At 37.5% G+C, this 144,179-nt stretch overlaps 3 protein-coding genes and 1 long non-coding RNA gene across 7 annotated transcripts; 2 read left to right on the top strand and 2 right to left on the bottom strand.

The window, feature by feature from the left end:
* Positions 1-42,066: 42,066 nt before the first annotated feature.
* LOC134537910 (zinc finger protein 271-like) lies at positions 42,067-127,555 on the top strand. 3 transcript variants are annotated; one of them, XM_063378858.1, is made up of 9 exons: positions 42,067-42,255; positions 44,609-44,665; positions 44,743-44,799; positions 60,823-60,882; positions 60,960-61,016; positions 80,761-80,857; positions 97,925-97,994; positions 100,156-100,221; positions 125,978-126,385. In XM_063378858.1, exons 1-9 carry the CDS (start codon positions 42,229-42,231, stop codon positions 125,982-125,984), a joined length of 498 nt encoding a protein of 165 aa, XP_063234928.1. In that variant the 5' UTR covers positions 42,067-42,228; the 3' UTR covers positions 125,985-126,385. The 3 variants fall into 3 exon arrangements, with proteins under 3 accessions (XP_063234928.1, XP_063234929.1, XP_063234926.1); XM_063378859.1 differs by lacking the exon at positions 42,067-42,255 and adding an exon at positions 42,274-42,784; XM_063378856.1 differs by lacking the exons at positions 42,067-42,255; positions 44,609-44,665; positions 44,743-44,799; ... (3 more) ...; positions 97,925-97,994; positions 100,156-100,221 and adding an exon at positions 120,309-120,734 and having other exon boundaries at positions 125,978-127,555.
* LOC134537909 (uncharacterized) lies at positions 62,536-67,070 on the bottom strand. The gene is made up of 2 exons (XM_063378855.1): positions 65,666-67,070; positions 62,536-65,216 (listed from the first exon to the last, which is right to left on the bottom strand). The coding sequence occupies exon 2, from the start codon at positions 63,776-63,778 to the stop codon at positions 62,594-62,596; it is 1,185 nt and encodes a 394-aa protein (XP_063234925.1). The 5' UTR covers positions 63,779-65,216; positions 65,666-67,070; the 3' UTR covers positions 62,536-62,593.
* On the bottom strand, positions 117,555-127,412 carry LOC134537911 (uncharacterized). The gene is made up of 2 exons (XR_010076068.1): positions 127,273-127,412; positions 117,555-117,841 (listed from the first exon to the last, which is right to left on the bottom strand). It is a non-coding gene; the product is annotated as an uncharacterized LOC134537911 (long non-coding RNA).
* Positions 127,556-127,641: 86 nt separating the features above from the next.
* On the top strand, positions 127,642-143,680 carry LOC134537908 (E3 SUMO-protein ligase ZBED1-like). 2 transcript variants are annotated; one of them, XR_010076067.1, is made up of 3 exons: positions 127,642-131,173; positions 131,267-131,657; positions 138,248-143,680. XR_010076067.1 is itself a non-coding variant. In XM_063378854.1 (2 exons), the coding sequence occupies exons 1-2, from the start codon at positions 129,842-129,844 to the stop codon at positions 131,507-131,509; spliced, it is 1,575 nt and encodes a 524-aa protein (XP_063234924.1). In that variant the 5' UTR covers positions 127,642-129,841; the 3' UTR covers positions 131,510-139,191. The 2 variants fall into 2 exon arrangements, 1 of the variants encoding a protein (XP_063234924.1); XM_063378854.1 differs by having other exon boundaries at positions 131,267-139,191.
* The last annotated feature ends 499 nt before the right edge of the window (positions 143,681-144,179 follow it).

The following is a 144,179-nucleotide window of genomic DNA, read 5'->3' as shown; positions in this document are numbered from 1 at the left end:
TCTCGTAACCTCATTGCTTGAAGTCGCGTAGTCATGATACATTGGAGCCTCGTAGACTTGAAGCTACGTAAGCAAGTATCCATGTAATCTTATAACATAATGGTGGTGGTGCAGTTGGAGCAAGAGAGAAAATTCTGACGAAGACAGATGCTGTAATTGGAGACTTGTAGACGAGTAGCTTCGTAGTCAAGTACTCATGTAGACTAGTAGTCCTGTATCCTCGCAGTCACGTAAACTTGTGAACTAGAAGCTTCGTAGTTCTAGCCTCGCAAGCCGTGTATAACTCGTAAATATCTAGATCATTTTAGACTCGTAGCCATGTGGCCTCATAGTCTCTTAGACTCGAAGAATTCTAGCCAAATATATTTAGAGCCAAAAGACTTTTGGAACCAAAAGACTGTTGGTGACAATGACTGATGGAGCCAATGAATATTGAAGCCAATGAATATTGGAGTCAATGTATATTGGAGTAAATGAATATTGGAGCCAATGAATATTGGAGTCAAAGAATATTGGAGCCGATGAATTTTGGAGCCTGTGATCATTCCGTTTCCTGCGTGTACGTTCCGTTTTCCTGCGTGTACGTTCCGTTTTCCTGTGTGTAAATTCCGTTTTCCTGCATGTACGTTCCGTTTTCCTGCGTGTACGTTCCGTTTTCCTGCGTGTACGTTCCGTTTTCCTGCGTGTACGATCCGTTTTCCTGCGTGTACGTTCCGTTTTCCTGCGTGTACGTTCCGTTTTCCTGCGTGTACGTTCCGTTTTCCTGCGTGTACCTTCCGTTTTCCTGCGTGTACCTTCCGTTTTCCTGCGTGTACGTTCTGTTTTTCCTGCGTGTACGTTCCGTTTTTCCTGCGTGTACGTTCCGTTTTCCTGCGTGTAAATTCCGTTTTCCTGCGTGTACATTCCGTTTTCCTGCGTGAACATTCCGTTTTCCTGCGTGAACATTCCGTTTTTCCTGCGTGTACGTTCCGTTTTCCTGAGTGTAAATTCCGTTTTCCTGTGTGTATATTCCGTTTTCCTGCGGTACATTCTGTTTTCCTGAGTGTAAATTCCGTTTTTCCTGCGTGTACGTTCGGTTTTCCTGCGTGTTAATTCCGTTTTCCTGCGTGTACGTTCCGTTTTCCTGCGTGTAAATTCCGTTTTCCTGTGTGTACATTCCGTTTTCCTGCGTGAAATTTCCGTTTTCTTGCGTGTACGATCCGTTTTCCTGCGAGTACGTTCCGTTTTCCTGCGTATACCTTCCGTTTTTCCTGCGTGTACATTCCGTTTTTCCTGCGTGTACGTTCCGTTTTACTGCGTGTACCTTCCGTTTTCCTGCGCGTACATTCCGTTTTTCCTGCGTGTACGTTCCGTTTTCCTGAGTGTAAATTCCGTTTTCCTGTGTGTATATTCCGTTTTCCTGCGGTACATTCTGTTTTCCTGAGTGTAAATTCCGTTTTCCTGTGTGTACTGAGTTCATGGTCTATATGTCTGATATTTTCATGACCCGGTCTTGCGGTCCGTGCCTTTACGATGACGGTGCTGCCTTTTCGTTTTCGGTGCTTCCAAAATGAGCTGCCTTTTTGATGGCGGTGCTGTCTTTTAGATGTTGGTGCTTCCAAATGTGGTGCCTTTTCGTTGTCGGAGCTTCCAAATGTTCTGTCTTTTCGTTGTCGCTGCTGTCTTTTCGTTGTCGGTGCTTCCAAATGTGCTGTATTTACGTTGGCGGTGCTGCCTTTTCGTTGTCGGTGCTTCCAAATGAGCTGTCTTTTCGTTGGTGGTGCTGTATTTTCGTTGTTGGTGCTTCCTTTTTTGTTGATTGCGCGTAATACAATATGTAGTGATTGAATATTTTCTAGTTTATCACCTCTTGGTGTTACTAAAATATTTTACAAGGTTACTTGGTCCTTTAGAATGTATAAAAATGTCACGATGGATTACGAAGGTCATGTGGTCCTGAAATGACTAGCCTATACGTCTGATATTGTTTATGACTTGGTCTCATGGACTGAAGGCAATTGATCTATATGTGTGGCTTTGTACATGAACGGCTTATATGTTATTCAGATTATTGAAAAATTAGACTTTCATAATAGGCTAATTGGCACTGATTTAATTCGTTGGTCCGGTGTATTGACTTGAGTTGATTTTCGTAGAGTGAATGATTAATAAACTCCGCGAAAGGTAATGGAAAACATAACCTAACATTTATTTAATAATTAATTACAACTGTCTCTGGTCAAGAATCGAACCGTGGACAGGGATCCATCGATTCAATTTGTAAATTAATAATTGATTTTTTCGGAGACTATTGGAATTTTTCCCGCATTTCTAGCTAAATAATTACATGATTTCAAGATGGCGGTCAAATTTCAAGATGGTGGGCACCTCAGTAATAATAAATGATTACTGTACTGTAGCATGTTAGAATAAAACTAGCATGATGGTAAGACGAGTACACACAATATTGTGTCCTCCGCAGACGAAAACATGATGGTGGCAATGACCACTAGCATGTACTGAACATAAAATGACGGATCCGTGATGGACATCAAGGTCAAAGTCAAATTTCAAGGTCAAGGTCAAAGTTCAAGGTCAAGGTCAAAGGCCAAGGTCAATTTTCAAGGTCAAAGTCAAAGTTCAAGGTCAAGGTCAAAGTTCAAGGTCAAGGTCAAAGTTATGGTGAACAGAAAATTATACTAACATGTCTCCAGCACACTCTAGCAGACGAAAACAAGATGGTTGCCTCCAGCGGACAAAGACATGATGGCGGACATAACGTCATACCAGCTAATGGTAAATACCTAGTTATTGGTGGTGGTTGGTCAGTCTGTAGGTGGCTTCTGTGGAGGAAGGAGCTGATTTTTTTTATTTTTTGCCCTCACCAGTTTTGAACTAAGGACGTACATCGATATAATCAATCAGAATTCTATTACGTTAATTTTTTGATGAATTTTGGAATTTTTCCCGATTTTCTAACATAAAAATTACGGATTTCCAAGATGGCATCTAAATTTCAAGATGGTGACTAAATTTCAAGATGGCGACCATAACGATAATTGCAACATTAATAGGATCCAATATGGTGGTCGTAACGTAAAGTGTAAGAATGACATGGTACTCAACCAAGATGGCGGGTGTAACGAAATATGCAACATTTATATAATCCAAGATGGTGACCGTAAAGATAACTGCAACAGTGGTTTTTAATATTTTTTTTTTAATTCGATCAAATATTTTTTTAATGATTTTTAAATTTTTTCCTGATTTTCTAACATAAAAATTGCGGATTTTCAAGATGGCGGGCGTAACGAAAATAGCAACGGTGACGTCATAATCCTAAAAGAGGCTTAACTGAGGCTTGAGTTAAGGATGCTTAAGCCTCTATCAAGAATTTCGTGGTTTTTAATGCAAAACGACTTTTGTGGTTTTTCGAAATCCTAATTTTCCCTCGAAACGGGAATTTTTCCCTCGAAAACGGGAAATTTTTTCTTAAAACGGGAATTTTTGAGTCATTTTGAGTCATTTTTGAGGAAGTTTGAGGAATTTTGAGTCCAATATGGCCGCCGTGATGTCACAATCCAAGATGGCGGAAAGGACACACAGCTCCACAGCCTGAAGCCTGTTTCAGAACCGGCTATCCTATACTACTAATGTATTCTCACTTTTCACGTTAAGGATTCTTCCATTGTCTTCATTCTCCCATAAAACATCATCATCCTTCAATTTAAGTTCTTCGTCGAGATCGGAAGAGCCACGAACATAATCTCTCTCAAGACAAGGAAAATTATTGTCGTATTGCAGATCACTATTCCTTAGTCTAGTAGATCCATCGTTGTACTCTGGCTTGTACGCAGGCTTAATGTTACAAGTTCTGTCATGTCTTTTTAAGATCTCTCTCCGCGTAAACGACTTGTTACATCGAACGCAACTTATCATATTGCGTAGTGGATTTTTAACACAGTCATTCTTCTGGTGTTGTCTTCCATTCTTTCTCAAGATAAATTCTTTGCTGCAAAACTTACACCTGTGTCCTTTCGATACAGCGACAGACACCGAATCAAGATTCATATTAGTTACTGTGATTAATGTTAGATACAAACAGACAGTTTTCCAATTGGAACCATTAATTAAATATATATTTTTTTTAAAATATTTCTTAAGCGAGAGTTAAGTTATCTCATGCAAAGGTACTTGTTGTAAGTAGTTCTGCTTTTCAACAACAGATGACACCACGTATTGCTTGCAGGTAAATAATATTTCTTTCTTTCATGCGGGGATGCAGGATTCTCACTAACGATCGCAATAGAGGGATGGCATCGCTAGACTCCAAGGAGAAGGTAGTTTGTTCTTCCAGTTAGTGTTTCTCAGATTTCTCAGGGTATATATTATTATTTGACTGAATAATGATTTTTTTTGAATTCCACCGAATAAAAATAAAATATAAGCACTCAGAGAAAACCATCAGGGATGATGTCGTTTATAAACATCATAAATGACCAATTTTTTTTAAAAAAGTCAAAATTTAATCCTGATTAAGCAAAGAGTTCAAGCACAAGCGGGCTTGTGCTAGAACTCTCATGTTTCTTAAGCAAAGAGTTCACAAGCGGGCTTGTGCTAGAACTCTTTGCTTAATCAGGATTAAATTTGGACTTTTTTAAAAAAAATTGGTAATTTATGATGTTTATAAACGACATCATCCCTGATGGTTTTCTCTGAGTGCTTATATTTTATTTTTATTAGGTGGAATTAAAAAAAAATCATTATTCAGTCAAATAATAATATATACCCTGAGAAATCTGAGAAACACTAACTGGAAGAACAAACTACCTTCTCCTTGGAGTCTGGCGATGCCATCCCTCTATTGCGATCGTTAGTGAGAATCCTGCATCCCCGCATGAAAGAAAGAAATATTATTTACCTGCAAGCAATACGTGGTGTCATATGTTGTTGAAAAGCAGAACTACTTACAACAAGTACCTTTGCATGAGATAACTTAACTCTCGCTTAAGAAATATTTAAAAAAATATATATATTTAATTAATGGTTCCAATTGGAAAACTGCCTGTTTGTATCTAACATTAATCACAGTAACTAATATGAATCTTGATTCGGTGTCTGTCGCTGTATCGAAAGGACACAGGTGTAAGTTTTGCAGCAAAGAATTTATCTTGAGAAAGAATGGAAGACAACACCAGAAGAATGACTGTGTTAAAAATCCACTACGCAATATGATAAGTTGCGTTCGATGTAACAAGTCGATTACGCGGAGAGAGAGCTTAAAAAGACATGACAGTACTTGTAACATTAAGCCTGCGTACAAGCCAGAGTACAACGATGGATCTACTAGACTAAGGAATAGTGATCTGCATTACGACAATAATTTTCCTTGTCTTGAGAGAGATTATGTTCGTGGCTCTTCCGATCGCGACGAAGAACTTAAATTGAAGGATGATGATGTTTTATGGGAGAATGAAGACAATGGAAGAATCCTTAACGTGAAAAGTGAGAATACATTCCAGCCGAATTCAAGTAGATCTTTCTTACTTTGTAAAAATGATGGACTCCTAAAAAGGAAGCATGAAGACGATAATGGCACTTCGACATCATCGATATCGAATTCATATGGTAATCTGGGTGAAGAGGATGTCTTCTACAGTGATTGTTACAGTGACTCTGAGGCTGTTGACAAAAGCATAGACTGTGATGAAGCACCTAAAGCTGACAAGATCGAAGAATGTAACGGTGTCCTGAGACCGAAACGATGGAAACGGTGTGTTTTAATAAATAAATCTGATAACGCTTATTATGACCACTGGGACGATTGTGATATTAAAAGTATTTATAATAAACAAGCAAGTGAGATGTTGGTAGAAGAGATTGATTACACATCGTGGAAAGATCCAAACTTATTGGTTGACCGGCTAAGACTTCTACATGACTCGCTTTGTGCAGGAAACTATTCGTGCATAAAAGAAATATCCTTCATACTCGAATAACTGAGGAAAGCTGGCTACATACAATAATGGCTTATTTTACTTCTATTTGTAAATTATTAAGAAATAAATTAAATATTAAAAGTAAGAATTTAATGTTTTATTTCTTGCATTCTGATTTCTAACTAAGACTTAGTTCTCTTAACTTGTGTTACCAAATGTGTTGCCTTTTTGATGGTGCTTCCAAAATGTACTTCCTTCTTTTGTTGATGGTGCTTCCAAATGTGCTCCCTTTTTTGATTGTGCTTCCAAAATGTGCTGCCTTTTTGATGGTGCTTCCAAAATGTGCTGCCTTTTTGAAGGTGCTTCCAAAATGTGCTTCCTTTATTGATTGTGCTTCCAAAATGTGCTGCCTTTATGTTGATGGTGCTTCCAAAATGTGCTTCCTTTTTGTTGATGGTGCTTCCAAATGTGCTCTCTTTATTGATTGTGCTTCCAAAATGTGCTGTCTTTACGTTGATGGTGCTTCCAAAATGTGCTTCCTTTTTGTTGATGGTGTTTCCAAAAGTGCTTCCTTTTTGTTGATGGTGCTTCCAATGTGCTCTCTTTTTTGATTGTGCTTCCATAATGTGCTGCCTTTTTTGATTGTGCTTCCAAAATGTGCTTCCTTTTTGTTGATGGTGTTTACAAATGTGTCGCTTTTTTTTATTGTGCTGCCTTTTCGTTGATGGTCCTTCTATTTTTAATGTTGTTTTGACTCTAGTATTATTGTTGATGGTTCTTGATTTGACTAGCGTATTATTCCATACGGTGCATGTATATAAGCGAGTCCTAGACAGCAGGATGCTCAGTTTGTTACTGACGTCGGCGGTGTAAGGATCGCCTAGTTTGTTTCTTCTGGTGCATGAGTCGTGTCAATTAGCTGTTCTTGAGATTTCGATGGCATCTTTACCGACTTTAACGTCGAACTCGATGGAGGATGTACCATCGACTACGGGAACCATGACCTCAGCGCGGACGATGTTGGAGCAGATCCCGTTGGCAACGCCTCTGACAACATTGGAGGAGACTTCGATATGTGCTGTTCCACCATCAGCTGAAGTTTCATCATCAGCAATGGATTCTTCAACTAATGAAGAGCGTACATTGCGTCAGTGCAAATACTGTGACGCATCATTTACTATCACCTCAAATGCTCGCAGACATGAAAGAAGCAGTTGTTCTAATAATGTTAAAAGAATACAATTTCAGTGTAATAAGTGCAAAAAACTAATTTCACGTCTTGATAGCTTACATCTTCATTATAAAAAATGCTCCGAGAAAGTAAAGTGCGAGTATAATGAACCTGGTTATTGTTTTGACTCGTGTGTTGTACCAGCTGATGAGACTATATAAGTGAGACCCTGGTGATAAGGACTTCAGTCCGTCTCTGGCTGCTGTGATGAACAGATCGGATAGTTAGACTTGTATAACATAATAGACCTGTATCTAGCTATTCTTGAGAACTCGATGGCATCATTACCACTATCTACACCAACCTGGATCGAAGGTCTACCATCATCAGTGCAGAGCACGATGACAACGACGTCTACAGCTACACCTGCTCTCTCAGCACAGCAGGAGATTTCGACCCGTGCAACATCTTCCGCAGAGCAGACCTCAACGGCTTCAGAAGTTAACATGTCAGCAGTGTTACAATGGTTGCCAACAGTTCCAGTGGCATTGATGAAGGAAGGAGCAACCAGCGGTGTTCCATCACCCGACTGCACGTACTGTGAGAAGATCAAAAACTTGAAATTATGGGATTATGTAATACACAATTGTAGTAATAACTCTGAACGCATTAAATATCAGTGCAACAGGTGTTTAAGCAAGTTTGTATAATATGGAAGATTAAAACGGCACCTCAGGAATTGTGATAGACTGGCTGTACATTCATCGGAATCAAGCTGTATATTTTGTAACAAAACATTGGCAAATATTCGAAGTGCACAACGACACGAAATATATCACTGTCCTTTTAATGAAGTCGATAATTCGACTTTGTGTGCAAATTGTGGTGTACCAATATGTCGAGCTGATAAACTGAATAGACATTTAAAGTCATGTAAAGGACATAGTCCGTATAGTAAGAAGACTGTTTGAATCGAGAGATCCACGAAACTTTGGTAATTTGTCTGTGTGTTTTTTGTACTTGTGGTAGTGTATAATTTATGTAATAAAAGTTTTTTTAAAAGAACTTGTGGTGTTTTTTATTTTCTCAAACCTGACACTTTAGTGGTACTTTATTAAAATATTAAAGTTGTTTTGTATCGGTCAGGGATCGAACCAAGGACCTAAGTCGATCTATTAAATTATTTAATGAATTTTGAACTTTTTCCCGGATCTCTAGCATTAAAATTACGCATTTCCAATATGGTGGTCTTAATGTCTGATAGGATGATGGTCGTAGAGGATTTAGAGTCTCTTTACGAATGTTGAATATGGTTTATTGAAATTATTATTTTTTACATAAAATTATACATTATTAAATCGATCGGGTATCGAACCGAGGACAGGAGCGGATCGAATCAATATGTAAATTCATGAGTGATTTATTTAATGAATTTTGAACTTTTTCCTGAATTCCTAGGTAAATCATTACGGATTTTCAAGATGGCGGCTAAATTTCAAGATGGCTGGTGTCACAGTAATAAATGATTACTGCACTCTAGCAGATAATAACTAAACTAACATGGCGTCAGCGTACTCTCGCTGACGATACAATGATGATGGCTTCCAGCATCGAAGACAAGATGGCGGACATGGCGTCATACTAGATGACGTTATATATACTTTGAAAAAAAAAAAAGTGGTGGGAGTCAGTCTGCCTGCAGCCACCACGAGGGAAGGATCGGTCGCCATTTTTTTTGCCCTCACCAGGTTCGAACCGAGGACTCCGAGCTCCGTGTCGTAAAAGTTTTTTTTTTATAAATTTTAAAATTTTTTTCATTAAACTCGGATAATATATTTAAAGATGGCGGCCGTAACGGAAATTGCAACGGTGATGTCATCATCCAATATGGTCACTTGGAATAATGTAATCGGATGGATGGTTTGTTTGTCGCAAATATAAATGATATGCCATTCCCTTGCATTACTCTATCATCAAACCTAAACATATAAAGGCATTCATATATATAATAAACGTAGTTTAGAATATGGCTTCATGTTCCAAACTTATCTCGACTTGTCTCGACTGTCTAGACTTGTCCCGACTCGTTCCCGACTTGTCTCGACTGACTACATAACACTTGGTGCCATCCGGCAGTAACTTTAAGAATTAAAGATGGTGTCGGTGGTGCACTCCGGCGGTAACTTTAAGAATTCAAGATGGCGGCGGTGGCACACTCTGGTAGCAACACTAGGAACTAAAGATGGCGATGGTGGCGTCATCTGGTATCGATTATATGAACTAAAATATGGCGACGGTGGTGCCATCTACCAGCCAACTTGAGAACCAAGATGGCGGCGCCTCTGACAACAATTTTTTGAATTTGGTGCGCGATACTAGCGACATCTACCAGCCAACTTGAGAACCAAGATGGCTGCCTCCAGCAGACGAAAACAAGATGGCGGCCACCAGCAGACGAAAACAAGATGGCGGCCACCAGCAGACGAAAACAAGATGGCGGCCACCAGCAGACGAAAAAAGATGGCGGCTGATGTTTACATCAAATTTCGAAAAGTTGAAGTTCGAAAAAAAAATTCGAATCCAAGATGGCGGCCGTGACGAAAAGTGCAACGGTGACATCACGATTCGAAGTTGGTGGAAATTTCTAGAAATACAAAATGGCGGATGGATTAGCATGGATTAACATATGGATTAGCATAGATTAGCATATGGATTAGCAAAGATTGGCATACAGATTAGTATAGATTGGCATACGAATTAGCATAGATTGGCATACAGATTAGCATAGATTGGCATACTTATTAGCATAGATTGGCATGGATTAGCATAGATTGGCATGGGTTAGGTTAGGTTAGGTTAGCATAGGTTAGCATATGGATTAGGTTAGGTTAGGTTAGGTTAGGTTAGCATAGATTAGCATATGGATTAGGTTAGGTTAGGTTAGGTTAGGTTAGGTTAGGTGAGCATAGATTAGCATATGGATTAGGTTAGGTTAGGTTAGCATAGATTAGCATATGGATTAGGTTAGGTTAGGTTAGGTTAGCATAGATTAGCATATGGATTAGGTTAGGTTAGGTTAGCATAGATTAGCATATGGATTAGGTTAGTTTAGGTTAGGTTAGGTTAGCATAGTTTAGCATATGGATTAGGTAAGGTTAGGTTAGGTTAGGTTAGGTTAGGTTAGGTTAGCATAGATTAGCATATGGATTAGGTTAGGTTAGGTTAGGTTAGGTTAGGTTAGCATAGATTAGCATATGGATTAGGTTAGATTAGGTTAGGTTATAGATTAGCATATGGATTAGGTTAGGTCAGGTTAGGTTAGGTTAGGTTAGCATAGATTAGCATATGGATTAGGTTAGGTTAGCATAGATTAGCATATGGATTAGGTTAGGTTAGGTTATGTTAGGTTAGGTTAGCATTGATTAGCATATGGATTAGGTTAGGTTAGGTTAGGTTAGGTTAGCATAGTTTAGCATATGGATTAGGTTAGGTTAGGTTAGGTTAGGTTAGGTTAGCATAGATTAGCATATGGATTAGGTTAGGTTAGGTAAGCATAGATTAGCATATGGATTAGGTTAGGTTAGGTTAGGTTAGGGTAGCATAGATTAGCATATGGGTTAGGTTAGGTTAGGTTAGGTTAGCATAGATTAGCATATGGATTAGGTTAGGTTAGGTTAGGTTAGGTTAGGTTTTGTTAGCATAGTTTAGCATATGGATTAGGTTAGGTTAGGTTAGGTTAAGTTAGCATATGGCTTAGCATACGGATTAGATGTCGTCATCAGGTTGGCAACATCGAGGGTCGCAAGGCTAAAGGTCAGGGTCGAATTTCAATGCCAGGGTCAAATTGCAAGGTCAAGGTCAAATTTTAAGGTCAAGGTCAAAGTTAAAGGTCAAGGTCAAGTTTCAAGGTCAAAGGTCAAGGTCAAAGGACAAGGACTCGGTTCAAGGTCAAGGTTGGATCCTGGATCCTGCGCCTGTCCCAGAACCGGCTATTTCCTACTACTGTAACGGGACATTTTTTCGTGCGTACATGGTTGATGAACGTAACGGGACACTTTTTCGTGTGTGCATGGTCAAAGGAAGTGACATAATCCCTTAATCCCCCTCCGTCCTCCGGTGTCCTCATACATACTTTATATACCTACTTGCAGGAAAAAGACTTCATTTGTGTGGAATTTTTTTACGGAAAATAATGAGTTTGCTATTTGTAATTTGTGTAAACAAAACTGATTTATAAATCATCATCAACTAATCTGAAGAAACATTTGAAACGTAAACATTGATATAGTATGCTCACTAATGTACGTATCTGTTTTTTTATATTTTTAATTTTTATTAAAATCGTAATCTTTTAATGTATGAAAACACTAATTACTAATTGTTTTCGGAAAAAAAAGTCCATATGTTGATTACATCTGTTATTAGTGTCAACTGAGAATTTATTTGCATTTTCATAGCTGTTAGGTGCACAAATATAAATATTATATATTGTATTAATGTACTTTAATATTAAAATTTCATTAGTTTTATTATTGAACGAGACTGTGCACGCACTGCGCACTGAGCGTACTTTGATGTGGGACAATAACCAAACGACTCGTAACAATTTCGCTTTGCGCCTCTCCTTCAACGCCTTCCCCTGCGCTTCCTCCCCTTCATTATTTCCCTTCTTTATCCCTTATTCGTCGTTCCTGCTCCCTCCCCTTTCACAAGCTCCGCCCAAGTGACCGTCATCTGCGATCGGGTTGTGCGCACATTGGCCGTGGTGTTGTTCCAGGCGAATTCTGAACTGATACTAAAGTACTTGATACTTTTAAAGTGTACTCGTTTGCCGTTCCTGATACAGGCGCGTATCAATGACAAAGTATCAGGTTGATACTTTTCGACCCACCTCTACCCGCAGCTGCCTGCCTGCCCGTTATATGTCCGCCGCGTCCGGCCACAGCAGCAAGTGTCGCGTCTTAAAATAAACTCATAGATCGAACACGTTGTTAACACTATTACAACGACACTTCCATAGTTGTTCTATTATATTTATACTCGGTCTAATACTGATATGGCTGCCATTATTATAAACATTATCCTCCCCCCCCCCCCCCCCAAAAAAAAATCGTAATAAAGTAAGTCACGCGAAAAACAGATTCCATTAATATGATAAGCACAAAAATTATTATGTACATAAAAAACCATTTCACATCACTGATGATTGTGAGTACCTTGCAAGAAATACACAAAAAAACAAGCATATGTGGAAACAATAAAATATATCGGTACTCACCAAACATTGCAACCATTGCATATTTTGTTAGCTCATTGATCGTCCGTACTTTCCGATGTCGGATTATTTCTTTACTCTTGGAAAATAAAAAATTAAATTTTAAAAAATTAATTTAGCATTAAGTTTTTGAGAGATTGCTTTAACACACGTGTAACTTAAAAAAATTGTTTAGTTGATAATGCACCATATAAATAAAAATTCTGGCTTCTTGATCAAAACTAGACCTAATAAAATATTCCGAATGTCACTTTAGAAGTCAGCTATTTAATGCAGCATACAAATTCAGGTCTTAAATGCCTAAATACTTCATGAAACAATTTTTTGGTATTTTTTATTTTTTTTCCTCCCGTCGTCTGACATGGCACCAGAAGTTCTCTTGGTAGATTTTCGGGATTATTCTGAAAGACACTTCATCCTTATGAATGTTCTTTGAAGAACAAAGGCTCTGATAATTTTCTTTTGAATATTATTTAAGGAAGGAGCAATCTTATCCACCAATTTCGTCACGACGCCTGGGCCTTTTAGAAGTTCTTTACCATGATAATTTTGGAATTCACACTCAAGCTGCTTTGCTTGACGTAACCATAGTTCAGACGGTATACACAATCCCCCATAAGCATAGGCGTGCGCAGGACTTCAGTATTGGTGGTGCCAGATTACACAACAGCCCTGTCATTCACGGACCCCGAGCCTAAAGCGGGGGGTCCGGAAAAATTTGGATTTGAAAGCGCAAAATGGTGCTATTTAAGGTGTTTCCGAACAAAAACATTAAATACACAGATGTAAAAAATTTAACATTTTTTATGACAAATTATGACTTTGAACGTTATAATCACGAGGAAAACTACTAAACTATTTAGAGTTTTAAGCTTTGTTGAGCCATAAAGTAAATTGCACAAATTGTTTGCACGGAATTCATGCTGGTGGCTTTGAAAAACCGTACTTACATGTTTTCTGAAGACGCCAAATAAATGCTAGAAAAAACATTCTCAAATGTTAAGTTTTAAAATCAACAAATCAAGGGAGTTTTTGTAACATATCTTAAATATGTAAAATATTAAAATAATAAAAACACAAATAAGAGTGGGCAAAAGTTTTAACTTTTGGAATACAACAAAAATGTTTTGTCGGCAACTGCATATAAGTCATCGAGTAAGCCTATCAGTAGGGAGAGCGTGCCGACTCTGGAACATAGACGAGGGGGGAGCGGGGTAATCCGGGGATTATCCCATTTTTTATGGTTTTTTACGCATTTTTTATGGTTTTTTATGTGCAAATCCAGTTTTTTATGCGCTAATCCAGTGGCTAATCCGCTAATCCGCAGATACGCAGATCCGCAAATCCGCAAATCCGCAAATTCACAAATCCGCAAATCCGCAAATCCGCAAATCCGCAAATCCGCCATTTTGTATTTCTAGAAATTTCCACCAACTTCGAATCGTGACGTCATGATTCTGTGTCGTCTGCTGGAGGCCGCCATCTTGATTTCTTCTGGCCGCCATCTTGTTTCGTCTGCTGGAGGCCGCCATCTTGATTTCTTCTGGCCGCCATCTTGTTTCGTCTGCTGGAGGCCGCCATCTTGTGTGACGTCATATAGTTCTGTTGGTCGCCACCAGGTAGCAGCAGGTATTATTTTATTTTAACTAAAATATTTTCAGTGCCGAGGCTGGGATTCGATCCATGGGACGTGAAAACGTCCAGGATGTCGTGGTTACGAGGCGGACGCCTTGACCACTAGACCACGAGACCAATTGGAATATAGTGGAATAAATAATCTATATATGCTACGTACTGACGGCAAGTTTATGATAAATGGAGGGTGTTTTTGCCTTCCTTAATGCATACCTAAGGCGCCACATTTGAAATTAAAATTATTATACAGCCGCCATCTTTAATTCCAGCACAGACTACCAGATGGCGCCAAATTCAAAAATTAGTTGCCAGAGGTGCCGCCATCTTGGTTCTCAAGTTGGCTGGTAGATGTCGCTAGTATCGCGCGCCAAATTCAAAAATTAGTTGTCAGAGGCGCCGCCATCTTGGTTCTCAAGTTGGCTGGTAAATGTCGCTAGTATCGCGCGGCAAATTCAAAAATGAGTTGCCAGAGGCGCCGCCATCTTGATTCTCAAGTTGGCTACCAGAGTGTGCCACCGTCGCCATCTTTATTTCATATTTCAGCTGCCAGGGCACAGCACCATTCGATAGATCGAATGCTAATCGATATATTTACTTTTATTTCATATTTCAGCTGCCAGGGCGCAGCACCATTCGATAGGTCGAATGCTAATCGATATATTTACTTTTATTTCATATTTCAGCTGCCAGGGCACAGCACCATTCGATAGATAGAATGCTAATCGATATATTTACTTTTATTTCATATTTCAGCTGCCAGGGCGCAGCACCATTCGATAGGTCGAATGCTAATCGATATATTTAATAACAAGTGTTGCTACCAGAGGGCGCGATATTTAAATTTAAAAAATATTACAACCTTTAAACAATTCTCCGCCATCTTGGATTCAACAGCCCCACCATCTTGGAAGCACATGATACACCCAAGGACTCGTTCCAATACATGCACAGAGTGCACCGAAAAGATTGTTCCTTACATGCACAGAGTGCACCATATTGAATGATCATGATATGTGTTCCTTTATATGCATCAGAAGCAGGCATAAGAAATTTTTTCTTATAGGCATACTTTAGTGTTAGCTTTCCTGTAATGCATTTAATAATAGTGTAAGCTCATTATTATTATTTAGTGATAGTGAATTTATAACTATGATGTGTAGTCTCATTCTCTTCATCTCGACGTGGCGGAAGATTCTCTGGAGTGTAAGCTTAAAAAAAAAATAAATAAATAAAAACTTGTGTTTGAATTTATAGTGGTATGCTGCTTTCCACATCACCTTAGAGACTATGTCTCAGGAGGTACAGCATTAGATGCGTTAACTCCTTTTTTTTATACATGGCGAGTTTCCCCGAGAGGCCTATTTTCCATGTTTAACAAGGGCGCAAGCATTATGCTTCACCGTCACTCTCTCCGAAGCCGCTGTCCACTCCATCATCTGGCTCCACTTGCTCTTGAGCCTCCATTACAGCTTCAAAGCATGCTATAATACCGTTGTAAAGGTATGTTAGAAACTCGTATTCCTCTGGAAATGCAGCGAACAAATTGATCGCGGAGACCTCTAGATGGTGTACTATCGCATCTATATTCATGCCGATGCAAGCATGAAGCGCATATTCAATGCAATCGCGCATTTCCTCAAAAGCAGCCATGTTCATTATGGAATTGTCAGAGACAGAATGAAGACTATAGTTGACCTGGTCTTGACGGAAAGATGACATGCAACCCCGATGTTGCGCTACACATTCCAATGAGGCGCCCAGCGCGGGCTGACGTCACAGCTTGTTGATCCCAAGCTGCAGAGTGCTGGGTCGTGTTCAGGAAGTAGTCCACACATTATAAATACATTGCAGGAATAGAATCTCAACAACAGCCCACACAAACGATTCCATAGAATATGCTTCGATTGAGAACAAGCAATAAGGTAAAATAAAATGCGTATATGTAATCTTAAACTCCCATATCCTTTCTCTTTACCCATGTCCTCACGGTATCGGGAAACCCCTTCCAAGACACCTGGAATCTTTCACCACGCTTTCGATGAATTTTATTTACCAAGTATGTATCGGGGTATTTTGTAATTTGAATTTCTGAAGCATAAAAAACACCTTGTATTTCATTTCCATCCATATCACTCAAGTTATACACACGCGGAAAGCTGGACCTCTTAGCTGTTACTTTAAACACTTCGTGAGACCAATTCGGTGTAAACCCCTTTTCAAAAACTTTCTTGTTTCGTGACACGCGTACATGATCCCCCACACGAGCCTTAGGTTTTCTAGGGTCTATTGTCTTTACATATTTGTAAACACTTTGTAGCAAAGAGTCATCCTTCACTTGATTCGGAGCCATGCCAATGGTGCGGTGGAATCTGTTATTGTAGACACGTAGAACTTGTGGTAAAATTTTAAGCCACTTATAATTTCCTTGAGCTGAAAACTCGCGAAAAAGCAGCGATTTTAGAGATCTATTAAACCGCTCTACCACACTTGCTTTAATCTCACTGTGAGTGGAATAATGATTAATATTTTTTCTTTTCATAAGAGCTCTGAAAGTTGAGTTATAAAATTCTGTTCCCGCATCACTTTGAATACTTTTAAAACTTCCTGCTTCTTTCAAAATACTTCTCATGGCAGCAGTAACCATCACACCTGTCTTTTGTTTAACTGGAACTGCATAAGCACGTTTGCTGTACACATCTATGGCAGTCAGGATGTACTTGTAACCACTGTTCACTTTACTGTATGGTATCATTTCTACCAAATCAATCTGTAGTAAATCATGGAGTCCATATGTTAAAACCTTTCTGCGAGGAAATATAATACGTTTGCCTCGGTGAAGCTCGTATGCAATCCCACGCTGTGCGTCGCTCATTTTGCAATGTATCCTGATTCTTGTAACTCTTCAAGTATCGAAAGGATTTCGTTATTGTGTCCGGTGTGGCCAGAAGCCTGCGAGGCCATTAACAACCTGAGTCGATCTACTATCTCATTCGGATCATTCCAATAAATGAACTCTCGTTTACGACCTAAATCCAATGTTTTATGTAACAATCCACTTCCTCGTTGCTGCGAACCAATATGTGGAAACAGTTGCTTAATGATATCAAATTTCGCATGTGACGTGCTTTTATAGAGATTTGTTGCAGGATCATTCTTTTTAAAATAAGCATTTGTAAGCTCTAGTAGATTACCATATTGTTTAAGGGCCGATTCCGAGTACGTATGCGGCTCTCTGCGAAATAAAAGTTCAAATAAACCAGGAGCAGGTTGTATCAGTTCATCTTTAACGCGAATCATATTGTTATCGTGAAAAAATACTTCCGTGTCCCCTAAAAACCAGCGGTTATGTCGTTTAGATACACCATAGGTTCCATCACCAGAGCGAAGGTTGTAGCTCTGCAAATAAGACTGCACTCCACCTAAAGAATCATCATATGGAACACCGTGATGTTTTAAAGGAATAGCGTTCGAGTCATCACTGTCGCTTGATTCTAAATATTGTTTCACAGTAGCTTCTTCCGCAGAATCCTGCTTCACAGTATCGATAGACTGTGCGAGCGATGTAGTAGGTCCAAGTTTATCCAAACGCGAATTAACAGACTTGAATATTTCTTCATTAATTGCATCCCTCTCCAAACGAGCTCGTTTGGCAAGTAGATACTTTGCACGAACATTTTCTATGACGCGCTCCAACTTACTAGCCTCAAGAGACATGACTGCAGAGTTAGCGATAGCATATCACCCTTTTATATACAACTAGCATCAATAAGTGAGTGATTTAGGCATGTCTAGAGCTTGATGGTTTTGGAGGTGCTGGTTTTGGAGGTGCTGGTTTTGGAGGTGTTGGTTTTGGAGGTGCTGGTTTTGAAGATGCTGTTTTTGCAGGTGCTGGTTTTGGAGGTGAAGGTTTCTTAGACAACACACCGCGAGAATATTCATCAGGAGTAATCGTCAAAACACCAACAGTGCGATTCATTTGTGAAAACTGTTGTACAATTCCAGCATTAATTTTCAATACCATCTCAACCATGTTAGCATTTAGTGCATCATTTAGTTCCTCTATAAATGTTTGTGCGAATAAATCTAACCTGCTCTCCAACGAGGTGCACATATCACCCAACTTTGTCGACACAGCTGAAAGACTTTCATTTAATTGAGCAATTAAATGCTGTTCTTTAGCCTCCATATTGCGCAAGAACTCCATAATCCCCACTTGCACATCTCTTGTTACAGTAAGTGATCTGTTGATATCTGTAACTTGTCGTGTCATACCATCAGTCATCGAATGCAAAGCATGTGTAAAAGCCCCGCTTACTGCGTCAACATACTTCTTATTAGCAGCATCACCATCTTGTTTAGGATCACCAACTCTCTTCAAATGTTTCCAGCTTAAGTCGCAGTCCCCTTCACGAGTAAACGTCATGCATGAGTCGTGCGATCGTTTAAGTCCACCACCACCGAACTTTGATATCATGATTCATGAACCTATCACAATAAACTGATCAAAACCACATCTGTAACGCCCTTTATGTAGAGGAAAATCTTTAGCTATCACAATGAAACCATGCTCATTAGGACTGTTCCAACAGTGACCGCAAAGAGTTTTAAATCTCTCAAAGCTCATATCTGTACCGACATGGTCGGAAAACACATGTTTTAGATTAAGATCGTCCATTTTAAACAAAATTATTAGATTACAATTATCTCGCACTAATTGCTTTCGGGTTTGGGTATAAGTTTGTACCAAGTAGAAACAGTCGATCTTGTGGTGTCGCCCCATAGAATAATACTTTTGAACAATGCTTTGTTTATCACAAGCAACATCATCGAAGATTAGCACAGAGTTGGGGAGGGCTTGACTGGGGTCTAAAACATCAGCATTTTCTCGAAATTTAAAAAATTTCACTCCCCCGACATTTTCCAGCACATGGGCTAAACGTTGATATTTTGGTTGTTCTAGGGACTTGCTATATAAATACACATTCTCAAAACGTATCCCATTGGGGTGTTCTAGAAGTGAAAGAATAAGACAAGTTTTGCCAGAATTCGAAGGACCTGACACTATACACCGTATGGTATTTGGTAACAGAGATCCATGACGTTCTTCAGTTTTACTAAACACATCATCATCAATTAGTGAAATTGGTAAAGCGAGCTGTTGTTGAACAACCTCCATTCTTAATACTAAACCTAAACACTATAAAACAGTCATCCTTATAGTGAAACCACTCAGTGTCTTGATATGTCTTGTATGAGACGGAAGAGAGGTTCAGGCTTAGTTAATTCTGTTATAAATAAGCTACCATTCGAGGCACATCTTCCGGGCTACAATTTCTGTGGACCTGGCACGAGACTAGCCGAGAGACTAGCAAGAGGTGATCGTGGTGTGAATGCACTAGACGAGGCGTGTCGTCTTCACGATATTGTGTATGCGAATAGTAATAACTTGGCTGAAAGACATAAAGCGGATAAAATATTAGCTGACACGGCCGAGAAGATTAGAAAGTCTCCCGAAACTAAATTTGGACAGAGAGTATCCGCGTGGACCGTTAACAAGATTATGAGAGTGAAACGTAAGCTTGGTGCAGGTTTAAGATTTTCATCATCATCAAAGAAGAGAAACCGTAAATCTGTCAGGAAAGCCCTGGGGAAGAAGGGTGGTCTATTACCATTTATATTTCCAGCACTCGCTGCATTAGGCAGCTTAATTGGTGGAGCTGCGGGTGTTGCTAAAACTGTTTCCGATGTCCGGAGTCAGGCACGTATGCAAGCGATAGCACGTGCAGCAAAAAACGGTTCAGGACTTTATCTACGCCCCTACCCACAGTCGGGTGGTGGGGGAAAGCGAAGAGGAAGAAGAAGAAAGAAAAATCGCGGGAGCAGGAAGCGATAATCAAAAACTTACCAAAGCGAGCTCTTACAAACCTCGAGTTAATGAAGGCGATAAAAGAATTGAAAATACCATACTTTAGACAAATATACATGCGCGATTCGCTACCTAAGAAACCATTGCGTAATGAAAGTGCTATTTTGAATCTAGACTCATCCAAAGGACCGGGAACGCATTGGACTGCTTATGTCAAGACCGGTCCTAACGTTGAATATTACGATAGCTTCGGAGACTTGCCTCCACCAGTGGAACTGATACGATATTTAAACAAGTGCAACATAACCTATAATTATGACAGACAACAAAAGTTGCATTCATGGAATTGCGGTCACTTATGCTTAAGATTTTTAGTATCAATATATAAGAAGCATTAGTGTTATCATAAGCCACATATGCGACAGAGTGTTTATAGAGAGACCACACACAACGCGAGACGCAGTGTAAACTAGACAAAATGTCAATAACATTAATTTTAACTGGGAAGAGCTCGATTATGAGAACCTACTACTTCCCTCCCTTGCAATTGGATGGAGAGTGGACAATGGCATTGATCGATCTGACAACATATAACTCGATACCGAACATTGATGAAAATAATCAAGTTTTTCGATACATCGCAAACAATGAACATCATGAAATGAAATTACCAACAGGTGCATATGAAATAAGTGACATGGAAGCTTACATAAAACAGAACCTACCTGCAGATTCAACATTTCTATTACGAGGCAACCCCAACACCTTACAGTGCATAATGTTCAGCAACAATATACATGTGGATTTTAGTGGAAAAAATACAGTAGGTGAAATGCTTGGATTTTCTTCTCAAGTATACAAAGCAGGTGAGCTGCATGAATCGACAAATCCTGTAAATATATTCCCCGTGAATGTTATACGAATTACAAGCAATGCTGTGGGACACACATACTTGAATGGTAAATTAAACAATACTATTCATGAATTTTCCCCCATAGTACCTCCGGGATATAAGATAAATGAACGACCTACCACGCTCATTTATGTCCCAGTTACCGTTCAATCGATATCGGAGCTCGACATTCAAATAGTCGATCAGGAAGGACGCTTAGTTAACCTAAGAAAGGAAGAAATAACTCTAAGACTGCATTTGAAAAAACAATGGGAGTGAAATATTTTTCTAAGCATAAATGGAGCGGTTCAGGTGTGTCCTTATCCAGTAGACGACGAGACATCAAGCGGCTAACATCTGTTAACGTGAGATTCCTTAAAAAACTTGGATTTAGAGTTTATCCTCATGGAGAACACCGTTCTTGAAGTCGAGCAAGCACCACAATTTGAGGATTCTATTTCAAAAACTGAACTGCATATTTACAAACCATACTTAAATGGACCCTATGCCCCCAACTCTGAAATCCGTATAGTGATTCAAAATCATGATGCATACACAAACATCTCAAAATCCTTTTTGCGTATACGTGGAAAACTCGTAAAGGCAGACGGACGGAAACCGGACCATGCAAAGATTATAAACAATGGTGTATTACATATGATCAATCGGATAGGATTTGAACTGAACGGCGTTCTTATAGACCAGACCAGATCACTAGGAGTGGTATCTACAGTGAAGAATTATCTTTCACGAACTCGTGATGAATACGCCATCAGCAAAATGGAGGGATGGTGTCTCGAGGAAAACTATAGCTTGCCTCTAACAGCCGATGGTGTTTTCGAAATCTGTGTTCCGCTAAGCCATCTCCTCGGCTTTGCTGAGGATTATCACCGTATACTTCTAAACTCCAAACAAGAGTTAATTATAGTTTTAGAAAATACGTACATTAACTCGATCGTAGATGCGAGTGCGCAGCCTCAAGCAGTTAATTTAACCATAAACTCTATCGATTGGGCCGTACCACACATCCAAGTGTCTCCAGCGGAACGCACGCGACTGCTTAAGCTTGTGGAGAAAAGCAGAAATATAGATATAGCATTTAGATCTTGGTCTGTTGAAACATATCCCAGCATGCCACAAGCACAAAATGTCAGCTGGTCAGTAAAGACAAGCTTCTCGATGGAAAAACCACGATACATAATAGTCGGCTTTCAATCGGCTAAACATAATGTAATGGCTGCCGATAAATCGAGGTTTGACCACTGCAACATAAAGAATATAAAACTATTCTTGAATTCAGAAAGTTATCCATACACGGATTTGGACATAAACTTCGACAATGGATTTTACTTAATCGCATATGATATGTATTCAAATTTTCAAGAGTCTTACTATGGAAAGCAGAATGCACCTTTGCTTGACCCTCATCAGTTTAAGGAACTGGCTACGTTATTCATGTTTGATGTAAGCCGTCAAGCTGAGAAAATACCTTCGAATATCATAGATTGCAAGTTGGAGATCACAAGCTCAGACAAACTACCGATCTTAACACAAGCATTTGCAATAATATTGCACGACAGACTTGTCTCCTATAATCCACGAGACAAAGCTGTTAAAATACTGAGTTAAGCATAGTAGAGGCTCAGTCGTGTCTCAGCCACCATGAAGTATGTTAATCTGCAAGGATTTTTCTCTCAGTATGGCTTTATTACCAAGGAACTTAGCATCGCTGACTCTGAGGGGAACATAATTACGCGAACATTCAAACCACCGTTTGAGTGGAGAGACATTAGTCGTAAATACAGGAGAAGTAATGCGTGGCTCACTAAAAATTTTCATAGTTTAAAATGGGAACACGGATTGTTTCCCTACAACAGTCTTTCCACCATCTTGACAACTCACTTGAGTGGAACTGTAATAGTTGCTGGAAGCGAACAGAAAAGATGGTTGGGTAAACACTGTCTCAAACACATGCACATAGTGGATGCACAAGAGGAATATGGCTGCCCGGCTTTCAAAAAATTAGACATAATGTATGCTCAAAATCGTGACAGCATAAGACCTGTATCGTCTCGCCGTAATGTCGCATTGCTTAGGGCTTGGATGCTAGAACACAGCGATCCTGGAATGTTGGATGACGCGCTCGAAATGGAATCAACAACAAGCGAAGCAACGGTAAACATGTCTGGACTGGAGGCGCTATAAATTGAGGTCATCGTCCCGGGGTACGACAGTCAGCGTACAGTTCGCGGTCGTGCGGGCGTAGACTCACTATATATTCAAGAAAAATGACGTTCGATCCATCGGCACGCTACGCAGACGTGTCACCCGGCTTTCGTCGTGTGGCATACCTTACCGGAGATGGAGAGTTCCACCTCATAGTCTGCAACTTCAATCATCACTGGAGCACCGATTGCGATCTGGAGGCTCCGGACTTTATTGAGACGCCCTGCAATCAGGTAGATTGTGTTGTGCACTACTTGAGACCCGACAGTAAATTTCCTACTACCTTAGAAGAACTTAAGGCAGCAGCCGCTACTGAAACTATAACCTCAGAACCAGATTATTCTGCAGTAAGGTGTGATTTGAGACGCAGCACGAACCCAGAGACAGTTGTGCATTGGGAGGAGCAGTGTGATGGTTATGTTCACAACACAACTTATGAAAACAGTGTTTGCTACGAGACATGTAGTTTCCTTCAGTGTAAACTTTATCGATTCACCCCATTCGCTTAAGTTTGAGAGCTAAGACAATACCTATGTCAGTCATGTTATCACCGCGATTCCATGATATAACTCAAAGACAAGAAGATGCCGTAATAGATGAATTGTGGGCACCGAGCATCTTAACATGGGATGAAGCGACAAGATATTTTAATTATCCTCCTGATCCACGATCTAAAGAAATGAAGCCTTCGACTTTGTTTGACAATACCGAAAATAGATATCTTTACAAACGTGCAAGTCTGAACTGTGTTGAATTTCATGTAGAGTTCTATGAATTTGATATTGGATTGAGTAGTCTTCGATACGTTTATTTCGAACTTTGTCGCGAAAATACTCATTTCCGACTGAGGTGGCACGCTGATAGACCATACAAGTCCGTGACTCTCTTGACTGTTTTCGACTGTCAGCATAAAGACTGTGTAATAAATCTTAGTCATCCAATGGCAAAGTTTCCCTGTACTATTGATGAGCTCAAGACATCCCGTGACAGAGACTATGAAAGTACTTTCTCCGAATGGTGTACCGGAATTAAACACTATCGCCATAATCCCGCTACATGCATGTGGAACCCACCTCACGACACGCCTTGCAGTAATCATTTGTGTTCCTTGTCGAGAGGTCGTTTATTACGAGAAAACAAATTCTCGGTGTCGACGCATCTAAGCAAGCAACTATGGGGATATAGATAATGGACTGTTCTACGAGATGCTCTACTCTATGGAATTTCGTAATCAATTTATTCATTCGGATGGGCAATATATTTTTAAATAGGATCGCCGCTTCCTGGGTCGACAGTCGAGCTGAAACTGTGTCGGTGTGAGGATCTGTGCCAAGCAAGATGTCTAACTTTCATTCAAGCAAGAAATACGTGAGTGTAAATCCTGGTCTAGGCAGTGTTGATTACAGCGAGTGGAGTCAAGACAATTTAAAACACATATCGGAAAGCTGTGACGGCATGTTTCACTCGAAACAAATACTCGACCCAGGACCTCAAGACATACCATTTGAATTAATTAACTGCTCGGGTTATGGACAATGTATTGTTAACATGCTTCGACACGATACAGTGCTGCCTGCCACGAGTGAAGACGTCTACGCACACGCATTCAACCAGACAGCTACCCAATCGGTTCAGGTTATCCCTGAATGCATTCAAATCAGCCCTGATTCGCCAACATCCATCATACCTGTAGCTGAGCCAATCACCGAGGCGACACCGAAGTCCACCAGACGACAGCGAAAGCCTGCTGCCTCTCGCAAGAGTCGAACCAGAGATCTCAGTCATTTAGGACCGGTGAGTCAAGATGTCGGAGTTCAAACAGAGTCTAGTGCTTCCATACAAAGAACTGACGAGATGGCCCGGGTAGCAGTGCGCTCATTACTTCTAGAATTATTAAGCAAAGTATAATTGAATTTTTGTCACTTTGTGTATGTAAATGTTTCAGCTGAATACGTAAATATAATATTCTTTGTGTGTAAGGAAATGTTCAAGTTAGCATTCAAATCTTTTTTTATCGTCACTTTAATACTCTTTGTATGTAAATGTTCAGGTTTGTATGCAAACATTATGTGTGATTTTCTTGTAATATTTCAGTTTTGCATAAAGTTTTAAAATAAATTGTTAAAAGCATAATGCATATTTTATTACCGAAACTGTTTGCAACTTAAGTAAAGAACGTGTAGGTTACTGTATTTTTTATTAATACTCTTTTCAATTATATAATTTTCTGGTTTAGTATAATTTAAAAAAAATGTATTCAAATTATCCATCAGTCTCTGCGCCCGCACGTTCACGAAATGTATGTTGACTACAATAAAACTAATGTGTAACCTCTGATTTATTGTTATGATTTAAGTATTCCTCTGATATAAAATAAAAGCTAGCATTGAAACGTCCTGCCTTCCTGGGCCGACCAGCGGGTTGACGTGCGAGAGCCCGTGGATGAAGCTCTCTATTTTCAGAGAAAGGAATTTGTTTTTCCAGACAACTGTCGTCGCACCTAAGAGGTGTCTATATGCTGTCACAGACTTGGTTGACAGTTTCTGCAATCGTTGTAATGCATTACAACGATTGCAGAAATATGTTTTCAGTAAGCTATAATAAAAAAAAACATTAATTAAATTTTAATTCTGAAAAAAAGTGAATGGTAGAAAATCTACTTTCTAAAACAAAAAAAACATATAGTTTAACTAGTTTTCCATGATCACCATATTATTAAATGATTTTACCAAATATAATCTACTCAACTTTCTTAAATTAATAATTTTCAGTTTATAACTGTCATCTAAAGCCGACACACAGAGTAGGCGATTCCGCGAGAATTCAGGTCATCGCCCGACGCAGATTTATATATATATACACCTGCCACAGAGGTCGGAAACGTCATTTGATCGCAGCCAGCCCTCGCCAGCCCTCGATACCTCCTCCGCAGAGAGACGTTCTTCTCCAGATAAGGTATGTGTCCTGTCAGTTCTGACTGACAACACGAGATGGAGTACATTCGTTTCGTTAAAACACGTTCGCGCACTGTGTTTACAGTTCTTATTTAACAATATGTCCACTATTTTAAATAATTAACACGTTAAAACGGTCGAATTAAGCAATAACTAAATCCATGTATTTATATTACTTAAATTGTGTATTATCACGGAAAAATTACTAAACTCTATTTTTTTGTTGCGATTATATCACTTTGAATATTATTCCTGTTTTCGCTTATTTATTAATGATTGAGAATCAACTTGTTTTCATAATTATTTTTACAACGGGATGCGTGTATTTAATATTTCTTTAATACATCTTTCATTCTGTTACTGAACGCTATGCGCGATTTATAAAAACAACAACCATCCAGACCCGCGCAAAGCAAACAGTTAAATAAATTTTGTCAAACTTTAAACAATATTAAGCGTGATATGAAGTTGATATACATTTGTTTTCAATACAGTATGTTCCATGTAAATAATAATTCTCTACATTCTCAGAATATACCGACATATAATTAATTTCTTGCACAGTGTTTACATGTCTTAAACATTTTATATTTCTACATTATTTACAACTTGAAATACTTCACAAATAAATATTACAAGAAGTTTTCTCATGACATACAATTATTTCATATTTACACTTATTTTTTCAATACAAATTTTTACACATATTATGGAAAATAATAAGTGCTGATACAGCTGTTGGTTCCAGTATATTAGAGCAAGCATCTTTTATTTATTTTTCAGGTTCTAACTTGTTGAGCGTATCCTTCTTTATTTTTTTTAAATTCCTTTTATAATAATGTCTTCTCCATACTCTAATAAGCGTGCTAGATTTGAGGAAAGCGAGCCTTCGATGTCTGAGCTCGATGAATCATCTATTGATTCATTGATTTCATCTTCATCATCATTTGAGTCAGTGATTTTATCGTCGGCTGATGATTCATCCAACCTAGAGATCGAAGACACGCCACCTCCCTCTTAACCTAGCCTGAAGCCCGTCGCTTTAGATTCCGCATTCCAGGGTCGACTTGTTGATTCCAGAATCGCGAATGATATTCCCCAGCCCGACCCCAACATTAATAGATTTCTCTCCAGGTGCAGGGAACCCTTTCTGGACGTAGTGGGTGGCATTCTCCGCCCATTCAAAATTTATCTTACATTGGCCGCGGTATTTATTAAGGAGGATCCTGTGCAGGGGCCCATCAGTGAAAGCTTCCACTTCGCCTCCAAAAGTATCCCTGTTTTGTTAAGTGAGGACCTAGCAGAAATTTTCAGTTTCACATTAGTTTCTGTGCTTATGGAGCATGTAAGTGAGTTTGCTTTGCGCGGGTCTGGATGGATGTTGAGTCATGTAAAACATCTGCATTTTTGTCTAACCGCAAAGCTTCTGTAAACATCGAGACTGACCGTGAGATGTGCTTTCTGTATGCCGTTATGGCAGGTGTGACGCCGGCGGCTGGGATGGTTACTCGTACTGGATCGTATCCTAATCCTCTCGAGGTTTTTGATACGACCGGTATGACGTTCCCCATGACACTGCATCAGGTTAAGATCTTTGAGAGTCTCAATAATATTTCCGTGAACATTTATTCTTGCGTGAGTGATCAGGGAACGATTATTGACGAGGATTTTAACAAACCCACTGATGCAAGTATCCAGCCGATTTGCATTACCTCTATGCGATGTGATCGCCATGTGAATATTTTGGCTATTCGTGCGTCTGGTGCTCCCGCTCATCTCCATTTCGTGACTATTAAGAATTTGTCCCGCTTGCTTTCTTCTCAACTCTCGCGTGATCAACATACAAAGTGGGTTTGCGACCGCTGTCTTCAGTATTTCCATACTGCGGACAAGTTGAACTCCCACACTGATTTGTGCAGCCAACACACGGCCGTTCGGTCAGTATTCCCGACTGAGGAGACCAAATGGCTCGAGTTCACAAATGTATCCATGGGCTTTGTCGCTTATTGCGATACAGAGACCTACTTGAAACCGATGTCCACCTGTTTACCGGAGACCGATGCCTCCAGCACCACAACGGTGAACGAGCACGTGACTTATGCATGTAGCATTTTATTAGTTTGTTCGTACGATGCTTCGCTTACCAGATATGCGCACTTTGAAGGGGAGAATTGTGTTGCCGACATGGTCTCTACCTTGATTGATATGACTAAGTGGGTGTGCGCGATTTATGCTAAGACCGTTCCCATGAAAGCCCAGACTCCTGCTGTTGCTGCGCGGTTGGCGAGTCAGACACATTGCCATATATGTAATAAGACACTAGGTGACAAGTCAGTGTTGGACCATGACCACCTGACCGGTGAGATTCGTGGCTATGCGCATTCTAAGTGTAATCTTGCATTTAGACTGCAGAAGAACCAACTGGTGGCTATTTTCCACAATCTTCAGAATTATGACGCCCACTTTTTGATGAGACCATTAGTCTCACGTCATATTGCACAACCTGACGGTTCCTCCATTTTGGAGAACCCCGGGGAGGTCAGGGTTATAGGCACGTCTCTTGAAAGTTACAAGAGCATAACAAAGTACATACCGATTACCGGTAATGATGCGAGAGGAGGTACTCGAACAGTGCGTTTAAGATTCATTGACTCCCTTAACTTCCTAACTTCATCTCTGGATACTCTGGCAGGTAATCTCTCGCCTGCTCAGCTGAGCCTCACTCGTGTCCAGTTTCCAGAAGACGCACAGTTTGATCTAGCTCGTAGGAAAGGGGTGTTCCCATACGATTTCGTCACTAGTATGGCAGAACTGCAGACGACCTCACTACCCCCTAGGGAAGCATTTCATAATGCTCTTAGTGGGACTGACGTGAGTGACGGGGACTATGCTCATGCTAGATCTGCGTGGAATGTTTTCCGCTGTAAGACTTTGAACGATTACGCGTTGCAGTATTTGAAGGTGGATACGTGTTTGTTGGCTGACGTGTTCGAGAATTTCCGTTCAGTTTGTTGCCAGTCCTATGGCTTGGATCCGGCGCACTACATTACGGCCCCATCACTTGCGTGGGACGGTTTGTTGAGCAAGTCTGAGGTGTGTCTGGAATTAGTCACCGATCCAGATATCTATCTTTTCTTGGAGAATGCTGTTCGGGGTGGGATCACCAACGTTAGTCGGCGCTATGCGAAGGCTAACAATGTTTACATGAGCGATTATGACTCCAGCCTGCCGTCTTCCTACATCTGTTATTTCGATGTAAATTCTCTCTATGGTCATACGATGCTTGGTAAGCTTCCGGTGGGCAACTTCCAGTGGGTGCAGGAACTCGAATATGCAAACTGGAACTTTAGCACCATGGACACCGATGGTGACTGCTCATGTTTTATAGAGGTGGATCTATCCTTTCCGCGTGAATGTCATGACCGGCTATCAGACCTGCCGCTTGCACCCGTGAATGGCATACCGGTGAACGGCAATATGTCAAAGCTCTTATTGACACTTGAACCACGAAAGAACTATGTTTTACATGCAAAAACACTGCAGCACTACCTTACGTACGGGGCCGTTCTTGACAATGTTCATCGTGTTTTGCGCTTTGAACAAAAATCCTGGATGGCGTCGTACGTACGGTATAATCTGAATTGCCGTGCTCAGGCAGCGAACCCCTTTGAGAAATCCTTCTATAAATTAATGAATAATTCCGTTTTTGGCAAATCTTTGCAGTCGCCGCGTAGGGAGCGTGACATATGTGTGGTTTCGCGGTACGATACCATATATGGTGCGGCAGAGTTGATAGGTCGTCCGTCATTTAAGGCAAGGCGGATCGTCGATGAGAATCTGGTCCTCATTGAGTTAGCCAAAGGTTCGGTAACCTTCAACAAACCCCTTTACACTGGTGTGGCCATCTTAGATTTATCCAAATTGCATCTCTATGATTTCCACTATAACTATATGCAGGTTAAGTTTCCCTTTCCATCTCTGCACCTGCTTTACTCAGATACCGATTCTCTTCTGTACCACATCGAGTGTCGCGATGTGTATTCTTCGATTCTCCCCGATTTGGCTTCTCGATTCGACACTTCGAATTATGCTCCAGATAATGTTCAAAGGTTTCCATCAGTCAACCACGGCATGACTGGTGTCATGAAGGATGAAGCCGCTGGATGCATCATTACTGAGTATGTTGGTCTTCGCCCCAAACTTTATGCATACAAGATGGACGATGGTGCTTTTACGCTTAAAGCCAAGGGTGTGAAGGCCAGTGTACTCAGCTCGCTACTTTTTGAGCAATATCTGGATTGCTTGCAAACAAATTCACGGGTTTGGGGGACTCAATATCATTTTCGTTCACGAAATCACATTGCTTGTACTGAACGCGTGACTAAGGTGGCGTTGTCATCAGGTGACGACAAGCGGAGCATTTCCGATGATGGAATTAGCACGCTTGCATGGGGACATTACCGTCTAGATCCCTGAACCTGAGTTCCCCCACATAATAAGATATTCTAACTTTTTTTTTATTTTATAATTTTCCAGTTTATTTTTTTTTGTACTATCCTCATACCTTGGTACGCTCAATAAGCATTGCTGCTCCGAGTCGAGTTGTAGGAAAACAACAGCGCTCCAAACTCCTCCTCCGCTCGGAGTGGGCAACTGGGTAGATGGCAACCAACTTCGATTCATTGCCTCCCCCTTCACACATAAAACATTAAGAATGTTGGACAGAACTCATGCACTACTGTACTGCGCATGTGGAGATAAAACCATCGGTATGTTTAACATGTAGAGATTGCACTCATCTTATTTACACGGTTCAGATAGTGAATCTGATAGTTTTCTTTAAATGCTAGTCTGTTTAATAATTTAAAGTAAATTTCAGTCTATCCTGATTTTAAATGCTAATGTGGTTAAACTTTGTTGCATGTCATCTTTCCGTCAAGACCAGGTCAACTATAGTCTTCATTCTGTCTCTGACAATTCCATAATGAACATGGCTGCTTTTGAGGAAATGCGCGATTGCATTGAATATGCGCTTCATGCTTGCATCGGCTTGAATATAGATGCGATAGTACACCATCTAGAGGTCTCCGCGATCAATTTGTTCGCTGCATTTCCAGAGGAATACGAGTTTCTAACATACCTTTACAACGGTATTATAGCATGCTTTGAAGCTGTAATGGAGGCTCAAGAACAAGTGGAGCCATATGATGGAGTGGACAGCGGCTTGGGAGAGAGTGACGGTGAAGCATAATGCTTGCGCCCTTGTTAAACATGGAAAATAGGCCTCTCGGGGAAACTCGCCATGTATAAAAAAAAGGAGTTAACGCATCTAATGCTGTACCTCCTGAGACATAGTCTCTAAGGTGATGTGGAAAGCAGCATACCACTATAAATTCAAACACAAGGTTTTTTTTTTTTTTTTTTCAGCTTACACTCCAGAGAATCTTCCGCCACGTCGAGATGAAGAGAATGAGACTACACATTATAGTTATAAATTCACTATCACTAAATAATAATGAGCTTACACTATTATTAAATGCATTACAGGAAAGCTAACACTAAAGTATGCCTATAAGAAAATATTTCTTATGCCTGCTTCTGATGCATATAAAGGAACACATATCATGATCATTCAATATGGTGCACTCTGTGCATGTAAGGGAACAATCTTTTCGGTGCACTCTGTGCATGTATTGGAACAAGTCCTTGGGTGTATCATGTGCTTCCAAGATGGTGGGGCTGTTGAATCCAAGATGGCGGAGAATTGTTTAAAGGTTGTAATATTTTTTAAATTTAAATATCGCGCCCTCTGGTAGCAACACTTGTTATTAAATATATCGATTAGCATTCGACCTATCGAATGGTGCTGCGCCCTGGCAGCTGAAATATGAAATAAAAGTAAATATATCGATTAGCATTCGACCTATCGAATGGTGCTGTGCCCTGGCAGCTGAAATATGAAATAAAAGTAAATATATCTATTAGCATTCGACCTATCGAATGGTGCTGCGTCCTGGCAGCTGAAATATGAAATAAAAGTAAATATATCGATTAGCATTCGATCTATCGAATGGTGCTGTGCCCTGGCATCTGAAATATGAATTAAGATGGCGACGGTGGCACACTCTGGTAGCCAACTTGAGAATCAAGATGGCGGCGCCTCTGGCAACTCATTTTTGAATTTGCCGCGCGATACTAGCGACATCTACCAGCCAACTTGAGAACCAAGATGGCGGCGCCTCTGACAACTAATTTTTGAATTTGGCGCGCGATACTAGCGACATCTACCAGCCAACTTGAGAACCAAGATGGCGGCGCCTCTGGCAACTAATTTTTGAATTTGGCGCCATCTGGTAGTCTGTGCTGGAATTAAAGATGGCGGCTGTATAATGATTTTAATTTCAAATGTGGTGCCTTAGGTATGCATTAAGGAAGGCAAAAATACCCTCCCCCCTTTTATCATAAACTTGACATCAGTACTTAGCATATATAGATTATTTATTCCACCATATCCCAATTGGTCTCGTGGTCCTGTGGTCAAGGCGTCCGCCTCGTAACCACGACATCATCATTGTTTTCACGTCCCATGGATCGAATCACAGCCTCGGCACTGAAAATATTTTAGTTAAAATAAAATAATACCTGCTGCTACCTGGTGGCGACCAACAGAACTATATGACGTCACAGAAGATGGCGGCCTCCAGCAGCCGAAACAAGATGGCGACCAGGAAAAATCAAGATGGCGGCCTCCAGCAGACGAAACAAGATGGCGGGCAGAAGAAATCAAGATGGTGGCCTCCAGCAGACGAAACAAGATGGCGGCCAGAAGAAATCAAGGTGGCAGCCTCCAGCAGACGAAACAAGATGGCGACCAGGAAAAATCAAGATGGCGGCCTCCAGCAGACGACACAAAATCATGACGTCACGATTCGAAGTTGGTGGAAATTTCTAGAAATATAAAATGGCGGATTTGCGGATTTGCGGATTTGCGGATTTGTGAATTTGCGGATTTGCGGATTTCCGGATTAGCAGATTTGCGAATTTACGAATTTGCGGATTTGCGGATTTGCGAATTTGCGGATTTGCGGATTAGCCACTGGATTAGCAGATTAGCCACTGGATTAGCGCATAAAAAACTGGATTTGCACATAAAAAACCATAAAAAATGCGTAAAAAACCATAAAAAATGGGATAATCCCCGGATTACCCCGCTCCCCCCTCGCCTATGTTCCAGAGTCGGCACGCTCTCCCTACTCCTATCCTTTTAACTAACTAAACTCTCTCTCTTTTTTTAAATAAACCCTGGCGGACGGCGGCTATTATTCCGTGCGCCTGCCGAGTGGAGTGAACAGTGGACACCGAGCGCGCATTCTATATAATTCGAGGAGAACTATGAGAATTATTTACATTTCAGAAGTTTCGTAGCCGCGGCTCGCGCATACAACACAAGTAATTGCAACGGGCTTGTTTCCGTGTGTATAGTTGGTTCGATTGATAATTGATATACTGATAGTGTTATGAGCACATATCTGGAACTGGACACGATTGGAAAATATATTTTTTTTGGAAATAATACGGATTTTTGTAAGTATGTATTATTTCTGCTTGTAACATACAAAATAACGTTAACCCTAATGGTGGTGCCAAGGCACCTGTGGCACCTACCGTGCGCACGCCTATGCCCATAAGACAGATGTTTGACCCACGATGATGCAGTTGGTATTAGAGTATTCGCCTCATTGCTACTTTCTAAGTAGGAGAACTCTGATTTGAGTTTTTTTTGCCACCCAACCACAAAGGTATTCAAAAGCATTTTCTTCTAAATCGGTAGAAAATTTAAATTCTGTTTGTGTTGTAATGATATCATCCGCAGTAACATTTCCTTCAGACTTGCCTTATTCTTTAAGAAAATTTGTTTTTGATTTTTCAGTTTCACTTACTGAATTAAAAAGACCGCTAAGTTTAAGCACTTTGCTTGCCACAAATTCCGTGTCATCTGAAGCAGCAGTCGTATTTGTGTTCGTCCGTAGCACACCTTGGTTTTTTCCTAAAATTATCATCCTCAGGCGGTATAGTGCGTCTAAAGGCGTGGGATGATCGTTTAATCCTCCACGGGTGCGAATCTGCGAGAACAAATTTTCAATAATGTCTTGATTAAGACGATGGTTCAATATGTAACTAATACCATGTGTCAGTTTTAGATCTCTGTAAAGAAGCTGTAATGATTTCGTAGACACAATGACACCTTTCTGGAAAAGTTGCACAGTTTTTTTCCCGCAGCAACGCAATTTACTTATTGTTTCAATCATTTTGTTTAAAATTTCGTCTTGAGCAGTTAATTCTTGGCCGTATGCTTTTCGGGATGGTTCGCCAATATTGCGGGGTATATAACAGTTCATGGTGTCAAAACATTGGTCACACAGGAGAATAAAGTCTGCAGTTGCTTGTGCAACATTCTTGTCCATTCCGGGCCTTTTAGTTTTCAAAGCGATAGCAGTGGTTCGTGACAATAATTCACTTGCTTTCCTTACATTCTGCCGCTGCGTTTTTTTCCACCGATATATGTGTCTTTGTTAGTTTGTGGCATATTTTGAGATCTGAGGATTCTTCTGCATTTATAAGGGCTTTGACTGGTCCTTTATTAATGTGTATGTTACCGGGTAAATTTAACCCTGTATCCAAAAACCAATTCCTGATGAGTTTCAAAAGATGTGGCGGATCAGCAAACACATAAATTTTCTCGGTTTCTGCAGTAGGGTGGTTAAAAAATGTCTTGTCTGTACTAATTCCCATTTCCTTCCATAGGCCTACATTTCCTCCCCCAAGATCACTTACTATGGCTTTCACCACGTATCCTGCACCACGAAGCTTATTAATAATTGACAGAAGAATATCTTTCGTCATTTTTGTGTCAAAATTTATGTAAAGTGGCTGCTTCCATTTAGAAAACAAGCCTCGAGCCATTACAACTTGCATGTATGAAAAAGGTCCGACAACTTCATCTTTTTTCACATCGTATTCCAGAGTTCTCTTTACTTTAACTTCGTCAAATTGCAGGACTGCTATGCGTTCTTTATCAATCAGTTTTGATCCGGCAACTTCAAGATACTGAAACATGTGCTGAAGTAGGCCCTCACGCATTTCCAAAGATGATGCCCACCTCTGAAGCGTGGATATACCTGGCAAAGGGATATTCATTTTTTTCTTCAGAAAAAGATAGAAACGTTTGCTTGGGTACATTAATGTGAACGCCAAAGATATTTCTTCATTAGTCCACCTCACATGTTTCCTTATTCCAAGAAACAACCCTATTTGATTTTTCGTAAACAACGACGACAGCACTTGGAAACATTTTTTTGATTCTTTAGAATCTTTTACATTTTTTCTCTTCAGGTTATTATTTTCTTTCTTTAATTTTTTAATATTTTTGGCGTCTGAGAGAAGTTTATTTTCTAAAAGTAATATTTTATGTTTCAGAATTTCATTTTCTTTTTTCAGATTTTCTTCTTTATTTTCTACCTTATTTCTAGCACTGAGGCTGCTAGATTCAATTACACTTATTTCTTGCTGTTCTTTTATCAGCTCTGTTGAAATTTTTTTGTTTTGTCTTGAATTGTATCAAGAATTACGTTCTACATAATTTGTATCCTCCCGGTGAATATTATCCTTAGACAACAATTTTAGAGATGGTACAGCAGATTTCTTCAAAACTTTCTTCGGTTCAGTTTTTAACATTTCAGCCTGTAGATCTCTTTCATAGTCCTCGACCATAAAATGATCTGAACAAACATAAGAAGTATCAGGATTGAATTTATCTTGTCGTTTGCAGCGTTGCACCCATTGGCTTTTGAACACAATTTCTTTTGGAAATCTGTGGTATATGACGTTTTTTTTTGTTTTTTCACGACGATTTTTACAAACAGCTACAGCACACCCAGTCCCGGGCATTTTACCACACAGCAAACTAGTATTGAAGCTGCATTTATGTTCAAAAATATTCGTTCAAACGCCGAACACTGCACAAGTTGACGTTTATCAGGCTAGGAAATAAAACTATAAACACACACGCGAGGTACACATAAAGTAGCTGAATTCGTCGTGCACATAAAGATGAAACTAGAAGTACGCGTGTCATGAGATCGCTTCTATGACAGTGTGTCCAATTTTGTCGGGACGGAAAGATAGATAAATCTGTGAAAGCGCGCGCGTCTTGACTGGGGGAAGGGACGGGAGCAAGGTCGAGGCGGTGGACTGCACGTGACGTCACTTCGCTGCCTGCGCAGAAAGATGAGCGCCCGTCTGAGGCAACCTCCCCTTCTACTAACCTTGGGGCACGCCGGCCAGGCCGAGCGCGTAGGAGCCATCTGCTGACGTCACTCATACCACAGGCGCCAGGCAGTATTAGCTTTGAATATATATACTGTATAGAAGTCGCGAGTGGATAGGATTTACTCTACGTTTTTCAGAAGCGTATGATGAGCAGCTTGGGAATTTCACCGCTGCAGTGCGCTGCCGTAACGCCATGTATCGTCTTAGTTGTTATTTACACGTTAGAGCGCAGCTCTGTCGCTCGCTGTCATTCCCCGCACCCCCCACCCATCATTCACTGCAGCTCAAGTTCGTTCAACAGGAGGGGGAAGGGGTGTTTGAAGAGTTCGACACTTGTCCACTAGGGACCACCACAACTTGATGCCCTAGAGATGGTGGCGATTGCGGCGGTGAATTAACCAACTACCTCAAACCGTATTAGAAATTTTAACCTGGGCTGGCGACTTCTATACAGTATATATATTCAAAGGTATTAGTGGGCCCGCTTGTTCCACTCCACCTCTCCCTCTGCTCCCGCGCACCCACTACCCTTGGCCAATGTTATCCGTCCCCGAGCCACCAGTCTCCAGCCAACTGGCATGAAGAGCCGAGCCTTCACGAAGTTAGCCGAAGTTTGATACAACGGCTAACGAAGCGAGTCACAAAAATTTGAAATTGCGCGCTAAAGCAAAACCCCATTTCACCTTCAGCAAGTTGCGATAAGTGCTTAACTAAACAATGTTTCATGAAGACGCGACCCCCAAGTCATTTTTAAAAAAATTAGGTTATATTTGCGATTTTAATCTTGGTAATAGGATACGCAAATCTGAATACGTTTTCCGATTAAAATAATTACCACATTGTAATAACATTTACTAAATCCACCCCAATTTGTGCTACTCATAATTAAAAAAAATATTTTTTTCCCTGCTAATTAAGACGGAATTAACTGTATCTTATTAAATTAACCTTAAAAAATTATAACTTTGTAGTAGTTACTTACATGTATACCGAAAATATAAGTACCTATTCATTACAAGACACAGAGATACAATAAATAATTTTATAACTGCCTCGAATTAGATCTCTGATTAAGGTAAGTTATGGAAAACAGATTTAAATTCCACACATTGAAAATTATAAAAACAGTCGAAACAAAATATTATCACCACATATATATGCAACGGACCTAAGAAGATGAACTGTAATGAAAATTGCATGAATAGTTGCACATTTCGCGTACTAGCATTGAAAGTAAATAACATTGAAAGATTAGTTGTACATATGTATACGTATCATTTAATGTTATCCACAAGTACTCGGTACACATTAGATATTTGCCGTTCCTGCATTTAAGCTTATACCTACTCACATAAATATTAATTTATACAAATAAAAAATACATCATGACCATTGTTTTAAGATTTAATAATTAGTATTAATAATTGTTAGGCAACTCAACACTATACTAAAATGATTGTTATGAGGCCCGCAATCGGTGGGTGGATAAAGCATTTCCCTTCACGTAAATATGGCGCGCAGCCTTGTTGCTGTTCATCGACATTTAAAGTGTCGGGGCAAATTAACTTCTAAAAATTATATCTTGCTAAGGAAGGTTACAGTTTTCATGTGGTATGTATCTAATATTCAGACGATCATTGGCATGATACCTGTAGTATTTTAAATGTGCAAATTATGTCAATAATCGTGGTTAGTGATGTAGCTGCTTTTTAAATATCCGCAATAAAAAAAACACATAGAGGAAATTTATTGTAGCCTTAACACTTCGCCGCCTGAGTATTGGAGTGTTCTATGTCCACTTTTTAGGTTTTTTATGCTATGGACACGAAATTAATATTAGTATTCATTTGTACTATATCCACACACGTCTACGCACATAAAAATTTTCTTCTTAATTTAATACCAATATTATTTTGTTCTATGTCATGATATTGACGCCACTCCCGCTGCCTGTTTTTAGCTTTTTTTTAATTATTAATAATGTGAAATATCTCAGGGGTTTTACGGGGGTTCGGCCTCGTGGCTGCAGGCAGGAGCGCGTCTCGGAGTTTGAAAAAACGTTCAGAAATTACCTGGGCTGTTTAGGCCACCCAGAACGCCTCGTAAATGAATGGAAAACGGTTTACAGGACACTGCACTTTATTCAGTATCAATACACTCATTCGCCCCGAGACTGGCCGCGTCCGTTGTCGGACCGCTAAGACACGCGTATCTCTAAACGTGACGGTTCGCGCGACCAAGATAGATTGCAAAGTTATATTGACAAGCTGAAACAGTGGCTTCACGTCCCTATGAATGGTTTAGCATGTAAATGAATGGATATTGCCACAACTTAGGCTGGCACGTAAATACGTAGAAAAGATCCTATGTTCAGGATAGTTTGCAGTCTAACCTGCTACGAAAATTAACGTCTCTGAAATTACGTGGGCACGCCGACTGAAGACGTACACGTAAAAGTTCCTTACACATAAAAGTTAGTCACTTAAATACACGTTACACTTTGCACTATAAAAACGGAGAAAGTCACAAGACGAAAGTTAGTCAGTGTTATTCTCAACACTTATTACAGAGGATCTACGACGATAACGATTAATTGGCTTATCAGCCGAAAATTGCGTACCACTACTACGCGGTCCTTAAACTGGACATGGATTTACGTATGAAAAGTAAAGTTCCCTGTTGGGAAGAATTTAAATTAATTAAGAGCCGCACGAAATATCGTGCGACTGGGTTGGGGTCGGCGCCGAGTTAATTAAAAGGTTTCCGAAAACTTACACTATTGCTGAAATGTTGAAGAGATGCTAGAGCTGATGACCCGACGTTCGCGGAGCGCCCGACCCCTTCGAGCCCCAAACGGTAACTGAGCGCGAGACCGCCCTGCGGCCTCGCGTCTAACCACGTGAAACGCGGGAAAACCGACCCGGCCAGTTTTGGACTTAAAGACAAGTTACAAAATATATGCTTATAAAACAATTAGACATAATTTCCCTTACATGAATCCTCTTTTAAATTGTTATTAATTTAGTTGTTTAAACTTGACAAATAATTATCTATATTTAGTTAGGCGCATTGCCACACCCGGCCGGGCGCTGACGTCGCTTTGGTGTTCGTCGCGGCGCACTTTCACACACTCACGCTCGGGCGTGTTCGACGCACTTAGGGGCAAGTGTTGCTGTGGCATAACGACCTTTGCGGACCAGAGGGAGCACTGGCGGTTGGCGTCAATATTAATAGTTATTTGAAATTTCAAATTCTTATATATCTGTTCCGACTTCAATGGACATAGAACACTCCAATTCTCAGGTGACGACTATCTTTAAGATACCGCAGTTTTTTTCAATAATTCAAAATGCTGACGACATTTATTAAATTTTAGTAAGAGTTATAAGCTGTCAAGGAGAATTGCGCGCGAACTTGTTGCTGTCCATCGACATTAAAAGTGTCGGCCCAGATAGAAATTCTGAAATGTACATATTGTTAAGGAAGGTTTGAACTTTCATTTGCATAGTGTCAATTATTGGAACTATCCTTGGTATGAGCCCTGTGGTGGTTTTAATATAATAAATAATTTTTGAAAAAGTGCTTTATTCAATGGGCATGCAATTAAAATGTACCAAATGAAAAAAAAGTAATTACATATATGTCATGAATAATTGGCCTTCCTTTTTAAGATTCTCAAATTTTTTTCGTCAAAATATAATTTCGAATGTCTTAAATAAATTTTTGTTTGGAAGCCTGCAATCGGCGGGAGAAGCTATAGCATGCAAGAAAAACAGGACGCGCGAACTTGTTGCTGTCCATCGACATTAAAAGTGTCGGCCCAGATAGAAATTCTGAAATGTACATATTGTTAAGGAAGGTTTGAACTTTCATTTGCATAGTGTCAATTATTGGAACTATCCTTGGTATGAGCCCTGTGGTGGTTTTAATATAATAAATACGTTTTGAAAAAGTTCTTTATTCAATGGGCATGCAATTAAAATGTACCAAATGAAAAAAATTAATTACATATATATCACGAATTTTTAGCCTTTCTTTTTTAAGATTCTCAAGTTTTTTCGTCAAAGTATTATTATGAATGTCTTAAATAAATTTTTGTTTGGAAGCCTGCAATCGGCGGGAGAAGCTAGAAAGAAAAACAGGGCGCGCGAACTTGTTTCTGTCCGTCGGCATTAAAAGTGTCGGCCCAGATAGAAATTCTGAAATCTACATATTGTTAAAGAAGGTTTGAGCTTTCATTTGCATAGTGTCAAATATTGGGACTATCCTTGGTATGAGCCCTGTGGTGGATTGAATATATAGGATATATTTTCTAAAAAGGACGTCTTTCGTTGGTCATGCTTTAAAAAATTACTCACAAGAATAACTTATAAAGATTATTATACATATTTGACACTTTTCTCTAAGATATAGCAATTTGTTTACGTATGTGATTTTAAAAGTTGGATGGCTTAAATTTTTTTTTTAAGAGTCTTGTAATAGGCTGGTGGTTCAATAGCCTTCAAGGAATAAAGGGCGCGATAATTTGTTGCTGTCCGTCGGCTTTAAAGTTTCGGTCCAATCAGTAATCCTAAAATATGCATGTTGTTAAGGATGATTAAAGATTTCATTTGCCATGTTGCTCATGTCTAGGCTATCCTAGCTCTATCGTTAGTAAGTGTGATATAATACATATAAATTACTACTTTTAATACAGTTTTCATTATTTATAATGGATTATTGATTTTGTGTTACATATATGTTTACTTAATTTCCTCTGTTTATTTTTATAATATTATTTTATTTTGTGTAATTTGGGAATAATGTTTTTGAAATAGTGAAATTGTAGTGAAAGTGTCATGGCAACCATGTGTCTGTGTAGCTGTTGCTGTTGCTGTCCAAATCCATTCTCTTGACTCCGGTGCATTTATGTATTAGTGATGGGCAGAACGGATCTTTTGACCGAATCGGTTCTTTTGGATCAGTGCCGTGAAATGATTCGTTCAGAACGATTCGTTCATCTCGGTCAATTCGTTCTTTTCTGTGTATAGGATCTGGCTCTTTTATCAGGTGTCGTAACTCGTTCATCCTTTAGAGTATTACGTACGTGTTTTTGTATTTGAATTTGAACATTGCTTTCCGTAACCAGTGAATCACAGTTGCGTATATGAAACAAGATTATTTATATTTTATTACTTTTTAAGTTACAAATATTAATATATAGGCTATTTACACTCTAGTGACAGTAAAGTGTTTACATGTAGACCAACACATTTAGAGAAAAAAGACAAACATTTAATACTACTACTGCGATTCAGTATGAAGAGAAACAAATGAAGTACATTAATTAACCCAAAAATGGTAAATGTGAACATTTGTAGTTACTTTCCCTGTTATTTTTTAATTCATACTGGTTTTTTTTTTTAGTTTTTTATTTCCAAATTTGTGTATGTGAATGTGAAAAAGCAATTTTAAACCACTACTTAACAGTTGACATTTTCAGGTATAGATACTTTTCATGTTACCCTATTTTATTTGATCAGTTATCGTTTGCTCTTGTGAACATGCACACGCTGTGATTACTAATTCTTCAGACTCCTGACGTCATGAATCATTTCACGAACGAATCGGACCGGGCGCGTGGCCGGTTCTCTCATCTCGTTCTCTCGTTCTCTCGTTCTCTCCGCGTTTTCGTTCCTCCGAATCTTTCAAGGTACCGGCTCTCAAAGAGCCGGCTCTCAAAGAGCCGGTTCTTTACATCGCGAACGAATCGCAAGATTTCGTTCTCTCAAAGATTCGTTCTTTTTGAACGAATCGTTAACGAACGACCCATCACTATTATGTATGTTGTCTGAAAAAATGCGCGCCAAAGGCTTTGCAGGATTTTGAACTGACTATTGTTTTTTTTTTAAGTTTTTTAAGTGTTGAATGGACAAATTTTGTGCCGTTGAATGGAACTAATTTAATTTTTTTTAATTAGAAGATGGAATCTATTGAAATTGCAGTAAAGGTACCTAATCGTTCATTTTGTTAGCGTGTCTTTGTATTTTCAGTAATTATGAAGGTAATGTAATTTTCGGAGAAAAATTGGTTTAAAAATTACGAAATGCGTCCATTTTAAGTTCCCTACATTATTTTAGAAAAGTTGTAAAATTCCAACGTCGCGGCTTTTTCCGTAAAGCTTGAGCAGGCCACCGAACACACAGACTGTCCGAGTGTGCCCGGTGGAGGACACTTCCTACGGCCGCTCAAAATTTCAGCCACCCGCCGATCTGTAATGGTTAATCTTTGTGGGCAGTGTATAGACGAGAGTTTGAGATAGGAAGTAAGAGTCACGGATAAGAGGGAATATTCATTGTTAGTGGAAGGCTTGTGTGTTATTTAAAACAGAAATTTTATAAAGTTCTCAGTGCCTTACTCTATTAAAAGATTAATGGAAAATAACATTGTGTGAAGATGCCATCAAAATACATTCATTAGTTCTTTACCAAGTGGTGTTCCTAAGTTCACTACATATTAACATGTTAAAATAATGTTTGGTAAGCTGCAAAACTGAATCACAAGTCACATTTCACAATGTTAATGAAATCTGCTTTTCTATGTCTTTGTTCTAAGAAATGTTCATAAAGCCTGTCACATTTATGCATTGTGCATTGTGCAAACGAAACATAGGTTTTACATGTTGTTATGATAAGTAGGCCTATCATCTGGAAGTGTGCACCAAATGTGTTAAAACTGATAGTGACAGCGATATGTAAATATTGTCACACTTGGTGTTGATTGTAAGGGTAAAGCTGAGCCTACACAGAGAGCTGTGCTATGTTCGCTGCGCCAGATGGCCAGACAGGATAGTCTATGTAGGAGAGATGCATGCCATGGGATTCAAGTGATGATTCCGACGATGATAATCTTCTAGGTACTGGATCTCACAGCATGTAAATGTAAAAAAAAAATGTTCATAAATTTAATATAAAAACTAAATAATTTCAAGAATTTCATTATTTGATGAAGCATTTGCTTGTGAGGATGAAACCAAATTTAGGATTATTTCAGGATAAATTCAACTAGTTTGAAAACATTCCCCCGGAATAAAATCTCAGGCATTGTCCTGCATATCCTGCCATTTCCCATTGATTTATTTCATATATATATATATAAATATATATATATATTATATATATATTATATTATTATATTATAATTATTTATATATTTCATAAATATCTTTCAATTAACTTCTCCTTCGACTTGACTATTTAAAGAATGATACTGACAAGAGAGAAATTAAACTTCATAAAAAGCAACCGCAGAAGTATAACACAATTCCGCATGAAAACAGATGTTTTTGTTTATCTGCAGATGCGTAAAGATAGCGACATTTTAGAGAAATAGCTGAGAACCAAACACCTGGCGACGTTGCCAACTTAGCGAATATAGCTTTGGGTGGCCAGTGACACCTGAGATGCAGCTGGCTATATTTTACTCACATAGCGAACATAGCAAGCATAGCGCCCTGTGTGGTTGTAGCTTAAATGTATGTGTTTAATGGAGGGCGTCATTAACTTGTGCGCCACCTCGTGGATGGCTGCAGACTACCACAGGGCTGTGGGTGCTAGGCTCTATTCCCCCTTGTTGTTGCTCACACACAACACCAGCCCGCTCACTGCCTGGACAGTACACACAACACTTGCTACACAAACAACATTCAAGTCAAGTCAAATATTAAAACATATGATTACATAAATAGTAACCTAACAAAAAAGGTGAAAACCATTAAAAACATGGTTCATTGGATTTTCTAAATATTGTTACGAATGCAAGAGACCAGACTGCGATGCCGCGTGTGACCCGCTGATGTTACGCAATCCACGCGTGCTTGGACGAATTACAAGGGTCGTCGCTACCCCCTCCCCCTCCACTCCCAACGCATCATCCTGCCTCGGCGCCGGAATCTATCGCTGAGTATGGTTATGGTCACAACACAATGTATTGAAATGAGTAAATCTTATGTGGATTTTATGAGACTAACTATATAACTCATATGTGTTCAATAAGTTAATGCTGTAGCTTTAATATTACTCTCTTAAAAAAATATTTAATTCATCAGTCACATTTATTTTTGTTTTGTATGCAGAAAGTTTCCTAAATTTTAATTGTTAGACTTTAAAAGAAGTTTTTTGATTATTGAATCACAGTTGGGAAGAAAACACTAATAATGTGTTCCATGATGATGTGCTAATACGCTGATGATTGGCACTGCAGTCTCTGTATTGCCACTGCAGTTTGGTTGGCAGAGGATGTGTTAGAAATGCCTGGTGTAACGAACAGGTTGTTTACCACTTATGACTTCATGTTTGTTGCAGGAGGTGGAATATAAGCCAGTGGTTGAGATGGAGTTTGTGAAGGTGGACAGCATCAAGGTACAGTAGCCTGCAAGTGTGTGTAGCTGCTGTCTCCTTGTACCAGAGCAGTCTTCTCCACTATGGTTGTGTTGCAGGAGGAGGTCGAGGAAGAGACTCCACTGGCTGGCGTCCAACCAGCTGCTGTGTGGCAGGTGAGTCCTGGTTTCACTCTGTCTCGGTCACAATGCCAGGCTGTCTCTCTTCCAGGGTGTCCAGCGACCTGGAAAACCTGGAAAACCGGGAATTGTCAGGGAATTTCGTGTGTCAGGGAAAAGTCAGGGAAATGTCAGGGATTTTTTAAAAATCGTCTGGAAATTTTGGCCGTGTTTGTTCTTCACGCAGCAGCACGATACAATATGCATATCGATTGTTCAATTCGCCGCGTACACAATGATCGACGTATCGATTATAATCGGCACATGGCTGTACACATTGCGGCCTGTTAGGCTGGCCAAAATGGCGCGCATTTGTGTACTCTTGTTGATTTTGGTTATCGTTTTTGTTGATGGATAAGTGAATTATTATATCATCAGCCAAACAAAGGTAAGAAACAAAATGTATGTATACTCTACTATAGTTGCTCTATGGGCAAGTCGCAAACTGTTGCCTAATTTGTTTCGTTCGCTCGGCAACGGTTCGTGATGTTCTTGGTTTGTAAACTCCGCAAGCACGCATGTCTGAGTAAAGCAAAAAGTAGAACACTCACCTTTTTTCACGTTCCGGTTTATAAACTGTTTAAAAAACGGAACATTAAGAAGGTGAGAGTTCAACTTTTTGATTCGGACATGCGCGCTTGCAGAGTTTATAAATCGGGTCAAACACAAGTCATGTTGTAACGTACTATATTATTTATTTTTTGAATTTTACGTTAGTTAGGCATTTTTCTTGCTTCGAAGTAGGCCAGGCCAGACAATGCAAATTTTTTAAAATACATGAACACACAGCAATTTTGTAGATAAAATGTGACTATTTCCTGAAACAAGCTATTGTTGCTGGAACATATCCTATATTTTTTCAGATTTATTTTCAGTTCATAAGTTTACATTAGGCCTAGGCCTATCTAGGGATGGGTAAATGTCCAAAATTTTATCTATCGGAAATTTTCCTGGAAATTTTCATGGAAACTTTCCAAAAACCGAAAAACATAGGAAATTTTAGGAAACTTTGATGTTGGTTTATAAATAACCATTTCAGAGAATTAGACATGTGACTGTCTCTACTGTATGAAATTTTCATACATTAAAATACAATATTCATAGTTGCAGTATTAAGAGGACATTAAAATATCTTTCGTTAGCGATGTAGAATTTACTGTGGGTGCTGTTCTAAATTAATTTCAATATTTAGGTCGAATTATTCTTTTTACAAATACAGTTCACAAATTCATTGCAAGTAGGCCTAATCAGTTTTTTAATCTGAAAATTATTTAATCAGCTGCTTTCAACATTACAAAAAGCTAATGTAGTGGAAGAAAAGTTAAGGTAAAGAATAATACTTAACTGCAGATTTAACAGAAATGATTCCTTCTGAAAGAACAATTACCTGGTCAATCACAGTTAAAATATTTGACTACATAGATTTGAAAATATTAACACTATATTATTACAATTTATCAACTGATTGGAAATAAAGACAAATAAGTTGTAACAAATAGAACACTAAAAAAAATATTGATCAACAATTAGTTGCATTCATAATAAGAAATCATACATGTTACTGTTTTAACTGAATTGGAAACAAACATGTCTTTATTTAAGTCATATTGGGTCTTAGAAACCAATGAAATCATCATTGTCCTCATAACTGAAATCACGGTTTTCTTCCTCTTCTGTTTCATTGTTAGAACAAGATGCACTGTCTTCTTTTAAAACACACTGTGGTAGTTTTTTCTTCTGCTGTACTTTCTCACATTTGTCTTCCACAATGACAGTAATAGAATCTTTCCTTTCCAATTTTTCAATGTCCTCCAGGATGTGGTGGCACAATTTCCAGTTGTGGGCAATGAATGATATTTTACCTGCTCTTTCAGTGGTCAAGCGGTTTCTTAGTTTTGTATGTATACTACCATATGTACTGAAAGACCTCTCTGTAGCAGCAGAGGTTACTGGCATACCTAAGATTCTGTTTGCAACTTTTGACAGCTGTGTATGACCACACAGACCTTTCCACCAAGTACAGGGTTCGATTTTACCTTTTTCAAGCGCCATCCAAAGAAATTCTTTGGCCCACATACCTTCTCTACTTTGGTACTGAGCTAACTCTGTTAAAACTATACCTTCTTCAATGTGTTCCATATCGGTTGAAATTTTGCATATATACTCAACAGCACTCAACTGTTCATCAGGTTTAAGTGTATGGCCTTGTGAAGAGGGGTCTAACATGCATGCAGCCAGATGGATAGGTTTCAAAGCAAATTCTTTCCTGGTTTCCATTTTCATTAGTACAATTTTCTCGTCGCTCTTTGAAAGTGGGGATTCTGGAAGTGACACTTTTAAAGCATCTTCAATTTCAGGTAAAGCTCCATGTGTGTTATGAATATTGAGTTTATCTGATTCTAACCTTGAAATCCAGGAAACAACTGGCCGTAACAGGTTAGCCAATTTTTCAATTCTTACCCAAAACACATCATCATCCAAAATGTTGGTTTTAATGTCTTTTGAAATTGCATTACCAACTTTTTCGCTTACTGCTAAGGTCTGTAAACTTACTCTGTTGTTCATCATACTGTCTAAGCAATGTAAGAAACTTCCCCAACGGGTTACAACAGGCAAGTGAAGGGTAGTTTTGTTACCTTTTGTCTCATTAATTTCAGAAAGTACTGAAGTTAAAATATGAGACTGTTTGATTGTTTTAATGATGTCAACTACTCTTTTGAAACAATTAGAAACTGACTCACACTTCACAATATCATTGCATAAAAGATGTAGTGTATGTGCTATACATCCAATAGACACAATATGTGGAAATTCATTTTCTACCAGTTCACCTGCTTTCTTCATGTTGGAAGCATTATCACCAATAACCACTAAGAACTTTCTTGGATCATATTTCATCAAAATTGTTTTCATTTCACCAGCGATGTATTCTCCAGTATGACGGTTGTCTTTGGTATTAATAGTCTACAAACTGTTAAAATTATTGTAGTTCAAAAGCAGTTAATATTAAGGCAATATATTCCTCCTTAACACATTCACATTATTACAGTATGTCTGTTGAAATGTTCCCAGTTTTAGGCAGATTTTGTCAATATATAGCCACTATAAACAAGTGTTTTGCAGTTGACTGTCAAGACAAGCTAAAAAAAAAAAAGCAGTAATCTTATTACAAATGTGTTAATTACTTTAAATACATCATTGATGGTGTATTGGCGTGCGGTGTAACTGCCAAAAACCTCAAACTTTACTCTAGACAGACAGCCATACAACCTGCATGAACAATAACAGCACGCTTTTCCTGCAAACTCACACCATTTTTTTTTCGTTACCAAATACAATGTTAGATTTAAAAGAGTTTTGTGTTATTTGTGTAATAATTTTTTAATTATGTTATTTATAATATCATTAACCTCTCTATATTTTCATTTTCTTTAACATAATTTTTGTCCCTAATTCAATTTTTGCAAGAGGTTTTTTTTTACTATAAAACAGTTTTATTGTGAGGTTTGGTTATTTGTGGCATGGTTTGATACACTACTGCAACACCTTTTTATAAAATTCATAACATGCTACAATAATGTACTTTGTGTGTGGCATTGCACACTGATTTGGACATATTGTAAGAAGACTTATAAAAGTGAATATCTTATGTAACCAAAATTATAAAATTCTCAATTTTGAATCTTTACTGCCTTAGACAAAAACAGAAAGTGCAGATTTATATAAACAAGTTGGTGCCTTTTATAAAACAAAGTTAAATGTGTTCATAGTTGGTTAAAAAATTGATTAAAGACTGAAAGTGACTATTAGCTTTGTAATATACACAGATTTCTCTGATTAAGTAGACATTGAGTCAAGGAAAATATGTTAATTCTCAAGATCATGGTTACATGAATTTTTCTTTAGATATGTTTTTTGGTTCTGTGAATTCTGCCTTACCTCAGATTGCTCCAGCCATCGCACTGCAGAGCAAGGTTTCTTGCATCAGCTATTATTCCTTTAATTCTATTTTGAGTTTTTGCAAACTCTGCATCAAGAAGGGTTGTTGAAACTGATTTTCGTGTTGGCAGACTGTACGCGGGGCGAATTAACTTAAAGAATTCTTGCCACAGTGGATGCTCAACCATTGATAAAGGTGCTCCACTAACATAGATAGCTTTAGCCAGCAACTCATTGGCTTTGTCCTGCAAAACAAAAGATTCCATTACTTGAATTAGTTGTACTATTTAAAAAATTTTAATGTTTATATGGAAGACATGTTACAGTTTCCTTTACTTTTAAAGGAATTTTTCAGTCACTTATATACCTATCACTGATTTAATTTTTAATTTATATTTACAAAACATGTTATACCTAACTGGTTCACAAGCTAAAACAAACATAAAATACTAATTTTTTAAAATTAGTTCTGCATTACTAATGATGCATCTTAAACATATCAAGTTAAGATTATGTTAAAAACATTAGTAAATCAAGCATAACGACTAGGTACAAGACAAGCCTGTATTAAAGTGACACTTACCTTAGCTGTTGGAGTCATATGGTCGAGAAAAGAAAACATTGTTGAATTTACTCTGTGTGAGTTAGACCATATTGGCCTAGTTGTATTAGTACTGGCACTAGTTCCTGCACATTCTGAAGCACTTGAGACTTCAAGTTGTAAAGATGATGGTGAATTTTGTGTTTCACTGTAAATCTGAGCCATATTTTCACTTAAGTTTACTGATGAACTTGGACCAGCAGTATTGCACACTTCAGGACATGTAGTTCCATTTGAAAGTTCTTTTTCTTGTTTTTCACTTCCCAGAAACTTGGATTTGATAGTCAATGGACATTTTGGACACTTTTTAATGTGCCTTACCATTCTTGTACAGTTTCTGAAGTATGACACATCACAAAATACACAGAACACTTTGATTTTTCCTTGAACTGATTTTTCGGAAAAATAACTCCAAATATCACCTTTAATCTTGCCCATTTTTCATTAACCAGATAACACTTATAAAATTCAGCCTCAAAACCAGCTATACTAGCACAATGCGTCTCGTGTAGCAAGCACAACAGGACTGACTGTCTAGCAGTAATATGTACAAAATGGGTTAAGTTGGGAGAAGACTAGAAGTGTGAGAACAGAAACAATATACCATATATGGCAAATGCTCAAAGCATTTTATCTTATCTTCCTGGAAGAAGAGTGGAAACATGAGAACTAGTGTGTGATTTGAAATTGATATAAAGTTTGAAGTACCCAAAAGTGAAATTCAATCCCACATTTGTCTCACACAAAATTACAAGGTAAACACACAAGAAAATTTTAACAGAAATTTTACCAGCATGGTTTCCCATAATAAAAGCATTGAGGGAGAATATTATACTCTTTACTGATATGGTCGATATGGATAAATTAATATGCTAACTAAGCTCTTATTAAATCTGCAATGATTGTATAACAAATGTAAGAATATTGAATTACAGCTAAAAAAAATTCAATGTTTCCCAATGTTTCCACTTTTATTCAAAGTTTCCATGAGGTCTGTAAATTTTCCATTTTTGAAAGTTTTCGGCAGGAAATTTCCGACTGGAAACTTTCCACTACCCATCACTAGGCCTATCTTATAAAAGATGCTTGAAGTTGAAGCTGACGGTTACTTTGTATAGAAAATATGTGCTGATAGGCCTATGTACTTGCATTGATTTTATCTGTGTTTGTGGTGCCTGAAACGTTTATTTGCTAATTAATGAAAAATAGGTTAATTTTCTCACAAGAATATTATTTTAAAGATTAGTGTGATAAAGGTAAAAAATTATTTTATTTTAACAGGTCACAACATGGCTTCAAAACTCAGAAAAACTACATTCAGGGATGAATGGAACCAGAACCCATCCCTCTCATGGGCTCAGGCTATTGATGGCAGCCCATATGCAGCTTGGTGCAAACTTTGCAATCACAGGATTGAACTGAGTAATATGGGGAAGCAGGCTCTTACCAGTCATGCATCTGGAGTGAAACACAGCAGAAGAGTGCAAGGATTTCACATGAGTTCATCCATAGCAGTGTACTGTAAAACAACTAGGCCTACATCAGCAGCGTCACAAAATAATTCTGCTTCAGAGTCTTCTTCATCTTTGTCTGAATCTTCAAAATTGTTTAGTTCTGATGTACCCAGCTCACCTCAAGTATCTTCCCCTCCGTTGTTCCAAACAGATCCAGTCAGCAGTTCTAAATCTCTGCCTGATACTTCCTCGAATGCTGATAATTCTTATCTAAACCCATCCGCAACATGTTCTTGCACGTGCACATGTGGCAGTGCTAGAAAGGAATCAAAATCATTGACAAATTACTTATTAAATGATTCTGTAACACGTGCCGAAATACTTTGGTGTTTGTATTGTGTTATGGCTCATAATTCCTTACGGAATGCAGAAAATAGTGTAGCAATGCATCGTAAGATGTATCACGACAGCAAAATTGCAGCTAAATTGCAGTTGGGAAAATCGAAAGTATCCTATACAATAGTTCACGGATTGGCTCCAGAATTTCAAAAGGAACTGCATGCTGATATATCAAAATCTTCTCATCTTGTAGTTGGCTTTGATGAAAGTTTAAATAAAATTGCCCAGAAACAGCAAATGGACATTTCTGTCCGTTACTGGAATGAAGATGATTCAATTACTTGCACTCGATATCTTACATCAGCATTTCTCGGCCATTCGACTGCAGCAGACCTGTTAAGTGCTTTTAAAAACTCTTTGCCTGTGAATACATTACACAAAATTATACAGGTGTCGATGGATGGCCCCAATGTAAATTTGCGGTTTTTAAAAGACTTGAAGCAAGATTTGAAGGAAGGTCGTACTGATGAGGGGGTAATATTGGATATCGGCACTTGTGGCTTACATTCATTACACTGTGCCTTCAAAGGCGCAATGAAGGAAACTGGTTGGGAAATTGTTAAATTTGTGCGTGCTATTTACAACCTGTTTCTAACATCCCCACTCGTCGTGCAGACTACATTAGAATAACTGGTTCCAGCTTGTTTCCTCTAAAATTTTGTCCAGTTCGTTGGTTAGACAACGTTCCTGTAGCAGACAGAGCATTGAAAATTTTACCAAATCTTTGGAACTATGTTGCTGGTCTAAAGTCAAATACAGAACCTACGTGTGCTAGTTTTGTTATAGTGAAAAGTGCTATTAAAGATGTGTTACTTGGACCTAAACTTGCTTTTTTTTCATCTGTTGCTGCTGAAGTTGAACCACTTCTCAAAGAATATCAAACAAATGACCCCATGGCGCCGTACCTCTTTTCCGACTTTTCTTCAGTCATCAAGAATTTTATGACTAGATTTGTCAAAGCAGATGTAATGGCAAATACTACCCTGAGCAAAATAGATTTATCTGCAAATAATCTTTTGTCAAGTAAAAAAATTGACTTAGGTTTTGGGACACGAGCTGCATTACGTTCAGAAAATGCAAGTCAGAAGGATATGGAATTATTTAGAGCAGACTGTCTAAAATGCCTGCAGGAATGTGTGAAAAGGATTTTAAAGCGCTCACCTTTTACATTCAGCTTGACAAGAGGCATTTCATTTGCTGATCCTTCTGTAGCCCTTATTCCCGATTTGGCGATCAAGAGGCTGTCATGTGCCTTAGATATATTTGTTAGTCATAATTGGCTCTCTGGAATTCAAGGTGACAAAATATCGAAGGAATTCAAAAGATTGTGTTCATTGACTGCAGTGCAGGAAAATTTGAAACTCCATGTCCGATCCAAAGTACGCCTGGATAAGTTTTGGTTTGACCTTTTAAATGTTTACTGTAGTGAAAATACAGGGCATTTAGCATCTTTTTTGAAAATGATATTTATTATGTCTCATGGCAACGCAGCAGTAGAAAGGGGATTTTCAATAAACAAACAGTGCTTGGTAGAAAATCAGCTGGACATTTCACTGATTGCTCAGCGTACAATTCATGATGGTATTTTGTCAGCTGGAGGTCTGGATAATTTTGTCGTATCTAAAAGATTTATTCATGCTGCTCGTAATGCATATTTAAAATACAAGGAATACACGGAACAACAGAAGAAGTTATTACAGGAAAAGGAAGAACAAGACACAAGAAAAAGAAAAGCAGCTGCTGAACTCTCTGCTTTGGAAGCTAAGAAAAAGAAAATCTTGGAAGATGCTGAAAAAGAAGCTGCTGTATTAAGCTTCCAGATAGAAGCTTTGAAAAAGTAGTGCTGCTAAGAAAAACCTTTGTTAAAATTTTAATTTGTGATTGGACTTAAAAGGTTTTTTTAAAGTTTTAAGTTTGGAACTATTGCATACTTAGCTAGAATACTATATATATTATTTTTAAATATGAAGTGGAACTGACTTATGTTTTCAAAACCATCTAGTGAGTAACTCTTGAAGAAATTGAGGAACATGGTGATATGTGAGTACAATAAACATATTTCATATATTTTTTTTCACATTTTGTATTTTAGTATTAGACCTATTTACACAGTTGCTGTTGCTTAAAATTTCGCAGTATATTTTTACATATATTATAGTGTAAAAAATGTTGACAACGTTTATAAGAATTTAAATGGGAACGAGCATAGTGTCAGGGAAAATCCTAATTTTGTCAGGGAAAACAGGGAAATGTCAGGGATTTTTGAAATCCATTTTCACTGGACACCCTGTCTTCGTAGCAGCCACAGTGAATACTGGTAGACAATATACCAATCCTTTCAACTCCTGGTTCAAGCCAGCCAGACTTGCCATCTTAAAATTCATGTTTCACTGTTCTATGCCACATGCTTCAAAGGATTGGACTGCCATACTGTACTGCAACATGTTATTGTTTTGACAGATTAAGTATTATTATATATGATTTATTTAATATTTGTTCTATGTCTGATATTTAATTTATTTTCAAAAACTGTAAATTCTTTTTATGTATATCTATGAGAATGTGACTCTATGGACTGATTTGAGCATTTGAAATTGAACGTTTTGGTGACCCCTCTAAGGAGTAATTGACATTCGGACGGTAAACGGTAAAGTTAACGGCGTTATTGTGTAATATAAATTATTGTTTTGATGATTTTTGATTTAAATTGTACGTGAATTTTGTATTCCGCGCTATTGTTGCGTGCGGATTTCACGATTTCTTAAGTAATTTAAGTAACTGATTTTGGTTTTCGGCCGATCATGGCCCGCCATTTGAAATTAAGTTAAGTATTGTGAACTGGCTTAATTTTAGAAGCTAGAGAGGAAAAATGTAATGGCCAGCTAAGATAGCTGAACTGCGTGATGTCGGCTATATTAAATCCTACAAATTAGCTATTTAGCGGTAGACATCCCGGATAGTGGATGAATAATTATGTATCTTAGGGAGTCTAGATACTAATTTAGGCTTTATCTAGAAAGATAAAGGGCCTAGGAGTGTTAATATGTGAGTAATTAAAAGTGCAAAAATCTGTTTCCTCCATTACATGCACATCGTCACGTAACTCCCGTAATTCGTCACATCGCGGCCTAAAACTAATACATACATTATAATTTGAAGTAATTTGACATTGTACGACGATAAAATTGATATTTTGACACAAATTTATTTATTTTTACACACTACTACAGCAACTCAGAGGTCCTATAGAGCGAGAGACTCTGTGCTCTACCGGCTTTATTTTGAACCTAACTAGCCGAGAAAAATAATTAAGATCCCTAAAATCAACAAATAAAAACTGTGTAATATCGCCGAACCCCAATTAAAGACTATTGCTTGTGAATTAAATGTGCGCATTGTAACTCCTGATGGTTGGAAATTACATGTGGGTATGTGATGTCATATAACAGTTAGGGAAGTTAAATATAATAAGTAATTAAATATTTATAATAAGAGTAAATTTTGAACTATTTTCGTTTAATAAAAATAATTATATATTTTTAATCGTGAGTGTTGTGTTATGTTATTCCTTATATAATTTGTCCCAGGGTATATTTATGTGTATTTGTTTTGATAAGTTAACACCTAACTGTGGCATAGTTACCATCAACACATGCCAACGGAGAGCCACACAAGTAGATATTGAATTACACAGATTCACACAGCCCAACGTAAAATATTTTAATCTCCATAGAAGTGGGGCCTAGACATACACACCAAACCTTTCAAGTGTATATTAAGGAGCCGCACAATACTCAACAAAGGGTTTAAATAGGAAATTAAAAAATGGCAAACTCTTTTGATATAAGAGTTCAAAGGGTTCAGATTATATAAAGTGATTTACATACTCACATATCATGTCAAGCTGTTCTTTTCTCTTCTCGTTTTAAGATTATGTAATGTGCTTCAGCAGTCAGAACAAAGCAAAAGCAGTGATGATTATCACATGTTGTCACTTCTGGTACAAGCATGTGGAAGTACAGTATGAACTTTGGAAGGGTTATGAGTGAATAGGTGATTCTGTGCCTGGCTTTGTGAAACAGGTATTTTAATGACATCCTCAATGTTGGCTTCCAGATAATGTGAATATTTTAAAACTACACCAAATGATCATTCCTGACAACTGCAAAAAAATTGGCCATAACCAAACATTGACACATGCCACAGACTCAATATTAACCCTCTTAGTGCCAGCCTCTGCTAGGATGGTAGTGCTAATAGTGCCAGGTCATTTTTAACTAAATTGCATCTCTAGAGTTTAATTTTAATAACTTTTTAACCTTTACTGTTATAACTATGAAATTTTTTACTGTTTATAGATAAATGTTTTCTTCTGTCACTTCTCATGTTTAAACATAAAAATTTTCATCTTATTTTATTTTTGTTGTTTTTTAAATTTAAAAAAAATAATTATTAAATTTTTTTTATGGATTGTAATGTGGATAGGGAGTAGTTTTGACAGTAATATTCTTTGGTTTGAATTTTTTTTAAATATTTAATTGTTTTTCTATATGTTAGTGTAATAGTAATGTAATTTTTTCCAATATTTATTCTAATAATAATTTTTTGAAAAAAAAAAAAACATTGCTTTTCTAACAATACAATCAATACAAATGAAATATTTTCTTAGTGTAACTCCAACTATATAGTGTATTTTGAATCCTTATAATTTTTTAATAATTATAAGTCTGTTATTAATGTATTTAAAAAGTAAATGATTTAATTAAAAAATTATGCATTGCTATTGTATGTATAAATATACAAATTTAGGTGAAACTGACTTTCAAATTTTAGAAGAAAAATATTGTCTTGGTTTGATCAGCATTTTGCATCATCATATTTTTTCAATTAAAAATATAAAATTAATTGGTAGTTCATGATAGCAACAACGATAAATCCATCACAACTATAGTCAAATACATATTCACTGGTCCTAGCAGCTGTGTTTACTAAAACAAACACCATGCAATCCTTTATGGCATTTTGCACAAACTGTCCTTGAACGCTTTCTTTTTCCTCCCTGACGTTTACTCGATACACTGCAAACACAACATCCTTTTTCTTTCTTCAATGGCAGTTTCAGAATTCCTGATGACGCCACACTTTCGTTAGTGTCACCAGGTTGTTGGTGTTGCTGTTCTAGCCACTCTTTCCCGAGACTGTCCACTACAGCAGAGACGAACTCATATCTTGTCAGAATGTTACCATCTGTATTCATTTTGTACAAAATATAACTGTTGATTACCATACGGCCAAATATATTGAAACATACTTTTTTCCAGTATTTCAATGACCTTCTTTCGTCGAGGTAACAATACAGCATCATATCACTTGTGTCTATACCATCCATGTATTTATTGTATTTGTGAATGATTTCTGGTTTTTCACGCACTCTCTCTAGTCCGTGCCGTTTTTTAGTACACTGAACATCTTCTGTTTTTCCATTTGTTGATAGTAAAATTACTGGTTTTGTTTGAGATTTCTTTTCGCGATATGCCAATAACAGCAGTTCATTACTTTTGAAATACCTTTTCTCCCCAACCTGAAATTTATTTTGCCTGTGTAATTCGGCTGGTAGATGCTTCCTGTTCCGCCTAACAGTGCCAGTAAGGTAAGTCCCTTCAGAATAGAGTTTCTGTGCAACTGGTACACTTGTAAAAAAATTGTCAACAAAAATGTGATAACCTTTTCGTAGTAAATTCACACCTGATAATAGCTTCATTATCACAGTGTACCCAAGACCATATAGTTTTATGCTAGTCTTATCTAATTGATCTTTAGCACCACGGTATACATAAAATCCCATGCAGTAATTGACAGTACTATCACATAGCATCCAAAATTTTATTCCCCATCTATGGTAGTGTTTGTTGGGAAGGTATTGAAGTAATGAAGTATGGCTCTTTGTTCTGACCAAACTTTCATCAATGCTCAGCATTTGGTATGGAGTGAAGTGGTGCTTGAAAACATTATTTGCGTGGTCAATAATTGGCTTGAATTTTCCTTCTGGATCATAGTTTGATTCACCTGGTAGACCAAGGTTTTTGTTATCCGATAGGTGGAAAAATTTTAGAAGTAGTTGAAATCTATTGCGAGAAAACATTTTTCGAAACCATGGCATGCTGCGAGAAGGAACAGTAGACCAATATGAGGAAAGTGTAGGCATTTTTATGAGGCCCATATTTATTATACATGCTACAAATGCTTTCATTTCAACAACTGAAGTTTTTTCCCAAGAAATAGCTCTTGAACCTGTACCTAATTTACCCTTGTTCTGTGATAAAAACTGCTGAGCATATCTATTGGTTTCCTTTACAAGAAGCTGTAGTAAGGAAAAAGTAAACATTAGCTGGAAATATGCTATGGGCTTCAAGTTTCGAGGGGGTAAATGTTTTGGTCCAGCATTTTCTAAAAACTGGGGTATGTTGTGTTTTGGTGGTGAAAAGTTTTCACAAGAAGACCAGATTATATTATTTACGTCAGTCTGTTCATTTTCATCCGACGAATCACTTGAACTATCGCCTGAATTCGTACGAAGTGATGCACCGGCTGGAATATAATTATCCGCAGCCACAGGAGTAAGTCTCGGTGTGTTTGAAGTAGATGGTAAATGCTCTTCCTCATCAGTACTTGTATCGTTGTCGCTTATTGTATCACTTTCACAAATATCGCTATCGAGCGAATAAAAATAGTCTAGCATTTCTTTGTCATCTTTACCCGCAATGTAACTTCTTTTCCGAGACATTATTATGAAAACGAAAACAAAAGCCTTGATCGCACAAAGTTTCGCGGTAGTATTAGTTTGAAACAGAGTAACATCAATTTCCACTGAGAAATATGCGGGAAAACGTGTTTACTATGACTACTACAATAATAATTTTCAACGCAGAATAACCAACGGTATAAAATCCTACGCAATTTGTAATATCCACGAAACTGGTAGTTACATATATCGTTTACATAAATGAACCATTGTTGTCATAACTTTGAAAAAAATACATTTGTAGAAATTTTTGGAAAACAGTTTCATGATATTTATAAAAGAATTAAAATAAAGAATTTACAAAAGAAACAATTTTTTTTCAAAAGGAAAAGTGTTTCTTTAGAATAAAAAATGCAGCAAAACGCGGTTTCTTACGCTGTGCGATGTCCAGCAGTATGACACTCATACTCTCTGTTGTGAGAAAAAAGAACTAAATAGTAGGGCACATACGCTACCTGTTTACAGAAAAAGGAACTAGATAGTAGGACACTTCATTAGAGACAGGTAGAATGCGCTGCTAGTAACAAAAACCTGTCTTGAAAACGGAAAAAAAATCGGGCCGATTTTTCGGCCCTGGCAATTCTCGCACAACAAGGCAAAGCCGATTTATCGGACTTTGGCACTAAAAGGGTTAAAAATAATTGGTTTATATTCATCCTTAATTTCCTTAAAAAGTCCTTAATTTAATTTTAATTTTTTAATGGCTTGAAATGTCCTTAAATTTCACCAAGGTTACAATATAATGCCTTAGTAAATATGTTATTCAAGTCATACAAATATTAAAAACTAATTTTAGTTTGTGTATTTTTATTATTTCATTTTGAACAGTCAACAAAGCAATGTTCCCCACTTGAATTTTTGTTAGTGTGTAACAATGCTGTTTAGCTGTTATCATACTCATGTCTGGTTTTCTTTTGTCAATGGTGAAGCAGAGAATTTTTGTTACATAATTTTGATTTTATGATTATAAAAATAGTTGAACTTGACGTCCAGGGCTAGTCCTCCCTTAAGCCCGGTGTGCCTCGCCACTTCAGACCCCTTCTCCTCCCACCATCACCCTCTGTTCAAACCGCCAATATGTACACAGATGTGTGTGACTCCCGCAAGATGGTGCTATAGCATCAGTGCTCTGTCCCTTTTTAAGTAATCATAAGTTATATTGTAAACCTCTAATAATTGCCCCAAGGGTCTGTGCCACGGCAGATCGGCCAGGAGGGTTTTGTTTATTAATTTTTAGATATAATTCCACTCAAAATAAAGACGGCACCGAACTCTCCCAAGGCGGACCCGAGTCCAGCCGAAGCCAGAATTTATTTTAATCCTAAGTTTTAAATTACTATATGTTATTAAGCGATCTAGCCGCGAGAAGAGGAGTGCAGTATTTTTACTAGTGTTTTATGTGTCTTTACCTTCATTAACCCTCGGCACGTAATCGTGATAACGTAACGGTGATCTCGTTTGGTGTGAAAGACGCCATGTTTCCCGCGGAGAGCATCGTCACGACCGGCCGAGAGCAAACATGCGAGCACCTAAGGGACATCATCTCTTACTTGCACTGCTGAGTAGCTTCGTTTATGTTGACCCTCGAGGCTACTGTAGGGTGGAGGACTGTTTAAATAATTACTATATCAACTCTTGACGAGTCTTTGATCACCGTTTACGTAATGGCTCTGTGTGGCCACTGTGGATCTCACCGCAACTTTAACTGGTTCGTGCCTTGGAGCTTTTTACTTGTATTGGAGTGTGTAAGTTCTAAATAAATCTGGGCATGCAAGTTAAATTGATTCCTTGATTTTTGTTTGTCCCCGTGTGTAACACCTGTGGCACGGCGGCGTGTGGGATGCCCTAACAGCCCATTGCGTTCCATTACTATAGCGTGTCCGATGCTGAGAGTGGCCAGGTCTTGGCAAGTGGCACTTTAGCGCCGCCGTGTCGCCGCATGTTTTTCTTTCTATCAGACCCATTGCCCCACGACCTAAACATGTCACTATCACATTATGAACCACATAGGTAATCAAATTAATATTTTTAAAGAGACTATTTAAAAGAAGATTAAGATTAAAATGCACACTTCCATAAACAGTAACGCAGCCAACCAAGTGAAAGCCAGTAAAATTATAGTAAAGAAGCTGTTTTGAATAAAATAATTAAACATCAAAATGAATTACGAGAATATTTCTTATATTAAAATACAAGTATAAAAAACTATGTCACTATTACCCTGAAGCTATATATTCAGCTGCTATATTGCAGTACTGAGGAAACATAATATTTATTTCTTGAACTAACATTCCTAAAGGCTGGGGAGGGCAGAGTCTTGCAGCGTTACAACCTGCAGCCACGGAAAAAACATTTTTGAGTAGTTCCCTCTATCACTCATGTGTTTTATCGTTGCAAATATTTGCAGTTCTGGAGCAACACATAATGCCGGGGTATGGTCCTTCCTGATTGGCTGTGGAAAATAGTATGCTGCATGTATGCCACTTGACATAATTTTCTAGGTTCGCGGGATTTTCCCTTAAATGACAATGAAAAAAAATTATTTCTCTCGGGCAGGTGCCTGATTGTAATGCTTCTCGTCTTTCTTTCCAAGACTGGAAAACTACCCTACTCCGCTAGAAACAATTATTGATACTAACGTGGAACTTCACTTGTTAATATAAAACTCAAGTGTAGTAATTTATGTGTAGTCATTGATAACACAAAATCACATTTAAATTGCAAGTATAAATTGTATATGCTACAAAATGCTATGTTGTTTTGCCAGATCTCTCTACTGGCACGGGGTGTTGTTTACTGCTTGTAACTGGTGTTGCTTGTTGCAGGAGGAGATGGAACAAAAGCCAGTGGTTGAGATGGAGTTTGTGAAGGTGGACAGCATCAAGGTACAGTAGCCTGCAAGTGTGTGTAGCTGCTGTCTCCTTGTACCAGAGCAGTCTTCTCCACTGTGGTTGTGTTGCAGGAGGAGGTCGAGGAAGAGACTCCACTGGCTGGCGTCCAACCAGCTCCTATGTGGCAGGTGAGTCTTGGTTTCATACCTTCTTTAACCACAGTCACAGACTTGCATGCTCAATGCCTGACTGCCTCGGTAATAGCCACATTACATTTTACTAGTAGACCTCTCAGTGGCTTAATGAACTAATGTTGAAAAACTTGACTATGTAATTGTCATCAAGTTTCTTATAATTATTTTAAGAGTGATGTGACCTGTATTTTTAAGTCAGGTAAGAGGTGACCTTTTTGTTTCTCCCAGTCCGGCGAAGATGATAATGGCCCAAGCTGTTACTTAAACATCAATGGCACAGTTACTGTGCGAGTGAGTGAGGTTTAGCATCCCTTCGGTTGCTGGGGTTTATCTAGCACAGTGTATTGTCATAGCTCGTCAAGATAACCCAGTCCTTATTTATTAGTTTATGGCTGAATTTTTTTTAGAATTTTATTTATTTGCCAAATTTTGAACTAAACATTAATATTGGGCCATATAATGCTATATTTCTCCTCTCTCAAATGTAAGTCCTGCGTTGTGCAATGGTATCAGTTTACTGACAGTTGTATATATTTCAGAAAAGGGCAAATGTGTTTGCTGATAGTGCAGTCTTCTTTATTTCCCCTCACCATAGAGCCCGAACAGGATGGGTGAGGAGTGGCCTCAGGACGGATGTAACCCCCCCCTTCCCCCTCCCACTTTCTGTCCTAAGTAATAAAGTAGGACTGGAAGCAGACAGAGAAGGACAGCCGTGCACCATGCCATATTGTTTACGTGCCAATAACCTTATACACTGTAGCCTACAAACAAAAACTTCAAAAGTATCTTCCAAGCATCTTCAAAATTTTGTAACCTATACCTGCCATCTTCTTTTATCCCCTGATAGTCTATCATCGGAAAGAATACTGATAACTGTTATCAGACATAAGGTCATCACAAAGATAGGTATATAATTTATGTGTTTATAGTCCTCAAGTAGGAACATATAAACAATACATACTGTTTTTTAATAACATTTGGTGAAATACTTAAATTAGTAGGAAAATATTATAATAGATACACAATAAACTATTGCAAATAAGATTAGGGTGAATATTTGCAAAGTGACACATTTGAGACCTGCATTTGTCCAAGATAAAAAAAAAATTAAAAAATAGTTTTTTTATGCATTTATTGTGGAAAGATAAAACTGATTATTTTGTAGCTTGAAGTAACCAACATAATATTCATTTCCTTGGTTTTCATAAATTAAAAACAAAAATACTCAGCCATGGAACTGACACAGGTTGGCACGGGACTGATATCTAACTTTGAAAATATAGACAGTAATGGCTCAATGTCTCCAAAGTAGTTGTTTACGAAATTATATGCTAACATATTACATTTAATTACTTCTATGCAACAAGAACAAACAAAAAAACATTTTCTTTTATGAATTTAAAAGAAAACCAAGTCAAATTGACTGGCTAAAGTACAAAGATGTGGCACAAACCTTAGAAAATATACAGCAAATGATACTAAACTTGGAAAACTCATATTCATTATTATGCAGGTGACAAAGAAATAATAAATGCTTTGGAAAACGGAATTTTGGTACAACATTCATTAAGTCACTGACGCTCGTGCACTTCAACAAAAGAAGGAAACTTATAATAAAGTCTGTTCCCTTTAACAAGAAGACATGGCTGGGGAAGAACATTCTCTGTATTAATGTATGATACGTCAGTGTCATCGATGAGAAACACATTTTCATTTTTTGATACAAGTTTAAGAAATACAACTTTTATTTCATCATCTTCATCAACTCTGGATTGACAAAGTGCTGCGTACATGTACTTCTTATTACTATATTCTTGTTTCTTCTTATTTGTATGAACCTGGAGAACTTCTACTAACACATACATTCCTGTAGTAACACTTGAAAAATCATTTTCAGAAGTGTCTGTGCATAAAGTTTCAGTATCGGTATACACGTCCTCGTATTGAATTTGCGAGCTGCTGTAGCTGGAAATCATACCCAGCTCTTCCTCACTATCAAGACCTGATGTTGGTGAATCTTCATACGTCAGTGTACCAATCTCATAATGACCGCACTTATCTGAACAATTGAAACATGATAGTCTTCGCAGACTAAGCCGGTTTGGATTATTGGTTGCTTTCACCTGGTGAACTTTCAGTGTTCCCTTAAACGGCAAAACTTTCCCTTTTTCAATCACATCAGAAATCTTTGTGATCTCTGTTTCGGAAACTGAAAAAATTTTGACTCCCAGACAATGCTCTTGAAGAACATCGACCAAAGTATCTATGTTGGGCAAATCCCTTCCTTGAGCCACAATCCTGTCTGCTGTGCGTTTGCACACACCTCCAATTCCATCAGGTGCGCCTGCTTCCTGATAGTTCCATGTAACATTTGTAGCACCTGTAAAACGATTTCCTATGTGATTGGCTAGAAACAAAAACATTGATTTGTTTCTGTACTGGCCAGATGGACTATCGCTAAGAAAATGTACAGTGTGAATACTATCTGGAACAACAACATTCATCACTGGAAACAGATGAGCCCATATTGCTGGAGCATTGTGTTGCAGAGAGCATGATACTGTGCAGAAACATTTTGTTTCTAGTGTTTCGGAGGACTTTCTGTAAACAACAACAGTGTGCATTGATATTTGTTGCCGTGCACCACCAAAATGGAATGATTGGATTTCTTCTGCAAACTTTAAATTATAGTTTTCACTAAAGTCGCAATGTACGATGATTTCGTGATCTGTCAAATTATCTTTCAGTTGAGACATGGCGTTGAACTGGTGGAGAATAGTACCTTCGTGCTGTAGAAATCGAGAAAGCTACTCTTCGTACGTACTCACAATATTCAGTAGTGTTGATTCCTTACCCTGTTTTGTTACTTTTACGGCTGTCTTCACTTCTTTTGTCTTTTTATCTATGTAGTGCACTTTCCCACGTACCCACTGTTGAAATTTTACTGGCTGGTTGCCTTCAAACTCATTATACATTATTCCAAATTCTAGACAGTTCTTACAGTCACGCAGCAAACACTCTTCATTTTTGTAAGAACAGCAAAAAAAATTTTGATAACATCAGAAGTTGTTTGTTCAGAGATCATGCCATTTAAATGCAAAGCCTCTACAATCAGTTTCATGTTTGCATGTACAGCACATGCACATGTATCTCTTTCCTCTACCTTCAGTGGGAGCACCCAAAAAGGGCGGTTTAGACAAAAAAAACTATAGCTAGCTTTTGTTTCCGGGTACTTCTTCAAAAATTGCTGATGTAGATTCTTTAGAGTATCTGTTAGATAACGCTTTTGTTTTCTAACGTTTTTCCGTGTGATGAAATCTTTCTTGCCAGGGCATATTCTACTGCTAATATCTTCTTGAAGGAATTCTGCTATTTTTCTTCTCATGGATGTAAGCATTTTATCTTTGTACTCATACTTCAAAATATTTCTTGTTTCAAATGATGGCTTATTCCTCCTGTATCTAAAAACTCTTGCGCAAGCTGATTGTAAACGGTATTTCTTCAAAATCTTTCCAGCCATAGTTTTCTTAAAAACCTATCTCTCTTTATTAGACTTTAGATCTTTGTATATTTTTGATAAATGATCCTTCATTACTTAACCTAAAACAAGTTTCTTGACTACTTCTGCCTTTTGACAACATGGCTTTGACTTTCTTAAAAGATTTTTCACACGGGTTTTTGGTGTTGAAGTGTTTTCACTATGCAGGTTTTCTTTTTTTGTAAAAATTTGTATCGCCTCTTATATTTGTCTAAGTTTTTTTGAGAGTGCTAATCTTCTTCTTTAAGGATTGTCTTTCTCTATGTCTTTTGATTTTATTTTTGTTACGTTGCCGCTTGACAGAATCGGATCTTGAACAGTTTTGAGGTTGAATTTCATTTTCTGAATTTGTAGGTGTGTGTGCTTCTAAAAATTCATTTTCCTTAACAGATTGTTTTTTTCTTAATCTTGAACTTTGTTGGTAGGCTTTCCACTGTCTTCTTTTTGCACGCTGCTCTCTAGGATTCAACTCTGTTATCGGTCTTCGTAACTTCTGCTCTTTCTGCCTCAAGTATTTTTGCCTTTCTTTTTGCCGTTGCTCTTCTCTTTTCTAAGAAGCTTACCTGATTCTATTTCTGTGTTCTCTCTCCTTTTCTCTCTTTCTAGACAGCCTCTCTTCATTTCCCTTCTTTGGGGCCATTATTCCAGTAACATATCTAAACAAACAAAAAAAATTGTGTCAAACAATGAATAACATAGCCAATGTAATAAAAAAATATTAAAAGAAGTTTTAGATCATCCTAGCTTAAAATATGATTTCAAAGGCCAATTGAAGCCTACATTATATTTTATAATTCTCATTGTTGCCACATAAGAATCTTGAAATGTACAAATAAGTAAAGCATTTTTTTTAACATGATGAATACATCATAATAAAACAAATTAATCTGTCATTATATTTAAGGTTATGTTATCCACCCAGTGTGGCTTTAATTGAATTTTTCATGGAAAATGTCAGTCCCATGGAAAATATGTCAGTTCCGTGTCGTCTTGCTAGGCACGGGACTGACACCACGGGACTGACAATTTTGAGGTTAAATTGGCACTGTTAATCAGAGAAATGGAATACCTAGGATATTCTTGGGTCATCTGTAGGTGTACTTACCTGGAAAGTAAAATAAATAAAACCATGAAGTTATCTTTCCGTAAAAAGATTTCACAGCCAGCTTGGGACTGACCACCTTGTTGGTTACAACACAAATTCCACACACAATACCACTAACATACACACACATGTACTCACCTGAAAGAAAAATAACAACATGGCTTCCAACAAATATTTGTGGTACAAGCCTGAGCATATGCAGATGGCTTTTAACTGCCATCTATTATAAATAACTGTAACTAAACGATTAGCCATGGGACTGACACAAAACACTTGGGGACAAGATTTAATTATTAGGAAAAAAAATTAAACATGCTGGTTTTTTATAGTATGGTTTGTAAAATTGTAAATATTATGAAATCAGACTAAAATTTGTAACATTAATATATATACAATAAGATGAATTTAAATAAAACCACTTGCAGAAGGGACATGCCACGGAACTGACATTTTGACATAAAAACATTAATTATTTAAAAAAATTTACTTGTAAAATAAATTTAATAATGATAAGATTAATCATGGTTTCAAATACAAATCAAAATTGGAAGAATGTTTTAGTACTTATAACAAGCACAGTATTTACCTAGGGACATTATGTGTGTCACTTTGCAAATATTCACTCATTAGTATATTTTTTTAAGTGAAACTTCTTTGCGGGGGGGTAACAGTTTTTGAGCATTATAAAAATTCCGATCACTTGAGGGGAATAGCTAGGTATGTGGTGGGGGAACTGATAGAAGAGACGGCAGGGACAGGTAGAAATGATGCAGCAGACTTGCGCTCTTACTCTCTTGCGTACTTTCATGTTTCTTGGGGGTGGACGTCGCACTATCCCCACTCCGGGGCCGTTGGTGCGGCTGGTGATCGCTGGAGCAGCCTTGAGCGGGCTCCACATGGCGGCGTGCCATGCTGCATGGATAGGCGGGTCATGGCGGTAGGGACCCGCCACCCCGACGTTAGGGAGTATTTGGGCAGAGGGCAACACAGCGGGGTTTGAGCTTATTGTTGTGCACCGCGCCACAGGCCATATTCACAAGAAAATATTGATTTTTCTTGTATATATTATTAATTTAATTACTTGTGTAAGTTAATATTACTAAACAGTGTTATATGAGTATATTTTAGCTGTGTGTAATTAAATATTTCTGCTGGTATAATGCCTTTCACGCTTTAGTTTGATGTGTGTAATTATTTGTCACAAATTATTATTTGATTAACTAAATCATACACCCTATTATAGTTATGGGCCTACGAGTGTGTAAATTTGTTAAGTTCAAGTAAAGGGCAAGAATTTTTCTCGATCAGAGTGTAGCTGTGGATGACTGTGGCTCAACAAAGTACTAGCATTGAGCTAGGTCCTGATCGTATGCCATGTTGTCACTTTCACATGCCAGATATCGACCTCAGATTACACATGTCAATTTGGAAAGTTAGATAAGCTGCATAAACTACCTAATTATCAGCAATTTTTAATTTTAAGAATTATTTAAAATCAAATTTTGTTTTAAATGTATGAAAAAAATATTTTAGTGTGTTTTTTTTTTATTCAAAGAATCTACAATTTATTAATTGGTTTGGAAAAGAGTTATTTTATTTTGGAACATACCCACGTCCTTACTATTCTTGATTATCTCTTGTTATATTAAAAAAAAAGTTAGTAATTTATCGCTATAACTAATAGGCAAGAAGTTTCACAAGGACTACATGCACACATTTTTTTAAATTTGAATCCAGAGATGGATAACCATGCAACTACTCTAAATATATACTGTTTGTCTACCATCCGTGAAAATTGGGGAAAAGCTATGAATTCGTAGATAATTTCAGGACTGTTTTGTTGTGTTGGTAATGCTTTCCTCTTTAAGACAATCAATACTTGGCAGTTTTTTTTTTCCCTGTTCCATGTAACAAGGCAGACAGTTAACGTCTGTGTGAGCAAACGCTTGTTGCTGGTGTCATACTGCGTGACATAGGATCTGATGAAACAGAAAAAATATGTGGCATCACACCTGCACCTTCTACCTTATCACTTTTAACTTACCCTAGCAGTACTTTCGGAACAGCTCAGGCAATTTTGTATCACCTTGGGTTGACATCCCTCGTGAGTTAAAAAAAATGAATGCTTTATAGAACAAAAAAAAATTCCTCCTTTTACTTCAGCACGGCACACACTGCACACTCTTCTCCCTGTGTTCCCTTCACCTCCCTTCACCACCCTTCTTGCCGTTCCACGACAAATACACTGTGTTTATGGTCGTTTTAATGAACTTTGGTGGTCCATTATGCTTTTTTTTGGGTATCTCTCCTTTGTATAATATGTCTGCTATTAAAATAAATCTATATTTGTATTTAAAACTTGTCTTATTTTGTGCCAGATACAAATGAGCACAATCTTTGTGTAAAAAATGGCTCATATATGCTGGGGATGGGTTACTTGGTCACCTTTTTTTGACACAATCATAAATAGCAGATAGAAAATTGTAAATCCTAGGGAAAACTAAAACATAAAATTCCATTTCATGCAAAGTAACTAACATAAGATTAAGGTTAATGTTAGAAGGAAAATATTTTGGAGTGCAAACAAGCACATCAACATTAGAAATAAAAATTAATTGGGTGCATTCCTTTAGCTAACATAGAGAAAAATTTGTAGGTATTGTACTTTCAATTTCAGACTTGCAGGCAGTTATAAGCAATGGAACCCACTGTACCAGTTTTTATATGTAGGTTGGTTATTCTGAAACCAAATATACTGTTTACAATAAAGGTTATTAGGACATATGGTAACATGATGTAAGATTATTATAAAGCTGTTTTATGGTCAATAAAGTACATATATTTGCCCTATTGTGCTTTATTTTGTTTTGTATTTATGTCTCCTTGAGTTTTTCTTGGGGTCTGATTTCAGGCTGACCCCTGTTTTCATAAGCAGTTTTGTGAATAAACACCTTCGCCGTTTCGGGTTTATATGGTATGTTTCTACCTACTCATGGTAGGAAAAAATAATTTTTTCTACAGTACCTTTGCTTGTGCGAAAATACGACCTCTTCAAAATATAGTATCTTAAGTTTTGCCCACACAAACGAAAGCTCCTTTCAGGCAGCCGAAAAAGTGTAAAATGTGTTAAGGTTTTCCAACTGTGATCGTAAACTATCATACAAGTGAGAAGCTGTGACAGAAAACTTGGTAAAAAGATCAAAGCATTTTTATCATCCCAGTTGTTCACTGCCACAGCTCTCTTAAAATTCTTAACATTCACTGACACATCCTCACAACCTTTTCCAAAGGAAAATCCAGGATCTATGGAATATCTTCTGACCTTATTCTGTCATTAAAAAACTGAGATCCACAAGTGTGGAGTTCAACCTACAACTACTTTCAGCTTTGTTTAACTCATCATTATTAGATTTCTACTTGAAGCAGCTATTTGTAAATTAACAGTAGGTTTCTTAACTCGAAAGTGCAGTGCATTTCTGCAACTAAACTGCATTTCAACTGTTGTTTTACTACTCCCAAGACAAGAAAGAAAAAGCATCACCTAATCCTACAACGTACCACAACACAGAAATCACATTAAAAATACTTAATCTCTGGTCCATCACCTCACTACTGCTCTGGCAAGCGTGGCCAGTGCACAACAGTAATAATAATATTAATAATTATAAAATAATTTTATCGTCAAGAACCATGCCGAACTCCTCGCAAAGCAGAACCCGAGTGCCTGCACCAAATTTTGTGCAATCTCTTATGGCTTTAACCTGCAAATAACTATTCAGATGCCTTCACCAGGTAGCTTTAACGCAAACCACCAAATGTCTATATGGGTTCATAGCGAAACATGGTAAAGCATCTCACAGCGAGAGAATCTGGTCAGGAGGAGGGAAGTGCTTGTGTTTGTGGACAGAGCCAATGGACGCTCCTGACTACCCATAGCTGAAGCTAACAGGCAGGTCCGACAGTAGTGCGGGTGGTGGTGTTTCGTATGAACCTAAATAACCTAAATAAATGTAATTAAACATTTCTCAACTCCAACAGACTACCTCAGGTCGCAATAACCTTTACTGGTTACTTAAAAGAAAAATAAAGAAAATAAGACTAAGTTAAGAGAAAAAAACCTTAACACACTTAATGGCAGTATCAAAACCACAAGAAAATCAAACAATAATAAAGCTGTAAGATCTACTTGAACAAAAACATGAAAAAGCATATGGAACTCTGCACCTTCAATTTGTGTCAAAGTTCATAGAAACCAACACCTACTTCTAACTTATACTTGGTCGGTTTAATGCAATACCTATTTAAATGTACTCTGAATATTAAGATTTGAGTATAGGGTAATAAATTACTTCCGGATTCTAGGGCGCCAATTAACCTTCATAAACTTTATATCACTAACCTGTCCAGCCAAATCTACCATGAAATTTAAATATTAACTTTGTCAGATCTATATTTTTAACAACTATCTGGCCAGGTTTCATTACAACCATATGAATACAAATTCCTGCATCATAGTCGATCAGCAATATCTTAATACATAAATGCTTATTTACATAACCTTTTAAGATAATAATATGAGATTTGATATTCAGATTTTCATCGGTGGAGATTAGCCAGTTTCAGTTAGTGATACAAGTGAGTAGGTTAATAGATATATATCATATTGTTACGATTTTCCACGGGGGTTCGTAAAGGATAGCCCAATTAATAGATTTTATTTCACACACACAGTTTTATTTATTACCACTACTTGTCACTTACAAATAATCTTCTAAGATGGCAAATAATTAACTACACTTAAAGAAATGTCAATTCCCCAGTCACTCGTTTCACACACCTCGCTGGGCCGCACTTCTGGCGCAACTCTGACCGCAGCACCCCTCGTGGGTCTCCGCCGCGGAACTCCGTCGCCACACTCCGCCGCCGCCATCACACCCTTCGCCGAGATCCCACACGACGACTCGCCCGCAACTTCACTCGGGACTCCGCCGCGCCCGCGACTCTATCGCCCGGAAACTCCCGACTCCACTGAACTCACTCCCTGCCCTGGAACCTTCGTCCAAGGACTTCGCCACTCTGCCGCACCCGCGGCACTATCGCCCGGAAACTCTGCCGCGGGAGAACTCCCCACTGAACTCTCACTCCCTGCCCTGGAACCTTCGTCCAAGGACTTCGCCACTCTGCCGCACCTGCGGCACTATCGCCCGGAAACTCCGCCGCGGGAGAACTCCCCACTCAGACTCTCTCTCTGACTCGAAGGTCGGCCCAACCTCCTTAAATAGCCCTTGGGTTCCCATCCAGAACAATCGGGCATGTCTCCGAGATATCACGCGACCTTCGCCGTCGAAATGCCCAGAAACGCATCGTGAGTCCTCGAAGGACGCGGTGGCTGCTCTAAGAACGCAGATAAAGGCGTCTGAGTCATTTTATTCCGCAGTGCGGCCTCTTTTAAGTAACTCGATCTGAGGCAGGTGCGCGCTGCGACGGTCAGGATGTTGCGAGACAGTATGACACGAGATACCAGGGAGAGGATGCAGGTGGAAGGGGGGCGCAGACAGGCCGAACGAGCACGGCGATGCCAAGCACTGCAGCCAAGCGCGATCGTAACAATATAATTAAGTCAAACAATATTATTCTGACTAAGCTCAGTGTGAGTAAAGCAATTCCAAGAATCTCTTTCTCTCTAGGGTACTCTAATAGGCTTGTATTTAGTACAGAAATGAACTGAAAATTGATACTAAAATTGATTAAACAAAGCATTCAACAAGGAAATTTAAGTTAATACAAGACAAGTAAATATTAAATAATATGGGAAGGAATAATATCAATGTGTGGAGATGGAATTTGGAATATCGCAAAATTACATAAACACTTTCGAAGTAAACATTTACATGCACAATACACTAAGTTGAGTACATACCGTTCAATGATACATAAAATTGGACAATAAATTAATCAAAGTATATATCGACGATTTTGTACGAAGCTGTTCAAACGTCACGTACAATAGGATGTGTCGTAGTACAAGCTGAGTTGAAACAGCTCACAGCACGATGGAAGAAAGTGGAATCGTCAGCAGCAGTCCTCGTCGGGCGTGTTCTTTGCATTGCAGACTGGTTCCAGACGATCGCGGCGACTTCTCTTCAAAGACAATTGTAGTACCATCTCTTGTATAGCGCAGTTAAATTGGTGTAATTCAAAGTTTATCAGTTACTTCTCGAAGTTCCCTGTCGAATTTGAATTAAAAGTCTTTGTAGCTCAACTTCTTCAAACATAGTTAGTTGACTAACTTCAACATATATTGAGTTCCAGGTAGTTTCATATATCACATTGTAGCTAACTATTATTGTATTTCACAATTTCTTGACGTGAATTTATATTTAATTACGTTGTCAGTACTTTTGAATAATATTTCATTTCATTACCTTGATGGCTTAGGAACAGTAATTCATTTCCTTACACTTCTGATATTAAAACGTTCTACCATTAATAAAATTTTCTTACAATAAATAATTCCAATCAACAGATAGTCTTTTTCCTTTACATCATAAAGTCAAAGCACTATTGCATAGAGCAATTAATATAAATGTTATTTTACAAAGAATTATCATTTATGGTTGGGAGAAACAAAATCAAATATTCAATTATGTGAGATGTAATATCACAGAATTTGCTCCCCTTAACACTAGAACTACCAAGGGGGTCATTTTGACCCCTTACGATATTTTTAAATGATGCCAAATCTATATATCTGATTCAAATTAACAGACCTTTCGTGACTTTTCCTAAAATTATGTTGTTAACAATTTTTGAACTTCGATTTACTCAGGTTTTATGCAGAAACTATTTAATTACAATATTTTTGTCCAATTTTACCTAGAACAACCGACAGGGGTCAAACTGACCTCTGAAGAAAAGTATTCAGTTTGTGATTAATAAATGCCACAGAAGTATATATTAGTAAATAAGTATTTTTAGTAATGTCTTGTTAAGAAAAAATACTCTTTTTATGGATGAATAATGTGTCCAAAGGATATTTGGTGTGGATTATCTGTGAAGGAAACAATTGCTCTCTCAGTACATGGTCATGCAGCGTCATTCCGTAGGGCCTGTGATATTTTTATCTGACTCCGCCTTTCCTCTCACTAGTGAGACATATTATATACAAAGATAATAATTATCATATCGTCTTACAGTGTGTTGCCGTTTTCTGACATTACAAAGCAAGTAGTTATCTTCCTCTATCTACAGTTTCTGTGTTACTAGTTTCCAGTTACTCCTCCGCTTGAGATTTGTTATATTTTTTCATCAATTTTGGAGGACCGGTCGTGAAATGTTTTTAGTTTTAGTCTGTTACATTTGCAGTGGAGAGAGAGTTGATTGTTGTCTTAGGTAATTGTTTTTTGGTAATATCTATGTCATTGTACAATCGTTCCAGTGTATGATGGATCGTCGCCAAAGACTAACTACAGATCAGGCACTCCAATATTTTCAAGACATTTGTGAAACAAACTCAGGCAGTGAAAATAGTGATAATGATTTGTCTAGTGGTGAAGAATATGTACCTCAGAACAGCGATAGTGACAGACATTCTGATGAAGAGGTGGAATCGGAAATCCTACAAGACGCCGATGTCCGTAAAACATCAGTAACACAAGGAAAAAATGAACAGGTAGCTGAGCAGCAACCTTCTCAAATGGAAGTGGAAGATGTTTAATTCGCCCCACAAGATGATCATGCTCAGGTATTGTGTAGTAGTCAATGGGCTAACCGCAGTAGAAGTAGCAGTAGGTGCAAAACAATTCAACGTGTGAAACCAACAAAGTGTTATTCACTGAAAAAGATGCCACCTGAATCGGCGACTGTATTGAGAGGTACCGGGACAGAATCGTTACTCGTTCGAGGGATGCAGCCTGAAGGTTCTGTGCCGTGTGTACATGTAGGGCCTGCTGTCGGTGACATTGAGGTTTCTAGGGATGGAACAGAGTGGGAGGTGATTGACTTTGGGAACATCCTTCCTGGTAGACGAGGAGCTCAAAATGTAGTAAAAGAAAATAATGGCCCTACACTTCATGCTAAGCGACAGATCAAGGATAATTCTCCGCTAAGTGCGTGGAGACTGTTGCTGACTCTAGACATCCTTCTACATATCAAGACATCTACTGAGAATGAAGCCTGCAGAAAATTACACGATAATGCATGGACCATCACACTCGTAGAACTTGAAGCTTTCATATCAATAATTTATGCTCGAGGGGCTTATGCAGCAAAAGGTCTGGAGCTATCTGCACTATGGTCAAGCATCTGGGGACCAACATTCTTTACGCAAACCATGTCGCGAAATAGATTTTGCGAAATAATGCGATTTCTCCGCTTTGATGATCGAGTTACACGTAGTGAACGTTTACGGACTGATAAGTTTGCACTAGTGTCACATGTGTGGAATGGCTTTATACAAAATAGCATTGCATGCTACAAGCCTGGTATAAATATCACAGTGGATGAGCAGCTTTTCCCAACAAAAGCTAGGTGCCCATTCACGCAATACATGGCCAATAAGCCCGATAAATTTGGAATCAAATTCTGGCTGGCATCAGATGTCGACTCTAAATATCTATTCAACGGGTTCCCGTATCTTGGAAAAGAAGATGACCGACCCCGTGATCAGCTACTGGGCACCTACATAGTTCTACGCCTATTGGAACCATATTTGCTGAGCGGCATAAATGTAACGACAGACAACTTCTTCACTTCTCTAGAACTCTGCCATGCACTGAAGGACAAGAAAACCAGTTTAGTCGGCACTGTAAATCGCTCTAGGAAGGAGGTGCCACCTACTGCTAAAAATTGCAAACAACAGTTGCATACAACATATGTGTACAGGAACAAGGACACAACTCTTACAGTGTATCAGGGGAAAGTCAGTAAAAATGTGATCCTCATGAGCTCACTCCATCCAAATGTGAGCATTGCTGACAATGCAAAGAAGACTCCAGAAACCATCCAATACTACAATGCCACTAAATTTGGCGTTGATGTTCTGGACCAAATGGCGCGGAAATATTCTGTCAAATCAGGATCAAGACGTTGGCCGGTTCATGTTTTTTACAATGTGTTAGATTTGGCGTGTATCAATGCATGGATCCTGTACAAAGAAGTAACTGGAAGGAAAATCAAAAGAAGAAAATTTATCCTGGAGCTGTGCGAAGAGCTACGAGCGGCTTACCTGGCTAACAAGAATACCAAGCCACATATTGTTAGCAACGGCGATGAAGAAACAGAAAAATCGCGAAAGAAGTGTGGCAACTGCAGAAAGAACAAAACAATGGCAAATTGTGCAGAAAGCCAGTGTGTGGTAAATGTGTTGGGAGTAAACGCCTCATCTGTGTAAAATGTAAATAGGATTTTATATGATGTCAAGTTTTGTTGAAAATAGTAGTGTTATGGTTTTTTTTACTGGTAATGTCTAGGCTGAATAATAACATTGCTATTACGTTTTTATTTAATGTTGTTGAACAATAGTATTGCCATTTTTGGTACAATAATGCATTGCTGCAGAAGGAAAAAAACAATGACTAGTGTCGCAGCAATGTATAAAAACATTGTGTGGTTATGATAGTACTAGGAGTAAACATTTCATGTGGCGAATTATATGTCATATTAGTGACTGAACAATAGTGGTTATACTGTTCCTGCAGAAATAACACATAAAAAGCAAATATTGCAGGATGTACGAAACCTGGGTGTGGTAAATGAATTTCAAGTAAATATCACATATGTGTAAATGTATCCAGGATTTAGTGTCTTGTCAAATTGTAGGTGAATAAAACTAGTGCATTAATTTGGTTTTGTAATTTTTTTAGATAAGAAAAACTTAATTCAGTACAATATTTCTTGGCTCTGCAATAAAGTTGTCACAACTATTTAGGAATTTATTTTTTAAAGATAAAAATTAAAAAGGGTCAAATTGACCCCTCGTGGTAGTTCTAGATAGTCAGCTGGTGCCGGTAGTCCTAGTGTTAAATGTTTAAATTGTCACGAAGTGCAATTAAATTAAAAATTTACAACATACAATTAACCTTTTCAATTAAAATCTTAGAAACATAATAAATAATATAATCAACACAAGTAATCATACGCATAAAAAAATATATACAATGAATGTAAATTACTTACACATTTTTAACAGGTAATTCAGACTATGATGTTGCATTCATATCTTTATTTTGTTATTTATAAACTCTTTGGATCATAACTCATAAAAATCAAATTAAATCATAATCAAAATTCCTAAACAATTAATGAATCAGTATTAACTTCCATTTTATTCAAATCAAAATTAAAATTCATCAAGAATTTAAGAAAACATTAGTAACTACGTCATCAACGTGGAAACTCGAATATCGCACTAGCTATCCATCTTTAACGAACAACCAACATGTTGACCTTCCGTGGACTTGTACATTATCTGCGATAGTCTAGAAATCACGTACTAGGAAAGACGAAATATTTATGACTGCTTACTAAATAATATCCTTAAATAATCTCTCAATATCGCAAAATATAAGTAAACCAGTTCTTACGTGCTGTTCTTGTTCCACAGTACGAAAACAATGGCTTGCGTGCAACATGAATAACTATCGTAGATCTCTTTTTACATGCTAAATGTCGCACACCAGTAACATAATAATTTGGTGTGTATGGTTTTTCAGCTCTCTGTTTTGCCAACAAATGTACTTGTTTTTGAGCACGTTCTAAGAAATCTACAAAATCAAATGGCTACTTTGTTTGGCAGCATAATTTCAGTTCTTATTTTTGCTTATATCATGCTTATTATTTCGTAGGGATTTTTCTAAAATAAAAGGTTTAATAATTGATGTGTTCAAACATCGCAATGAAAAGCCGGTGGTGGGGTAAATTTGACGTTCTTTCTTTCGGTTTCGGCTGGGATCACTGAGGAGAAGTAAGCTTCGAAGCCCAGCTTCAAATAGAAAAACGTACCGTAATTATCGTACGTGGCGGAAATAATCTGTAGGAAGTTAATGCAAGAAGGGTCCAAGTGTAAAATATTAATTTATCCCAAAGTTCGAAGTGCTAAAATTTTTTTTAAAAAACCTATGTATGTAATACAGGACTAGTGCTGTTTAAAGAACACAATGCTTCGATTAATGCAAAGTATCAGCTTCGTAGCAACATCATCTGGTTTCCATTTTATAGTGTTTCTAACCTGACCATTCATAACCTCACAATTCTCAAAGTTCGAGGTGCTATAAAAATTTAAAAAAACTACATATGTTATATAGAACCAGTGCTTCTTAAAGAACATTTTCATGCGAGTAATGCAAAGTATCAGCTTCGTGGCAACATCATCTGGTTTCTATTTTATAGTGTTTCTAACTTGAAATTCATCAACTCACACAAATCAAAGTTCGAGGTGCTATAAAAATTAAAAAAAACTATGTACGTTGTCACCTGAACTATCTCCTGTATGGTTTGTTAAGTCTGACTAGCTCTGAACGGGTTCCTGGCCATGTGGCGGGAGACAGTGGCGACGAAATGAAGAGTTTATGAGTTAACTTTGTTGTGATTTAATTACACCTTCCCCTTAGTACATGGCGCTGTCACAATCCTAGCCCTTTCCGTCTGCGAGTGCATGGGCACGGCTCTAACACATTAGTGGTCGTTTTCTGGTTGATTCCAAACGCACAGATGTTTGCAATCTGGCCTACACAACATGAGTCACATTATACATTTCCTGACCAATCTGTGATCCGGTACACAACGATAGTATTCTCGGTGCGGGACGCCTGGTTTACATGAGCACGAACTAAAAGGTGTTTACAGACTAGCCTACACAACACGTATCACACAGTACAATTACTGACCAATCAGTGGTCGACACGGATTACGCATAGAGATACACTAAGGCACTGAATATTTACAGTTTCGCTCCCTCGCACCGATCACATGGACGCTGTGAACTCTTTCATTACTCCTTTACACGGCAGACTTGATATCACCGAAATTCGGGGCGGCTTCAACGACAATGCGACCGAGTTCGAATGGACCTGTAGTTAATGACGGATCCCCAATGGTTGAGGGATGAGGCGCGTCCAGCCCCGAGACCCTCGTCGCGAGAACTGCCTCTCCCCGCCGGAACTTCGCGCGCGGCAGACGGTCTGGGCTCGAACTGCGGCCTTGTCGCGCGGTCAACAAGAACTAAACAAAATGACTTATCAAACATTACAGGAAGGATGGTTTATAAAATGTAAATATAATATAATTAATGGTTTCACGTAACTAATTGGTCCCAGGAGGGGAAAATACACTGATTCCATAACTCTCACAGAATAGCCGCGCGGGCGGCTTTTGCACTTCCGGCTCGCGGCCGATCGTCGCGTTGCAACTTGCACTGACACTGCACTTTGTTCGCACTACACTACACGCCTCTGCCACGGGCAGGAGAAGGCGTTGGCACAACATTACGGACTGCGGAAATTAGGGCGACACTTGGGTCGACGTCAACGTTATATAGGACTAGTGCTCCTTAAAGAACATTTTCATGCGAGTAATGAAGTGTATCAGCTTCGTGACAACATCTTCTGGTTTCCATTTTATACTGTTTCTAACTTGACCATTCATAAACACATACATTTTAAAGTTTTAGGTGCTATAAAAATTTAAAAACACTACATACGTTATACAGGACTAGTGCTCATCAAAGAACACACTCCTGCAAGTAATGCAAAGTATCACCTTCGTGGCAACATCGTCTGGTTTCCATTTTATAGTGTTTCTATCTTGACCATTCATTAACTCACACAAATCAAAGTTCGAGGTGCTATAAAAATTTAAAAAAAACTATGTACATTATATAGGAATAGTGCTCCTCAAAGAACATTTTCATGCGAGTAATGCAAAGTATCAGCGTCGTGGCAACATCATCTGGATTCCATTTTATAGTGTTTAGAACTTGACCTTTTATAAACATACAACTCTCTGAGTTCGAAGTCCTAAGAAAAAGTCCAAAACACTACGTACGTTATACAGGACTAGTGCTCCTTAAAGAAAACTCTCCTGCGAGAAATGCAAAGTATGAGCTTCGTGGCAACATCATCTGGTTTCCATTTTATAGTGTTTCTAACTAGACCATTTATAATTATACACATCTCAGAGTTTAAAGTGCTTAAAAAAATGTCAAAAACAGTACGTACCGTATTTAATCGCATAATGTCCGCGATCACATAATGTCCGCACATTGCGTTTTTAATACTTGAATGGAATTTTTAAAAATCAGCATAAAGTCCGCACCAGACAAAGCAACCTTGGCCACCCCTGAAAGGCACAATAACGGGATGGAAAATTACCGACGCTGTCAACAATGCTTTGACCTTGAGTTGTTCATCGGAGCGTTCGCTGAGAGGGTTTTGTAGCGTGGTGAAACCGTCCGGACTCAGAAACTCGCATTCCACTGCGCAGCTGCCTGCGACGTCACGCGAGTTGGAAGGGGATGGGCTATATATAGCACAAGCCAGTACACGTCAACTCACACTACGTTACAAAGTAGGGGAGATAGCGGAGAAGTGATGGGGGTACATGCGCGCGGTTTTTTATACACACAGTGGGCAAGGGACAGGGAGGGAGGCTCGCCGGCGCCGGCTAATGCAGACATTAGACATATGTCCCGTGCCGTCAGTGGCCATCTCAATGAAAGATTAAAAAAATATCTTTTCACGCAAAGCATTTATTTTGTGTAGGCTGGCTGCGGCTTCTGAACGTAAGAGCGCACAGTTGAGTGAGAGAAGAAAAAAAAATGAGTGGCGTCTTCCACTAATCGCCGGCACCCAATGATCTCGACACCTGTCACATTTCTCATGTCCGCTGCGGAGGGTCGCCAGTCACCAGCACTCTGCTAGTAAACTAATTATGAGAGAACAATTTTTTTACTCTACACAAAACGTAAAATTTTGAGGAAAATTTTTTTTTTTTCGGACTTCACCTCATAATGTCCGCATCCCATTTTATTTTTGTCAAAAATTTAGCCAAATTACTGTGGACATTATGCGAGTAAATACGGTAAGACTTTTTCCATTTAGTCCACACTTGGTCCATTATAACTTTTGGTATATAGTTAGCCTATTAGCAAACAAATTAGAAATATTGTTCTACAAAAAATTTTGAAAAGGTGTTTCTAATTTTAAAAAAAATAAAGTAGATAATGGGAAAAAGAAATGAATTTAATGTCTGTTATTTTCGATGAGGTTAAAGCCCCTTACAACCTATAAAGAATTAAACAATTTTGAGTTATTTAGACCTAAATATATTTTGAGTAATAGAATTTATAATGTATTTAAATATTAGAAAAACTGATATATATATATATATATATTTTTTTTAAATTAGGCCATTAAATTATTGAATTATTCATTTTGAATTTTTCAATATTTTAATTTATTGATTAGGTGAAACAAGTGTACCTACAATTATCCAAATATGAAATGGTATGTTTCAGTGTACTGGTTGATTCCTCATGGATTGATGGGTTTCAAAACTATAAATAGATTGACGACAGAGCTAGGGTAATGTGGTCTTCGGAAAATGTAAGTAAAACTCTCTTAGATATTAGAAAAGGTTTTCAGAACATTATGTTGTACGGTATGTAAGGCAACAATTGATTGAGACCAAATTTGCTGAAGTAAGGGAGCTGGAAAAGGTGCAGCGCAGAGCTGCGAGATGGGTTATGGGTATGTCTAAGAGGAGGGAGGGGAAGGAAGGGGAGATGTATGGGCCATCCGAGATGATAAAGGAGCTGGGTTGGGAAAAGTGGCAGGGGAGGAGAGGAATGGAAAGGTTGGTCAGGCTCTACAGAATTATTAAGGGAAGCAGGGGCGGAGGGAGCACGAGTGGAAGCTCCAGAGGGTGTGGAGGAGAACGGAGAGAGGGGGCACGCTTGTCTTGTGAGGGAGTGGAATGGTTGGAGAGGGGCTTGGTGGAGGTGACTTGAGGAGGAATCTGAAAGGTTGGGATGCCCAATTGCAAGTGTATTATTGTTGTTGTTATTATTATTATTATTATATTGCGCATATTTATTTCAGGGTATGATTGAAGATGCCCAATTAGTTGGTGCATCCAACTTCATCAGACTCCTGAAAGATGAAGGATGTCCAGTATCGTTCTACTGGGACAACAATGGTATTGTGAAAATACTTACTACTATAACCTAAATTTGTGATAAAATTTATGCATTAAATTAATTGAAACAATCTATTTGTTACCTTTGGCAGAGAATCGTAACAGGTAATTAATGTTCATCAACTGTTTCACCAAAGTTTACCTTCACTCATCCTTGTTATTTAAGTAATAATCTCTTCAATCCCCTTGTATTAACTAAATTGTAGGATGTGTAATGTTGATGAGGTTGGGGGTTGGGGTATGTGTGGATGAATTAATGAATAAATAATAGATTTTACACAAAAACCTGTGTATAGGCCTACTATTAGTAATTGGAATGTAGCATATTAATTTTACATATCTCAGTATTTTTTGTACAGATTATTTCCTTTAAATCTTGGAGTAATTAATTTGTTTGTACACAGTATAAGAGCTTAATATTCATGTTAAGTACCTTTAAGTGTAAAATTTATGGGTGAGGGGGGTAGAATGTTAATAATATTGTGTTAAGAGTGAGCGATAGTAAAATTTTTTTCTGCAGATTGGAATGAAATTTTGTCAAAAGTTTTATTTAGCTACTGTTGTTGTCTGTACGTAGTTTCGAAATTTTTCATAACATTTTAATTGAGATATTAAACATTAAGTTTTAATAATTTAAAGCAGTTTTATACAGAATTTTAAAAAGTCTCGTGTCTGACGCGTTGACTATATATGCATGTAACCTTCTTGTTTACTAAAATAAAATTTCGTGTTAATAGGTGCATAAATTCTATCATAAAATAATTAAATTATAAATATCTGCATAATGCAGAAGTGCAGTCTTTTATGAAATCGCCTCTTACACGTTACTAACATATTGTAGAGAGATGGGATGAAGCCCTTATAGAGACAAAGCACCATGGATATTTGTTAAGGCTAAAATACGTCAGAACTATATCTGGGAAAGCCAAACGAAGATCAGTTAATATTACCAATTTTTCACACGTAGCGAGTGCAGACGTCTGTGAAACTATTTCCACAGAAGTTCGTATTCAACGAATCAAAATGTAAGTTAAACTATTATACAGTAGAAAGAATACTGCATCGTTTGATACCTAACATATGTCTGTGCACTGCCTGGAAACTCTAATCGAAGGTTAGTTAAAAGTCCAATTTCGCGTTGTTTTTCGAATTTTACACGCAGCCGTTTAAAAATAATACGCGCTGAAGAGCCCTGAACAGTGCTGCTAAGGATTGAGCAGCGGGAACTTCCCTGAACCAGGACTACCTGCTCGTAGTGGGGACTGGCGAGACCGCGCTAAGCCGCTTATCTCTCTTCAAGATCAGGAAAGGGGGCAGTGCCTTGTTACCTGCCTCTTTCTGACCACTGAACCATGGAAGTGCAGAGTGTATCAGTGCTGTAGTTCAAGTTCCTTGTGCCAGCTGAAAGAAACTTGCATCAACAGCTTCTATGTTCAAAGAGATAATTAGTAATCATATTGAATTATTTATAATTAATTTTTATTAACGTTACCTTATGTTTCCCTGTTCACTTACAATTTTGTTTATCTCACACGTCTGCCTCCCTACTCTTAGTACGCCTTCATGGCCAGTGACAGTAAACCTTGTTATCATTAAAGCCCGTTATGTAATGACACGTTAACGTAATCAAACGGAAACGCATCTCGTAAACGCAAGACGACCATTTACGGTACTCCGTCAGCTCGTTCTACAGAGTACGGATTTCACAGAAAAATAACAAAACTTGCGCCAATAAGCTTAAAAAATACTGACGTCAGCAACATCATTGTAAACAAGATCAAACGTGAAATTTTAAACATGCATCGGTTTTTATGTTTAGTTTACGTTGAATTGTGCATGATGACTTCTGTTCGATGCATTTAACTAGTCAAACGGCTTATAATTAGAGACGTCTGAATTTCGCGAATAGATTTCGTGACTGGTTGTATTGCATATCACTGCATCTCATATTCACGTAACTGATTAGATGCTTGTTACTCTCGCGCGTCTGGGCACTTAAATATGTATATGTCAAATATCGTACCACACGTACGGTAATGTATGATTAATCACTTACTGTAATTTTTACATCTCGGAATGCATTTATACACAACACATTCGGCTTCGTTTTGATAAAACTTAAACAATTAGCTTGTCTGTATTTCACGGTAAATTTATCAATGTACTGAAATGTCACTTTTGGTTTTAAATAAATAAGTTTTATATATCACACTGTATAAAAACATAAAATTGTCTGAATTAGCACATAACAAACAAGGTAAACAACCTAGATTTCATAAAATCATTTCTACATCCACCGGTTTTAAAGTCACGATGTATGTAGACTAACCGACATGGCGAAGGCATTACTTGTTGGAATTTCGCGCTTAATCTAGCTCTAAAACTAAATATTTCTATTCGTTAAAAGTGTGCCGCAAATATGCTTCTGTTTGTTTATTGACATTTTTTTTTTTCCACTTGATCCATTATCATTACCCAGCCTTTTTTCGCCGTTCAAAACTGGTATTCCCGAAAGAGAGGTGTACACCAAACTAGACTTTTTTGATATTCCAGACAGAAAAAATTACGTCTTAAATAATAAAGCGGAAATAACTAGCAAATACATAAATATTGTATGGGGAAGGTACCTAAGGGTAGGGTATCGTACTCCGAGTGCAGACTTGTTATTGGGCGCCTGTAGGCATCTGCGTGCCTTGGGATGAAAGCAATGAAGCCCTGCAATTGCGAAGCGCTTGAATGAGTGGGGCGGTGGAAACGGGAGATCCCCGAGAAACCCCGCCAACCACGAAATCGGAACGATTCCTACGTGCGAAATTCCGGGCTTCTGCCCCGCTGGGATCAAACCCAGATCGCTTTGGTGGGAGGCGAGGGGTCTGACCCATAGACCACCGCGGACCCTAATATTCAAAAACAAGAATAAAATGGACATGTACATGGTATACGTAGTGATAAAATAGTGCATTGCTATTAGCTGCATGGAAGAACGTATGCACAAGAGTTCGGCATTGCCCATTTCTCCATCTCTCTTACGCTTGCGGATGCGAATATGTGTACACTTACGTGTGAATGTAGAACGAACTTAAAGGGTCTTACGTTTCCCTTTTCGTGATACGTATACGTTTGCGTGTCACGGTCAAACGGGCCTAATCATTACTTGCATAGCTGTTTCATAAATAAGTAGGATACTTAAACTCCCTTGCCCAGAAAACTGCTCGTAACTAAATAGGCACTTCGTTAACGATGCTAAGACTTTGCTGCAACTATTTTAGTATACAATTTGTATTTTAGTTAAATTTATTAACATTTCTGAATGCGTACTGCTGTATTTTCGTAAAATTAATATCACACACGTGATGTCACGGAAGTTGTTATTATGGCATAGTTGTAATGCACGTGTTACTGAAGTGTCTATTGTTTTATATAATCATCCTAACTACACTATTAATTTCAACGACAGTTTGTCATTTATTTGGAAAAAATTTTTGTCTTGGTTTTCATCTGAAATAAGTGCATATGCAGGGTGGCCACCAAACCGGGAAAACGGGAAAAACCGGGAATATGTCGGGAATTTGAAAGGGCCCGGGTAAAACCGGGAAACTGTCTGGAATTTTATTTCTTTCCTGGGCAAATGCTGCGGTGTAAATGCGCACAACTTATATAAGACGTACATCGCGGCGTCTGATAATCACGCGGCAAATCTGTACAGTGTCATGTTGGCAGAGACTGTAGTGTTCCCAGGCGTGTCATGTTTCTTCTTTCCTCATAGACGCAATACGTCACTAAGGGGGGAGGGGGAGGGGGAATATGAACCGCACTACGGCGTGCAACACGGGGTGGTGTTCTAATTTGTTCTGTTCAGTACAAGTCTTCGAGCTGTTTTAGTCTTACGCTGTGCAGTTTGTTAGGAAGCTATTGCGGCAATGTCTACTAGGTATTCCTGTCGTTATGAGTCTTGAGGTTCCATGGGCGATGCGATGCGAAAGACAGAACTTGTGCGAGATGCAAGATATGCAATAAAAGTTTCAAGATCGATACGATGGGTAGGGGAGCATTTACAAGCCATGTCAAATCTAAGAATTTCAATAGAGTTATAAATAACCAATCAAGAAACCTGCAAGTTACAGAATTTTGTTTCCACTCAATCTGCTCAGGATGAAGCCCACGCTTCCTGTAACAAAGTTTTATTAGTACTTTAATTTATACTAGTAGCTTCCAACGGTTTAGCGGTGTTATAAACTAAGACGTCTTGTAATCCATCGCTTATCAATAAACTGTCAAATATGTCCAGTAACTAACGACACTGCACGTTTTTTTATGAATATTCGCAGCTGTGCGTTGAGGCCGGCCGATAAACCTTCCGCATTTACTTACCTTTAACGTCGGTAATGCTATGTTCACTTAAAATTTGTAAAATAATAATACTAAACATATAATTATTATGTACACCAGAACCCCGATTTAACGAAGCAGTGATTTTACGAGTACATTCTCGGGAACCGTAAAAAAAATTGGAAATTTTGACCAAAATGTGAAAATCAGAAAAAAAATATTTAAAAAAAAAACGCAATGAAAGATCATATATACCGAATAAAAGCATGTTGGACCTCCTGCGGTCACCAGCAAAGCATAAACACGACCCAATGCGGGTGCAACTGCTACATCGCTTCGTTATTGCTCGCGCGAGAGGCGAGACGTGGAATGTTAGAAGAAAGGAAGGGGGAAATGCGGGGGATGACAGACAGCAGCCAGTGTGTTTCCTGCGTGGGGAATAAGTGGCGTTGCTCCTTTTTTATGCTGTGTGAAGCGACCTTTTTCTATCAACTCACGGGAAAAGATAATTGCTTGAGCTGTCAAAATAAACATCGCTGCGACAGTACAAGACGCGGGCGAGCATCCGGTAGGTCGATGTGTATATCTACTCGAAAAACATATCTCAATTCATGATACTAATAAGATTCCTTATAACTTACACGTATAGCCTGATGTTTTCAGCCTGATCCAAGACAAGCAGAAAAGAACCTCAGGGAACTTAAGAGGCCACTCCAGTGTTTCAGGGGCACTACGCAACCCGTGTTAACCTCATAAGATTCAATGCTATTTTCATTTTGCTTATAACTTATTAACTAATATAGATTTCGAAATGATGCTTGCTTGATATCTAAGACAATGATGCTCTTATCAAAGCCCCTTTCTTCAAAAACGTGCATTAATTATAGTTCAAACCTAGACAATACACTTATACATATTAGTAAAGATTAGTATAAAACCATAATTTAAGCACGTTTTTGAAGAAAGGGGCTTTGATAAGAGCATCGTTGTCTTAGATATCAAGCAAGCATCATTTCGAAATCTATATTAGTTAATAAGTTATAAGCAAAATGAAAATAACATTGAATCTTATGAGGTTAACGCGGGTTGCGTACTGCCCCTGAAACACTGGAGTGGCCTCTTAAGGCAAAAAAAGTCAAAATAATGAGTGATGCCTTAAAACAGACCGCTCTCATAGACGAAGAAATTTTAAACACAAAAAAGGTTAAAGTTATGTGGCAAATATATATTTAGTAAACTGCCACCTGTTTTTTTAGTTGGGTATGTATCACATTTTGTGCATTTTTGTTTTATATTTAGTACTATACAGTTCCGTGTTTTAAAATGTGTGCTTTGTATCATGTATTACATAAATAAAAACATGTCATTTTGTATATATATTGCAAAACCTGGAAAATCTGGAAAATACCTGGAAAAACCTGGAAAAAACCTGGAATTTTTTATCACAAATATAGTGGCCACCCTGCATATAGCCTGAACACTGGCGAAGTACACTGCTTTCAAATAATACTACAACAATTTAAATTACAAAAATTACAATTAAAACTTTTTTATATATCTGGTTATTTACTAAAAATACGTTAATGGAATTTTAAAGAAAATAGACCCTAGTTAACTTTAAAGAAACCGCGTCTCCATGAAGATTCGAACCACAAAACATTTTTCTCTATATTAATCGATACACTGCTAACTAAACATACCCCAGAACAAATGAACAGTAAGCACCAAAACGAAAATATTTAACAGAATTAGCATAAAATGTACAAAACAAAAAAGTTTGTTTTACAATAGCATAAAAATTACAATATACAATAAGCGCGGATGTGAGTGTCTTATAGTGCCTGGTTGTAATACTACTATATAACAACCACGATTTAGTTAATTATTTTGGACAACGCCTTTTATGTTTTGAACTGTTAGTCATCTAAAAACCTCCGAAAACCAAATAAATAAATAAAATATTAACAGAAAAAAAATAATTTAAAAGAAAAACAAGACCGAGTCAGATGTATTCGAACACAGTCTGAACCAGCAAGGAAAATAAAAATAAATATGGACAATACAACAAAAACATCACAGACCAAATATTTAACCTCAAAAAAACTAGAGAGCACAAGAATTCCGTGAAAGGAACTTATTAAAAAAAATGTATTAAACACAGACGAACACAGTGCACATACAGTGAGACAGATTGGATGCAGGCAGACAGAAAAGCTGGACAACGCAGCAAACACATAAAGACAACGATGAAAATAATAAATTCTGTGAACAACACAACGACGACAGCACTAACGAACACAGAAGTTTTTCAATGACATCAGGCACAAACAGTTTGTTTGTGCCTGATGGCGGGAACAGATGTCAGTTTCCGAAACGTCGTAACTACTGTCATTGAAAAACTTCTGTGTTTGTTAGTGCTGTCGTCGTTGTGTTGTCCATAGTATTAGTCTGAATGCTCGGTTCGCCCACGCTTTGTTATAATAAGTCATATAGCATCGATCATACAATTTCGTATTCCTGTAGCTGTCTCGCCAGATGCGCAAAACTGGCATGAGTTTTCAAGAAATGATATAACCACAGAACATTTTTGAAAAGCAGCATAATTATAAATCGGCCCCTTTGAATTACCGTTATTATATTGAGGAAAATACATTTCGTGGGAACAGATTTTTTTTGCGGCAACCAATAAATAGTTTGTGACTAAACGAATGTAGCACTAATAAACAGTTCAGTGACTGAGTAAATATTATCAATGTTACATATTATCAACAGCGTACCAAGCTGCTAAGTTGGTTTATATTGTACTATTAGCCCCGCCTCAAAGCTTAGTCGTGTCCCGATTAACCATTTAGTGTTATTGTGATTGTGTTTTGATGCAGTGTTCATGGCCGCCGAGGGGGGGGGGGGGGGGGGCAAAAGGGGCAAATGCCCAGGGGCCCGGGCGCCCGGCTGGGAAGTGGAAAATAAATGGCTGGAAAAACATTTTTCCCCTGCTATTAAAACATCTTGTACTATATGTGTGTGTGTGTTTTTTATGTGTTCCTGTGTAACATTCAGTTCACACCAAAATGGGAACGCCAGGTACAAGCACAATAGGTTTGCTTGGTCCAGTACACCCCTCCACTTGGGGTCAATGCCATTTAGACTCCCCCTTCTGAAGTAAAGAATGCGGTGATGGGCCCTGGCTGGAGGGGGTTTCATGGAGATATCTGATAAAATGAAACATCTCAAATCAATTCATGTTTCAAATATTGGTCCAAACAGTTGAAACAAATCAAGCTTTTAAACACACTATGGAGATTAAAATTGGATAGTTTATTTCCAAACGTGTGTATCGCTGTTCGAGTGTTCTGCACAATTCCCGTGACAGTTGCCGAAGCGAAAGGTCCTTCAGCAAAATGAAGGAAATAAAAAATGTACATCGCTCAACCATGTCTCAGGATAGGATTAGTGGGCTCACCTTGCTTGCCTTAGAGCCTGATCTCGCTCGGTCATTGAACTACGACGATGTAATTAACGATTTTGCTTTGAAAAAGGCACGGAAAACAGATTTGTTGTGATTACTTCTGAACTATTTAATTGTTTGTAAATCAATATTATTGAGTAGCATAATCCTTTTAAATGCATTATATGTTTAAAATTTTTAAATAATATACTACAGTGTATGATTATTCTAAATGTAGTGTTTCGATATGAAGTAATGACTGTTCTGTCGTAAAACATTTTGCAGTGTTATTAAATTTAGACATTTTTATATAGTATATGACATTTGAATTGTGTTTTAGTAGGATGTAAAATATATATCATTGTTATTTAAAATGCACGTCATTTATGATTTTACATCGAACTAAGGGTATTAAATTAATTTGTATAAATTATCAATATGTATTACAAATTTTTCAATGTAATGAACGTGGTTCAATGTGTTTCATATTTTCGAAATAATAAAATTTATTATTAATTAAAATATTTTAATAATATTTATATTTAGAATAAATTATTATACTTACGTATTTTAAACACTCATATGATAATGCAATTTCTGATTACCATTTAAGATTTTTTTAGCAGAATATACATCAAAATGAAATATTATTTGTATATTGATGGGATTAACAATGTAAAAGTGCACTGAGATAATACATGCAAATGCTCTCTTTTTTTTTTTTTTTTTTGCGAAACTAGGAAATCGTTATGTGTGTTCAAATGAAGGATGCGATTTTATGATACCATATATATATTTATGGTATAAGTAGTACGTAGTAGTGGTATGGAAAAAAAGGAAGGGGGCCTACTACCCCAGCTGTCCAGGGGCCCACAAATTCTCTCAGCGGCCCTGGCAGTGTTTACCATTCCCTTGCCTTGAACTTATACTTGCAATATTGCACTTATTCACTGTCACAATAAAATAATTCACCTCCCTTCAATAAGTTGACAAAATTAGATTTAAATACATATGCAGAACTCACAGTCTACTGGACCAATCACTTGCAGCACTGACTGCAACGGATGCTTTCATAGTTCTGTCTGGCCGTTCATTAATATGATAACGGTAGTGTACAAATTAAAACAGACCGAGATGTCTGACTGAATTTAAATCTGCACAGTACTGTATTGTAAATTAAAACTTTTCTGAAACAAGCATTTGAAAGCATCATGGAGAATTACGTAACGGGAGTTAAAGACAAAAGTTCTTAAAATGCTCATTTACCAATTTTATTTCATTTCAAAAAAGCTAGTGTTCCACTAGTTCTTATATTTTTTAATTTTTGTGACATGATAAAGTTATATTATTACAATGCTGTTTACGTAATGTATTGAAGTGACTCAACTTAAAGATTAAAGCAGTGTTAATGTTGTTAATCTTGCTACTCTTTCGCCATAAATTGTAATCTCCATCATCAGGGTAACAGCCATGGTACAAAGAGTGGGAAGGTAGGCCTATACCGTGTAGGTCAGTGGTGAGGACATATAGTTGAATAAGTAACCATCTAGAGCCACTACGCTGCCAGGAACATGGCAGATTAGATTTTGTCCGTTATCACTCCTCGTTAATATGCCGCACTGTGCGTTCTATAATGGACGTAAAGTTTTTATCATTTCTGAAAGACGTTGGGTTTGCGAAGACAATATATAAATGTGTGTAAGAGAAGAGACACTGTTAACGTGATCACAGGTTATCACATATTGTGATCGTTGGAACGTTATCAACAGCACTCATAAAAATTTGAGTTGAATTCATTGTTTAATAACTTGCGTAAGTGGTAGTATTTCTTTGGTTTATTTATGTTAGTTCTACACCTTTGCATTACAATATCAAGGGAATGTTCGTAATTATAGACACACACACACACCTAAACTCATGCCGTTACAAGTTTTTGGCTTCAAATGGTATATAGTCTATCCCATGAACGAGTGTAGGCCTACTTCTTTACATCTCGTAAAAGTAATTTTAAAAACTAAACGTAGTACCTATTTTATATTCGCAAATATATGATATAACATGCCACAGGGACGATTAAAGGTGAAACGATGTAAACAGCAAAAGTAACAAAGTAATTTGAAAATAATGATGTCTAAGTGGATGAATAAATAAAAATTTTATGAGTAGGGTACACGAGTCTCATACCCCGAGGGCAGACTTGTAACTGGGCCGTTGTCATCTGCATGCCCTGAAGGATGCAGAAGCGACGGAATGAGAAGGGCGGGTTAACGGGAGATCCCCGGCAACGTCAGAATGCAAAAAATCTCGGATCGCCTTTCGAAGAAATATTGCCTGTTTTGCATCATGTCGCTAAATAATGACGTAGTCCTCTTAACAACTATATTTCCATTTTTGCCTTCATTATTTTCCCTTATGCCTAAACAATTAATATTGAGCGAATAAACTCCAACTGGTTCAAACACAACTTCCAAATATGCATTCGAAATATTTAAAGGTACACATTTTCGTACAAGAAAGTTCGAAGTGTGTACTGACCACGTTTTGGTTGGATGCTAGGTTCACCATAGGCTCATTCACGCAATTTAACTACCACATCATTATACGTTTTGTTACAAATTATTTGTATTATTTGTGTTAATACAATATCATAATTTACCACGTATATTTACAATTGGGAGATTTTTGCTAGCAGACTGACTATTGAAATGATGATGTTTTGTTTTCGATTTGCTCTGCAACTAAAACACTAGAAAAAATCAAATGGAATTAACAACAAAAATGCATTTATTTACACACCGAATTTTGGTATGTTACTTTACTACTTTAATTAAGGATGATAAGCTGAGGTCGCAACGAGACCTTTGCGTTTTTTTATCTTTCTTTATCATGTCCTTATTATAACACAGAAAATGAATTCAGTTTATGAAATTTTATGCCCAGAAACTTTGTTTAACGTATTTCGTTTACAACAAGACTACAGACTATGTCAAATTATGTCATATTACAATTGATAACTGGCACGATGGTGTACTCTGAAAAATTACGATTTTAAATTAAAACAATGGCTAAACCTAACATGGTAATTTTCCATTTAAAACAATACGACGAGAACATTTAAATATTGTCAGCATACTTGTTATGTTACTTAACAAATATATCATATTTAATTGATGTAATTTTGTGATAAATCCATGCAAAACTAATGATAACAATACATTTAGTTCTACAATATGTGATCCAACGAGTTACATATTTGCTTAACATGTTTCTTCGCCAATTTCAGGTCAACCACACATAAGGAAAATTCAGTTTGGTGTTTACAAACAGATTCAGTTAAAATGTCTTTCTTGCGTATTTACTTTTACAATACAAACTTACAACTATGTACTGAAAATACTTTCCTCCCCTTCTTTTTTCAAATGCACATTTGTCGATGTTTTAAGATTTCATGGAAAACGAAACAAACGTAAACTTTTAATAATTTATTTTGAGTAATATTATTATTTAAAATAGGATTTAAACAATGCTCCCCCAAAACTGTTTACACATAATTTGCAGAGCTAGACGAATAAACAATTTTACCTTTAGAATGAATTTTTATATTTTATGTAGTACGCATTACTTTTAATCCTAATTCTATACGCAACTTTTCACGAAATTTTTATTCACAGCATATTTATTACTACTGACACGATTTGCACTGATTGTTATTAGGTAAATTTCAAGTAAATGCTACCTTTTGTAGCCGAACCCACGGTGTGAATTATGGGAAATTTTTATATAGTTTTTCGTTTCATGGTCCATAGACCTCAAATACAATTTGTGGACACGATAACTGCCGCAATTTTTTACCAATCACTTCTAAACTAATAAATAAGTTCTGACAGTGGAAATTTTCGATCAAGTTCGTTAATAGACAATATCTGACCAAAGTGGTAGAATTGGGGAAGGTTTTCCTAAAACCCGAAAAATCGCTATAACTCCCATAACATGAGAAATATCATATTCGTTTGAACGTATTAAAATTTGAATTTTGGTCTTAGCTATTTTTTTATACGACCAACCATAACTGCAGGGGGTTGATAAAACAAGGGTTTGAGGACAATAAAAAAATCATAGCTCCCAATGTAGGCACAACTTCTGATCTATGAATTTTTGTATTATTGTTATAATTTTTATCTCAAACGTTCGTCTAAAACATTTTTGGATTAGAGAAACGTTTCCTGAAAGGGGTCAAAAAATAAGGGCGAATTATTAAAAATAATTCATAAAGCGCCCTTAGTAGAAACACTACCAAATCCGTTCAAATGTTTTGTTAATATTTTAATTTTGATCTAAAAATTTAGTCTAAAATATTTTTTGATTAGACGAACTGTTTTAAAGGGGTTATATAAATATGGGTTAGTTATAAAAAAACATTACTCCCTTAGAAGAAACACTATCAAATCAGTTCAAATTTTTTGTAAAACTTATAATTTTGTTCTAAAATTATTTTTTACGAGACGAGCCAATATTGCAAGGGGTTAAAAAAAACAAGAGTTGGAGAAGGAAAAAAAATCATAGCAAGGGCAATACTTTGGATCCATACGATTTTTGTATTAATTTAATAATTCTAATCTTAAACTTATGTGTAGAAAAAACTTTGATTACACAAAAATTGCTGCAAGGGACTGAAAAAAGAGTGGTATAATTAAAAAAAATTACAGTTCCCTTCTTAGGCATACCATAAAATCCGTTCAAACTGTGCTTAAATCTTATAATATTCATCCAAAACATTTTGTCTAAGAACATTCTTGATAATACAAACCATTGCTGCAAGGGGTTTTGAAAACTTTGGTATGGAATATGAGAATAATTAAAAGCTCTTTATCATGTACTCTATGGAATTAATTTTTGGTTTTGTTTACATTTTTAGTGTTGCAAATATTTTTCTAAGTAAATTTTATGTTACAAACCATTACTGCGTGGGGTGGGAATAAAAACGATAAAAATATAAAAAATTTATTACTTTTTTAACAAATATTTTTATAAAACTTGAGAAACTTTTCCTAAAACGTCAAGCTGAAATAATTGTTGATAAAAAGAACAATAAAAACCGAAGTTGGGATTATAAAAAACAATACCTAACCTTAATAAGTATCAATTTAATCGAATTTTATTTTTATTACCTTTTTTTTAATATTACCTTAAACCTTTGTCCAAAGGATATTTGTGTACGACCACGTATTAGTGGCAAGGATTAAAAGTAGTGTTTGAAGGTTGAAAACAATTACATAACTACTTAGTAGGTACAATATTAAATTCGTTTAGACATTAAATGCTGAATGTATTGAGTTGTGAAAAAACATTAAAAATAGTTTCGCTGTCTGGAATGCAAGAAAATGTTTAGTCGGACATTTTTTAATATTGGGTAAAATATCTATAATAGGATGTTATGTACATTAAGTTTTTAAAATGTTCCAGGAGTTTGTAAAAATCTTCAAATCACTTTCACTTTGAAATCTATGTACGCCTGTAGGCTTTGTTGAAATGGATTGTTTATATCTATTTACAGATGCACACGAGATAGTAACACAAATGAATCATCCAGTGTCAACAAGTTACCAATTCCAAATTAATATGTTTCAAAAGGTATCTTATATCAATACAAACTTTTAATATATTATCTTCGAAATATATCTTTTGACTTTTTTTAAATAGATGTTTCCTAATGCATAATGATAAACACAATAAAAACAAATTTAATTGGAAAATTAGTAAATTCACTTTGAAAAAGTTAATTCATAAAGTGGCTAACTTACATTCTGCACTTAACGATTCAAATGTTGTTAGGTGTTTTACATTACCTGGAAGACATATATTAATATTATACAAATTGAAACCAAATAACAAAATTTGCTTCTTCGTTTTGCAGATGACGTGCCTTATAACATGTATATTTTCTTTGAAATTCTATCCAAATCGGCTGCAACAAAAGACATAACTATAAAATGTGTTCAGCAATATTTTAGTTTTAAATTACAGCATTTTAAAACAGATGTTGAAACTTATAAAATTTTTATTTCTATAAATTTAGCAATATTATGCACGCAGAAAAAAATTCTCTTTTCTTTATTTAAAATACTTCGCAATGAAAAATCAGATACATCAAGTCACGGTTAGCTTTTTTAAGGCCTCGTAGGTTTATTATATATATTTAAATGAAATTATTTACATTAAGAAGATTAACGGATATTATTGTTGGCAAAACAGTTCACAATTATACTGACAAATTTGGACATCGTTTGACTAAATGGTTTTTGATTTATGGCGAGTTGAGTTTGACAGATCAGAAATAGCGGACGCGCAAACACACTCCTTGCGCCTTAAGCTGGGTTCACAATTGAAAAAATAACAGTAACAGTAACAGTAGGTCGTGTGCATAGGATATGAACGCCATTTTTCCTAACCTAACGATTCACAATAGCAGAAAGTTGGTCGTGCGCATGGGAGCAAGGTCGTGCGCATAGGAGTGAAATGAATATATTTTATTTTGGTTGCGTACGCATGACACAACAACCAATGAAAGAAGAGCAGAGTGTTTTTTTGGCGGGACTAGAAATATGTTTATATTTATTAACCATATTGTGGTAAGAAAATGTCGAGATAATAATAGTATTGTCGTTATTTTGAAAGTTAATATGTTTATTTACTAACACTGCTAACAGATGTCGCATCATTCGAGAAATTTCATTGGCTGAAATTAACAGTAAGAATTCAATTGTGAACCGATTTCGCAGTTCGCACAAGTCGTGTGCACAGGTCGTGTGCATGGCTTGCTATGCACTCGCCTAATTTTTTTAATTGTGAACCCAGCCTTACACGGCCCAGCTACGTCGCAGGACGAGTTCGCTCCCCCCTCCCCAACCTTTCCTGTTTTGTTCTTCATAACGGCCAAACCCTGCCCCAACCGCTCCAGCTAGACACAGTGGCGGCAGCTAATCCTGCTTGATTGACAGCAGCTACCCAGCTACGACAGTGCCCTCTATGAAAAGATTCTGGAACTGTTTGCAAGTCTATTTCGTGGCCTCCGTGGCTCCTCCACGATTTTGTCATTTCCTCCTTCCGCCTCCGACCAGTCGCTCACTCTTAAGGGGAATGGAAAGGTAAAATATCTTGGGAATGCTGGAATCGAATATCAAGGATAAAATCTGAACTACTCATCATATTTCTTTGCGGTTTGTTTTGCCAACTAGATAATTTAATTACAGAGGGTTGTGTGTACAGAAGTGGCCACAATAATGCATAGTTTTTTAGAAAAAAATTAAATTACTTTATGCAGAAATAAGGGGTATTAGCCACAAAATTATAAATTATACCAAAATATAATTTTTGAATGGTGTAATACAATATTATCTAGAGCTCTATAATACAGAATTTTACGTAATTGCTCAACAAGCGTGTCCTTCCTTACCTAAATGTTGCATGGCAGGTTTTAATTGGTTAAAATTCCTTTAAAATTCAGCGATCAAGTGTTTTTCACTTTGATTATAATAGAGTTTTGTAAAAGGTAATGCTCGTGGTAAATTGCATTTGTCTGTGCGAAGAAAACGGAATAGAGGTATAAATCTAGCAAATTGGAGAGAGAAAAATAAGTAAGTACACAAATTATTTGTAGTATTCATGGGTCGTTTTCAGTGCATAGCTTTAGGCAGTGTTATTAATAAAAACATGTGTTTTTTTTTATCTTGATTTAAGGTATTAAAAGGAAAGCACAAAGACTGAAGAAAGTACGCCAATTATACAACTATTATTATTTGGTTGAAAATAAGATGTATGCCAAGTAACCTAAAAGCAACTAAAAATTATTAATTGTATATCCACAATCCAGTTTAATATTTGTAAATAAACGGTACTATAAAATATATATGTGCAAAGAATACTCTAAGAATATGTAAATGAGGTGGACGCGAATGCAATGACAAGAGAAATGCAGAGTAACCCGACAAGACATGTGCTATCGAAAACCAGACCTTCCTCTACACCCCTTCCACAAATTCGTCAACAAAGCGCAGATAACAGCCGGAACCCGACCACAATAATGGCGAGGATTATCTGCAGCGCTCGGGTCTTGCTGAAGAGATGGAATAAAAGTGTCCTATCTCCAAACAGTGAAGTGGCAAATTTTCAGCTCAAACATGAATGTGCAGTGACTTACGCGTGTGCAAGTAATTCGCAATTGTATGAAGATAATTATTTCCAAAAATCATATACTATAAAAGAATGTTGCATGTAAATCGTTCAGTTTTTACTTTTTTGTTATTCCGATTACTTTATTTTCTGCAAGTTGTCGAATTTGCGCTAATATAAACCTTTTTACTAATTAATTTTGCTTATTAATAACAACATTAACCACATTCTGACAACTGGGATCAGCCATTATACCTTTCCTCAATGATGTGTAAAAATATCATTCTTCATGCATTAACTGGTTTGACCTCTACTTGCCGTCGCATTGACCACTAAAACAGCTCTAAATTAAGCCCTTTATCGCCCTCTTAAGTTGCACAGGCCATCATGCTCAGTTGCTGCCCCAGCAAGACATGTGTAACTAGTACAGGCAGTGCAACATGCTGAGCCCATACCAGGCCAGGTGTGAATTTTACATGGTTGTACAAAAGCAGAGGGCGTAGCACAATATTAGCATATGAAGTATGAAAAGAAATGCCACCCTTTCAGTAAATTGGGTTTAAAATTAATATTTTACCAAACCCATGTATGTTCTGCCTTCAATAAATTTTCCTAACTATACTGTAACCTCTAATTCATTACAGTGTTACACAAGTCTTTATAATATTTTTTTGATATTTAAATTTATAATTTTCTCCCAAATATATCTGTACAAACCAGGAACACATTATGACCTAGTCGCATGTGCAATCGTTCATACAACAAGCAACTGACACCTATCTGCTTTCATAGTGAAGTATGACTCCCTAGTAAAGTAACCAGCTAATAGGCAGCTGTTTTAGGAAACCCATTCTTACTTCTAAGAAAAAAAAGAATTACTCATGCAAGATAAATGTTAACTGTAATTGTGTGTAATTCATTTGAACAATCATAAAAACATACTAATCTGAAAAGAAATTAAGCCGTTTGTGTTAAGTCAGTGCACTCTGACATTAAAGATCCCCAAGAAGCATTCTATTGTTTGTCATATAGGGTCAGTTAGCATGTAGAATTTGTTAAATGTATGTCCCAAAGGTTATTTGGTATAATTTAAGATTGATTACAGAGTTCTATATTTTTTTCAGGAAAGAATGCAGTAATACTGATAGATTTCTGCTCGAAGGCTGTTGTCCTGAAGGGAAACATTTACTGCAGGTGACTACCTACTACATAAAAAAAATTTAAAAAATAAAGAAACATTTGACTTACATCATTGAAGAACAAAATCTCATAGTATGATACCTTTTAATTTGGAAATGTACTTTCTCATATAGTCTGTGGTACTGTTTCAACTTAATAAATGTCATATATTATAAAAATAAACTGTTCATTATTGAAATTAGCATTCCAGATAACTTACTTATTATTAGAGACACGGAAATTTCGCGAATCGCGATATCGCGAAATAACACCGCAATTTACCTTAATTCGCGACAAAACACCGAAATCGCACAGCATCGAGAAATAAAACTGATAATAATGAATTAGACCACCCATGCAAGACATCGCGAAAAACAAGTAAACACGACGTTGACGGCACATCGCCATTTTTCTAAGTTTCAACATGGCCGCTTTGTAGTAATGAAAGTAAATAATGATTTACAGTATTCCCGTCACGTAATCATTACAATTTGAAACGAAAGCAGTAATTGCAATCATAAACTAATTAAAAAGAGAAAAATGTACCTGAGCATCAACACAAAGTTAATAAAAAATACCGGCGATGTTTTCAACACAATATAGCTGCCATGATTTTCAACCCGCTGTATTTACACATTAATCTTGTAGAGAAATATAAAATTTTAATTCTTCCTTTCATGTTGAACAGTTAACAACCTCATGCTTTCAACTACGTTTGACTGGCTTGGCAACCTACTCGTTAGAGCTGTAGGTGTAGCAAACCGTATGTATTCGGTACTGACTGAGTAACGGGTGCGCCATCTAGTATCGAGTAACGAAACGTTACACACGGCTGGATTTCGTTACTCGCATTTTTCGTATGCTTTACGCATGCGCGCGCATATTCGATGAATTTACGTTACAAAGAACGATGTTTGTTTATTAAGTATAATATGGAAATTTGTCGTCCAAGTTTTTTACTGTTTATAAGAAAGTATTTTTTACAAATTAGAAATATGTATGTTTTTGTTATTTATTATCGCGTATTTTCACTTTTTTTGTTGTTTTTATCTTAAAAGAGATAATAAAACCGCTCTAATGAGATTTAATTGTTTCTTGGTTAACAAAAACTGTTAATTATCAAATATTGTTAATTGTTTATATTCTATTTATTATTATTTACGTGACGTCATACTGTACGCGTACGCAATACGACTCGATTCGTTGCTGCAAAATAACATTGCATGTTATGCGGTATCAGAAGTAACGAGTAACGTAGCGACACGATAGTAACGAGTACTAATTGTTATAGTAACGAATACATACGGGTACACTTTTTTTCGTTACTTTTACACCTCTACTACTCGTAAACATGAACACATGGCACTACGCCGATTGATAAGCAAAATCAGTGACCTTTAACTGCCGTAACTACACTTCTCAGCAAATGCAATACGACCGCAGAGCAAGTGAATACGGCGTCAACGGGACAAAGAACAGCAGCAAGAAATATTAAAAGAATACTAAGTTGAGACATGCCGTGCCGAGGCAGCGCGCTAGGCGACACCGGGCCGTGCCGAGGCAGCGCGCTAGGCGGCACCGGGCCGTGCCGAGGCAGCGCGCTAGGCGGCACCGGGCTGTGCCGAGCTGTTTCAAGCCTACAATTTTTATTTGCCAATAGTGTTGACTTTAGAGTGCAGTATACGAGTATACGCCGTGCCACTATTATTTAGCCAAGCAAAACTTGTAGGTCATAAAACCATTCTCAAAAGTTAAAGTAAACATGAAAAACCAAAACAGCGAAATAAAACCGAAATTTGATTTTTTCAAAACGAAATTTAAGGAAAAATAAAACCATTTTTACGGGACTCTACTTATTATTCATATACATTGTAACACGCTGATCATGTTACGTAGAAGTGCATAATATAAAGAACTAAAAAATAAGAGATAAATTCAGAAAAAAGTAAAACAATAATAAAATTCCTAACGACTGAAGACCAAAACAAAATTAGGATTAATAATTATACATTATATGAATAAGACCTTACTCTGATTATACAGTATTGTACTGACCTGTAATGGCATGCAAAGATGAACTTATGTATAAACCTTTTCTTACAATCAACGAATAATATTAAGTTTAATTGCATTTAGAGTAACACTTGTAATTCTGTTTGTTTTTCTAAATTTACAGTGATGGAATCCATCTAAACAAGTATGGCCTTGCAAACTTGCGAGCGGCCATTACCAATAAATTGAGGTAAGAGTATACAAGTGTTAAACTTACTAAATTGTTTTATGTTAATGCAAATATAGTTTTGTTGCTTAGCACAAATTTTATGTTGAGCTTTATTTATTTATTTATTTGTTTATTTATTAAATTTGTGGCATGCCCACCAACAGTTTTGTAACTTTTGAGGTGGGCACGAACATACACAAAAGAAAGCAGTCCTTGCACGTGTCAAGGCACCGCAAGCATGCTGCACTACGCAAGGTGGGCTCCGCCCGCAAGGAGAACAATCAGTGCGGGTAGCCACCACTCACAAGTAGATGCAACATAACCCGCCAGCACCGCATACATGAGGGCGCCACAACAACGAAAGACAGAAGAATACAAACACACAAACAAGGGTGTTAAAACTCGAACTCTGAATGAGATATACCAAATGTGCCGGAAATTAGGTATTTCGGCAAGTTTTTTTTATTGTTATTATAATTTTAAATTATTTTTGGAAATTTTATTTTTCTTTATAATTTGGTTACAATTGGGTTATTTACACTTTGTTAGGCTGGTGTACTCTACGTAGTTAAACTTTGTGCCAGTATACTGAGGCACCTTTTCTCAGGGACCAATCTGATCTTTTGCAGTCTAATGAAATCGTTGGCAGCCCGTTTGACATTTCTCCCGCTTGCAGTCACGTCCCCGGCCTGTAACATTACTTCCCTGCGTGACTAAAACTGCATACAGCAGCTCTGGATGAGTTGTTACCATTTCTCAGAGACGAGCATACCATAGCTTTTACCGTCATGCATACGTCTTAGGTTCTCTCCTCGAAAGTCACGGCTTGGACGCTCGTTCCCAGCGTCATTGCACCCCCCACCCCTCCCAGCTCCCTCCGGTTCTAAGAATTTAGCCCAGGATCATTGTCCTCCAGTGAACCCCGCCAAGTTTTGGCCGTTTTCAAGGCAGACTTACCATAGAAAAAATATGTGCAAGTATGGACCACACACGACATCTAGCGGCGGACATAGTAACTTCTTCTCTTGTGGCCAGCTCGTGGAGCTGACCCCCGTGATATATGGTGGCAACTTTGCTAACCTCACAGCTACCTTCCCCTGTAGGCCGCCAGAGAGCAGCACCCGACTGCGGCTTTAGCCCCAGGTTATAGCAGACGTCTCGGGCGAGTCAATTCTTATTTATTTCAGACACCCCTCAACAGGTAGCGCTAAAATCGGCCAGTGCTACCAACTTCGAGATTTCAAAGTCAGAGTTTTTTTTGTGATTCCCACTTGGGGAACCTTTCGGTCCGGACCCCCCGTCTCCCCCTCCACTTTTGATTGAACATTTACCTATAATTACGAGATGCAGATCTTTGGCAGACACTTCGCGTCGCGATTCCAGACGGACTGTTTGTGATTACCAGCGGATCGACGAGACGCACTACAAGACTTCCATCCGGCCGCAACCGACGATGTAGTCGATTAGACAAGAGATGCTATCCCTGTAAATTTCTTTAAGTAGTTTAGTCCGTCTGTATAGTACAATGAATGATAGTTTTTTTTTTTTTTTAAATAATTTTTTTTGTAATGGTGGAAACGTCCGCGCCAGCCGCGTATTCGCGAGCTCCAGATCCGGATTGGCGACGCCTCAGAATCTAGAAGCCAACTTCCCTGTCTGGTGAGTTACGACCCGCGACATTCCCCAACCTCTCCTTATCTTTTGCGGGCATTCTCTGCCCAGTTTGTTAACTGTCTGTGTACTAGTTCTGATCAGTTTTGATTCGGACTGTTCGCAGACAGGGTCTAAGGGCTGGACGCCGAATTGGCATTTTCACCACCCGTCCTCAACAACACACAGGCGCCCTGGCATCATGTTCACGATTGATCTCCAGGAAGCGAAGCACCGACCTCCGGTGCTGCTGTATGTTTTAACCTTTTTTGAACTTTCTTAAATTACGCCGTTCCTCAGATAAACACAATTTCTGGACTTTAAGAATACCATATTTACTCGCATATAGGTCGCTGCAATTTTACCAGATTTGATGGGGGGGAAATGAAGTGCGATCTATATGTGAAGAAAAATTGTTTAAAATTTTTGAGGAATTTTTTTGCAAATTTTTGCTTTTAAATACGAAAAAGAAGTTTATAGATATAGGCAAATTTATTTGCAATGTACACATACAGCGAAACCCCTTATTTACGTTACCGTTATTTACGTTTTCCCGTTATTTGCACTATATTCTTCAGGTCCCGTTTAGTTCCCATTTAGTCCAATACAATACGTTCATGCGAATTACGTCTCAAAAATCGAATCCATCTCGCTATGTACGTCACGTAACAACCATAAACAACCAGAAAATACCATGGGTACTTTAAGAGTAGATAAGATTAGCTAGTAGGCCTAAAAACATCGTGAAAAACGTAACGTTTATAGTTGGCAATGAACATTTTAAATCGCAAAATATACATATTTTATAACATGAAAAGTTGCTTTTATTTCTAAACATGTAATAATTTAAGCCTAGGCGTGTAAAAGTCCGAGTAATTTGTAGCGGTCAGGTCCGCTACCTCCAACTTTGCGCGTCAGCGCTAGCGTCGGCACACCTTTCCCCTCCTCCTTCCCCCTCCTAGTGTGTGTTTGATTTCTCCTCGCCTCTCCTCCTGGGGTTGGCGCATGCGCGCTGTGCCGCGCCGATTTAATAAAAGCCGCTTTAAGGGTGTAATTCGGTCTTGTTAGCCTTGTTAGCTTGATTTACTCGTCTCGTCTGGTCTAGTCCAGTAGCTTGAGTAGCTACATTGTCTGTTTCAGAATGTAGTCCGTTAGTCTTTATATTGTAACGACGTGCGAGAGCGACCTCGGGGGAAATAATTTAAGTGTTATTCAAATGCAAACGTTAATCGTAATGTTTTTCCCGTAATTTAACCTACCATCCCAAAAACCTTTCCGCAGTCCCAGTCATGTTATGGCCCTCCCTCCTCGCCTTTAAGCCCTTTAAGCTTTCAAATTATAGCAGGAGACAATCTAAAATGCATGAGGGAAAAACGTAAACTCACGAATGTATAAACGTGGCTGATTGTTAAGTTCTGATACTGTATTTATGTCACAACTTAGCCGAAATACTGGTACGAGACAAAGTTCACAAGATAAAATGAGCGGAGTGTTGGTAACTGTTTTATACATATTTTATAATTTCAGAAGTATTGTACAGTTGACGCATATTTTTTAAACTAACAATTTATTTCTGGGGATCGTAATTAATTAATTATTGGTATCAAGACATCAAGATGAACGTAAACTTGAACATGTCACGGCAGCGAGAAAACTGGTGCGTATACCAATAAACTGGTATTAGAACTAGACAAAACTGGTACACGGGAGGTGGAGCTTATATTTTTTTCCGCTAAGCTCGCATCTATTGGCTGGCTGCTGATGGAAGGTCACGAGTCTGGGCGGAGCGTAGAGTGAGTTATACTGCGCATGCGCAACTCAGAGAAGAGAGAGAGCCAGCCGGCGGCTACGCCGCGCCGTAACAGCTGATCGAGTACAATGACCTTTCTCCGCGTACGGCATGCTATTGACGGTAAATTTCCATCAATTTTGCGGCCCTTTTTTTAATTTTTTTTACTGTGGTGCAATGCGTATGTATAATGAATTACCGGTGCAACCAATATGGGGGGAATCTTAAATACCAAATTCAAGACCTCAAATTATGGGTGCGACCTATATGCGATGGCGACCTATATGCGAGTAAATACGGTATATACTGGGATGGTTTAAACATATTTGTATTTTTTTATTGGTTTATGTATTTTTTTTAATGAAACCTTTTTATAATCTGATTTAGGGCCGGCCCATATTTTTTTCTTTCTGAATATACCTGAGAGCTCTTTAAGTACGTAATTGATATTGTATGTTAATATTTTTTTAATATTTGTCATAAGTTTCCTAAGTATGGAGTAATTATATTCAGACGGAATCACACCTTGTTTCTGTTCATTTCTCATATCCTTGTGAAACATTAAAGATCCCCAGCACACAAATTCAGCAAAACATAGCTCTGCTCAAAATTAATTTTACTTGGTGCTGTGTCTATTATAGTTTGTAATGAGTCTATAAATAAGATCATTCTTGTTGTAAATAGTACATTAACTAGAAAAGAGGCGAGAATTGAATTGGGGTATTCTCAAGAATATAGCTACATTTAATTTTATAGTTATAAGTATTTTGAACAAAAAGATAGTCAAAATAGGCTCTACGGTCTGCTAGAGGAATTAGATTGGGATGCGGAAAACCTCTTTGAATTATTAGTTGAGACAATTTGTTTTGTAAATTTTCTAGTTTCTCAATATAAGTCGACCCAATGTCATTCTAGATAGTTGAACAGTATTTTAATTTAGATCGAATTAATGCCAAGTAAAGAGAAAGAATGGAATGGGAATTGGTAGCATAATGAGTGATATATTTTATAATAGCAAATGTTCTTCTTGAAATGGAATTTAAGTAGTCGATTTGTTTATGGAAAAACAATTTTGAATCTACAAAGACACCAAGGTCTTTTATAATGAAAGTTTTGGAGATTGGGTTGTTATTCAGAATGTAATTACAAACTATAGGGTTATTTTTCCTAGTAAAGGATATGACGTTAGTTTTATTATTGTTTAAATTGACCAAGTTTAGAAGACACCAATTATTGATTTCATTAATGTCCCTTTGTAGAAGAGCGCAATTATTGACTGTAGATATTATTTTAGAGATTTTCAGATCGTCTGCAAAGAGTACACCAGTTGAGTAATTAAGGACCATGGTGATTTCATTTATAAATATATTTAACAGGAGAGGTGAGAGAGTGGCACCTTGTGGTACTCCAGAACTAGCATGGTGTAAAGAGGAATTATGGTTATTGACAGATACAAAAAAATATCTATTATTGAGATACTAGCTAGAAAACCAGTTCAAGTATTTAGTACAAAAACCAAAGTCTGATAGTTTTTTTTAAAGTAGCTAATGGTTAACTTTATTGAATGCTTTGGCTAGATCAAAATAACAGGCATCTGCCTGACCTCTGCTAGTAACTACATAATGGATTGGGTTAAGAAAAGTAATTAGGTTAGTAGTGGTGGACATTCCAGATCTGAATCCGTGCTGACTGGCTGATAATTTATTTTGAAGTTAAAATTTTAAAACTTTGTGTATAATTTTTTGAAATATTTTTGCAAAGCCATTAAGTGATGATATTGGCCTATAGGTTAATTCCCTTCTTTATGTTTTAATGAATTTGATAAATTTTTGCCCAAGGTACGCGAGCTTAGAGGGAGTTTAGACGCAGAACGTATAGCGCGAAACCATTGAGAGTTCATAGTTTAAAATGCGTGAATGTTTAATGTTTTATTGGCGAAGTTTAATATTTATAAATAAATCTGGAAAAAAATGTTCAATGCATTTAAAGTGTCATTAAAACATTATTGGAAGGTGTGGGAATATAACTTTTACTTAAAATTTCATCATTTGTCAGCTGCTACGAGCACTAGTGTTATGAGAAAGACCTGCTATTGTGAATACTTGTAGTTGTGGTCGCGAGGTTCCACTATGGAACATTATAAGCATAAATCGGGGGCTCAGAAGTGCAAGGAACGAGGGAAGAAATCGGAGGTTAGTAAAAGAGACAGTAGAACCTTGTTTGATTTTGGTGTTAAAGTGAATCCACAGTCACAGCTGAAAACTCCAGATTGTGGTGAAAAAGAGGAGTTTGTTGAGTTTGTTGTTCCTGACAGAATGGTTTCCGAAGAAGTAGGCCGTGAAGTTGATTTGTCTCTTTCAAAATGTGAAAATATTGTTTTTCCTTAGAGTAATGTTTTGAAAGCAGTAATATTATAAAGTCAACGTTTGTACTTTATAGAAATATTTATATTGATCAATTTTGGTGGTTGCAGAAGTCGAAACAAAAAATTGTTTGATTTATGATATGCAAATCTTTACAAATTTTAAATAAGCTAAAACGTTATTTTGTCTTGGAAGTATGCTTATCTTTGGTTTTTTTTAAAAAGGTAATATATTTGTTGTTTATTACTATATTTGTAAAGAATAGGAGATTCATTTTGATTATATTTTGCTTGCGTTAAAGCATTGATTTTTTTTTTGTTTAAAGAAAAATTGTAGAATCGCGTGTTACAAACAAGGACAAGTAAAAATATTCTTTTAGAATATTCGGTTTGTTCCATTTTTCGGTCATTGATAATATGCGTCCGTAATTTTAGCAGCAAACTGGAAACTTCGTATGATTTGAATTAATACTTAAAAGAGATATTGAAGAGCTGTTTTAGTAATGGTAAGATTTATTTATCGATATATACCAAGAATTAAGTAAATTTATTGAAAATATTGTGTTTTGATAAGAATTGTTAATTATCGTCGAAGATTTCAACACTAAAATTCACGGAAGAACATGCAACGAAACTTTTATACTAGAACAAAGATCTGCCTAATTATGTTACCTTAATCGACGCAAAGAAGAACGGTTAAAATATCTTGAAGATTTGAGAGAGAGACAATTCAATTATTCAATCGACGACGACTGAACCACGTTAAAATAGGAAAGGCGCTGCAGTTTTGACGACACGAGCTAATAAGAAGACGTCTCGGGAGCCTAGCAGGAGGACAACCCAGCAGCCCGGTCCGCGAGAAGGACCGACTCGACGGCGCAAACTAAGAAGGAGGCGGCCCACGAGCCGAGCAGTAGAACAGCCCAGCAGTCCGGTACGAGAGGAGGACTGAGTCAACGACCTACCAGCTATCCAGAGCAGGAGAGCCAGCTACACGCGGATCGTCGCAGAGTCCTGGTCATCGAGGAAGTCAATACGTCTGTAGAGGCTATAACTGTCACTGAGGTCGGTTTTTTTTCCAGTCCCCGTCCAGTTGTCGATTTGGAACGTTTCCCGTTTGTTGAATTTCACGAACATTATTTTTTTTTTATAAAAACATTGATTTCTGCCTGAAAGACTTACCAGCGTCATAATTTAAATCCAAATCTGAATCTCTTGTTCTATAATTATTAGAATAACTAAACTAATTAATTTAAATTAACTCTCGGGATCTCAAGACTATTGAATAGTAAATATCTGTTTGGAATTCTTTCAGGGCATTAAATTTGATATAAACGTTAGTCTCTGATGTAGTAATGTTTCACCAACACTCAGTGGTCCACGCTCACCGAGTGCTTTCAATCCTGGCTTAATACATAATTTTTACTTAATTTGAACTTACCACAACTTAACTTTCAACAGAAACATATAGAATTATTGAATCGTTTACATGATATAAAACAAATTGTTGATATATTTACACTACACTAACTTTGAATGAGTTTTTTTTTTTGTTTTGTTTTGAACTGGATAAACTTGTTACATACATACACAAAGAATTCCAAGCATTCTAGAATAAGTTAATAGTCTAGTAGGATAAAAATGTGATCAATGTATGTATAATAATAATTGTACCCTGCAACGGCTCTGCCGCACTCACCTTAGGTCTAAAATACACATACTTTAGTTACAGACGCAATTTACTTTTATTTACGACACATAAACTAGTTACATTGATTTACCTTGATAATTTTAGCTGTTTGAACCAAGAACATCTAATTCATTTTTTTTTAAACTGACGGAACTCGACGGTTGTGAAAATTTGTTAAAGAAACATAATCAATTTTTTTTAGCTTCACACACCCGTTGGTACGTCAGTTCTGGCGCCCAACGTTTAGGCTCGAATTTAGGTGAAACACACTGACTACTACACTGAGACGTGGAGAATACGAACGTTAGGACACATTTAGTCTGGAAATCGAAAAATATGCCATTTGGAGAAAATAGAGAACCATACTTCCTCAGAGGAAATGCGCTAGAAGAGAACAGTAGCACACATTCAGAAACGAATGCTGAAGAAAGGCTAGAAACGGGAGAAATAGGAGCAGAGACGATGTCGGAACTCCATGACAATACGAACATCCCGAATAACCAACAGTTACAACGAGGTGAGGAAACGACTCGAACAGAAAATGAACACCAAACCGTGACACTGGAACAATTGTTTCGAGTGCTACAAGAGGAAAAACAGGAACGTGAACGCGAAAGACAGGAACGGGAACGCGAAAAACAGGAGAATGCCAATAGACTAGACAATATTGTATGAATCTTGAATACGATGTTAAATAATTTGACTGCAGAAACGGAACAAATTAGGACGGAGGTTACACAAACACAACGGACCATGGAACAAAACTTTTTTGTTGTACACGAGCGGATTGAAACCCTAGAGAATACGGTACCGCTGTTAAAAGAAAATGTCAGTCAAGTACAGAAGGATTTAGAAAGTAAAGTAAACCGAGTAGAAATACGAGTAGAAGAAATCGAGAGGAAATTTACACAAAACACTGCGTTGAATATTACTAAATCAACTGTCCCCAATGAAAATAATAACAACAGAAGCGAAAACATTAGTGTAGCTAGTTCAACTGGGATAAGTTTAGAACCAGTCACTATAGTTAGAAATAATGTTCCGTTAGTTACTGATTCCATGTTGACCCTGCATCATCCTGCTCGAAAATGGCTAGATAACGTACCTAGTTTTGCCGGAAAAAGCACAGAAAATCCCAGAAAATTTATTAACCAGTTCGAAGAGTATTGTAATACGTTTAACCTATCCGAGACAGACAAGATGAAAAGCATTGGCCATTGTCTAAAAGACACCGCATTCTATTGGTGGGAATTACTGAAAGATTCTATCACTGAATATAGTACATTCTGTAAGGCATTTATACAACAATTCTGGAGCACCAGAATACAAAGCAATTTACGTATTCAGTTGCATTCTGATAAGTTTGACCCTAAAAGAAGCCAGAATCTAGAAGCACACATTAACAACATGTATGAGAGAACTCGCTATTTGAACTGCAACATGGAAGACGAGGAATTTATAGCGATGATACTATCACAGCTACCCGTTAGATATCAGTTACAGTTAAGCGGACGAAATTACAACGGAATAGTAGATTTTAAGGAACAGTTACTGAACTACGACAGGCTAGAAAAACTAGACCGAACTAGCGTGAATAAGGAGACGTTCGAGCGGAAGAACAATAATCCACCCGCACCATTGTACCAAAATTGGCGAAATAAACCTACAGCCACGAATAACGAACAGAGATCACCTCGCATAAACGCTTTTAACGTAGAACAACCTAGACAGCAATGGTATCATAAAGGATACAGGGGACGATACAGAAACTTTAATTATTGAAATCAACCGAACCATACTAATGGGAACCAAAGACAACCGGGTAATTACAACCGGGAACAATACCCTAACCAACGACGGGAAGGGGCCGTTTGGAGTTCAGGTCCAAAAACTAATACGTATCCGATAGAAGAAGGATTCGCATGTGACCGGAATGCATCACACGGACAATATCGAGTAGAAGCACAGATTTTTCAGCCGACAGAGAAAGCAATAACGACTGCAAACCACACCGAGCAAGGAACATCGCGAGTTGAAAATAATCGACAATTTATTTCTCCAAGTAACTGTGATAATGACACGAAATGGCAGTGTAACCGAAATAATGATGGTGTTAATTTTAGTCAAAGAGTGGACTCAAATCATACTACTTCAGAGAGGTCTGGTCGAATTACACCAACATGGCAACCTGACCAGATACCTGGACTTGTTAACCGCAGGGAAAACTAAGCAGGGAGGGCGTATCACAGCTCCTATCACCACTCCCTAATACGAATTTGGAAGGGGCTAAACATCACCGTGAACCTTGTCTAGAAAACCAATCGAACACAGTCATCACGAAAAGAATAAATACCGTAATATTCAGAGAAAACGAACGCGACTTTCTGTTAAGCGAACCGTGCATCGAAGCCGGGAATGCAAAAGAAGCCTTGTGTCCTGAAATAACACTTAGCATAAATAGGGTCAAATCACCGGTTCTACTAGACAGCGGAGCAGAAGTTTCATGTATTAGCGAAGATTGTATAGAAATGATAGAAAGTACAGGAATCAAATTACCACGTATGCCTGTCCCGACCATTAAAATTTTAGGAGTAACGTCAAGGGCTAGTCCCATTATTAATAAACAGACTTTGCTAGAAATTGAAGGATTAGGTAGCGTAAAGCGCGTACCTGTTTTGATAGTGAAAGGTTTGGCAAAACCAATTATACTTGGAATCGATTTTTTGACCACATACAAAATTATCATGGATTTCGGAGGATGGATGATTACGGCTATGGATAGCTTAGAGAACCCGACCACCACGGAAAAATGGGAAGTGACGGACAACTGCGTATCACTCCTTCGTGATGTAAATAAGTATGCTATGATATGCTCTACCATGGCAAGTAATTTAAATGCGACCGATGACGATTTGCGTAATGCCATGAGTGAAATTACTCTGATTAGCGACAAGGAGAAAACGGAACTATTTCAAGTTTTAAAGCATTTCCAAGACGTATTTTCCGACAAACCTGGACTAAACAAATTATACCAAGCTAGCATAGAGGTGAAACCAGGCGAGCCATTTCATAGAAAATCCTACCCGATTCCAGCCAAATTTTTGAGTGAAGCTGAAGAATACTTACAATTGATGTTAGACTGGAAGGTAGTTGAACGAGCTCCTAGCCCATACACCAATGCTATCCTGTGCGTCAGAAAGAAGGACGGTTCCGTACGCCTATGTCTGGATGCGCGGGAAATTAACAAGATTACCATACGAGACCGAGAAAGCCCACGGCCGACAAATGACATTCTACGCTTATATCAAGGAGTAAAATTTCTAACAACTTTAGATTTGTCAGCCGGGTATTGGCAAATTCCATTGAAGAAGGAATCACGGAAATACACGTCCTTTTTATTTAAAAATTTCCAGTACATATTTCGAGTCATGCCTTTTGGGTTATGCAATGCCGTGGCTGAATTCACGAGATGTCTAGACCAAACATTAGGACCGGAATGCAAAAACTTCGCTCGTGCTTATGTCGATGACATACTTATAACTTCGACATCCCTGGAAGAACACTTTATCCATATCGGCATTGTTTTGACCAAGCTACGTGACGCTGGCATGACGGCAAAATTGAAGAAATCTGTGTTTTGTCGCCAAGAATTACCTTTCTTAGGCCATATTTTGACACCAACCGGCATTAAAACATCACCCGAAAAATTACAAAGTATTACTAATTTTCCAACACCAAAGAACGTCAAACAATTGAGAACTTTTCTTGGCGTGATCGGATTTTATCGTAATTATAGTGATAAGATAGCTAAAATAGCTGTACCACTTTTCGGTTTATTAAAGAAGGGACAAACATGGAAGTGGTGCGATGAAGAAAAGAAAGCATTCGAGGACTTGAAGAAAATTTTCATTGAAGAACAAGTATTGCATCACCCTATTCTAGGTAGAGTTTTTTTGTTGTATATAGATGCTTCCGCTTATGCGCTAGGTGCAAAATTAGCGCAAATCGATGACGAAGATACAGAACGAACAGTCGCAATGGCAAGCCGAACACTAAATAGTGCCGAAAAAAATTATACAGTCACAGAACGAGAAACTTTAGCAATTGTATGGGCCTTACAAAAATTTAGGGACTTATTGTTGGGTGAACATGTAAAACTGCTTACTGATCATCAATCATTATTATTTCTTAAAACTGGCAAAATTTTCGGTAGTAGGCTAACTCGATGGTGTCTACTTATACAAGAATATGACATTGAGATTTGCCATATTAAAGGCAAAGAAAATGTGGCAGCGGATTACCTTAGCCGGGTACCGGATGTCGTGGAAAACGAAAAACCGAATCATCGTAACCCGAAAGAATTCTTAGTTGCTCATCTAGTGGCGGAACAAATGGCCAACAACGATGTTATCAGGAATGCTTTCCTAAATTTAGCTCAACTTCAAAATGGGGATGAATTTTGCCAAAATATTAAGGGAAAACTTCAAAACATAGTACCAGAACATAAACTCAATACTAAATATTGCATTTCTAACGAAGGTATTTTATTTTACCAAAAGAAACTATGTTCCCGATTCGAGTATTTATGGAAACCGGTCGTACCTAAAGAATTAGTAAAGAATATTGCATGGGAAATACATCATAACTGTGCCCACATTGGTTCCAAGAAATTGACCGCTACCTTAAGTAGAAAATTGTACTGTCCGAACTTACCCAAAATTGTAGTGAAAATTACGAGATCGTGCGACCTATGCCAAAAAGCAAAACATTCACAACGCAACTTAGTTGGAGAAACACAACCGATAATTCCTAGAGGACCTTTGCAATTGTTGTCGGTAGATTTACTGGGACCATTACCTCGCTCAACTGCAGGAGTAAAATATGTATTTGTAGTCTTAGATGTTTTCTCTAAGTACGCCAAGCTCTACCCAATAGTACATGCTTCCGGCAAGGTCGTCCTTCAGAAAATGAAGAGATTCGAGGCTGAAGTGGGTCACCCCGAAGCGGTTATTTCAGATCACGGTACACAATTTACCAGTTCGATATGGCAAGAAGGATTAAAGGAGATGCATATTACACCCACCATGTCTTCGGTTAGACATCCCCAAAGTAACCCGGTAGAACGACTAATGCGCACGCTAGGCAACATGCTACGCACGTTTTGTTATGATGCACAACAAAGTTGGATGACTAAATTACCATTTATTGAATGTGTTATTAATCATACCATCCATAGTTCTACCAACACCACGCCATACGAAGTGCTTACCGGAAAACCGTCCAATATCATTCCAGAAACAATGGTACCAAAATTACAACATGATGTCGCTGAGGAAGAGCAAGACGAACTGAACGAAATACGACGGGAAACCGAGGAGTTAGTTAGGGCGAAACTAACCTCCGCTGCTGACATGAGAAAGAAGCATCAGAAATTATCCGGAAAAACTACTTTCGATTGCGGAGACCTGGTACTAAAAAGAACCAATCCAACCAGCCAGTTCTGGCAATACGTTACCCGGAAGTTATTTCTACTATTCGACGGACCATACCTCATAACTAAAGTCATTCGGAATAATTGTTATGAACTCTCAGACCTTAACACCAGGCAGATTATAGGACATTACAACATTACCCAACTGAAAGAATATCACAAACCTGTTGTGACCGAAAATATTGAATGATTTATACATATGTTTAAAATATCCTTACGTTGACCTAGCATTCTTTGTATGTTTTTTTTTATTTATTGCAACATGTATGTAATATATTCTTGTTAGGATATTATGAGTTTAGTCATTAGTCTTAGTAAATGTAGGAATATGACAACCTCGTTTGGTGGACGATAAATAATAATGAAGATGTAGATTCTGTTATCTATGTGTATTAGAAATGTCATTCTGTTTGTTCTATGTATGTTTAAACTGCACATAATAGACATTTCTAAGAAGGGGCAATCTATAAAGTCAACGTTTGTACTTTATAGAAATATTTATATTGATCAATTTTGGTGGTTGCAGAAGTCGAAACAAAAAATTGTTTGATTTATGATATGCAAATCTTTACAAATTTTAAATAAGCTAAAACGTTATTTTGTCTCTGGAAGTATGCTTATCTTTGGTTTTTTTTTAAAAAGGTAATAAATTTGTTGTTTATTACTATATTTGTAAAGAATAGGAGATTCATTTTGATTATATTTTGCTTGCGTTAAAGCATTGATTTTTTTTTTTGTTTAAAGAAAAATTGTAGAATCGCGTGTTACAAACAAGGACAAGTAAAAATATTCTTTTAGAATATTCGGTTTGTTCCATTTTTCGGTCATTGATAATATGCGTCCGTAATTTTAGCAGCAAACTGGAAACTTCGTATGATTTGAATTAATACTTAAAAGAGATATCGAAGAGCTGTTTTAGTAACGGTAAGATTTATTTATCGATATATACCAAGAATTAAGTAAATTTATTGAAAATATTGTGTTTTGATAAGAATTGTTAATTATCGTCGAAGATTTCAACACTAAAATTCACGGAAGAACATGCAACGAAACTTTTATACTAGAACGAAGATCTGCCTAATTATGTTACCTTAATCGACGCAAAGAAGAACGGTTAAAATATCTTGAAGATTTGAGAGAGAGACAATTCAATTATTCAATCGACGACGACTGAACCACGTTAAAATAGGAAAGGCGCTGCAGTTTTGACGACACGAGCCGAGCAGTAGAACAGCCCAGCAGTCCGGTACGAGAGGAGGACTGAGTCAACGACCTACCAGCTATCCAGAGCAGGAGAGCCAGCTACACGCGGATCGTCGCAGAGTCCTGGTCATCGAGGAAGTCAATACGTCTGTAGAGGCTATAACTGTCACTGAGGTCGGTTTTTTTTCCAGTCCCCGTCCAGTCGTCGATTTGGAACGTTTCCCGTTTGTTGAATTTCACAAACATTATTTTTTTTTATAAAAACATTGATTTCTGCCTGAAAGACTTACCAGCGTCATAATTTAAATCCAAATCTGAATCTCTTGTTCTATAATTATTAGAATAACTAAACTAATTAATTTAAATTAACTCTCGGGATCTCAAGACTATTGAATAGTAAATATCTGTTTGGAATTCTTTCAGGGCATTAAATTTGATATAAACGTTAGTCTCTGATGTAGTAATGTTTCACCAACACTCAGTGGTCCACGCTCACCGAGTGCTTTCAATCCTGGCTTAATACATAATTTTTACTTAATTTGAACTTACCACAACTTAACTTTCAACAGAAACATATAGAATTATTGAATCGTTTACATGATATAAAACAAATTGTTGATATATTTACACTACACTAACTTTGAATGAGTTTTTTTTTTGTTTTGTTTTGAACTGGATAAACTTGTTACATACATACACAAAGAATTCCAAGCATTCTAGAATAAGTTAATACAGTGAAACCTCTATTTAACAAATCTCAAGGGACCAAAATTTGTAGTGTTTGTTGTAAAGGGGTTTGTTAAATGGAGGTTTCGCACGATAAATTTCTAGTCACCATAAAGCTTCACATAAATGGCTAGAACTGTCTTTCTGACTGTTTAATACGATATGAGGAATTAAACATGAAAAAGTACATAGAATACACTTGTTTAATGGCCAACCATTGCTTAGAAATTATCAATTCCCATCCCCAGTGCTTCCTGGCATGCCTTTGTTGATGTTTGATGCCCTAGCCTCCATTAACAAGTCAAAAAGTATCTTGTCCAAATCATCATTTTTACATACTTTCACACGTTTTCGATTTGTCCCTACCAGAGAAGCGTTGTTTTCTATCTGTTCCCGGTTGGATAATATGGTCGAAAGTGTAGACGCCGGGATGTCGAAACGTTTAGCTATATCACTTTTTTTTCCACTTTCATCAACTGCATTTAAAATTTCTAATTTTATTTTAACGTTAATCTGTCGCCGCTTTTTAGGATTAGAATTCATTTTACAGTAGTAACGTGTTGTTTTCCGTAACTACGTGTGGAAATAAATAAACAACAGTGTAAACTGGGGAAGCCTACATTTCACAAAGGGTTGAGGACCAACACGAACATGCCCGAAGACTTCACCTTCGGCCAACTTCGGGACTTTGTTTTTCTTTTAACAAGACGCGCGGGAATTTTGATTAGTGAAGGCCCACCGCCCATACTTAAGGACAGAGGCTATTCCTATCTTGCAGAATCTCGTCACTGTTCAACTATGTAACAGAACTTAACTGAATTCAACATGTTTCAGGATAATTATATTTAGTGTTGTATCTATAGCATGTTTCAATTGTTTTTCATGGAAAATTCAAAATCACCTTTATATATTTACAGCTTAAAAATTTTATTTTCTTTCCGGGAGGGTGCCAGGCTAACTTATGCAGATGTTTGGTGGGTCGTCGGCCGCAGCTTTGTTCATTAGGATCGTGGCAGTGGTTGAATTACTAACTAGAGAAGTAGTATCACACTCCTCAGGCAGCATGGTTGGCTGATGCCTAACTTAGGTAAGGGGGCACTGGAAATCACTGTCAATTTGTTCTCGCATTTATTGGCATGCTATGCATTGCGGTGTTACACTATGCGTTATACCTTATACTTTACCCTGACAAAAGTTTCTGTTTGCTTCATTATGTGCTTACGTTACATCTAACAACAGTCTTATTGGGGATTTGCATGGAGTCGGCCATAACCGTAAGTTTTTGAATTACGACTCGAACAGGCTCTACGAGCCGTGAATCTACAAGTGCTTTAATGTCTTTGTTTGGGCCAGCAGACATATGCACGGCTACATTAAATTAAAACGCTTACCTCTGGAGTCAGCGAGTTCCATAATTGTCGACCCTGCGGCGTGGTCACGTGGCAGGGTTAAATCTAAGGCGGTTGGGATAAGCCCGGCTCCGCAAATATGACCCAGGGATGTGTGGGTAACGAGAGAAAAAAGATTTTGAGGTGAGAAAGTCTATAAAAAATTTACCACAATATTTCAAGACATGTGTGTGAAAATGCTGAGAGTTAATATTGTGGTCATTCACTAAAAACTGGTTTCATTATATTTGTGAGGTTCATACTGTGCAGCTATACTGCATGACTATTAAGTAAATTATATAAACAATTATTTTATGCACAAATTACTACATTATGTTTCTCACCATAAAAGTAATTGTCCATAAAGGTACATACTGAGGTTGTTTAAAACAATAGCATGTTATGAGACTTTGTAGTGTCACCTGATGGTATAATGTAAAGAGGAAATATTACTGTGTAAGCTCTGTGTTGGTAATGCTCAGTATAGAAATTCAGTAATGTATGAGACATTTGCAGCCTAGATTGTCACTAAAGAATATTTTTTTTATGAAAAAAACAAACATAAATATTAAATTTTTCATTGTGTCCACAGTAATCTCTTTCCATTGTATTATTTTATCCGTAACATTCCTGTATAAAAAACCCTATCATTGTAGCTTTCCTAATTGTTCGTTGGTTTACTTGATATGTACCAACACAGTGGGTGAATGTATCTTGAAAGCGATACCACATAAAAGGTTACATGTTACATTTAAATTTATATGTTCACTTTATAAAAAAAATTCATTTATGTGCTGTGGAATGAAAAAAACGAAGACACATTGAATATTTAAACACTAATATTTTAAAGGCATAAAATCTTGCACTTTCTTTCTTGTACATACTAATAACTACAATGTGTTTTAAAGATAACTGACATGTCAAAAGGTAAAATTATTTATTATGAACGTTCAGCAAAAATGTTTACACTTTTCTTTCCTTTAAATGACAGCATTATTTTTTCCATATGAATCACCCAAGTTTGGTAAGTTTTGAAGATAGACAATCATGAAATATAAGGTTGTAAAAAATACTCTTTATTTCTCCAAAAAAATTATTTCACTTTCTTAGTTACTATCAATTAACCGGCAATGAAATAAAATTCTAAGTGAAATAAAAAAAGCACTATTATAACAAAAATTCACAAAATAATTCATTTTCATTGAATGTCCAAAGAATTTAATCTACAAGAAAATGTTCTAATGTCTTCACATGCCAGCATTAAACAGAAAATAATTCTTCCTTTCTATGGAGTGTCCAAAGAGTTTAATGTTTCAGCACATTTTCTAATTTCCTTACATACCTGCAACAAACAGAAACAATTACAAGTACTGATAATGTAGAGAATAAGTCATATAAATGACAATCTGGAGACAAAGTCCATAACAGAAACTGTAGAGCAATAAAGTAATACATAGTATTTAACAGAAACTACTGTATATAGCAGAAAAATAATATTCATGGCAACATGATACACACCAGATGGTCAACACATTTCATTTGGTAAGTATATGTATAGTTTGATAAGCTCAATAGTTTTGGTAGGCCTATCTTATTTAAATGTATACTGTTCTTCATGTATTCACAGCTTTCAATATTTTTTTTTTGTTTTTAATATTTGTCAAACATTCAGTTACATAAAAAATTGGAAATATTGTATACCTACATCACAAAGAGTGTTTGGGTGATTTAATGCAATGGCAAAATTAGCACCTACACACATTAATTAAAAAAAAAAAACTACTACTGCTTATAAATACAAATGGTAACAAAAGTTAACAGCACTTAGCTCTTAATGTTTCTCAGGTAGATGTATAGAATATAAACGTGTGGTGATTGTAGTAGTGACTGCATTTTGCGATACTGTATGCTGCAACACTAAGCGAGATTAATGGCAGAACAGTAAATATTTTTTGTGTAAACTTAAGACAAGCAGCCAGAAAAGTAGGTGGTTTATTTTTATGATTTTATAAAATGTTATAGTAATTAAGTAGTAGTGTTTTGTGTTCATTGTAATTTTACAGTTTATCAGATTTTTTGCAAACAAGAAAATAAAAATTACGAAATACCTTTTGCTTCCTGAAATGCTTTGGAATAATTTTGTAAGACAGCACTGTGTTACATCAAGCAGTCTACCAATAGTTTTATAGTTTTAACATTCATGATTGCGATATCGCAAGTGCCGCCATGTGCGAGTCCCTGCTGTGCTTGATAAAAGCTTGCTTCAATAAAAACAAGGGCCTCATAATCAGATTTTGTCACATATGGAGTTATGTGTTTCTTGCTGCAAGTATTGCTCTCTTGGGTAATGACTGAAAAACATATCAGGAAGTAAAAAAAAAAGTTATAATTTTTACTCTTCTTACTTTTGTTGATTAAAACAAACTTAATAAAATCTTGTGCAGTTTTAAAAACGATAAACAACTTAAAGTACCTCAACATTCTCTTGGGAAATATTTCGATACATGTCAGGATGTGAGAAAAAGTTTTTCAGAATTTTTTCTTTATTCATTTAAAAGCCGCAAAACAATACAATTACTCTGTGCATTTTATTTGCTGTTAGGAGAGAGGTGGGTAATAATCTTACGTTGTGGCTTTTCCACAAACTAAAAAAAAATTAGACAAAAACTTTTTTGACACTAGTCATAGCCCTGAATTTATCCTGAAAACAGACTTTAAATTTCTACAGGTTAGCAAGTAATCAAAGTTTAAAGCTTACATTATAATACCTGTGCATTCACACATACCTGTACGTTCTTAAAGTACAAACACTGGGAAAAAAACTTTTGGACGGAGGACATTCATATGCTTCTGTTACATCAGATATATATCTTGAGAAATAATAATGAAATGTAATATATCTTCAGTATGGTGTTCTATTATACTAGTACAGGTAGGGCTTGTTCTTAAGTATAGAATATGATACCACAAGTAAAATATATACTGTAGTAGGTATGTTCTAAATCTAGAATAAGCATGGCCATAGCATAAAATACGTTACCAGAAAGCTAGTTTAATACACAAACATATTTTGTGCAAAACAAGCATTAGAATACTCCCAAACTAAAACCCCCATATAATCATGCTAGTCACATAATAATGCAGAAATGGTAATGACATAAATGTGCCATGTTAATGTCATCATTAATGTGATAATGATATTGTGATACATACTTGTCCCGAAAGTGAAATTGGTAAAAGTTCCGTATAACATATTCAAATTCATCCCTTGATCCAGAAGGCATGATCTTGTATACATTGTTCCTGTGGTACATTTTGCTTGATGTTTTGATTTGGTACATTGAAAGAACATGGGCATACTAACTTGTGTTATTACAATTTATATATGAATGTAAAACAGTTACAAAAGAAATTATTTCACAACACCTGAGATAATTTGTTTGTCTTGTGATGTTCTAGTATTTGTTATGTCCATACTCTTTCGACGTAACAAATTAAAACAGCAAGCATCTTGTACCACAAAACCAAGGGATCAATTTGGACACGTGATACGAAAAAAATTACGTCAACCTAGGCTAAACTTTAAAACCTGTAGAGGAAAAATATGAACTAAATGATGATACATATCTCTTAATTTACACGCAAATCTGAAAGTTAGTTAAAGTTCAGTATCTCATATCCAAGTTTTTCACTTGATCCCGAGGTACATGATGCTTGCTGTTTTAATTTAGTGCGTTGAAAGATCCTGAACATAACGCATACTTGTAATATAACAGTGAATAATAATCTTAAGATTATTACTAAATATGCACTTTCTTTCTATGAATTAAACACTTAACCTCACAATTATTATTAATAAGTGTTTTTGATATCCACCAACATGGTCGTGCTGTTATGAAAATAAAAACAAAGTCACGAAGTTGGCCGAAGGTGAAGTCTTCGGGCATGTTCGGGTTGGTCCTCAACCCTTTGTGTAATGTAGGCTTCCCGTGTAAACTGAAAAAACGGAAATTGTACTACACCATAGTTAAAAATATTTGCGTGTGTGCATCTTTAACCATAGAAACGCAAAATACACTAGTTCGTCTTGCCAGAGCGATGGTACGAGAGGTTTCCGCCACTAGCGCTAAATGTACCCGCCATTTTGAACAAAGTGTGTCATGTATACACGACGTGTGTTATCCATGATGCTTTGTTTATTTATTGCCTTCCGCGATGTTGCTTATTATTTTAAGGTTATACGCACGTATTTTTAAGCAGTGAATGCAAAAAAATTAGTGGATGTCTTGTAGGAGATGTTTATTTTTGCGTGTTTTTTCAATAGCGGCAGTTCGTTGTAAAGGGAATTTCACTATTTCGGAACAAATAAAATTCAGTATTTAGAGGTTAAAACCGTATTGATCTTATGGCGGTTCGGCGGGACCAAAATTTTATTTCGTTGTATGGGGTTTTTCGTTAAATAGAATATTCGTTAATGGAGGTTTTACTGTAGTCTAGTAGGATAAAAATGTGATCAATGTATGTATAATAATAATTGTACCCTGCAACGGCTCTGCCGCACTCACCTTAGGTCTAAAATATACATACTTTAGTTACAGACGCAATTTACTTTTATTTACGACACATAAACTAGTTACATTGATTTACCTTGATAATTTTAGCTGTTTGAACCAAGAACATCTAATTCATTTTTTTTTTAAACTGACGGAACTCGACGGTTGTGAAAATTTGTTAAAGAAACATAATCAATTTTTTTTAGCTTCACACACCCGTTGGTACGTCAATATGTACAGTTGATTTACCTTCAGAATGTTAAAAAAATATTGTGTTGTCTGAGCCATTGCCAACAAAAGCAGATTGGCAAGTTTCTCCCGACCTTGGGAAATTAAAGAGTGGGTACTTAAGTACAGAATGCTCAAAGAGATGGGAAAAGGCTACAAGCTCACTATCTTTCTCCTGACTAACAAAATGAATTTATTGAGGCTTCTAGGTGCCAGGGTTCTTCAAGCAATACTTGCAGAGAAAGAAAAATCGAAATATTTTGCGTTGCTAGTAGATGCGACGCCAGATGCAGCACATACTGAGCAGACAACTTTCGTTTTAAGATATGTGTTAGATTGTGATTCATCATTGATGATAGTGGAGAGATTTTTGAGTTTTGTGTCGTGTAATAAAAAAACAGGACGAGACATTGCAAATTTGATCATTGGTGAGCTGGAAAAACATAAAATTCCTTTGGCTGACTGCAGGGGACAAGGCTATGACAACGGCGCCAACATGTCTGGCATATACAATGGTGCACAAGCTATCATTTGTGAACTGAATAAGCTTGCTATATTTTCAAACTGTGGTGCACATAGCCTAAGTTTGTGTGGCTTGAATGCTGCTGAGTGCTGTCACGATGATATCACGTTTTTCGGAATGGTCCAAAAAGTTTATAATTTCTTTTCTCGTAGCCCACAGCGATGGGAGGTATTGCAGAAAGAAATTGGTTGTTCCTTGCATAGCCTTTCTAGAACAAGATGGTCTGCTCGAGTAGATAGTGTCAAACCATTTGCTAAACATTTGCTCCTTATCAAGCGTGCACTAAATAAATGCGAAGAAATGAATCTATCAGCTACGTATATGAAAAACGGAAATTACGGGAATTTCACAATATCTCAAGTCCTTCAAATGTGTTTAATGGCTACAGTTTGGTTGGAAATACTCGTAGCAATTGACTTCAGAAACAAAGTTTTACAAGCCCGAGATGCGACTCTCGATGTAGAAGTCGCAAATATCAACAATCTGATTGAAGAACTAAAGGAGCTTCGTGATTAATGGAAGGATCTTCTAATCAAAGCACGGTTAGTAGCCGAGGCTATGGCTACTGATCTTCCGATCGATACTGATTTTCCGATCGATACTGATTTTAAGGAGAGAAGAATGAAGAAAAGAAAATGTTTCCATGATGAAATCAAAGAAGATGAGTCAATGTCTCTGACGAATGAGAACGAGACACTTGAAGAACAGGAATTCAGAGTGAATGTTTTTTACAAACTTATTGACTCAGTTGTTAATGGACTGACTGTACGATTCACTGTCGCCAGAGAATGTTTGTGGAACTACCTGGATATGGATGACCAAGACATTGAACATATGTGCATGAAGCTGTGTGAAAAATATTCCGAGGACATAAATAAAGAGATATATGATAAAATGAAACGTCTCAAATCAATTCATGTTTCAAATATTGGTCCAAACCAGTTGAAACCAATCCAGCTTTTAAACACACTACGGAGATTAAAATTGGATAGTTTATTTCCAAACGTGTGCATCACTGTTCGAGTGTTCTGCACAATTCCCATGACAGTTGCCGAAGCCGAAAGGTTCTTCAGCAAAATGAAGGAAATAAAAAATGTACATCGCTCAACCATGTCTCAGGATAGGATTAGTGGGCTCACCTTGCTTGCCTTAGAGCCTGATCTCGCTCGGTCATTGAACTACGACGATGTAATTAACGATTTTGCTTTGAAAAAGGCATGGAAAACAAATTTGTTGTGATTACTTCTGAACTATTTAATTGTTTGTAAATCAATATTATTGAGTAGCATAATCCTTTTAAATGCATTATATGTTTGAAATTTTAAATAATATACTACAGTGTATGATTGTTCTGAATGTAGTGATTCAATATGAAGTAATGACTGTTCTGTTGAAAAACTTTTTGAAGTGTTATTAAATTTAGACATTTTTATATAGTATATCACATTTGAATTGAAGTGTTTTAGGAGGATGTAAAATATATATCATTGTTATTTAAAATGCATGTCATTTATGTTTTTGCATCAAACTAAGGGTATTAAATTAATTTGTATAAATTATGTATTACAAATTTTTCAATGTAATGAACTTGGTTCAGTGTGTTTGATGTTTTCGAAGTAATATAATGTATTATTACTTTAAATTATTTTAATAATATTTATATTCAGAATGAATTATTATACTAATGTATTTTAAACACTCATATAATAATGCGATTTCTGATTACCATTTAAGTTTTTTTTTCTTGCAAATGCTCTCTTTTTCTTGCGTAACTAGGAAATCGTTATGTATGTTCAAATGAAGGATGCAATTTAACGATACCATATATATTTATGGTATACGTAGTAGTGGTATGCAAAAAAAAGGAAGGGGGCATACTACCCCAGCTGCCCAGGGGCCCACAAATTCTCTCAGCGGCCCTGGTCGTTACCATTTAACTAGAGTATTCTTACAGAAGTATGTTTAGTCTTTCTGAGGTCACTTCCTGTTTAAAGTTTTGAAAACGTTCAGGTTTCCGGTTGGCTAAAATTAACCAAGTTTTTAATGGAGATTATTAAATGTGTTTTTACATAATCCTGCATAAGGAAGATTGTTAGGATAGTTCGAAAGGTTTATATCCAATCCAAAGGACATTGGAATAAGATATATTTATTGCAATTATTGGACTACAAGCTTTACTACCAACTACTATTTGTATAAGTATTCTTTACATTGAATAGTAGGAATACTTTATTTCGTGTTAAATTAAAAGATATTTCCAGAACAAATACAACTTGATATTGTAATTAGCTCCACATATATAAATCATATTGAGAATGATCTGAAATATAATTATGTCATTTTTAATTCTGATTTTCATTCCAACATTATATATTAGAATATTTCCTCTAAGAGACATTTTATTTTTGGAAAAAATGTGTTTAAATTCAACAACCTAGTGGTTGAGAAACATGTCAACGCATTAATATGAATCTGGTTGTGGCAAAAGCAAAATTTAAGATAACGGAATCTTTTTTCTGGATGTTATTAGTTGGGAATTTGACAAAAGTAAAGAGATTAAAAAATTACATTTTTATCATTCTTAAGTTAATAGAATTAGAGAACAACATTTATTCAGGTGTAGATAGTGTTTGCATAAATGGTTGTTGATGTCAATGTAGTTCTTATAACTTGTAGGTAGAAATATATATAATGTAGATTTATTACAGTATTGTGTTGTGTCGGTACAAGTATATGAAAACTAAAATAGTCCATAAAATTGTGTCAAAAACTAAAAAAGTTGCTTTGAGTCCAAGATCATTGTTACAGTACCAGGAATACTAACTCTACATGTTATCATTTTTGTTGCATTCAACAATATAACAATATAAAATTTGATTTATGAATGGAATTATATAAATTCTGGCACCTTCTATAAGTTCTGTGTCTCCATAAATTACATGTAATTTTGAATTATCTTTCAAAGATTGAGTTTTGACTCTTAATTAATTTTAGAGAAACTTCATTGTTCAAAACACCATAAACAATTACACCCAGGAGGGGGAAGCAAATGGGCCTTCATCCGACAAGAGTGCTAGCATTTTAAATGCTTCTTGGTCAAACTTGTTTTTTTTCTATTGGCCAGCCAGCAGTATGTCGGAGTAGAATAGACCTGAACCTTATATTTAAACAATTCTTCAGTTTTGAGAAGTAGGAATTCCTCTCTGGATCATGAAAGCATGTGCCACCAGGACTGGTCTGTGTGGAGACACATCTCCACAGCTGCTCACCGGCCAGTGTGGCCTTGAAGTGTAGGGAGCTGGGAGCCCGCGAGGGGGGGAGGTGGTGCTATGGGGAGCCTGAATCCTAGTAGAGCCTTACTCATTGGGGTTTCCTTGGTTTCCCTGAATCACTTCAGCCAATGCTGGGAGACCCAACCCCTGTTATTGGTTGTGTGAGCTATCGTTTCTAATGTTCTTGCCCTTATTACCTAAATAAACAATAATCAAATAATCATCATGATCAAAGCAGACTGGCACTAACATGTGAGGCTTCGTAAAACCAAACTTAAAAATATTCTTTAACAACATCCACCATGTCCATGCTTCTCCAAAGCCATCAGTCATTCCTAACGAGGATACCAGTGCAATATACTGGACACTGGTGCCGAGACAGACATATTTGAGTCTTAAAATGTGAGAGAACAACTAGTATTATAAATTTTTTATGTTAACTACTTGAACGCCAAAAATAGGGTTTAGACCATTTCCCAACCACTATACCATGACGCGCTAGTGTGCTGCGAAGTCTCTGAAAGTGTGCTGCAAAGGCTTGTTAACATAATCAGTTTTCTATATTACCACAGAATGATTTATTTAATATATTATAAAGAGTATTAAAATAAATATAATAGAAACATTTAAAAATTTTATTTTCTAAAATAGCATAAAATTATATTTAGTATTAGGCAAATACAAGCTATTTGAAATCATAGTTATGTACCTTGAAGTTTCTAATTAATTAACATTAATTGAAACTTAAATACGTATTGTTAATTTTTATTCAGAATGATAACCTTTAAAGTGTTGCCAATAAACACCTTTATCCTTATTTTATGCAATAGTACATAACATTTTGCTACAATCAAATTAAATCTTAACACATTAATTAATAAACAATTTTTTTTTTGTTGCAGGCTGTAAATAATCCCGCTGTGGAGACTATACATCTAGCGGGACTATTCAGGACAAGAGCTGATCATATCAGTGAACATAATTCATGTCTCAAGACTAAATGTGTAACAGAAAATGATACAGTGGCAGAATATGCTACCTGTGGGTGTGTAATGGTGTCTAAAGTTTGCATCAAGGATTCGACCGATTGTAAGTGCCTTCAACACCATCAGCAGTTGTATTCGTCAGACAAACAAGACAGTGGTGCTCTAGTTATAAGACAAGAGTCACTGGTGGTTCCCTCATCTCACACAAGTGATAACTGCGAAGAATCACTTGCACAGAAAACCAACCAGGCATTTGATAATGTACAGCAGCAAGTCACTAATAGCATAAAACATAAAGTTGCTAATACCTTCACGTGCAATATATGCAGCAGAATATTCAATAGAAAAAGTAAACTATTCAAACACAACCGATCTCATACAGGGGAGCGTCCTTTCAAGTGTGATGTGTGTAGTAAATCATTTGCTAGGATACGAGCACTTCATACACACGACAGAATACATACAGGGGAGCGTCCCTTCAAGTGTGAATTATGTAGCAAGTCATTTCGTTGTAAATATTATCTGTTTGTACACATCAGATTACATAAAGGAGAGCGGCCCTTCAAGTGTGATCAGTGTAGTAAATCATTTACTAGAAAAGAAGATTTTACTGCACACAACAGATTACATACGGGGGAGCTTCCCTTTAAGTGTGAATTATGTGGTAAGTCTTTTAATTTGAAATATCAACTGATTGAACATATAAGATTACATATAGGGAAGCATCCTTACAAGTGTGAAGTGTGTAACAAATCGTTTACTTGGAAAACAGCTCTCTATAGACACAACTGGTTACATAAAGGAGAGCGTGCCTTCAAGTGTGAGTTATGTAGTAAGTCATTTCGTTGTAAAAGTAATCTGTTAGTACACAGCAGGTTGCATACAGGAGAGCGTCCGTTCCAAGTGTGATCAGTGTGACAAATCGTTTACTAGGAAAACTACACTTACAAATCACAACAGATTACATACAGGGAAGTTTCCATTCAAGTGTGAATTATGTAGTAAGTCATTTCATTTTAAAAGTGATATTTTTGTACACAACACGTTACATACAGGAGAGCGTCCTTACAAGTGTGAAGTATGTAGTAAGTCATTTCGTTGTAAAAACTATCTGGCTGTACACTCCAAGTTACACACAAAGTTACATAAAGAGGAGCATCCCTTCAAGTGTGATTTGTGTAACAAATATTTAAAAGAAAAACATTACTTACTGCACACAACAGATTACATTCAGGGGTGGCTTCCCTCCAAGTGTGAGCTGTGCAGTAAATCATTTAATCACAATGATCTTATCAAGCATACCATAATGCATACTGTGAGAAATTTCTCTTTACCTCTAAATAACTTAAACCAATTCCCTTCAAACACATACATGTTACCTAGCTCAGATGCAGAGTCAGTATTTTGCGCCGCATCTATCTATCTTCCACTCGATTGGAACAACCATCGATTTGACTTTTTCGAGGCACATTAAACTTGAAACAATCCCATTCGTTTCCTACTTTTCCTATCATCGTCCTATCCTTAACAGAATAACACAGATTGGAAGAAGTTAATTAGCAAACATGTATAAAAGTTAGTGATGGGTCGAGACTCGAAAAATCGAGCGAGTCGAGTCGAGCCGGCGAAACTAAACTCGACTCGAAAACCGAGTTGATTAAGATTGTGTCCTCGAGTCTCGTCAAAGTTTAGTTTTCGGCTCTACCATAATGTTGCACAATTTCCAATCGTGAAGGTACTTATCCGAAACCATGCACTTTAAAATGAAATAAAACGTATTATTTAGGCCTACCTAGTGTAAAACCTCTGATCCAACACTGAAAGCCTTGAAAACAAAGTCGGAAGATAATTTATTTTCGATCGTGTATAACCGCAAACAGTGCATCCCATCCTTCAATATGCACTTAATATTTCTAATTGCAACAAAATACCTTTATTTAACTATAATGGAATTAAAAAATGTTCCCTAGATTCAATCATGAACAAGATCACGTCAGTATTTGGGTAGCTTTGTAAGTAAATAATATTTACTACTAAAAACTAGTTAGCCGCCATTTTAACTCCGGGCCAATGGCCTACGTAAGTCATCATACAGCCAGGGAATGTTGCCACTTTGACAAATCGATATAGACAATAATTGATATCTCCAACCAGTTTTCCATGGCCGAACGGAAAATTGAGGCTGTTGAAGTTTATGTTTACACTTCAATGTAATGTTTACGTCGCCGGCGTCGTATTAATCATAAACGGTTTATTATTAGTGGAATGGATATGTTTGTACGGCCTGGGACGTCACAAAGTGACGAACAGAAAACAAGAGCAGATATTTGGGAATTCTTTGAAAAAATTGATGGTAAATATGTATTGTACGGATTAGCGCCAAAAAAAATCTTACAAATATGAAATAACTTTCATTATATGCTATCTTACGTCCTCTTTTCAGAACCGCCTGCGGAGATAAAAAATTCCAAATACTTTTGGAGATATGGCCGTTCTTATTTTGCTATACCAGACGTGTGTAATAATTTGACCGTCGCCATTTTATATTTTGCCGTGTGCGCGTGAATGTCTAAATAACATAAATTTTCCATTATGTAAGGTTAGTTACATTATAAATACTTCAAAATAAACCGAAATTAAAAATAATATCAATTTATTTTACATGTTGTATAGTTTTAAGTATTTATAATGTAACTGACCTGACCTAACAAAATGGGACAAAGGTAGATTAGGTCAGGTCAGCTACATTATAAATACTTTGAAACTGAACAGACATTAAAAATAATAAAATTAATTTTATTGGTTGTTTAGTTTCAAAGTATTTATAATGTAGCTGACCTGACCTAACAAACCGGGAAAAAGGATGAACAGAATAAACTCACGTAAGTTTCTTTTTACATGATGTATTCGTTTACGTGAGAGTCCTAAGATCCACATAAAGTTCTGCCATTCCCGATTACACCCGAATATTCACCTTCGGCCAACCTCGGGATTTATTTATTTTTGCGCAGGAAAAATGAATTGAAATATTAAAAGTGGTCGGATAGGTTAGATACATTAAAACACTTTAAAACCATTTGGATGGTTAGTTAGGTTAGTATAGCTACAATAAAATAAACAGAGAAATATTAATAAATAAACCCGAGGTTGGCCGAAGGTGAATTGTTCGGGTGTAATCGGGAATGGCAGAACTCTATGTGCATCTTAGGTTTCTCCGTTCGGGAACATCGCAAAAAAAAAAATGATACTTGTAAACAAGCAACCGTTATCGCCGCACGAGTGCACAGGATGAAAATTAAAAAATTTGATATCTCCAAAAGTATTTGGAATTTCTTATATCAGCCGGGTTTAATGAAAAGAGGAAGTTTAAGAGCACAGAATAAAGGTATTTTCGGATTTTTAAATTTTTTTTAAAAAAAAAATCCCCAAAAAATGAAGATTAAAAAATTCGATATCTCCTAAAGTAATTGGAATTTTTTATCTCCGCAGGCGGTTCTGAAGAGAGTACGTAAGATAGAATATAATGAAAGTTATTTCATATTTGTACGATTTTTTTTGGCGCTAATCCTTTTAATACATATTTACCAAATTGATGATCAGACAGCTAGATGCAAGTGCTGCAAAAAAATTTACAAGACTCCGTCATCATCAACTTCAAGTCTGATTCGTCACTTGGATGTGCATTTTCACTTAAAGCGTCAGTATGAAGACAAAAAAAAAGACAAAAAATCAAAATGTGTAGGGCAACCTTCAATAATTCAAAGTTTTGAGGCGAAAACAATGTTGTTGCACGACAGTTCACGCTCAAAAACAATTACATCAAAAATCGCACACATGCTTGCCTTGGACTATCAGCCCTTTTCAATTGTGAATGATCGTGGGTTTAGGGAATTAATAAATTTTCTTGAGCCTCGATACAGTATTCCAAGCAGGAAGCATTTCTCAAAGACGGTTGTGCCCAAACTCTACGCAGATACTCGGGGCAAAGTTGCAGAATCGTTGCAGTGTGAGCTACAAACTGCTCAGTCTTTCTTATGGACATTGGACATGTGGACTTCTAGAGCACAAGTACCTTTCATTTCACTGACAGCTCACTACCTCAATGCAGAATTCTGTCTCCAAAACAGGACATTAGATTGTTCACACTTCCCAGGAGAGCACACTGGTGCTGCAATCTATGAGAAGATCTGTCATTTAACAGCTGACTGGAAAATAAGTGCTCTTCTCATATCCGTACCAGTTTATGTTGTTAGTGACAATGCCAGAAACATTAAAGCTGCTCTTACTGGCAAACCTGTTGAGCATTTATTCTGTGTTGCTCATACCTTGCAGCTTGCAATTGATAATGCTGTTACACAAGTTGGCATGGGCAAGATTTTGAAGAAATGTCGCTCCATCGTTGGGCATTACAAGCAAAGTAGCAAGGCAAGTGAAAGACTCCATTCACTGCAATCTAAGTTGGGCTTACCTGAACACTCCCTCTGCCAAATGGTGGAGACGCGTTGGGACAGTGTTTACATAATGTTGGAGCGACTTCAGGAGCAGAAGGAGTCAATATCTGCAGATTTGCCAAACACTGTCAAAGATAGTCTTACAACACAGGAATGGCGACTAATTGAAGGCTACGTTACCATCTTGAAACCTCTTTTTCTGGCAACGAAAGAGCTCTGCCGAGAAGATTCCCCCACTATTTCCATTGTCCGACCTCTTCTGTTTAGCATAGAAGGATATTTAAAAAACTATTTGAGTTTACATTCTGGAGAATATGGAAGTGGAGTTACACTGGCAAGGGAACTCTCCAAGTCACTGGCCACTCGTTTTCAGTGTATCAAAGAAGTACAAACCTATTTGCTAGCCTCTGTGCTTGACCCACGGTTCAAATGTGTTGTGTCTGAAAGTCATGAACAGCTGCTAGCAAAGAAACTGATAGTTGTGGAGGCCAAAAAAAAGGCAAAGCTGATGGACCCTCAAGGAAACTACAGAGTTCACAAACCATCAGCAAACATTTCTCCACAAGCATCTACATCTGCACATGACCTGTGGGGGTGTTTTGAAATAAAGTCAGTGGAAACAAAGCCTCGAATTGATCAGGTGGATGTGGTAGAAAATGAGGTAAGAATAAAAATTAATTCTTAGGAAAGACATCATAAGTTATTGCGAGTAAAGCACGGCACTTACTGTCAGGTCTTGTGTTTTATTTTTTAGGTTGAGACATTCCTACAAGAGTCCGTAATAAATAGGACAGACGATGCCCTGGCGTGGTGGAAAAACAATAAGACAAGGTTTCCACGTGTAGCCCCTGTAGCCCAACATTATTTGGGAATACCTGCTACATCAGTAGCCAGCGAGCGGCTATTCTCAAAAGCAGGTCAAGTGGTGACCGTGAAGAGGCAAAACCTGTCTCCTAAGACAATTGAGAAATTGGTCTTCCTCCATGATAATTTGTAAAAACTTGTAGATAGCATGGACTAATGTGATTTTTGTACATTCATCTTGAACATTTTACTTTTATATTTGTAATGTTAAATTTATGTATCTTAAATTTAGTGGTCTTTTGAGAAATTAGAACAAATTCAAAGAAACTTTAATTTTACAGGTAAACATTTTTTCATATTTAATTACATATATTATATTGAGAAATATTTAACTTATATTTATTTTACTCATCATTCTGCCACTTGAACCTCGCTTAGTTTTACTCATCTCGACAAATTTCCATGAGTTCGGCTCGAGTTCGACTCAAAGACAAATTTCTATGAGTTCGACTCGAGCTCGACTCGAAGATAAATTTCTTTGTTTAACTCAAACTCGACTCGATGCTGAAATAGGGTGACTCGACCCATCACTAATAAAAGTTATAGTTAAAATAATCTCTTCGTTAAAGTAATAAACATTTGAATTAATGAGTGCAATTAAAAGTAAATCTATTAATTAAATTGTAGATTTCATTTCACTCCTTTGTATCCATACAAAATAGTGATAATTCAATAAAAATGATTCAATTTTATTCATAAAAGTAGGTATGCAATAATTTCATCAATGTTTTGTTATGACGTCACGTTAAACGATCGTTCGTAAACCGACTTTACAGACAACTAATTTTTTTTCTTTAATGATTCTTGAGCTTCTTTTACAAAGTTAGGCTCTCGCGCCTTTAGTCTTCGTGTAATTAATGGATCTGCTATCTCTGGAAGCAAGCACTCCGCAAAAAATTGTTGTAGCTTTGAAAGCATGAATTTTTCCGAAATTTCTTTGTCGAACAAGATTCTTTCATCATGGAAGTCATTTTTCGTATAAACTACAAAGTCGTAATATTTTCTACTGCAGACTCCAAGTTGTCCTTGAATCTGGTAATAAAAAAATTGGTGGGTTTTCTTTAGACGCAAACCTCCAAGTTTTTCTTCGATACACGTTGTCGTGTCCTGGGGGCCGATTCTTGACGCTACCGGAATAATTCCGCTACCGGATTAATCCGCGAGTTTCATTCCGGTAGAGAGTAAAAAACCAATTCTTGAAATTGCTGTAGTAGCTACCGGAATCAACATTGTCGGGTCAACGAAAAGTCTTTACGGAAGTGTGGCAACGTTGCTTTAACTGTTGACGTCACTGGTAGAAGGCCAATCACAATGAGGAAATTTAAATTTCCCGTGGAAGTGGATGAATACTGAATGTTTTGTTTTGTTTACTCTTTGCAAATATCCTCGTGTTGGTAAATATCCTCGTACTTATCAAATTGAAATGAGCTGTAAAGTTACGGCCGAACAACGGGAAATTTTGCTATCATTCATGGAAAAAAATGATTCTTTGTCCAGAGGAAAATTTAATCCTGAATTTACCAAGAAACGTGCTGATAGTTTGTGGCAAGAATTTTATTAAAATTTACAATTCTTATCCCTTAAAAGTACTCGTTTTTTAGTTTATTGTTTCTGCTTACTTGATAGAATTTAAAATTCTTATCACTTAAAAGTAATCGTTTCTTAGTTTGTTTCTGCTTACTTTGCCGCAACTTTTTATGTTAGTGTAAAATTTGAGGTGAAAATAAATTTTATGCGGTGTTTCTTGATTCAGCAAACAATTGTCAATGTGTACATTAAGATTTTTATAACTGCAAGTCAATACAAAATTATAACATTTTATGAACATCATCTGGCAATTATCTCATGGTGCGGGGGGAAATGGGTAAAAGTTCCGTATTGCGTATCCAAGTTAACCTGTGATCCTGTTGGCATGATCCTGTACACCTGATCCTGTGGTACATAATGCTTATTTTTTTAGCAGTGGGCAGGCGCGTAGCGCCGACGCATTTCGCGCGACAGCGCGAAATCTGAAGTTATTCCAACTGATGAGAAAGATAAGCATCATAGAACACAGGATCAGGTGTACAGGATTATGCCATTAGAATCAAAGGTATATCTAGATACACCTGGATAAGCAAAACGGAACTTTTACCAAAGTTTGTAATTGTTTGGTGTAGGGGCTTCTTGAAAACAATCTTATGAATTTATCAACATAATCTTTCAACTATATCTTCTTTAATACTACTTGTGTGGGTTTTCATCGGTGTGTGTTGTTTTCAATCATATTATTTGCGTGGTAGGAATGTTGGCTCTGTTTGCAAGATAGGGAAGGGTAAATAGGATAACCTTTATTTTCACAATCACTTATCACTGTGGAAAATTCATATATAAATGGACTCATTTCGAGTACTTTTCAATTATTCCGGGATGGATGTACTTTTAACGAATACATGTGCATAATCTAACTACCACTATAGTTTTGTTCCATCAAAACATGACACACAATCGCAATATTTGGTGTCAAAAACGAATTACGTAATATGGAAACTACGTTACCGGTATTGTATTTATCACAATACACGTCAAATAAGCCACAAATTTATACACAGCAAAAATTGCAATGTTTTTTATGCTAAGTAGGTACAATATTAAGTACTTAATGGAAGATGGTAAATATAACTTTCGTAACGTAATATTTAAATACCTGCCATTGCAAATCACACAAACAAAAATGTAATACTTAAAACATTAAATATTAGTTAAATTGTTACAAAAGTTTTCTCGCCACGCACACACGAATTTTGAAGGTTAAAAGCATCACATGGCGTATTTTTATCTGAATAATCACATAACATAATGAGACGAATAAGTTATTTCTGGTTTTAAATGAAGTATTATAATATAAGTATATAAACACACGCATTATTAAACGAGATTTAAATGTAGCTAACCTAAACTAACCAAACATACAAACGATTTAAAAAAATTTCAGAACCATACCAGAGACTCCATTTTGGACAAATCATGGTTTAAAATAACAAACAACGTTTAAATCTCTACCAAAATTGTGATTCCGCCAGCTCACGAGGTGGCGGAATAATTCCGGTAGTTTGTGACGTAATTCCGATACATAATTCCGCTAGCGAGTGTTCAAGAATAGGGTTTAGCAAATCTCTGGTGGAATCAAGTAATTCCGCTAGCGGAATTCTTCCAGCAGCGTCAAGAATAGGGCCCCTGCATTTGGCCTCGGCCCCCTTGTGCGAGTGCTGCATGCTCCTCCCTGAAACGAACATGGCTGCCCCAGACACCGCAGGGTATTTTTTTTACCTAATCTCTATGCCTAAGCTAGTATCCTGTAAGATGGTGATGCACCTGGCGCCGATAGATGGCGCCTGCTGCAGAATGTAAATAAGTGGGATTCATTGTGGCATTACTCAGGGAAGGAGTGGGCTGCCGCTTGTGTTGGGAGCATCCCGTGATTCAGAATTCAACATATTACCAGGACAGTCAGTGACATAGTTATGGACTGGCGGAAACAAATCTATGTGCTTCACACAAAGAAAGGCAGTGTGTGTCCAATTGTACCAAGAAATGACATGCGCACCACACGCATGTATGCTGGCAGCTCATTTAGTTTATATTTCTATTAAACCTAATTATATCTAATTTAAGGCCCCCCCCCCCCCCCTCACCGGCAGCGTCCCTAATATTTTTCACACAACCGCAAGCCTACGATTGCGTAGATGCTGAGGCTAGGGCCTCGCAATTAAGGACTGGATAATTTCCCTAACCGACTTCGGTCAACCTGAGGGTCTGTCCACTCCTGAGTGTAGGTCCGATGCACCAGCTCGTGACAGTTCACTTATACACACTCCGTAACCTACGATTGCGTAGATGCCGAGGCTAGGGCCTCGTGATGGACTGGACAATTTCACTAACCGACTTCGGTCAACCTGATGCTCTGTCCACTCCTGAGCGTAGGTCCGATGCACCAGCTCGTGACAGTGCACTTACACACACCCTGTAGCCTAAGAATGCGTAGATGCTGAGACTAAGGCCTCGTGATGAAGGACTGGATAATTTCCCTAACCGACTTTGGTCAACCTGAGGCTCTGTCCACTCCTGAGTGCAGGCTCGATGCACCAGCTCGCGAAAAAGCACAATTAAATTAAAGCTACCAACTAAACATATTTTAAAATGTTTATTTTATGTTAATTTAATGTTTCTTTACATTAGCTTAAATTCAACCACGTATACGAATTTTCCCCTTCTTAACTTAGTCTAGGCTGGCTGGCAGCCTGGTAGGAAACGACAAAGTCGCCCCCGAAACTACCAGTGCCACCAAACCAAATGCGGACAAAATGTCCAAGCTCCCGCCCATTTGCATAGTAGTCCTTCTATTCCATCCAACTCTTCTTCCAGAACTATCATTCTGTTTCCTGTAACCAACCTGCTTGTAATTAATGCATGCAATTTTGCATCCCACATGTCAGTGCCCAGGGTTTTCCCTGTGTCTATGCAGGTTTTACCTGGGCCCAACTTATCTAGTTTTAACTTAGAATAGTCAGTGAGGGGAGTTAGTCATGGCTAAAACGTTGCCATGGCTGGCCAATCCTCTCCTAGCACATGATACATGCTTCCTCTCCTGCATGGTTCATAACCTGCATGCTTAGAGCGTATAGGCTTCGGCCTGAGACACACTTAGTCTTCCCTACCCAGACCCCTCCCAAATACACTTAGTAATTAGGTTAGGGAAAAAAAAAAAGCAGAGACCCTTACCTCAGTGAAATCTGGGACATGCCGTGGTACCTAGTAAGTGTAATTTATAAATTTGCCGCCACTCCCGCTGCCTGTTTAAGTTTTTGAGTGATTATTAGTCTGAAAATGATCTCAGGGGCAAAAACGGGGATTCGGCCTCGTTGCTGCAGGCAGGAGCGCGTCGCGGTTTGAAAACTACCCGGGCTGTTTAGGCCACCCAGGACGCCTTGGAAATAAACAGTAAACTGATTGAAAAGACACTGCACTTTATTAAGAACGTTACACCTGCTTGTCCAACGCCTGGCCGCGTCTGTTGTCTGACTGTCGCTGCACAAGAGATTCTATACGTTGACGATGTGCGCGAACAGGATAGATGGCAAAATTGTATGTAACGATTTATCCTGTGGTCGTTGCCGACGTGAAGGATGGGGCAAGCTATCGCGGAGCTGATACGCTGCAATGATCTATGCAGTGAATGACGTTCATATGTAACACAGCACTATAATTAAATGTTCGTAAAGGTATTTGCAATCTAACCTACTACAAGGTGCGAATGCTTCGAAATGTACGTAAGCCCGGCTAGATGAGAACATATATGAGACACAGTCACTTATTACAGTTTAAAACAGTTATTACTTGGTTAGATTGCAAGACGTAAATTACACGGTTAAATAAGCTAAATTGTAAACACGTAGATTAGAGAGTTAGTACATGACACACGAGGCTTGCTAGGAGCTCTTGATGAATAATGATTCGCTGGCTTCGAAGCCTGGAAACTGCATATGACTCAAGTTTGCTGTCCGAATGCTCAGGACGTGAAGATTACATAGTATATTAAATATCCCTATGGGATTAAATGTATTCAGTTAAGAGTCGCACGAAAAGACGTACGACTGAGTGGGATCGGGCGCAGAGCTATTAAAAAGGATTTGAAGAAACTTACAACCATTGCGATGACCTGGACGTGGCGCGAAATCTGTAGGCTCTGCGTTCGCGGAGCTACCGACCCCTGTGAGCTCCCGACGGCAACTGAGCGCGAGGGAGCCGCGCGACCTCGCGCCAAGACACGTGAAGCGCGGGAAAACAGCTCCGACCAGTTTTGGACTTAAATGATATATTTGATAATACATGATTATTTAACAAATGCATATAATTTTCATATAATTTTAGTATCTTTGAATTGTTATTAATTTGGTTGTTTTAAAATAATTACAGATTTAATTATCATTAGCGCATTGCCACACCCGGCCGGGCGCTGTAGTCGACTTGGTGTTCGTCGCGGTGCACTTTCAATCACTCGGTGAACATCACGCTCGGGCGTGTTCGATGCACTTACGAGTAGGTGTTGTTGGGACGTAATGGCCTGTGCGAACCAGAGGGAGCACCAGCGTCAAATCCCCCCCCCCTCCACCCCCCAACGAGGCCATTATGCTTAACAACACCACTCATCACACACATGGAAGTGGTGCACTGGCTCGTCGCACTAAGGGAGTTAGAGTGGGTGTGGCATACCTAGTGAGTGTGTTTTTATAATTGAATTAATGGTGGTTCTGGCATGACCCAATTGTAGGGCGAAAGTAGGGAGTTTTGCATGGTTTCGTTTGTACTCAACTGCGAGCCTATCAATGGATTGAAAAGTGGATGTAAGCCCTCCCTTGGCATAGTTGGTGGTAGCCCCGTCGTCCCTTGGGACTCCGCCGCCGTGATGTGACCCAGAAAGTAGTCCCTGAAATGGGCTGGTAATTGCGGAACGCGGTGTGATACTCTAGTTGGAGGTTGTGTTGGTTCTGCCTGATCATGTCGCCTTTCGTGGTGTGCATTAGTCGGCTCCTGGACGCTCGCATCTCCTTGATACTGTGAGATATCTGTGATGTAATCCTGCAGATGAACTGGGGGGGTGCCGTACCCGCCTGGAAGGGTTGGTGTTAGCATTTAATGTGGTGTCACTAGTATTGATATCCAGAATGGCTTGACTACCCCTCCTACCATTGTCCCTGGCATTATCGTCCGCGCGCGCTTCCCCAGGGCCTGGTGAGCCGTTCGCTAGCGGCTGTTGCTGCGAGCAGCATGTGCGGTTGGCGTCAAATGTACTGTATGACAAAATAATATTGTCTTTGCTTACATGTTTCAGACTTGCAATGGGTGAATATCTACATTCAATGACTGGAAAATATAATACAAATCCATGTGGAAAGCAGTACAGGCCACTGAACAAAGATGTTCTTCAGCAAGTAATTGATGCAGTTCAGAAGGGGCTTGGTTTAAGGGAGGCAGGAAGACAATTTGACATTCATTTTACCATAATCGGCAGGTATATAAGGAAAAAAATTATCAATCAACAAGGTGGACAAACAGTTCTCTCAAAAGAAGATGAAGATATAATAGTGGACAGGATTTTGACTTGTGCAAAATGGGGATACCCTATTGATCTTTTTGACCTAAGAGTTATTGTCAAAGGCTATTTGGACAGACTGGGACGAACAGTACCAAAATTTAAGGACAATATGCCTGGCCCAGATTTTGCAGTAGGTTTTGTCAAAAGGCATAAAGATATTCTCGCACCTAGAACATGCCAAAACATTAAGTGGTCATGAGCAGCCACATCTTCTGAAGATATAAATTCATATTTCGATCACCTGGAAAAATCCCTGGAGAATGTGCCACCAGCAAACAGTGAATTTTGGTGAAACAAATTTGAGTGACGACCCAGGAAAGAGAACTATCATCACTAAGTGAGGCTGCAAATATCCCGAACGAGTGATGAACTCAACAAAATCATCCACATATATAATGTTTGCTGCCTCGGGAGATGGGGTACTTCTTTCATGTTATGTGGTATATAGAGAATTGAATTTATACTCATTGTGGGAAGGAGGAGGACCAAAAGGAACCAGGTATAACCGAACGGCAACAGGTTGGTTTGATGGCACAACTTTTGATGATTGGGTGGCTACAATTGCGGTCCCTTATTTGAAGAAATTAAATGTAAAGAAAATCCTTATAAGGGACAATTTGTCATGTCACCTATCTTTCGTTTCAATCAAACTGTGTAGAGACAATAATATTGATTTTGTTTTCCTTCCTCCGAACTCCACACATTTAACACAACCCCTTGATGTTGCGTTCTTCAGACCCCTAATATCTACTTGGAGAAACATTTTGACATCTTGGAAAATGGGACCAGGGAGAAATTTAGCTACGATTCCAAAAAATTCTTTACCACGACTGTTGACAAAACTCATTGCTGCAATAGATGCAAACAAGTCCATAAACATAAAGGCAGGGTTTTCGAAAACTGGAATTGTTCCTTTGAGTTGTGAGGGAGTTTTGGATCTATTGCCCTGAGTGGCAGATGACATCACCGATGAAAATCATGCTGCAGTTGTTGATGCTAGTTTCGTCCACTTATTAAAATCTATGAGGTATGGCGATACTCCTAATAAGCGTAGACAAGGGAGAAAACTCCAAGTAGTTGCTGAAAAAAGTGTCACATTTGATAGCAGTGAGGACCCTAGTGAAAATGAAAGCAGTGTGTGTGAAGATGATGTAGTTGATTGTCATGAAGAATTTGATGTGCATGCAGCTGATTTGCCTGAAGATAATATGAGTATAGGTGGGTGGTATTTCTGAAGATGAAATGCGTGATCATTATTTGCCAAACTCTAGTTATGGTGATTCACATAACATCATGTCTTTACTAGACATGAAACATAAAAATGGCACATCTCGGAACAAGCCTTCAGCATCATATATTCATAAAATTGAAGAAAGAAACATTAGTTTGAATGACTGGCTGCTGGTTGAACAAGCCAGGAACATCCAAGCCATGACAGTTCATAGGAAAAGTTTTGGAACTTAGCCCACTTTGCGGCTGATTTCTTCGTGAAAAACCAACGATAGACTTCAATGGCTATGTGTACCGATACCCAGACATTTGCCAGTTCAGTTTTCACCATGTTTTGGGGGCAGTGGACTCACCAAATAATTATGGCTGTGGTCTCTTCAAATTTAACATTCATGTGTAAACACAGTTAAAGTGCCAAATGCTACACATTGATAGGAAGTGAAATGTATCATAATTTAGCTAAACATAATTTATTTTTGTAATATATTTAAGTTAAGACCTTATGATATAATTTTATAACACCAAATATGCAGCTAGTGACCCCTAAAACCTGCCCAATAGCTACATATGGCATTTAACATGTGTAGCTACTGACCCCTACCAAGGGGTGAATAGATACAACACATATTTAATTTTTTTATTATAAATTAATGTCATAAAAACTTTATGTTTACGTTATTGAACACTCCTAGTGTAGACCCAAGTTTTAGCCTAATTGTGATTTTCCTTCTGGTTGAAGACTGTACACTGTGCTTTACCTCTGAACGTGTATCTATTCACCCCGTTTTACGGTAGTTAATTTAGGTTTAATAGTGACTTTGTTTCTAGCACCGAACCCTCTTTGGGTAAGGGGGCAGACTGCTTGAGGTTTGGAATGGATCCAAGCAATAGTTCAAGCCCATCCCGAGCCGGGGGAGGACCAAGGCCAGAGAATCGGATAGGTCGGGCAGGTCGTCCAACCGTTTCATTAGTTGTAATCGTAAGACCAGTGCTTTTAATCCCCGCAAGTACGCCATAGCAGTAGAGAAAAGCCTCCGCTCACAAACCCGACTTGTTTCGAACCTTGCTTCACTTAATAAACGGAAGCAATGTGTGACCGGACCCTCCCCTAGTGGACACACCAGCTCTCCAGAGCTGACCAGTGACATAGCATCTTACTCTGCTCGTCCTAAGCCCCAGGCTCTACGGGATGCCCCTCCAGTCAAATCTACTGTGTGGCTCATCCCTGAGATGCCACCTACTCAAGTGATGTCGCTCCCACCCAGGATGATCTTCGACTGCTAGATGAGGCAACTTCTTGTGGGCTTGCATCCTCTCAGCCTCACCCTGTCGCTGAGTCTCACCTAGAGGAACAGATGGATGACTCCTCCCAACACGGTGCCCCCTCATCGCGAGTGTGGACAGCCTAAGGTTCACCCGCTTAGATCGACATGCCCGAACAGTCCCGAAGATCGTCGCTCGATCGGTTAACTTCGGTACCGGTAATAGAAAGCGCGGGCTATAGCTACAGCTTTTTGAACGTGAACAATGACATCGTTTTTTGAACTAGCAAAATATAAATTGCAAAATTGTACCAAAAGTGATACAGATAACACTATTCCGGGATATGTAGACAGTGAAACCGGTTATAACAATTTATTTGATGCTTTAAAAAGTGCAGGTTACTCGTTCTCAGAAGTAGTGCAGCACAGGAGCAATTCAAAATATTAGATTTAATTTTCTATAGAAGACGAAGCAGGCAACATTAAAATGTTTATATTGCTTGGTTCAAATCCTCAACCCTTATATATCTGTCAATGAAGGAAATGAATTGAGCTTTCAGCTTGGTGACCTCTAGATCATTACAAAAAAAATGAAGGGCTATAAAATGCTAATGATATAATGACAGAATGTATGGGTGAAGTAACGTAAGCACTCTGAGAAAACCAACTAACCACTGCAATGTTTGCTATGTTACCCACTATCAAAAGATCCATTAATGACCATGCTGAGAATCAAACCCAGATCACTTTGTTGACAGAAAAGTGAGCACTTAAACACAGAGACCTAATGTTTGCCTCTAATGACCACATTTATAAGACCACAAACCAAATGCTTTTTACCTTTCCCCCCATTAATTTAATTACCTTACCTTTACAGATCGTGAGCAGCAGATAATGACTAGTATACAGAATGAAGTCTGAAATTAAGGGCTTCTTATGTGTAGGAATGTTTGCAATTTTTGAAACAGCCCTTTTCAGAATTTTATTATTCTACTACTGTTAAAAGTCACTTCTCTACTTGTTGACGTTAATTTAACGAGAGATTATTCTTTACTATCCAATACTATTCATTACTAATTGTATTTGTCATATTGAAAATACGTTCACGTATTTTGCCTTCATATTAATGGTCACACGCCGTGACAATTGTACTAGTGCTCTTGTTCTATGGGATAATTACTTAATTTTATATAATTGTCTCTGTGTCCCTTTGATAATTAATCTGCATTAATTTCTATGTAAAAGGTTTGTGTAATTGTATGAGGATCTAACATGAGGCTTTTGCCCACGATTAAAACAAAATGTGTTAATTGAAATACTTGTTGATTTAACCTTTGCATCTATCCTTTTTCACCTGCTGACACTTTCCTATGAAGCTCATGGAAGCCTTCATAATTTTAAGAATTACAAAGTCTAGCATCCAAGACTTAGTTGTAAATGTGAAATCAGGCCTATGTGATTACAATCTTCTAGCATTAAATGTCTAGTAAGCCTACCTACATTTGTATGTTAAATAATCCAAGTTCATGAACATTTAAACAAATTGCTGCAAATATTTGAGTTCAATGAACTGATTCAAATAATAAATTATAGGTTGAAAGATAATCTAGTAATGAAGCCAATAGTATTATTAATTAAAATCTTGTCTGTAATCTCAGAAGTCGGAGAAGTTGAACCCTCATGCAAAACCCAGAACTGGTTGGCAATAATTTTTTTTATTTATTAATCATTTTTGGGATTTTTTTTTTTTATCAAAGTTTGATTAATTTACATTGATTGATACCAAACATATACAAGAACTTCAGAATACAGATTTTCCTTCATATTGAAATATTGTTATTTAAAAAAAATTATTTTCTTTTGTTGATAATACACTTGACGTCGTCCGGGCCTGGGGCCCCCTTTCGAATCCGATATGCCACCGCCCAAACACCTCCATCCTCTGTTCATATTCAAACCTCCCGCCAGCGAGAGTGTGCGTGTGTTGGTAGCCCGGCAAGAGGGCGCTTAGCTGCAGTGCGCCGCACCCCTATTTATAATTAATATTATTGTAACCTTTCCTTTTCGCCCCTAAAATAGTGTCACGATTCAGTAAGTGAGTGCCTTTTGTTTTATTAATATGTTATATTTTTGTAATAAAGTACGTGCAAGCACGCCCACGAACGCTCCCTAGCGGGCGACGATGGAACCAACACATAACTTTATTCAAACTATATTTTATCACATAAGTAATTATTACAGACGGTCTGGTCATGGATGTGTATCTGGTAATTTTATAAAGAGCGCCATGTTTCCTGCCGCAAGCCCTTGTCTCACCCCAGTCTCCTTCTACAGCCGGCCGAGAGCGGACGTCTCTGCAGACACCCTGAGGACATCACCGTTGTCTCTCCGATAAGTAGTTCGGTTCAGTTAATTAATTAAAATCGTTTTCTCTTCACCCTGAGGGTCTCTCGGTCGGTGGGGCTGTTTAATTAGTGATTTATATACTCTCCGGAGTTTTTAACCACCTGTGTTCTAAGTAAAGGCTTGAGGCAACAACGTGTGTGGTCCGCCTCCTCAACTAAACCGATTCGTGCCTCGGGCGTTTTTTAACAGTATCACGGAAGGATTGTATGAGGGCGTGTAACATGTAAGTAAATAAAACCAACTTAATTGAATCACGTGTCTTTGTGTTCGGGGGGGGGGGGGGGGGGGGGGGAGGCACGTGGGTCCTTAACCCAGTCAGCGGCGTGTGAGACGCTCTAAGAGCCCACTGTGGTTAAGTATAAGTGTGCCCGACGCTGAGAGCGGGCTCAGGTAGCGACAGGTGCTGAATTAGGTATCAGGAGGGCTAATATCTCGCCGCACACGGGCCACGTAACGCCCTGAGCAAGAGTATCAAGCCGGGTCCACGTGGTGGCGCCCACTTTTTCCACCAATAATTCAAATTGTAACACCGGTACGCCCTCACACTTATTGGAATTGGCTCTAGAATATAATAGTGAATAATCTGTACTTGTCTATGATTTGTTTTTTTTAATGGTTGTTGGCTAGTGTTATGTATGTATGTGCACTATATGCAAATGGTAGTTCTGATAGTATATGTTCATAATAACTAATATACTGATATCAGAATAGCTCAAAATTGGTCTATATTGTACATATATGAATACTTTATAAGATATGTATTGAAATAT

This window comes from Bacillus rossius, chromosome 12 (assembly GCF_032445375.1).
Source record: "Bacillus rossius redtenbacheri isolate Brsri chromosome 12, Brsri_v3, whole genome shotgun sequence".
NCBI classification, from domain to species: Eukaryota; Metazoa; Arthropoda; class Insecta; order Phasmatodea; family Bacillidae; genus Bacillus; species Bacillus rossius.
This window is presented reverse-complemented; position numbering and strand designations above follow the sequence as displayed.

What these genes read in the sequence shown, in the direction of transcription:
- LOC134537909 (XM_063378855.1), bottom strand. Translation starts at nt 63,778, where the DNA reads ATGTCTCAACTGAAAGATAATTTGACAGATCACGAAATCATCGTACAT.
- LOC134537910 (XM_063378856.1), top strand. Translation starts at nt 120,660, where the DNA reads ATGTATACACGACGTGTGTTATCCATGATGCTTTGTTTATTTATTGCC. An exon ending in ATGTTGCTTATTATTTTAAG is followed by an intron (nt 120,735 to 125,977) that starts GTTATACGCACG and finishes TTTTTGTTGCAG; the next exon opens with GCTGTAAATAATCCCGCTGT.
- LOC134537908 (XM_063378854.1), top strand. Translation starts at nt 129,842, where the DNA reads ATGTTGTTGCACGACAGTTCACGCTCAAAAACAATTACATCAAAAATC. An exon ending in TGGATGTGGTAGAAAATGAG is followed by an intron (nt 131,174 to 131,266) that starts GTAAGAATAAAA and finishes TTTATTTTTTAG; the next exon opens with GTTGAGACATTCCTACAAGA.